We start from the raw sequence: 144,179 nt of genomic DNA, 5'->3' as shown, positions 1-144,179 counted from the left end.
TTTGTCTGACTTTATTGATATTCTAGTCTGACTTATTTTAAAAGAATAATTGTATCTTCTAGATAATAAATCTAAAAAATATAAATAAAGACTTTATCTTGATCTACACATTATCTACTTAAATTTTATATATTTATTTGAATTATTTACAGTAGTATCCTAGGAGATATTTCTATTACAATAAGAGACCAATTTTTGTCTTGTTTGCCAGACTATATTGATATTCTAGTCTGACTTATTTTGGAAGAACATTTGTATCTCCTAGAAAATGAATCCAAAAAATCTAAGTGAGGACTTTATCGTGATCTACACATTCTTTACTTAAATTTAGTATATTTATTTGATTTATTTGCAATAGTATCTTAGGAGATATGTATGTTGCAACATGAGACTAGTTTCTGTTATGTTTGTCAGACTGTATTGATGTTCTAGTCTAACCTATTTCAGAAGAACATTTATTTCTCCTAGAAAATAAATCTGAAAAATATAAATAAGAACTTTATCTTAATCTACACATTATGTACTTAATTTTTTGTATTTATTTGTAGTAGTATCCTAGGAGATATGTCTATTGCAACAGGAGACTAGTTTTTATCCTGTTTGCCAGACTGTATTGACGTTCTAGTCCAATCTTTTTCAGAATAATATTCTTATTTTCTAGAAAATAAATCCAAAAAATATAAATGACTTTATCTTGATCTACACATTATGTACTTAATTCTGGTGTATTTATTTGATTTATTTGAATCTATATCCTAGAAGATATCTCCATTGTAACAGGGGACTAGTTTTTGTCTTGTTGCAAGACTGTACAAATTTCTCTAACTCAACCAATTTTGAAGAAAGACTTGTATCTTCTAAATAATGAATCCAATAAATGAGAATAAGGATTCTATCATGATCTAGACATCCAAAAATTAAATTTTGTGTATATTTTTTATTTAATTGAATGTGTTTCATGGAAGATATATCTATCTTAACAACAATGAATATTTTATTCAGATGCAGAACGATTTTAACTTATGTTGAATTATAACTTTAGAAATAAGTCATATACATATATATATATATATACATAAACGTATATTGGAGAAATTTATTTATACGTGTGGTATTATCAAAATTAAGATTGTGTTCATATGTACATTCATTAGTGTATAAGAACATGTCATATCATGAATAAGATATCCATGATGTTAATCGTTTTACATATAAATTGAATATATGATTTGCATGACCATGTACAATGCACGGAACGCTTGTTGTTAAATACATTATTTTAATACTTGCACCGTTATGAATATTGCAGAGTCATGAATTATGTGAAAGGTCAAGACTAAGCTTGCGGTTCCGCATAACCCTTGTGGTGCCATATGAGTATTTATGAAATTAGTATATGATTTACATGTGAATGTTATGACCGTGTCCAATGTATGGATCATCTGATAGAAAATGCATATTCTTACAATTTTTTACACAATAATAGAAATTACATGATCACGATTTTGCAAAAATTTGAAACTGAGCTTGCGGTTTCATAGAACCCATGTAATGTCATATGAACATTTCTGAAATATTGTACTTGAGATAGGTCATGTGTTTACGTGATTAGTAGGGTACAATGCATACACCCTAATCAAGAAATAATATTTAAAATAGTTCAAGTACAAGTACTCGGCTCGAATTTGATCAATGATTTTGAGAATTGTTGTTGGTGCTTATTGGGCACTAGGTTGGTGATGTGCATACACTGTATCACCCTAAGGGTGGGTTTGGGATTTTAGAAATCCCTTGTGGTGTAATGTCTCGCACGAAGAAATAAACAAAATTTAATATATACATATATAACCTAATTGTGGTATTCTGGGTATACCAGAAATATGATATATGCTACCAGTTTTTCAGGGTTCTGGGTACATCTGAAAGCGGGTGTATGTTACCGAACCCATGTTCTACCTTGGAGAGGGTAGATTAGGGATGGCAGTGGGGCAGGGCAGGGCGGGGGACAAGGTCTCCACCCCCGCCCCGCCTCAAGATTTTATCCTCCACCACTGCCTCCATCCCCGACGGGGAATGGATTTTATCCTCCATTCCCGCCTTCATCCCCGTTTCATGTCCTCCATCCCCGGTTCAAACGCGGATGAGGCGGGGCAGGGCGGGGATATTGCGGTGAAAAGTGGTCGGGGCGGGGATGAGGCGGGGACGGGGCGGGGCGGGGAAAAGTGCACGTCCATCCCTGCCTCCACCCCCAGACGGGGATGGATTTTAACCTTCGTCCCTGCCTCCATCCCTGTTTCATACCCTTCATCCCCAGTCCAAACGGTGTGAGGCGGGGCGGGGTGTAAGACCCGTGAATTTCTGAGTGCTTTACTATTTGATTTGAGTTGGAAATATATTCTTGTGTGTACTTTTGAGGTGTAGCACGTGATTTGATGAGATTTGACTATGCTTTGTATTTCTGCCTTGTATGCGCGACCTGAAAATCGCATAAATACATTGTGTAAGTAAGAAGTGTCTAATTCTGGACGAATCAGCTTCTAAAAATTTAAGGGTTAATTTATAATATGTCTTTATAGTTTGTCCTTGAATTTGGGACTTATACGATGTAAAAACCTTGTCAGTGCATGCTAATTACGAGTTTTGGCCCAAGTTTGGACCCGAATCGTGATACGCTTAATTCTCGCAATCGGATGAGAATTTCCTTGAAAGGCTTCATGTATTTAGTGTTAATCAAGGTTTAGTAGAGCACTAAATGATTTATCGGAATTTATTTGATGTTTTAAGGCATTAAATAAGTATTGTTTTGGAACTTATAAATTGGCGATTTTGGATCTTGGATCCGGGTCACCTAGAGGACCCAAAACCTTTGGGCGCCCCTCTAGGGGGATGATTTTGTCTATGTTTGACCAACTGGTCAAGGATTGACCAACTGGGTGGTACTTTTGTAAAGAATTTCATGGATTTTGAAAGATAGGCCACGATTGACCCTTTTCTTCTTTTGAAACACATGATGAGCCTTGAAGCTCATCATGAAAAGCATTTTTTTCAATAAAGGGGACCATGGGGTTGGCGCCCCATGGCATTTTTGTAATTGTTTCAAAACAATTCAAATGCTAAAATCTGATTGGGTGAGCTTGGGTGACTCTTTTGTAAAACTTTCAAACATTAAAGGCATTATTAAATGGCGTTTTTGAAAGAAAAGTTGGAGATTTCAAAAGATGGACATGCATTGGGCGTAGATTCCTAGGGGTGGGGCGTGGAGCACTCCAGCATTCCATCTAGGCTGGATTAATCCCAGTCGTCCGTCCCTCCTAACCCTACCTACTTAACCCTTGAAGAGAGAGAAGAGAGCCCTCTCTTGGGCGATTTTTTTTCTTGGGGGAAGCCTCTCTCTCCTCCCTTGCTCTTCTCCCCATTTTTCTTCTTCTTCAACGTGTGTGTGAGTGTGAGTGTGGTGTAGTCCCAGCCATGAGCACCTCCTCCTTCATCTCCTTAGTTAATTCAAAGCCACGAAGGTGAGACCCTCCTGCACGAACCATGGTTTTTTTGGAATTTCGGATTTAGCTTCATTACATATACCAATTGTGGGTTGTGTTTTTGAACAAGATCTTAAATGTTCATGTACTTCCTCTTTCGTGAGCTGCCATGACATGCGTTTTAGTTCAGAAATTTCGAGTTGAGCATGCACTTACGAAGTTGTCTTTCCTTTGATAAGCAAGTGGCTGCAACAGTTGTGGGTTTTCTTATATTTCTTAAGTTTAGTCTTGAGTTACTGCACCATCTTCCTAAGCTACTAGTAGATAGGTTCTGATTTTATAATATGTATACTAACCTGTGTTGTGCATGTATTTTTTTTTGTTGCACAATGGCTGGAAGCCATATTGCGTGGTTTATGGTGGATGTGCAATCTCGTTATGTGGTTGTGTCGTGTTCGCTAAAGCTCTCTCTTCATTCAAGCACTTTTGTTTTGCTGGACGCTCCAGCAAGAGTAACCCAGGCTGACCACTGCTGGGTCAGCCAGTGTCGCCTCCTTCTCGTTTTCGTCCTACTTGAGCAAACCCCCTGCCAGCGCCCATTGCGGGTGGCTGGGGTTTTCGTTGGGGCCTGACATGGTCTGGACCAAACCGGTCCAGACCTGTCAAAGGCCATGGCCGGTTATAGCTGGTTGGGCACTTAGCCCTTTATCCTTTTCATTTCGCTTCAACCTTGGGCTGCAGCCTTGCAGCTGCAGCTGGGCGCAGGCGGCAGGCCTGCACCCCCACCCTTTTCGGTGCTGGTTGTAGCCAACTGGATCTGGACAAATCGGTCCAGATCATGCACAAGTAAGTGCGCCCTCTTCTTGGTCTGACCAATCGGTCCAGACCTGGTCCGATTTGAGTGCCAAACCCAATGTGGGTTCATGGGGTTCGGTCACCCCCTTTTAGACTTGTTAGAGGTCCCTAACCGAACCAACTTCGGTTAAGGGCTTTCCGCCCTTGTGCCCAGCAGGCTTTGGGCGCCGTTTGACAACATAGCTGCTGGCCTCCTTTTGGGTTCGCTGCACTGCACAATCGGATCCGCTATGTGTGCACATTGCCACTAGTCATTGAATGTTTTGTTGTATTTTGTCGGACCACGTCAGCCGCAACTGGACTTAGTTTCGCCTCACTTTACTGGTTTTAGCATGCATCCGGACTGCAGCCCAAAGGGGTTGTAAGCATTGTGTTGGGAGCGGGATCCAATATCCCAACGAGTGCACTAAGTGTTTTGACTTATGCGATGTGTGTGTGTGGACCGATGTAATGTATCATGATGATGCTACTTAGCATAGTTGGTACACACTTTAGTACATAGCTGACACGCGTAATGAATGCAATCGCTAACTCATGTTAGTGAATCTTGGATTTTGTCACCTGAGGAGCGTGGGCAAAATTGTGCTTGTTATGCCTTGGGGTGCACTATGGATATTGCAGTCGTGCGAGACTTATGCGATTTAGCCTATGGGTATTGCAGTTGTGCAAGACTTGCTCAACCTTGGAACTCCTTGGCGAGTTGTTAGCGAGATGAGTTCGCTTATGGTTGCAATGTGTGGGTAATGAACCTTGGCACTGCTTGTGAGTTAGGCCTTACATGGCAAATGCTTCTAACTGTCCCATCATAGCATACAATGTTGGAATTATCATAGGATAGTTCATTCGCTTATGACACGATGCACATATTTATTCATTTGTATTTTATGTTCTGTGATGCATACCTCACTATTCGATATGAGTTGTGACATGAATAGTCGTAGTTAGTCACTCATGCTTTGACTACTTACACTGATTTATGCTAGTTACAGATCTTCGTATTGTTACATTAGTACTTTATGTTCTGTGATGCATAACTTGTCATAAATGTTGGTCTATTGCTTAATTATGTTCCTTGATGCATGCCATGATATTCCTAGAAATTGTCGATATTACTCCATGTGTAGTTATCAATGTTCTATACTTGTCCATGCTGCAATTGCTCAAGTAATGTAAGATTAGCATGCTATGTGCGTTTTGTATAGCTTGCTTTCGAATTCCACACTTTGGTATTGTGGTTTGGTTTGTCTCACCAACTCGAAAGAGTACTGGCCCCGTTTTATAGGGATACAGGTTTACTTAGGCGTGCAATGGAGCTCGGTGTGCTGCAGCGGACCTTGAACCCACACTTCTGAACCTCACCTGTTGAATCCTGGCAGTTTTGGTTGTATAAGGGAATGATTTGTAAATTTGTGAAATGATTAATAAAAGATGTTTCATATACTGTTGTTTCACTCCCGTAGTGGCCGCACAGGGTTTTTCCGCTTGTTCTTTTCCCTTTTGGCTTCTTCCGCTTCTTTACGCATCTGATAAAAAAAAGTTTACTCAAAAATTTAAAAAGGGCGTTACAAGTCAGAAAATCTGGGGGCACTACACGGGGCCCTGCTTTCCCCCGGTCAACTGCCATCCCTAGGGTAGATGCTACAAGCTCCATGGGACAGTTATATTTTTATGAGAACATGGAGTCTCACCCAGTCCCCAGTCTTTGAAGTTAGGGGGATAGGACTATCAAGGCATCCTAGGTGGTAGATCCAAGTCTTCTGCATAAGTTTTTAGGGTGTATCTGTGAACACCCCAAATTTTTCAAAAATTTATAAAAATGACCTTTTTGCCCCTGACTCCATCTTTTGAGAAAACCAAAGCTAAAATTCAGTCATTCTTCAGATTTTTCTGGATTGAATTCCACATTGATATATTCAAATTCAATTTCAGAACCGAACCCGGTGTTAAAGGTTCAAATTTGAGCCTCGTTACTCAATTTACAAATCAAAATTATAAAACACCAAAAACATTATCTGAATAGCTCAAACAGCTCATTCGGCACCTATTCGGATCCACTATTTTATATTTTCTCGATTTGAGGTCCAAACCTCGAATATCACCTCAAATTCCAGGTCCAAATTCACTTTTTCAAGAATTTTTCAGAGAAATAGCTTTGAATTCTCAGAAAAACTCTCTTCTGTAAATATTTCACAAAAATACAAAAAATAGTTTTTAATCTTTGTTTTATCGTAAAACTTTAGGATTTTATTTTAAAAATACAAAAAAAATGGAAAAATAGCACAAAAACCAAAAAAATGAAAAAAAACTACGAGAAAACAAAATGGTTTTGAAGCTTTTTAAAGCTATTTTTGCTAAAAACCTCACTTGAAAAGCATTTTTACAAAAAAATTTCTTTTAGAGGATCCTCTTTTTGGAAATGTCACAAAAGAGCAACGTTTTCCTCCCGCGCATTTCCTTCTCCTCTCTTCATCGTTGATCTCAAAACAACCCATCTTCTTCACACCACCCATCTTCAACGAACGGGTTCCTGAAGCTTCTTCCCCTTCTTTAAAAGAGGCGTGAAGAAGAAGGGCTCGACATCCATGGTCAATATCATCCATCATCTTCAATCTCATTTCCCTAGTATTCCTCCTCATCGACGGAAGAAGTTCCATTCTGCAGAGGCTTTAAGCAATCCAAAGGAGCATACAGGATACCGGTGCTCCTTCCTTCCGAATTCCAGTGATCTGAAAAGCCTTGCAGCAGAGCTGAGCAAAATCAGATTCCCTCTTCTGATTGCCTAGAGGAGCCTGATCTACGATTCATCCCTCCTTCTTTCTTTCAAAACCCTTGCAAGCAAGGTAAGACCCCCTTTCATCTTCGAATTTGTTTGTTTTTTTTTTACGCTAGTTTAGAGTTTGATTTCTCCTGTTCTTATCTGTATACCTATAATTCTGCATCATCGGTTTCTAATGTTTATCTTCATTTCAAATTCATCATAGAATTTTGATTTTCATCTTCCCTTATGAACTGATGACCGACGATGCCTCACAATGGCATCGCCGATTCACTTAGGCTTCGAATTTTCATTTACTTCTAATCTTATTTTACCTTCCGTCTGTTCAGCTTTGATTTTCTCTATGATTTCCTTTTTTATTTCCCTCTATAATTTCTAATTCCCCTTCGATCTTTGTTTTAGGCCCCATTAAAAGCACCATGGATGATGTTGGTTGCCGGTAGCAACTCCAACACATCCCTGTGCTACAGCAGAGGAATTATATATTCCAACATTTTCTCCTCCTCTTTCATCCATTATTTTTTAGTCTGTGTATTTTCCTTTTTTTTTCTTCTCTTTTCTCTCTCTATTGAAGATTTGTTTGTGCTGCTTAGGTCCGTCATGCTTTTGTGAGTCATCATAGATCATTTATTTGTATTTTACATTTCATAAGTCTGCATTGCATTCGCTAAACCCACTGAAATCTAAAGACGTTGATTCGTACTGGGGTCATCACGTCAGATGAAGCCATTCAACTGTGGCTCATTTTGAAGCAGTGATGTTCAGTAGGGTGTCTTGCAGTAATTGTAGAACCTCATTATCCTTGTTAATGGAGTCCCTTAAGACACGTGATGATAAGGAATCGGTTGATATACTGGAGATATGAAACACTTTCAGCTTAAATATACTTTAAGCGTAATGCCCCTTTTCCTCCAGCTCCGTCAGCCATATCTGGGAGATGTTCCGGCTTACTCCCGCATCCTTCATCCTGTATTGTGTTTGTAGTAGCCGTGCTTCATGTGTGGGTATTTGTTGCTCCTCTTTGCCGTAAAAAAAAAACACAAAGATAGCTAAGGTCGATCTGGGATATGTCAAGCAGTGGAAATTTATTTGGTAATGTTAACACCCATCTGTATTATTGGTTTATTTAATACTCGGAAGCATGAGCTCAGACTATATCAATAGATGCAATTTTTTCTTTTGTTTTAGCAATTCCCTCTATTCATTTCCTTCATTTTGCATCACATCATTGTGTTTTTTTTTCACCGCATTTGCATAAACTGATTAGGATATATTTTGCTCAAGATCACTCTGTATCATTATCTGATCTACTTGTTGATGCTGGCTCACAATTCCATTTGTGGAATCACATACTCTCATTCCTATATCTTATTGCTCAGTATCTTTACTATCGTTTCATGTATCATATTGGTATTCTTGCTGCTTATAAATTGGTGTCTTAATATTTAGTACTTGGTTTGTTGCGTTTTTGCAATTTTTATCTCCATCGTTATTCCTTGATCTGTCCCCTCAGGTCAGTCATGGTCAGTAATGAATTTTTTTATGTATCAGTTGCCTTTAAGATATATTGATTTTCATCTGAAGGTCTGTTAAAGGTTGTGATTATTTGTAGATAATATATGCAACTTGTGTCATCAAAATCGATGCCAAGTTATCATGCAACAGGGCAGTTCCTAAACCTTCAAAATGCAAGAACCAGATTTCCTGTTAAATCTACTGTCTTTGCTGAATTAGAATCACAATTTGGTTTCAATCCACCACACTTTCAATAGCATTTGGCAAATTTAGTCATTCTTAAATTATTGCATATCATGGTCCAGTTTACATCGTCATTTCAACATACATATCCCTTTCCCCATGAATCCACATCACTATGGTACCTGCAGTATAGGCGTCACTCCTTTGCTGACCTATGGCATCACCCTACTACCCTCCATACTTCACCATTTGTTTGTGCATAACACTATATTCATATACTTATACTAAACATTACCACTATCATCTACTATACAAACCCCACTTCACTGTCAGTTCCCAACTGAAAGTGCACTAGAAACTAGGCAACGAGCACTAGAGGGGGGGTGAATAGTGCTTTTAAAAAATTGCATGCGGAATATTGAATGATTTTGCAAATCTCAAAGCAAACACACAAAGAACACAAGATTTTATCCTGGTTCGGTCTAACCCGACCTACATCCAGTCCCCAAGCAAAACCCGCTTGAGATTTTCACTATCAACCTTGTAAACTACAAGATCACACAGACCATAGCTGGTCCCACTTTCAGTAACAACCCTACTGAAAGCAAACAACTCCTTTACACCAAGGAGTCCTTCTTTTACAGAAATAAGTAACAACTTACAAAACAACCTATGAGCCTTCCTTTTGAATGCAAATGAGATGCAATTGGCTTTTGAGGTTGTTCAAATACTCTACTCACGAATTCACTATCTCTCAAAGTGATTTGAGTAAAAAACTGAAGTGAAAATATCACGTGAGTGAGAAAACAAATACTTGAATGAATAAGAGTGAAAAACAATAAGTAAATGATTCAAATCGATTGAATTCTTGTTGTTTTTTAGTGTACAATGCACTCATATTTATAGTTAAAGTTTTTCATACATTGAGGGTATGAAAGGGTATCAAAACTGTCCATTTCGAACGATCAAAACGTTTGAAAAATGAAAAGATATGCCTTTTTGAAGTTTCAGGAAAACGGTAAAATTAGTCGACTGAAACATCAGTTAGTCGACTAATAGTTAGTTATTAGTAGACTGACAGTTATCGTCGGTCGACTGATCTGTTAATCGAGCCGTTTGAAAATCTGAACTTTTGAAACTTAGTCGACTTGAGAAAAGTTAGTCGACTGATAATATCATCAGTAGACTGAAAAACCTTTTAGTCGACTGCTGCTAAAATCTTCTGAAAAACAAACATTCTGTTCGGTCGACTGATAAAAAGCATTAGTCGACTGCTGCTAATTTTCCAGAAAACAGACATTCTGTCCAGTCGACTGATAAAACCTTCGGTCGACTAATTTGACAAAAATGACTTTTTAGAAAATATGGCGCGAAAGGATTAGTCGACTGGTAAGTCTATTGGTCGACTAATAAACATGAAAATTTAAGAAAAGAGTTTTCTAAAAAGATTTTCATGAGGGTTCTTTTTAGAAAAGTTTTTCTAAAGACTTTTAAGGTGAAATGCAACCTAAATATGCACTCTAAGTAAGGCTCTTACAAGAATCTAAGACTTTTAATGAATTAAACATTTGCACACTAGTCTTCAAAGATTCTTCATCGAATTCTTATATTTCTTCATAGCCTTAGCTGAAATGCAGTTGATTCCACTTGCTCATCATCAAAACCTTGTACTTGAAGTATCATGTATGGCTTCATTATCGTAACACCAACTGCCTCCAAGTAGCATCTATGTTTTCCTGTATACAGCACCTTTGCTGTCCAGCCACATCCCTTGTAGCTGTTACCTACTGTTCTTAGGATAACATTTCATGCCATCATTGCTACAACAACTTCCACCTTCACATCCCAGCACCATCATCACTCACAGCACTTCGACACCTGCCTTCACTACATGTTCTGCCATACAGACTCCACTCTTTATACCACTGTTGTGCCACATAGCAGTAAAACCCCTGCACACCAGCACTTACACCTCCAGGTTTCCTGCAACAACAATCACTGTTGCACCCTTGTCTTCCCTTGCCGTCAACCTCTGTAACATAATCCTACACCTTAGTTGCCCCTGCTAGGTAGCAACCACCTGTAATATCCCACCGACTGTCTCTGCCCATCACAGACCATTTCTATGATCTTTACCATAGGTGACACCTGTAACTCCTACAACCGGTATACATACTTTCACTGCTGCAAATTTCTTTTTACAGCAACTCTCTGATCCCTTCATTTGCATAATAATCCCTTTATTAGCTTTATTCTCATTAAGTGCATGTCATATGTGATATATATGTATATATATAGGTATATATATATCTATATACCTATATGTATACATATGTATACATTCATATATATGTATATATATAGGCACACATATATATATATATGTATACATTCATATATATGTATATATATAGGCACACACACACACACACACACACATATATATATATATATATATATATATATATATATATATATATATATATATATATATATATATATATATATGTATATATATATAGGTATGTAAGTCATTCTCCATCCTTTTTCATCATGTATATCTTGACATGTGAGCATTTCACCATTGATCTCCATGTGATATGTGTGATTTCTTTCTATTATTCATCTTAATCAAGTGTTTTGCAGGGAATATGTGGATAAAATCATTGCTTTGAGTTGTAAATTTAATTTTGTATATTGTAATAAATTAGATCTTAATGAGAATTTATATTTCTTGCTTTAGATAGAATGTATGAGCATTGTAAATGTCATAAATGGCTCATTTTCATGCTTTTTGCCTTTATTTCTCAAATTCTCACAATGGTTAAACACGAATGGCACGTGCACCATTTCGTAAGAGGTAATTAATTCTAAGTTGATGATTTACATCAATGGTCATAGACAGGATGTAAACAAGACTTAGTATTTTTATCTTTTATAAAATAACACTGGATCCACACTGGATCCCTTTTCAAAAATCATCATATTTTTTTAAATATTTTCCTCTTTTATCAGAATTTAATTTAAAATTAATTCAATATATATACCAATGGCCATAGTCAGGGTATATTGAGAGTTAATTTCAGTTTAAATTCTATAAAAGCACCAAAAATATATTTTATTCTTCACTTGAATTTAAATGTCGTTATTATATAATATATTCAATGACCATAGTCAGAGATATATTATATCTGCAACCTCATTTTTAATTCATTTAAAGAATGGAAAAGCTTTTCAAAATCCATTTTCAGATCTTTTTCATTCATTATTTAGGATAGAGTGGCATCATATTTTCAAAAATTTCTTTTTCAAAATCCAAGTGATTGTAAATATCTCTTCTTCAATTTCTATTCCAAATTCCAATTCTATCTCAATTTCAAAGTCCAATTTGACTTTGGAATCTCAAAAAGAAAATCATCTTACATTCAAATTCAAAATTCAAATTCAATGCAATTCCATTTTTTAAAAGTTCAATTTAACTTTGAAACTTCTGAGTTATCTTCTTATTTCACATTCGAAATCAAGTTCATCTTCAAAAATCAAAATCAAAAGTTGAGATTGATTTTGAACCTCAAGACTTGACTCTTCTTAAAATTTTAAAATCAATCTGGGTTTTCAAAACCCAGATCCATCTTCAATAGTCCCATTTGGATTTTCGGAATCCAAATCCAAAGTCGGATCCTAATCCCAACTTGGATCCAGATTTCCAAGTGCAAATCTCCACTTGATGGATCTCAGATCTCAGATCCAAAACCCATCTTAGGATCCAGAATCCAATTTCACCTTGGATCTCAGACTTCAGATCCAAAATCCATTCTAGGATCCAGAATCCAATCTCATCTTGGATCTTAGATTTCAGATCCAAAATCCATTCTAGAATCCAGATCCAAATTCCACCTTGGATCTCAGATTTTAGATCCAAAACCCATCTTAGGATCCAGAATCCAACTTCACCTTAGATCTTAGACTTCAGATCCAAATTCCATCCCAGACTTCAGATCCAAATTCCATTTCAAATTTCAGATCTAATTCCATCTTGGATCTCAGACTTCAGATCCGAATTCCATCTTGGATTCCAAATCTTGGATCCAATTCCATTTAAAATTCAGAATTCAACTTTATCTTGGATCTCAGACTTCAGATCCAAATGCCATCTTGGATTCCAAATTTTGGATCCAATTCAGAATCCATTTCATCCCAGATTTCAAATCCAATTCCCATTTTTGGATTCTAAATCCAGAATTCAATTTTAAATCTCAACTCTATTTAGAATCCAGACTTTGAATTCAAATTCCATTTTGAATTCTCGATTTCAAATCAACTTCTATTCTCAATTCTGATTCTTAAATCCAATTCCATTTTCATCCCAGATTTCCAATCCAAATTCCCATTTTCAGATTCTAAATCCAGAATTCAATTTTGATCTCAATTTAAAAATCCAGACTTTGGATTCAAATTCCATCTTGAATTCTGACTTTCAAAATCAATCCTATTTATCAATTCTATTTAGATTTTCCACATTTTATTTTGATTTCAAACTTCAAAGTTAGAATTCAATTTCATTTCATCTCTATTCTGATTCAAAGTCCATTTATGACTTTAAAATTTCCTTTCTTCTCATTTTATCTCAACTTCAGAATCATTCCTTTCAAAGTCAAAGATTTATTCTCAAACTCTGATTATTCCAAAAACTTAGAACTTTAAATCTTAAGTTCTAAGTTAGAAACCCTTTCTTCACTCTATCATCAGATTCATCTAAGAAATACTTGGGAATTTTTCAAATCATTTTCAAAAAGAGCATACATCTTTGCATTGCACAAGCATGATTCTTTGTGCATTTAGACTTAGGATAAATTCTTAGATAATTTCTTAGTAAAGCAAAAAGGCATAAATTCGACCCTTGGTTCGATTACCCCTGGTAAAGGCATTAGGAACGGTCAAATCTCGTACCGACGAGCGAATCTCGTCTCCCAGTTTTCCCACAAATATTTCAAAACGGAGGTGAGTTATTTCAAATATCTTCAAAATTAAGGTCAAGTGAGACCCCGCAAAAGAGTTCCTCCTCTCTTCTTTTCTTTTCTTTTCTTTTCTTTTTCTCTTCTCTCTGCCTTTTATTTTCTCCCTTCAAAAAGGAGGAAATAGAGGTTAGAAAGGAAGAGAGAATATTACGAGAGGAAAAATTTTGCGATGATCACAGTATCCTACTTTTAGCTATTATTGGGGAGTACTCTCTAGGTTGTGAACTGTCCCCTTTAGGTATCCGTACGGTTGGTCACACGGGGTATAAAAAAAAGCATAACATACTCCTGTGTGGTCTCGGTTTGCTACGATATCGAATGCTTGTGCATACCCACAAGGTAATTAACAAGAAAATTATAGTCAGCTCACCTTTAGATGTCTTTAAATATATACACTGCTAGTTATTGTATTTGCTATAACATAGTTGAGGTTCATTTATGTGAAGCATCGTTCAGTAATATTTTTCTTATGTACTGCATCATGAACTGTTTGCATTGGATAACTACCATAGAACTCTTATGAAGTGTTATCATTTTATGTGATGCACTTATACTTATATAAATGTTATTATGCTTCTTACTCAAACTGATTATAGTATGAAGCTTCTACTTCTCTTGTTTTTCGTAGGAAGCAAATAAGGTACAAAGAACGTATTGTGGCGTCATGGTGGGCGGAGCCATGAGATTCATTATTTGTAATCTTGCATAACTTTGATAAACCTTTTGATATTTTATTAATGAGTTTGTATTAATTTTGGACATATCATTTATTGATAGTAATAAAATGTTACTCAAACATTCTTTGTTATACCCTGTAACTCACCCAACTATTTGACCAAATAAGTTAACCGGTATTTTGTTGTGATATATTTAAAAAAAAATTATACCAAAAATTTTGAATCAAATTTTTGGGGCATTACACTCACACTGCCAATATGGGGAAATCACCTGAGAACCCCATAGAGACCATGGAGCATATGGCACATATACTTGCACTAGACCCGACATTGTCTTTTTGCCAGTTAGAAAATTTGATATGCACAAAGGCAGGCAAGCCTATTGAGAGACAATGGTTAATAACCACACTCATTAGTATCCTTCGAGATAGGTTTAGCAATGCAAACTTTGGTCTTAGACAATCAACATGTCCTATATTGGTACCATATGTCTATGTATTGGGTGAGCAAAGTTTTTTTTGTATTTATAACGGTAACTAGTGTGAGCACATTTTATTAAGGTCAAATCGCTAGTACGTATTTCAATATGGTCCCAGATAGTATACTAGTAAATATAAATATATTGCACAAAAGTTGTGATTTTCCAAACAAGTTTTTTGTAAATCTTATTTTTGGGATATCTTTATAATTATTATATTTATTATATTTTATTTTTTGGTATCCCTAAGATCTCTACAACTTTTGGAGTCCTATTTGAATTAAAAAAATTACCTAATGAGGGATGACCTTGTCAATTAGAAAAGTATGGTTGGAGGTTAGCATCAACTGAGACTCATTTTCTTAATAGGAGACTAGAGTCCCCATATTTTATAAATAGAGGTCTCACCCTAGGAAGGAGCAATGGATAAATCTTTTTGGGGCGTCTTGTGCCATGTAGCCTAGAGGCAAGTCTAAGTCCACTTATTTGGTATGCTTTTAAACCTAGGGTGGACACAAAAGCTTGAGCTCTATTTTAATGTTGGTTCAAGTTAAAGTAAGTTGATCTAGCCTTGTGCCTTATTTTTTATTTCATTTTCAATCAACATGGGTTTGAGAGATTTGGCTTGTGAAAGGTATGCTTTTTATTTCTCTTTATTAATAGCATTATTAATTTATGTATATTATGTATTTGAATTTGTGTTTGGATCCTATACATATATTTGGGTTGGATTATAATCTGAAATCGGATAGCACTTGACATAGTCAACTTGCGAAAGTCATAACTTTGAAACCTTGTATCAGAATTCAGTGATTTTTTATTTGTTTTATTCAATTATATAAATTTTGTCTTTTTAATCCAAAAGTAAATTCCTACTATTTCATGTCCAAAATTGTATGTCAATCAAACATTTTATGTTTTGGCAAATTCAATTGCTTATTTGTTGCATATTTAAATAAGCTTAATCTTATTTTTTATCATAATTAAAATCATATTTATAATTATTGATTATAATTAAATATTTGTTTATAATTGAAAGTATCCATTATTTAAAATTTGATCAATCTAAATAAGCTTGGATATTTCATTTGATTATTTATGATCATAAATGTCAATTTAGGACATTGATTTGGTCATGAAGATTTTATTTGTATATTTAAATTGATATAACATATAGATCATATATAGAAGTGTATATCTTATCCAATTACTATGACTGTTTCAAATAAATAAAAATAAAAAGAGAAAAATGATTGTTGCTCATAAAATAAACTAATTATATACTTAATTGCAATCATATATGGATATGACATACTTGATTGATAATATTTCTTGTAGTATTTGGATTTTATAAAGTATAGGTTATTTTTAGATCCTATCCTATTATGTTTTCTAACATTGGTATCAGAGCTTGATTTGATAACCTATAAAGAGTTTAATGATATTTCATAGTGGTTAAAATTAGCTTGTCATTTATCGAGAAGCCAAGTTGTAAGATGTAATTTTTATTGTGGCTTAAGAAACCATGTAATGTAATGCATATTGGATGACATGATTGTCACAATCTTTTATCTTTGAAGGATAATAAAATTTTCTAGTTATTAAAATATAGCTTGGGTATTGAAACTTTATTATCATTGTAAAGAAAAAGTGAGTCATCCTAATGTTTAAAGTTTTTTTTCTCTAAACCTTCTTGCATCTGCGCTCTATAGCATATGATATGTTATTTGTCACTATAACATTTATTGGATTATAGATATGGAAGTAAGAAATATGCTATGAATTTGTGTTCTCCTATTTCCCTAGTACTATTGTGTGCATGTATCTAAGGTTTTTCCTTTCTTTCATAAGTTATTTGAACTATTTTAAAGTTATTAGAATTTGGTTGAACCTGTCCTAGTAGCGGTTTGACTACAGCAATGTGATTATTGGTATTTTCACTTTATCATTAGAATCAATGATAAATACCAGATTAAACTTGGTTATATACGGGTTGCATATGTATGTTTGTTTATTTTTCAAAATGTCTTAAATAAAAAAATATTTTATTCATATATATATTAAGTTCTATTAAGTGATTTATTTATTTTGGCATCCCATTGACTTGTAGAGCATTATGTGTATGTTATTTTAATCAATTTTGACAAATGATGCAATTATAAAAAAATATTACTGACTTCTACATCAATGATAATAATTAAGTAATAAATATATTTATTAGTATTATTGATTAAATTCATGGCATGTGTTCTTGCATATTATATGAATGGGTGATATAACATGATCAAGATTGTGATGCAAATTATTTTGATGTAAATTATTGTTGATGTAAATTATTTTGTGTTTATATCATGCACAAGTAAGATATTCTGAGATTACCAATTTAGTTGCAACTACAATTAGATTAGTACCAATGCAAAAATTATGTAAAGTAAATTGGATAATTATTCAAGTGAATTTTATATCCCTCAATTGTGCTTTATATGTTATGATTATCACAAAATGATACAGATCCTGATGCATTCCAAAATAAACTCCAAGAATCGAAACATAATGTGTTTGGACAAAAAACATAAGAGCCAAAAATGAAACATAAGAGATGTGCATGAATGAATAACTTCATTAATGAAAAACATTAAAAAATACAAAAGAAAAATACATTTGATCTTCACTACAATACACTCACACTCATAAGCCTAAACTACCCACCACTCTTTCACTTTACAAAGCACACACCCATTTCTATTTATAGGGAAGAAAGAGATGAAGAAATAGAGAAGAGAAGGAGTTCTTTGAAGCAATGAGAGGGACCTCCCAATAGCTAGAATTCACCATTAGGAGCAGGTCAAACTAATTTGACGTGGTCCCAATGGCTAGAATTATAGTTGTTGGCATCAAGTCAACTAGTTTGACTTGGTCCCCAAATATATTATAAAAATATATTTTTTCAAATTATAATAAATATATTTTATAATATAAATATATATATAATATGTATATAAAGATATATATATGTACATATATGTATATAGTATACTATATATATATATGTGTGTGTGTGTGTGTGTGTGTATAATTAAACAATATATATGTAGAATTATTAGAATATGAGAACTGAAAATATAAGAACTAATGTATGAACTGCTATTCTCATGGATATTTTGTTCTTTTCTCTTAAATCTAATTGTATGGGTGTGATGTACATGTTTGCTTTTATAAGAACATGTTCTCGGATCATCTGATTTTGATGCATAAATATGATTTTCTTAAGACTTTAAAATCAATATGTAAGACCCGCAATTTTTCAACAAAAATTATGAATAAATTCATGAGGTATTTTATGTAAAAATAGCATATGAACCTGAAATGTGAAATGAATAGATTTCAACGAACCAATTATACTTATGACATACGCATCCTCACAAATATATGCTCAAACAGTCAGGTAGCCATAACTTTCTCCCTGAGTAAAACTAGGAGATTTTAACAAGCCAACTCGCTTAGTTTTGTTGATACGAAGAAAATGGTGCTCATAGTTTTTCATAAAAAAACATCAGCAGAACCCCAAAAGTATGCAGGACTCACAAAAATATCAGGCGGGTCCTACAAAAATATCTCACAAAAAATATCATGTAGGTCCTACAAAAATATCTCAAGGAATTATTAGGTGAGCCCCATAGGGATATAGAAGTTATTTTATTACTTTATCACCAAGTTTAGGTCTTAGACCAAGTAAGAAGTTTGGATTGGATCCACACCACATGGATCCAAGATCCACTTGAAAAACTATAAATAGAGGTGACCTCCTCTCTTAAAAATTATCCTTTCCTCCTTCTCTTTCCTATTTCTCTCTTAGCTCTGCTCTTCTCTCTCCTCTCTCTTGGTTTTAGCCTAGACCAAGCCTACTTGCAGTGAGCTTAGACTTGCTTAGCCCAGGCTGAGCCCAATTGGTCAAGACTCACTTGATCTACCAAGTTAGCTTTTCTCTCTCCTCTTTTGTTTTGGTCTTAGCCTAGGTCAAACCCACTTGACCTAGACTTAGCCTAGTTGAGGTGGGCTTAGACCCACTTGACCTAGTTCAAACCCAGTTGGGACATGACCCCTTGGTCCTGATGGCTTGATGTCCTCTACCATTTCTTTGCCTAAGTCCAACACATCTGACCTAACCTAGCCTAGTTGAGGCAGGTTCGAATCCAATTGGACCTAAGCTAGGTTCAAACCGGTTGTTGATTTAGACTTCGTCATATCGTCGTTTCATCGAAAGCTGCAAGTGACACTCTTGGTTGTGACCATACCGAACGTAAAGGACATGTCAACCATAACCTAGGAGTACCTCAACCACATCGTTGGAGCATTGCCACATATCTTGGTAGGTTTTCTTACTAAACAGTGCCAAAGTTCTACTCTTCTTGATATATATGTATTTGCTTATGCTTTTGAGATTGGCGTTTTGTTTAACAGTGTCAAGGCTCTTGCTTTCTACAATATATATATATATATATATATATATATATATATATATATATATATATATATATATATATATATATATATATATATATATATATATATATTATGCTTTTGAGATTGTCGTCGCATTGAACGATACCAAAACTCTTGTTTCTATAATATATATGTATTTGCTTATACTTTTGATATTGTCATCACGTTGAACGATGTAAAAGCTTCTGCTATATATATATGTATTTGCTCATGCTTTTAAGATTATCGTCGCTTCGAACGATGCCAAGGCTCCTACTTTCTGTAAATATATATGTATTTGCTTTTTGCAAGTTATTTAGTTTGGTTTTCCTCACCGAATATTAAATATGCTTTTATTTATGGTGTCACACTATATCGCACAAGCTCCTACATATATTACATATAGTTGTGCATAAATGAGTGTTCAAATGAAGATCAACTCCTATCACCAAATGTGATTCCATATACCGCTCCTCGATCAAGATTTTGATTGATGAAAGAAACCCCTATTAAAAAGGCTTTGCTCTTGTGCAAAACCACTTTTTTGTAAAAACCTAAGTCACTTGCGAATGGTCTAGTTAAGGCCCAAAGGTTTCAATGAATCATGATAGATGCAAAATACACACAATTGTCCACATCTATCCCCGAGTTAAGCATAACATTTTCTCCGTCAAAGAGAGAAAGTGTTGCCAAATTTTTTAAAAAGATGCTCACCGAACTTAAAAGAACACAATGCTTTCTCCATCAAAGAGAGGAAGTACTACCAAATTTTTTGAAAGAAGCTCAACAAAGCTTAGAAATAGTATAACACGTACTCCATCACACAGAGGAGGTGCTGTCAAAATTCTAACAAGTACTTTCTATGAGTAGAAAGGGTCATCACGCTTTCTTCGTTAAGTAGAAGTACTGTCAAAATGTTTGGCAAAAGGCTTGCCTGAACTAGTTTCAATGACACTATAATGCTCATGTTGTTAGAACCCTGCTAGAATGGCTCATTCCACCTTTGCCTATAAGGGCACCCTACTCATAAGGGTTGGTGTGTCAGAGTAGTTGTTGTGCCTTGACTAGGCCAAGTGCTCGTTGCAGCTATATGTGTTGAGCAGTCGATCCGATGTGATTGTGGTATATGCATGCTCATGTGAAATACTGTTATGCAACTAGACTCATAAGGGTCGGAGTGTCGGAGTTCATTGTCCACCTAAAAGAGGTGAAGCGCTTGTAAAGGTCATAGATGCTGAGAGCAGAGTTATGAATGCATATGAATAAAACTTAATGATAGTCCCTTGACTACACGGTTGGACCAAACTTCGAAATACTGCATGGGGTTAGGGTACATATTTTTTTTAGTGCAGAAAACACAGGTTTGCTCAAGTAGAATTCGAATGTCCTATAAAGAATGGTTATGTCATCGAACCCCTTCAGGACTATTGCTCATTGTAGAAGACGGTGATGATACAACTTGTGATTGCCACATATTTATTATGACCAAACAGTTCAAAAAACCTCCCGTCACTCAAGATGTTTGGAGGTCAGGTTATCCTTAAGATCTAAGGATTGAATCCCACTACTGCAGTAGAGGATGTATCCAATACGGCATGGTGGGGTTATCCTGGTATGAGTTTTACCACCCCACCATGGATAAGGTCATCAGGCCTCTAGGTTATCTAAAATACATAGAATAATAAATCCTCAGAACATCACATTGATGTTGAAGTTCAAGTTTCTCCCATATACCAGAGGGTGAACGGTTAATATCGAAACAATGCATTAGTTCTATGTTCAGCGATGTATGAATATATAAATGAATGCAAATTATTCTGATAAGTCTTGCATACACTTGTGGAAGGTGTTGAGATCGGTATACTACTGGACCGATAGGGCAAAAACCTGTGTCGTATTCGCACGACTAAGCTAAGCTCGAGGAGCTCTCACTTGGATTCATGGGATACGAATATGCCAAGTCTTGGAGACTTGAGTTTGATGTTCTAAATGAGGCCCTGAAGAGGCTCACGTGATATATGTCAATTCTTGGAGACTTGAGCGTAATATTCTAATCATGGCTTTGAGAAGACATTCGCAATATATGCTAAGTCATGGAGACTTGATCGTCGTTGTTGTGAATTGTGTTCCTAAGTGGCTCTATGTATTTTATGACTTTATACTTGATTTAATTTGAATGCTATCTTACCAGACCAGCAATGGTTCTAACCCCATTGAATGGAGAATACAGGTACTAAACCTGCGATGCGATATAAGAAGCAAGGCAGTATCGAGTTTCAGGGTTTCTCCATATAGTGTTGCATAGCTTTCTTTATAGAAACCAGTTTCATAGAATACTGCTTTTCCGAGCAGTGATGTTTGTAATAAACAACTTGTTTTGATAAATTAAACACTTTGATGGTTAATGAGTACTTGGCCACACACCTGTGACTTGCCTAGTGTTTTCTAAAATAGATGACTCATTATTGTTCATTTTTTCTTCTAAAAACATTTTCTAGATTCTGCTGCAAATAAAAAAAAACAAAAAAATCCATGAATTTTCAACCAAGTAAATGCTTTGGAAACCCGGGGCATTACCCAATGATTTATATTCTGCATAAATATTCAAGCATTTAAAAAATATTTTTTTCATAAAAAATACACGATCCAATGGTTGATTCCGATCAAATTCACCATGCCAAGCACATCCACATGGTTGGATTTGCAAAAAAAAGTGTTGGAATGCCCATATTTTTAGTTCTCAAATTTCAGTTCTCATATATATATATATATATATATATATATATATATATATATATATATATATATATATATATATATATATATATATATACAAAAGGATACATTAATCTTAACACTCCCCCTTAAACTTACAGTGACTCACTGTAAGTTTGTAAATATAAACAAAGAACCCATTACATAAAAGATTTTCATTTGACTTCATCAAGTTCTTTCATTCGTTGCCTCCTTAAAGGGTGCTCTTGATCATATGCTCTTTAGGATATTCAATATTATGAATACTTGAGATCCTATAAATCAAGTTAACGAAACATTCCAACTATACATATACATATCATAATAGAATTTCAAAACTTAATTATATATTACAGATAGCGGATAGCCAAACACACCAAAAATACACTATATGTAAAATATTTAATAAAATAATTTAGTATTTTTTAAATTATTTAAGGTAAAAAATCATTAATTTTTCAAAACAAATAGTCATTAAGAGTTTCACTTCAATAGATAATTTTAAGAAATTATAGTTCTTAATTCATAAGAGAACATAATTACATATATAAAGAAAAAAAAAAGGTATGCATAAAATATCCCAAAGATAAGCTCATAAATCATTAGGTACTTTAAACATTCATGAAACATGCATTATTAAAAATCAACACACACACACACACACACACACACACATATATATATATCATGAAAAGCATATTTATGCATAAAAGGCATGAAATATGAATTTTTCAAACAACATCAATAACTTACAAAGGAATTTAACTCATAAAATCCCACAAAAGAGAGTAAATTTCTCATAGATAGATTTCCTTTTAAGAACGAAGTATTTTTACAGAACGAAAGATATAACAATTCAAATCATTCAATAAATATTAAGATAAGACAAATATGACAAACATGAATTAAGCAACTATTTCATTTTTAGAAGCAATTTTAACTGTAATACCCACAAATTTTTCTATAGTTATTAAACAAATGAATAATAAAAAAATAAAACATCCAGAATTTTGTCGATAAATAACCCTAGTTAAATTTCAAGAACAAAATTTTGTTAAGGACAGAAGGATGTATAACTCACAATTTTTTGATATTTTTATGAGGAATAAAGGTGAATTTAAGGCTAAAATATTATTTGAAATTAAGATGAGATTTAATTCAAGCTTTAATTGGATTTGGAATGAATCTCAGACTGGGAATTTATTTCAAATTGGGTTTTAATTTTTAATCAGATTTAATCTAGATTTAAGTTGAACTTAATTCAAATTTAATTTGAGTTTCAATATTAGTCAGGATTCGAATTGAGTGTGCATTTGAATTTGAAGTCTCATTGGATTTCGATTTTAATTTTTGGAGTTTTGTTGAATTTGGATTTCAAACTCATAAAACTAAATTCAAATTTATTAAAATTACATTACATATGTATCAAATCATCCTAAGTTCATCTAAAATCATATTCGACTTTATTTTGATAAAATTTATCAATTATTTTATTAAATTCTATCTTTTTATAAATTTCATTCTGAATACGAATTTTACTAAAATCAACTTGAATCAACTTAAATTTTTCATAAAATATTTCTTATCATTCATCTTAGGATAATTTGCATTTTTGCATTCTTGTAATACCCAAAAATTTTAACCTGGAATTTCAAGAATTTTTCTTCTTTAAAATAGCGAAAACAAATTTTTCTTTGGGTTAAACATTCTGGAAGGGTTACAATACGATCAATCATCATAATTGAATTAAAATATAAATAGCATTCACTATCTCCTTCTTTCTTCTTCATATTCTTCTTCTTTCTTGAGTTTTCCTCTTTCACATCATAAAGAGGACCATACCACATGTGGAGTGAGGTTGAGCATAGGGATGCAACCACCGTACGAAGGGAAGGAGATGAATCGAGTTGAGGAACGGTCTCTCGGTGATTGAATTTGGGATTTTTACAAAAGGTAGTGGGTTCTATTCTTTACCCATAGATCGAAACTCGTATGCACGAGTTTTTTTTTATTCTAAATAGATAAACCTTGCATCAAACCTCTCATATGTGGATTCGAGTTTCATATCTATCATATTTAGCATATAGACAATTTTCAAGATCGAAAACTGCCTCAAAACTCGATTTCCACTCGAATCAGTTTCCAAGATTAAAATTAAAATTTGGGTTGTATACACATTTGCATGTATATATATTGAATCTGATATGTATACACATATATACATGTGAAAAAGACTTTGGTCTAGAGTATTAGATAATGAAAAAAATAAATAATGATGTATGTCTATGCATTTTAGCCGAATACGAGCAAATCGAGCATAGCCGATTAGCCCGAATTTAATACACGAAGGATTTTTGAATAAGAACCCTTTATGGATCAGAAGAAGTGTTAAAGAAGTAGAGACTGATCAGATCCCACAGTGGGGGGAGGTTCAATCCCTAGAAGAAAACAAAAAGAATTTTGAGAATGCATTGGATTGTGAAAAACGTGTGTGTTAGCTTATTTAAAAAAAAATAGCTTTTGAGTTCAATAGGGGGATATGTAATTATTTTTCATAAAATAAATTAGTATTCTTGTGTTATTTCTCTCATTCACAGTATATGTTGTCAATAAAAGAAAATTAAAAATATAAAATATTTGTTGTGAAAAGAATAGATGCATGTAATTAAGAAAAATACTAAAAAACTTTTCTAAAGAAATAGTTTTCGAGAGAAAGGATCAATTTTCTAGTTTAATGGTTGTGAAAATGATATTTGTTTGCAAGAAAATATGTATTATTAGGATTTAAAATTTTTAGAATAAAGTATGGCATGTTGTTAGTGAAAAATAATGAGAATTTCAATTTGATTTGCCTTTTTTCTACTCAACCAAGTGCATATAACCAGTTATTAGGCATATTTTGCCTGACATTTGTCTAGTAAATCATTTGTATCTTCCCTGACTAGAAGAGTTTTTATGAATGGTTTACTGTAATGTTGCCAGAATATATGCACATAATCTATAAAATTTTGTGCATTGTTGCCGGAATGTACAAAGAACAGTGATAGTCAGAACAAAAAAGTATAGGCAAACACAAAGCTGATCGTATCTCACTCGTTCGGAGGAATTTTTATAAATGGCTTGTGGCATCAAAAAGCTAACAAAATTTCCTACAATAAAAATTGATCTTTGTCCGCATAATGTATACGGTTCTATGACAGTCATAATAGTAAGACATATTGAGGGTCTAACGGATCCCGAATCGGCTAAGGACCGAGTTAGTGATGTATGTGATATGTTGTCGATATTTGAATCTGATTTTATGTTGAAGCGAATGGTACTACACATGCAATTCCATACTAATTGTATGCAAGTATTGAGTGTCCACATAGGGGCACAATTTGAATATGGTGTTTGCAGTACTAAATGGCTTTCGTTGCAAATTGATATCGAAGTGAATAAAATGAGCATAAAATATGAATGTTTATGGATGTATCTACTTGTGTATGACTATTTCTTATTGATAAATGAATGATAAAGTCAAAAATATATAAATGTGCAATGATGCATGATTATTAATTTGCATTTAAAATATGTGCATCCATGATCCCAAAAGAGGCCTAAATTTTTAAGTTAGATTCAAAGTGAGTTGCATGGACTTAATGAATTAAAAGGGTTAACCATGTGATACTAAAATATTATGCTTACAAGGAGAGGGTAAGTGGTACGTCTGGCTTCATGCATAATATTTTTTAGCATGGAAGGTTGCTTCTCCTCGAGCACAAAGATAGGAGAAGCCTCCACATTAGACTGCAGGATAGATGGTAAGAAACTCATGAGTGAAAGCCTGATGTATCAGGATGACGATGTTGGGAGCGCTCTCTCAATACAGTTTTTCCTCACCCAAGATTGGTGAAAGGTGTCCGGTCAGGTCAAATTCATAATTGTATGAATACACTACCTGTGCCATGGCCTTGACCCAGGCGTCTACCTGTGTTTGTACCCACAGGGCTAAAAAGTGAGAACTTAAATTGATTATGTATTTAGTTAAACATGGCATGCATCATTTAAAAAGAAAATCTAATTAAAGATAATTAAATCACTCATGCATAAATGATCATCATTTTGTATTGGTAAGTACATGCATTCTTAACTGTTCATGCATATTTAAATGTCTATTGATATGTAATTGCTTATGATTAAAAAAATATGCAAATGTGTATGATTAGTAATCGTGCGAAGTATTGCAATGTATATATCCTTAAATTGATGGTTTATGTTTGCATGTGTAAGTGTAGGGATATCCTTTCGCATGCTTGTTTTAATCTACATTTACTAAATAGCACTTTCCTACCAGGCTTTCATGAGACTGGCCCATTTTATGGGTTTCAGGTGAAGTATGATATGCAACTATAAAGCGAATGCGAAATGCTTACGTGACGTCGAGAGCCAGTCTTTTTTTTTCTTGGGTATAGTTTTGGAAAAAATAAATTTGTTATTTTGGATTCAAAGGGCTCTAATATAAATTTTAAATTATTAAAATTGAATTAAATTTTACTAGTGAATGTTATTCACATTTTAATTCAGTTATAATGATTTATCGTATTGTAACCCGCCCATAATGTTTAACCCAAAAAAAAATTCTCTTGAAATTTTGGGTTAAAATTTTTGGGCGGTATAGCTTTGGTATCAGAGCGAGATGAAAATATTGGCTCATGACATATTTAGCAATCTGACATCACTTGGTGAGTAGGTTCTAATTGTTTATTTGATTTAACTATGGTGTTATTATTTGATAAAAAAACTTTATGCATATTTATGAGCTTTTATGTATGTCTATAAGCTTTCGATAATACATATATAAATTACGTATGTATGACTTAAATGATGTATATAGAAAATGTGTATGCTTGAGGTTTAGATATTTCATATCATGAAATATGCATGCTTTGAGGCTCAATTTATAAATGTGTTGAGTTAAAATGATATGAAATGTGATGTTATAAGTGGCTATGTTATTATGTTAATGTGTGTGATGATGTGCTTCTATGTGATATTGAAATGCCACATGAGTTGAGGTTATGAATGCATGCGATTAAAGTTTAAGCTCAATAAGCAGATGCAGAATGCTTACGCAGAGAGCCAATCTTTTTCTATTCCGGTGATAGTTTTGGGAAAAACAATTTTGTTATTTTGGATTGAAAGGACTCTGATATAAATTTTAAATTATTAAAACTGAATTAAATTTTATTAGTAAATGTTATTTATATTTTAATTCAGTTGTGATGAATGATCATATTATAACCCGCCCAGAATGTTAAACCCAAAGAAAAGTTTGTTTTCTCTATTTTTAAAAGAAAAAAAAAACTCTTAAAATTACAAGTTAAAATTTTGGGGTGTTATAAGCTGTAACACCACAAAATTTCTAACCCAAAATTTTAAGAGAATTTTTTTTTTCAACATAAAATAGCAAAAACAAACATTTCTTTGGGTTGAACATTCTAGGCGGGTTACAATACGATCAATCATCATAACTGAATTAAAATGTGAATAACATTCACTAATAAAATTTAGTTTAGTTTTAATAATTTAAAATTTATATCAGAGTCCTTTCAATCCAAAAGAACAAAATTATTTTATCCCAAACTATCCCTGTGAAAGGAAAAAATGGCTCTCGAAGCTACATAAGAATTCCGCATTCGCTCTGCAGTTGCATATCATAGTTCATATGAAACCCATAAAATGGGTCAAACTCGTGAAAGCCTTATAGGAAATGTTATTCAGTACACGTAAATTAAAACAAATAGGCAAGAGGATATTTATAAACTCAAACATGCAAACATCAATCATCAATTGAAGGATACATACATTTCAATGCTTCACATGATTATTAATCATACACACTTACAATTTCCTTTCAATCATAAGCAGTCGAATATACATGAACATTTAAATATGTATGAGCAGTTAAAAATACATGTACTTATCATTGTAGAACGGACAACCATTTATGCATGAGTGGCTTTATTATCTTTAATTAGATTTTCTTTTTTAAATTTGCATGCCATGACTAACTAAATATATAGTCAATTTAAGTTCTTACTACTTAACCCTATGGGTACGAACATAGGTCGACACCTGGATTAGGGTCATGGCGCAGGCAATGTATTAATACAATTGTGCCTTTGGCCTAGCTGAGCACCTTTCACTGGTCTCGGGTGAGGGGTGACTATATCAAGAGAGAGATGCCAACACCATCATCTTGATGCATCAGACTTTCACTCACGAGTTTCTTACCATCCACCTTGCAGTCTAATATGGAGGCTTCTCTCATCTTCATGACTAGGGAAGAGCAACCTTTCGTGCTCAAAAAAATAATATCTACGAAGTCAAATATACGACTTACTTTCTCCTTGTAAGCATCAGATTTTAGTGTTATGTGGTTAACCTTTTTAATTTATTAGGTCCATGCACTTCACACTGATCTACTTTAAAGATTCAGCCCCTTTCGGGCTCATGGATGTACATACTTCAAATACAAATTTAGCAATCATGTATTATTGCACATTTTTATATTTTTTACTTTAGCATTCAGTCATCAATAGGCAATTATCATAAACAAATAGATGCATCATACGCAATCACATTCCATGCATAATTTGTTCAATTTGATATCAATTGGCAATTAAAGCCCCTTTGTACAACAAGCACCTTGTTAAAACTGTGCCCCTATGTGGACACTCAATACTTTCATACAATCAGTATAGAATTACACATGCAGTATTATTCATTTCAGCATAAAATCAGATTTGAATACTGGTAGAGTATCACATACATTGTTATCCCGGTCATTAGCTGGTTCAGGATCCGTCGGACCCTAAAACTATCTTACTATTATGACTATCATAGAACCATGTACAATCTGCGACCATAGCTCAATTTCTGATAGATTGTAAGAAATTTTGTCAGCTTTTTGATGCCATAAACCATTTGTAAAAATTCCTCTGAACGAGGGAGATACAACCTGTTTAGTGTTCATTTCTACTTTTTTGTTCTGATTGGTATTGTTCTGTACACATTTTGGGAATAGAGCCCAAAATCTTACAGTTTATGTGAAATTTTATTGGCTTTCAAATGTATTAAACCGTTCATAAAGACTCCTCCAAACAAGGGAGATGCAAACAACTTACTAAATAAATGTCAGGCTAGATATACACAATAACGGGTATTATGTATTCAAGTGAGCAAAAATAGGCAAACCAAACTGGGTTTTTCCTTATTTTTTACTAGTAGCATGTCATACTTCATTTCAAAAAATTCAACTACTAACAATATAACTTATTCTTGCAAATAAATCATAATTTCACAGCCATTAAACCAGAAAACAAACTGTCATCTCAAAAACTATTTCCTCATAATTTTTTTTATATTTTCACAAAACACTTGTATTTATTTTGCACAATAAATATATTTTATATTTTCACTCTTCTTTTATTGATGACATATACCATGAATGAGATCAATCATGCAAGAACATTAGTTTATTTTACAAAAATAATAGCATATCCCCCTATTGAACTCGAAAACCAATTTTCTCTTCTTTTTTAAAGTAAGCCCACACACACGTTTTGCTCAATCCTATGCCCTTTTAAATTTCTTTTTCTCTAGGGACTGAACCGACCTCCATTGTGGGATCTGATCAGTCCCCACCTCTGTAACACCTATTTGAATCCATGAAGAGTTTTCATTCAAAAACTCTTCATGCATCGAATTCGGGCTAATCGGCTAAAATCCATAGACATGTATTATATATTTTTTTGTTGGCTAATACTCTATGCCAGAGTCTTTCTCACACATATTTGTGTGTATATATCATATTTGATATGTATACATGCATATGCGTATTTATCCAGAATTTATATTTTATTTTGTTAAAACTGATTTGATTAGGAATTATGTTTTTGAGGCAGTTTTGGTCCCAAAACCTGTCTCTATGCTAAATATGATGGATCCAACATTGAATCCTCATATAAAAGGTTTGATGCAGGGTTTGTCCATTTAGAATCGAAATAAACTTGTGCATACGAGTTTTGATTTACGGGTAAAGAATAGAAACCCCTACCTTTTGGCAAAAACAATTAATCTGCTTGACGAAAGACCAGTTTTTCTATCAATCCGCCTTCCCCCTTCGTATGGTAGCTGCAACCTTATGCTCAGCCTCAATCCATGTGTGGTATGGTCCTCCTTGTGATGTGAAAGTGCGGAACTCAAGAAAGAAGATGGAGAAAAAGAAGAAAAAAGAGAGAAAGAAGGAGAGAGAGAGAGAGAGAAAGAGAGAGAATTCCCCAAAAAGGAAAATAGGGGGAGTGAGTCCCTCTCCCTTATTTATACTCTTTTCCCCCTCTCTTACCTCCTCTAAGGTGTTGAGATTAAATCTCAGCCCTAGAAAAGCTTTTTATTTTTTTTATCTTTTTCATTTTTTTATTTCCTTAAGCATTTTTTTTGCATTATATATATATATATATATATTACTTATCTATTCTAGGTTTTAGGTATTCATATGATGTACATTAATATACATCATATGGTTTGAATACTAAGCAAGGGGGTCCACAAGGTTGAACGTCCCCCTCTTGTCTAGATACTTTCCAATTTCCAAAATAGCCAAGCTTGCTTGCTTGGCAAGCAATTGACTTGGTATTTTTTTCCCTTCTTCCCTTTCTTTCCATATTGCTTTTCTTTTTTTTTTCTTTTCTTGTCAGCCCATCCTAGAATCTTCTAGGATGGGATGCCCCCCCCCCCCCACACACACACACCCACACACACACACACACTCCCCACCCTTGGAAAGGTTTTCATCAGTTTGGAAACTTTTGACTTGTTTTATTTCTTTTTATTTTTTGGTAAGGTTTTAAAATCCCTTATTTTTAAAGTTTTTAAAAACTTCCAATTTAACTTGAGGTGCCACATAGGATAGGCTCCATAGAGGATGCCCCACCTTTGAACTGCCACTACATTATTTCATTTGGTTAAATTAAATTTAACATTTCATATTAATTAATTTACTAATTGACTTTATTTGATATTTTTTATTTCAAAATACCTAAAACAAAATTTCATTTTTTTGTAATTTGGATTTTAAACTCATAAAACTAAATTCAAATTTATTAAAATTACATTATATATATATATATATCAAATCATCCTAAGTTCGTTTGAAATCATATTTATCTTTATTTTGACAAAATTTATTAATTATTTTATTAAATTTCAACATTTTTATAAATTCAATTCTGAATGCAAATTTTACTAAAATCAACTTGAATCAACTTAAATTTTTTATAAAATATTTTTTATCGGCGTCTTAGGCTAATTTGCATTTTTGCACTTCTTTCTCATAAAATGCATCATTAATACTATTTTATTCATTAAAAATACTTTAAAGAATCACATATATTACATCCAAATTCAATTTCAATTTCAACAAAGATTGAAATTATTATATAATTGAAACTTGAATTGACATTCAATTAAATCTTAATTTAAGCTCGAATCAAACCCAAATCCAATTCTAATATTCAAGATATATTTATTAAAATCTGAATTCTAATCCAAATCTGATCTGAATTCAAATTCTCAAATCGAAATCCAAATTTGACTAAACTTTAGAAACTGAAATCAAAATTCAATGAGACTTCAAATTCAAATGCACACTCAATCCGAATCCTCACTAATATTGAAACTAAAATTAAATTTCAATTAATTTCAACTTAAATCTAAATTAAATTGAATTAAAAATTAAAACCCAATTCAAAATAAATTCTCAGCCAGAGATTCATTCCAAATCCAATTAAAGCTCAAATTAAATTTTATCATAAATTTAAATAATATTTTAACCTTAAATTAGCCTTTATTTCTCATAAAAATATCAAAAATTTATGGGTTTTACATCCTTCCCTCCTTAAAAAATTTTCATTCTTTAAAATTAACTAGGGTTATTTATCGACAAAATTTTGGATGTTTTGCTTTTTTATTATTCATTTGTTTAATAACTATAAAAAAGTTTAAGGGTATTACATCATTCCCCCCATAAAAGGAATTCTATGCTCAAAATTCAATATCAAATCATCAAACCTGATAAATTCAAAATATAAATCATCATACTCCTACTACGTAGTGTCTTATATTAAAGCTTCTATTATACATCCTTAATCTGGTATATCGAGATTTACTTTCAGTATTTTTCTTCAAAAATTCATCACATCTTAAAAAACAAGTTTCATTCAAGATCACATGGTCTTGGGAATGTATAACTTCATAGAGAGTATCCACCATAGTCAGAGTACCTAGTCTTGGATAATGCACTTCCTCATAGCGATGTATCGCCTCAACGGGTTTCTTGGTCTTGGATAATGCACCTCCTCACAGTGATTTATCGTCCTAGCTAGATCACTCGATCTTGGTTATGCACACCCTCATAGATATTTCCTTTGAAACATTTTTTTAATAGATCTGTTGTTATACATGCATCAATACAATTGACCACTCTCAGGGTCGATAGTCACCAACACAGGTACAAGCACATATACATTCAACATGCATCATATTGTAGGTTACAATCATATGGCAATTCACCATATAATTACATGTTAGCATATCAACAGGGTTTTGTGACCCAATAGCTCCATCATTGAGCTTAAACTTTTATCACATGCATTCATAACCTCAACTCATGTGGCATTTCAATATCACATAGAAGCATGTTATCACATGCATTGACATCATAACATAGCCACATGTAACATCACATTTCATATCATTTAAACTCAACATATTCATAAATTTAACCTCGAAGCATGTGTATTTGAGTCATTGAATCAATTATATCTCATAATTCAAAACATGTGTATTTTATAATATGAAACATTTAAACCTCAAACACACATATTTCCTACATACATCATTTAAGTCATACATATATAATTCATACATGTATTATCCAAAGGTTATAGATATACATATTTTTTTCTATCAAATAATAACACCATAGTTAAATCAAATAAACAATTAGAACCTACTCGTCGAGCGATGTCAGATTGCTGGATGTGTCATGAGCTAATATTTTCATCTCACTCTGATAACAAAGTTGTAATGCCCTAAATTAACCCCAAAATTTTAAGAGAATTTTCTCTTCAACATAAAACTGCTGAAACAAACTTTTCTTTAGCAACATTCTAGGCAGGTTACAATACGATTAATCATCATAATTGAATTAAAATGTGAATAACATTCACTAATAAAATTTAATTCAGTTTTAATAATTTAAAATTTATATCAGTCTTTTTAATCTAAAATAACAAATTTATTTTTCCCAAAACTATCCTCGAGAAAGGAAAATACTGTCTCTCGATGTCACATAAGCATTCCAAATCTGCTCCACAGTTGCATATCATACTTCATATAAAACCCATAAAATGGGTCAGACTCGTGAAAGCCTGATAGAAAATGTTATTCAGTACGTGTAAATTAAAACAAGTAAACAAGAGGATATTCATATACTCACACATGCAAACATCAATCATCAATTTAAGGATACATACATTTCAATACTTTACATGATTATTAATCATACACACTTGCAATTTTCTTTCAATCATAAACAGTCAAATATACATAAACATTTAAATATGCATGAGTAGTTAAAAATGCATGCACTTACTATTGTAGAATGGGTAGCCATTTATGCATGAGTGTCTTTATTATCTTTAATTAGATTTTTTTTTAAAATGATGCATGCCATGACTAACTAAATGCATAGTCAATTTAAGTTCTCACTTCTTAGCTCTGTAGGTAAAAATGCAGGCAGACACTTGGATCAAGGTCATGGCACAAGCAGTGTTTATATACAATTGTGTCTTTGGCCTAGCCGGACACCTTTCACCAATCTCGAGTGATAAACGGTTGTATCAAAAGAGTTCTCTCAATACCATCATCCTGATGCATAAGACTTTTACTCATGAGTTTCTTACCATCTACCCTACAGTCTAATATGGAGGCTTTCTCCATCTTTATGGCTAGGGATGAGCAACCTTCTGTGCTCAAAAAATAATATCTATGAAGTCAGACATACCGCTTACCCTCTCCTTATAAGCATCAGATTTTAGTGTTACGTGGTTAACATTTTTAATTCATTAAGTCCATGAATTTCACACTATGAATCTACTTTAAAGATTCGACTCCTTTCGGGCTCATGGATGCATATACTTCAAATGCAAATTTAGTAGTCATGTATCATTGCATATTTTTATATTTTTGACTTTAGCATTCATTTACCAATATTCAATGATCATAAACAAATAGATGCATCTATATGCAATCACATTTCTTGCATAATTCGATAGCAATTCGCATTCAAAGCCCTTTTGTACAACAAGCACCTTGTTCAAACTGTACCCCTATGTGGACACTCAAAACCTGCATACAATCAATATGAAATTACATATGCAGTATTATTCATTCGAGCATAAAATCATATCCAAATACCAACAAAGTATAGCATACATCGTTATCCTGGTCATTAGCCAAATTGGGATTCGTTGGACCCTCAAACCGCCTTACTATTTTGACTATCACAGAACTGAGGATAGAGCTCAATTTTTGACAAATTGTAAGAAATTTTGTCAACTTTCTAATGCCAAAAACCGTTCATAAAAATTCCTCCGAATGAGGGGGATACAACCAGTTTAGTGTTCGTATGTACTTTTTTGTTCTGATTATCACTGTTCTATGCAGAATTTGGGAACATAGCCCAAAATTTTGTAGTTTATGTAAAATTTTGTTGACTTTCCAAGGCAATAAACCGTTTGTAAAGACTCCTTTGGATAATTGAGATACTAATGATTTACCAAATAGATGTCAGGCCAGATATGCACAATAACGAGTATTATGCATTTGGGTGAGCATAAATAGGCAAACTGAATTGGGTTTTTCCTTATTTTTTACTAACAACATGTCATACTTCATTTTAAAAATTCAACTACTAACAATATAACTTATTCCTGCAAATAAACCATAAATTCACAACCATTAAACTGAAAAACGAACTGTCATCTCAAAAACCATTTCCTTAGATTTTTTTTTGGTATTTTCATAAAACACTTGCATTTATTTTGCACAACAAATATATTTTATATTTTCAATCTTCTTTTATTGACATCATATACCACAAATGAGAGCAATCACGCAAGAACATTAGTTTATTTTATAAAAATAATAGCATATCGCCCCATTGAACTCGAAAGCCAATTTTCTCTTTTTTATTTTTTTTAAAGTAAGCCCACACACACATTTTGCTCAATCCTATGCCCTTTTAAATTTCTTTTTCTCTAGGGACTGAACTGACCCCCCATTTTGGGATCTGATCAGTCCCCACCTCTTTAACACCTATTCGGATCCATAAAGGGTTTTCATTTGAAAACCCTTCTTGCATCAAATTCGGGCTAATCAGCTAGTTTGGTTTGCTTGTATTCGGCTAAAATGCATAGACATGTATTTTTTTCGTTGGCTAATACTCTAGGCCAACGTCTTTCTCATACGTATATGTGTGTATACATATCAGATTTGATATGTATACACACATATGTTTATTTAGCTTGAATTTATATGTAAGACCCAAATTTTTTCAACAAAAAATTTAAATAAATCTACGAGTTATTTTATATGAAAATGACATATTAACCCGAAATGCAAAATAAATAGATTTTAACGAACCAATTATGCTTATGACGTACGTATCCTTGCAAATATATGCTCAAATAGTTAGGGAGCCATAACTTCCTCTTTAAGTAAAATTAAGAGATTTGTACGAGCTAACTTTTTTAGTTTCATCGATACGAAGTGAATGGTGTACTCAATTTTTTTTTAGAAAAAAATCAATAAAACACCAAAAATTTGTGGGACCTACAAAAATTTTGGTGGGCCCCACATAAAACTAACTCAAAAAATATCTTGTAGGACCTACAAAATATTCTATAAAAAATTCAAGTAGGCCCCACACAAAAGGAACATCTTGACCTTATCTTTAAAGAGAGGCGCAAAAGGGTAAAAGGGGAAAGCCATATCCTTTTAAAGGATAAGGCTTATCCTTAAGAAGTCTAAGGAAGCTTTGCTTCTTTAGCCTATAAATAGAACCCCCCCCCCCCTTCTCTCTTTACTTGTTTCTCTCTCTAAAACCACTCCTACCTAGCCTAGCGCCCCTGAGCCCACTTGACCTGGTCCTGACCTAGCCTGAGCCTGTTTGACTTAGCTTGAGCCGAACTAGGTCTAGTCAAGCTTGATCAAGTCAACCTCTTTTGGACCTAGCCTAAGTCTGATCCATCTAACCTAGACCTAGCCTACTTAAGCTAAATCTGAACCCACCTGACCCAGTTGACTTGGACCGAACTTAGTTTTGTGCAAACCACTTGGTTTTAGCAGCTTGACCTGTTCTTATTTTTTCTCAACTAGGTTGAACACATCTGACCTAGTTTAGCCTCTTAAAAGAAGGTTCGAACCTAGTTTAGCCAAAACTAGGTTGGAAGCTGTCTGAAGCGCAACTAAGGCCATTTTCACTTGTTGGAGAGTAAGTTTGCACACCGATATTTCTCTATCAAGTTATTTCTAATTGTTGTGGTGTGATATAGATTATATACATTCATAAAAATAGTATCTGACCCTAGTCCTTGGTTTACACCCTCTAGGATACTTCAGTGTTCGTGTGTGTACTCTTACAACTATCGTTAGATATTTATGTTAAAGATACAGTATATTTATTCTTAAAGGTAGTATCTAGCCTTAGTCCTTGGTTTACGCCCTCTAAGATACTTTGATGTTCACGTGTGTTCTCTTACGACTATTGTTAGATAATTTTTGATAAAGGCTCCTACTTTCTGCAAATATATATGTATTTGCTTATACTTTTAAGATTGTCGTCGCATCGAAAGATGCCAAGGCTCCTACTTTTCGCATATTATATATATATGTATTTTCTTATGCTTTTAAGATTATTGTTGCGTCGAACGATGTCAAGGCTCTTACTTTCTGTATATTACATATATATGTAATTGCTTATGCCTTTAAGATTATCGTCGCATCGAACAATACCAAGGCTCCTGCTTTTCGCATATTACATATATATGTATTTGCTTATACTTTTAAGATTGTGATCGCGTCGAACGATGCCAAGACTCCTGCTTTCTGCAAGTTGTTTATGTATTTAAGATTGTCATTATGTCGAACGATGTCAAGGTTTTTGCTTTTTGTATATATATATATATATATATATATATATATATATATATATATATATATATATATATAGGCTTTCTGCAAGTTATTTAGTTCAGTTTTTTCCATCGAACATTAAATATGCTTTCATTTACGCTGCCGCACTATATCGCATAGGCTCCTACTTATATTACATATAGTTGTGCATAAATGAGCATTCAAATAGAGATCAACTCTTATCGCCAATGTGATTTTATATGTCTCTCCTCGATCAAGATTCTGATTGACGAAGCCTCTATTGGAAAGGCGTCGCCCTTGTGCAAAACTGTTTTTTCATAAAAACCTAAGTCACTTGCGTATGACGTAGCTAAGGCCTAAGGTTTTAATGAACCTTGATAGATGCAAAGTATGCACAATGGTACATATCTATTCTCGAGTTAATCATAGCATTTCCTCCATCGAAGAGAGGAAGTGATGCCAAAATTTTTGAAAAAATGGTCATCGAGCTTAAAAGAATGCATGCTTTCTTTGTCAAAGAGAGGAAGTGCTGAAAAAATTCTGAAAGAAGCTCAACCAGGCTTAGAAAGTGCATAGCACGTACTCCATCAAAGAGAGAAGGTGTTATCTAATTTTTGACAAATACTTTCTATGGGTAGAAAGAGTTGTCATGCTTTCTCAGTTAAGTAGAGAAAGTGCTGTCGAAATGTTTGGCAAAATACTTGCCTGAACTAGTTTGAATGGTACGATGATACCCTTGTTGTCGAACCCCTGCTGGAATGGCTCGTTCCACCTTCGCCTTTAAAAACACCAAACTCGTAAGGGCTAGTGCGTCAGAGTAGTTGCTGCACCTTGACTAGACCAAGTGCTCATTGCGGTTATATACGTTGAGCAGTCGATCCGTTGAGATCGTGACATATGTATGATTATGTGAAATAGCGTTAGTACAATTAGACTCGTAAGAGCCAGAGTGTCGGAGTTCATTGTCCACCCAAAAGAGGTGAAGTGTTTGTGATGGTCATAGATGTCGAGAGCAGAGTCAAGCATGCATATAAACAATTTCGGTTGCACAATCATCTCGAGTCTGATCACCCTGCATTGATCAAGTTTAGGACTTGTCGATTTGCTTAGTGCTTCATGATTGGTAATGCTTCTTGTAGATCAAGATGAAGATGTCCCCAATGAAAATATGGTTCTCTTTACATTTCACTGATTGAACCGCTCCTGGATTCTTTAGGTTGGCCGACATATGTTTTGGTCACCAAGCTAGTTTCTTTGACTTCCTTTTCATCTCATACGTCTTTTTCGATGTTCTCCTAGCCACCATTAGATTGGGGTTGTTTTTCTTCTGGCCAGATTTGCACCTATAACATTCTCTTCTGTAACCAAAATTATGTTGGCTACATCGCTAGCACCACCAATCCTCTGGGTAACCTGGAGAGCTGGTGGCCTTCTTGAGGATGGCTTTGAAGTGGATCCGATTGATAAAGACCAGATCCAAATTCTGAAGACTCGAATCTGTATCTAAATACCCAAGTGATAGAGCTGGTGTGGCCCACTCATGGGGACGCCCCCTCCTATTTTTTGGTGCTCAAAGCTTAGTGGGACCCACCCCTTGGGTTCCCCACCTATTAATGGAGTGCAAGAAATGTTATGCAAGGTGTTTAATGAACTTCCTAAAAATAGAAGAAGGTGGACCAAAAGCCAATCTCTTTATGGGATGCAAGACTCTATAAATAGGCTTGGTCCAAGTTGGGCTTAACTAGAAATAACCAGCCCTTTTGAAGTTTATTTAGTTTTAGGTTTGGTTTCAAATCTCATTTTATAACTTGTGATGGCTTTTCTAGCCCTCCTTGGCCTATACATAGGCTTTTGTTTTATCTTGTGAGGAATCATCAAAGGAAAACCATAATTAAACCTCTCTCTCTCTTCTCATGAGTCCCTACCCCGACTTGTTTCTCTCTCAAGAGCTAGTCCCTCTCTTATTGGTGTGTTGATCCCTAGTGGGTCCGTTCACTACAGTTGACCAAGGCTGCAACCAAGGCCCACCTCAATATGGCATGGTCAAATCCGTGTCACCAATGGTCTCAACCTTGCCCAAGGTAAGACATGAAGTCTTTGACCTTCTCCAGTTGAACCAACCTCTATAGCAGACCCTAATTAAGTCAGCCTAAACTCAGTAAGTCATTTTATCTCATTCTCTTAACCCAAACCTAGTTTAAAAGCCCTGAATTTTGGTGAACCCTAAAATTTGTCATACTTCAAAAAGTCATCCAGCCCAAACTGTAAGGTGTCTGAGTCTACAATTTAGACCTACTACACTTTAAGGTATCTAATGTCTACCCTTTAAGTTTCACGATTTATTAAGCTCTCTATAAAGAGAACTCGATTTTATAAGTTGGGTCATTTATCGCCAAAACCTAGTTTGTCCTTGTCTTGTCCTGTATAGTTCAACCACTTCTAAAAATTGTATATCCATGTTATGGTATCGCCTATCCATAAAATTTCAATTGTGCTTAGTCTAAGGTGTATAGAATCATACTCCCAAATTTAAGATTTTTTATGGTATCATTTTAGCATTTTGATTTTTCTACCAAACTTTGTCAAAAAACTGAACCTTGTCTACCCGATTTTGACTTTTAACCTAACCCTTGACCTAACTGAAGCATACCTAACCCAAAAATCTTAACCCTAGTCCTAACCATGCATCAGTGGTGTCAGGGCAATGTTCCTGCATAATTTGGGGATGAATCCAAAATTCATCAACAAAGTTGCAAAAAAAATGGATACCAAATGTGGTGGTGGTGTTGAAAACCACTTAGCCAACCTTCAATGAATGTTGAGCTTATTGTGACAACTCCAAGGGAGTGTCCAAGTCGTGCAGCAATAACTACAACTTGTTGCCCTTGGTAAAGATGTTCTTGAGAAGCATGTTGATTTTTGGACATGTGAATCAAGTTAGATGCCACAACAAGTTGACAAGACTGGTGAGAGAGCTCTTGTTGACATCACCAAAGTAAATGAGGCACAAGGATCTGTTCTTGGACCACAATTAAAATAGCATAAATAGGACCCAAAAAAATCTAATTCATGTCAATCCACTCCCGAGAATTTTAAAAACTCCTACTCTCACTCTCACTGAAAAATACCCACATGTTGGGGTATGTAAGGCCAAAAGGCAATGTGTAAACCAAATGAATCTCCGCAAAATTAGACTAGGGTACACCATGGAACACTTCAGTGGAGAGGATTTAAGGTGGAATTGGTGGCGTGAGCAACACCAAGGGACACCTAATTGTGTCAAGATCGAAAAAGAACCACTTATTGGACCCTTGATTTACAAAGACCCATATACCATATGTGAGGATTGGCCCAAACCCACCTCAATAAATGCATCTAAGAAAGAACCTAGGCAAGAAAGATGGGACTAGCTCATGGCTCGGGACCCCCAAACTCTAGAAGGATGTTTTGCCAAGGATGGGGTGAAAGATAAATGACTGAAAAAGTCATCTTTTGTAAAGAGGCCTAGTTGATCCCTCGATTGGCCATGTAATGCCCCAAAATTACATCAAAAAATTTTAAGATTTTTTTTTAACCAACGAAGGTACTATACAATCCATATGCAAACCCGAATAAACTTGGATGGGTTACAATCAGACTATAATACACATAATTAAAATAGAGATTTCAACAAAATAATTCATTTAAACGTAAAATATTCAATCATTGATCAAATCAAAGTTTTAACATATAATTAATCAAACTAGAGTTTTAACATATTATCAAAATGTCTCGAATGTCCAAAAGCCAAAAAACCAAGATCCAATATTAAAAAACAGAGCTATGATGTCTATTTTGGCACCACCCCAAGCATGCTGCATCACCAGCTTACTCATTGGGGGTCAAAACGTGTCTCACTAAGTAACACTCTATCACATAAACAAGGAAAGAAATTTCAAGAACACAAAGCATGCAATTGGTATATCAACAAACACATCATAGATCCAGATTACATTCAAACATAAATGAGCATACATGTAAATATACAAATATTAACTTACCCTTTAGCATTGTACCTGCATTCAAACTCGTCAGTAATCAAGATCATGCATCATTGCATACATTTATTTCATGCACTTCAATATGAAACATGTGAACCTCATATCTAATGCATTGTTTTTCTTTTCTCACCCTATAGGGGTACACTCTAAGAGAATTCAACTTTGATTCAACCAATCCAATAGAGTGTTCATTATATAGTATTTTATTATCCCCAAGGAGTTCGAAGAATCTGTAGACACACACTGGATCAGTCCACAATCGAGAGACACTCGAGTGATCCATAGAATTGATTCCTACTTTGTAGAGTTGTGAAGCTACCTACCTAGGCCTCATAAGGTAGTCCCAGTTTCCTATGCCCATAATGAAAAACCAAAGAGATGTCTCACTCTCTAAATTAACCATCTTTTTCCTTGGTCGTGTGTACCACTTACCCTCTCTAAGGTAGACAAATGGTTTGAGCAGGTTACTTAATGTTGATTAATTAGACTCAAAAGTCAACTCAAGTGCATCATCACCATGGAGTCTCCAGCCCGAGCTTCCCTCAGGATGCTCTTATAAACAATATAAGATAAATCTTAACTCGTTCAAAACCAAGCTCTCGATAACATATCCCCATTTTGAGATTCCCTTGAGCTAACTCGCGGTAACATACTCCCCTCGGGAGTACCATTGAGTCATACCCCCCTTGAGGTTAAAGTGTGTATGAGCATGTTTTACAATCATTCGTTATATGATACATATAAACACCACAGTGGTTTCACACAACCCAGGCTCACTACCAAGCCATGTGCATGTAGGGTCTCTAATAACCTACAACACATCCAACATGATATACATACACCACTTGACACAATGCATGACGTTGATGCCCATAGTATAAATCGTTAATGCATTATTCATGCAATTTGCCATCATATATTATTCATCTCATTATGATACATCACATCAAGTAAGCATGACATTCATCATAATCATCATGCTAACATACATTTATTGCATATAACTTTTGGGTTGTACACTAATTTAGACATTCATAACTTTCATTCAAGCATGACATGTATCACATTGCATATGTTCACAATCAATGCATAAACACAACATTTAATGGAAAACACATTTTTGTTTCAAACATTGTCATGATACACACAGAGCACCACAAGGCTGTCAAAAATTTTAAGTGACACCTACATGTGTCCCTTAACATCTCCAAGTGATAGATCTAGAAAATCTATCATATTTTTACTGCAATAATTCTCGAACCAAAATTGATTTTTCTATCAATATACACAGGTACAAAATTTTATTCCCAGAAGAAGCATTGATTTATCACCCTTCCAAAAGGCTTCTCAATTTATTAATTTTTTTTAAGATAGCCTTATTTGTTAGCTTTTAATAGAATTCACTCTTGTTGCAAAAACCCATGCCCATAATTTTAAATTTATTCTAAACTAGACCCTTATCAGGGAACTGCACATGTCCAGATTTTTTATAGTCAACAAAATTTCACCAACTTGGATGAACTTCTAAAAATCATGGGAAAGAGTTCTGATTTTTCAATTATTTATCCTGGATTCTATCAGATGTTTAACATAATATTTCAAAAATTCAATTGAAAAATCCATACCCTCAAATTACTGGATGTTTTATGGCATAGTCTATTGGATCCTTCTTTGCACACAAACAAGAATTTCTGATGCCTGTTGTAGTAGTCAAAAACCTTAGATCTGTGTCACCACTAAGTATGAAAGGAGAAGATAATGAAGAACCAGCTAATAAGTTCATCTATGCTCATCGAAGGAGACATTATAGATTCTTGCCTAAGGGACTAGGCAATTTTCAAGAAGGAGGGGATGATGCATATCCGATTTTTGAAGACGCAAATCCAAATTTTGAAGGCTCAAATTCAAATCTGAATACCCAAGTGATAGAGCTGGTGGGGCCCACTCATGGGATGCCCCTCTTATTTTTGGAGCTCAAAACTTAGTAGGACCTACCCCTTGGGTGCCCCACCTATTTCTAGAGTGCAAGGAAGGTTGTGGAAAGTGTTTAAAGATCCTCCTAAAAATGAAAGAATGTGGACCAAGACTCAATCTATTCATGGGATGCAAGACTCCAAAAATAGGCTTGGTTCAAGTAGGGCTTAACTAGAAATAGTCTATCCCTTTTGAGGTTTATCTAGTTTTAGGTTTGCTTTCAATTCTCATTTTGTAACTTGTGAAGGATTTATGAGCACCCTTGACCTATATATAGGCCTTTGTTTTAGCTTATGAGGAATAATCAACGAAGAATCAGAATAGAACTTATCTTTCATCTCTCTCTCTCTCTCTCTCTTCTCACGAGTCCTTGCCCTTGACACGTCTCTTTCTGAAGGTCTAGTCCCTCTCTCTTATTGGTGTTTTGATCCTTAGTGAGTATGCTCACTACAGTGGACCAAGGATGCAACCAAGGCCTACCTCAATTTGGCGTGGTCAAATCCAAGTCACCAATGGTCTCAAACTTGTCCAAGGTAAGACGTGAAGCCCATGATCTTCTCCAGCTGAACCAACCTCTGTAGTAGACCCTAACTAAGTTATCCTAATTTAGTAAGTCATCTTAGCCCACTCATTTGAGCTAAACCTAGTTTAGAAGCCCCTAAACCCACTTATGCCAAAACCAGAATTCTGGTGAACCCTTAAATTCATCAAATTTTAAAAAATCACTTAGCCCAAATTATAAGATGTCAGAGACTGCAAATTGGATCCAATATACTTTAGAGTGTCTAGTGTCTACCCTTCGAGTTTCATGATTTATTGAGTTCTCTGTAAAGATAACTCAATTTTACAAGTCAGCAGGTCTATCCCAAAAGCCAGTTTGTCTCTATCCTATCCTATCTAGTCTGACCACTTCTAAGAATCATATCTCCATGTTCTGGTGTTGCATGCCCAAAAATTTAACCATATCTAAGCCAAGATATTCATAATCATCCCTTCAAATTTGGGTTTTTTTTCTATGGTATCGTTTGAGCATTCTTATTTTTCTACTGAACCTTGTCAAAAAACCGAATCATGTATACCCAATTTTGACTTTTGACATAACTGAAGCCTACCTAGCCCAAAAATCCTAGCCCTAGTCCCAGCCATGCATTAGGTTTGAATCCTCCTCTCCTTCCTCGATACAACTTTCCTCCATTGTAGACCTTTCAGACGGATCCATGTAAGAAACATGGAAACTCGTTCAATTTTCTTAGTTTCAATTCATGTAGGACTATCGAGGGCACATTCCACATAAAGCTTTTGATGGTGCTATGTCCAATGTCCCTTTAGGACTATCTCATGAGACTCTCTTTCATGGAGCATGAAAGGTGTAATAGAGATTCATGGGTAATGGATTTTGGCTTCTCACACTATGGGGGGATACCCCAGTTCGAGAGGCATCCACTGATTCTCTATGATTTCATGTTCTCTTGTTTGTGGAGCTCCAATGGACTCTCATGGCTACCCCAATCTTTGAAGCGAGTCTGGTAGTATGTCAATTCTTGTCAACTTCATTTCTCCCCCACTCTGCGAGTAGTTGTTTGTCTACCACTTCCTCGTACCAGGTCACGACCACGCTCTTTCACACATCCATGCTCCCATGCACTCCTACACACTCTCTCTCATCCTCAAGAGGGTGTTGTGTGTTCTCCCCTGAAGATAAATTCACGTGTTCTAGTGTGTATGGAGGAATATCTTGGGACTCACAATAATTCATATGCCAATGTTACCCATGATGATTTTATAATAAAATAACATATAAAAAGGTAGATATGCGTTTGACGGAAATGTCTTCTCATAAAATAGATATCCGTTTGACAAAAATGTCCTTCCGTAAATAGCTTTGCATATTTTCGCAACTTCTTATCATTGCCTGAGTTGGAGCCCATCGACTCCTTCAAGGGGACAGTGCCTGAGCTAAAGTTTGTGAAGCATATTCTTAAGAGTGCATCATTGCTAGAGTCTCTAAGAATCAACCTCAGTCCGAGAAAAATGGTGCAGTGGGCTACCATTACTAATGAGCTTGTTTGCTTGGAGAGGATGTATCATCAACTGCACATAAAATCACTTTACAACAAGAAATGAACTCGACGATGAACATTTCGGATCACCCTTTGACAATGCACCATCTGCTGTAACAAAAGCTTTCTTTGATGACACACTCTTTGTCGTCGAAGTACCCTTTGTCGCCGAAGCACCCTTTGTCATCATCTGCTGCCGCCGAAGCACCCTTTGTCATCGTCTATTACTGTTAGAGCACCCTTTATCGTTGTCTGCTCATGAGCAATAGTTGAACTACCAGATGAATCAATATTTTGTCTATTGTTCATCATGATACCATGGTACAAGTGTCGAATTGAGTAGACAAAGAATAGTGATTTACAAAAGAGATAATGGTGGCAGTGTCAAACTAAGTAGACAAAAAGCGGCAATTTATAAAAGAGATCAGATTAGAGAGTAGAGATTTACAGTAGAAATTAGATCAGAGAGTAGCGATTTACAATAGAAATCATATTAGAGAGTAACAATTTACAGTAGAAATCAGATCAGATAGTAGCAATTTACAGTAGAAATCATATCAAAGAGTAGCAATTTATAATCGAATCAGATAAGAAAGTAGTGATTTACAGTAGAAATCAGATCAGAGAGTAGCAATTTCTACTATAAATCGCTACTTTCTGATCTGATTTCCACTGTAAATTGCTACTCTCTGATATGATTTTTACTTTAAATTGTTACTCTCTTATCCAATTTCTATTGTAAATCGCTACTCTCTTATCTGATTTTCACTGTAAATCACTACTCTCTAAACTGATTTCTACTATAAATCGCTAATCTTTGATCTAATTTCTAATGTAAATTGCTACTCTCTGATCTAATTTTTACTATAAATCGCTAGTCTCTTATCTGATTTCTACTATAAATCACTACTCTTTGATATGATTTTTACTATAAATCGCTACTCTTTAATCTGATTTTTACTGTAAATCGCTACTCTCTGATCTGATTTCTATTATAAATTGCTACTCTCTGATCTGATTTCTATTGTAAATCGCTACTCTCTGACCTGATTTTTATTGTAAATCGCTACTCTCTAATTTGATTTCTACTGTAAATCGCTACTCTCTAATTTGATCGCTTTTGTAAATCACTGCTCTCTATCTACTCAGTTCGATGTTGCCACCATTATCTCTTCTGTAAATCACTATTCTTTGTCTACTCAGTTCGATGCGTGCACCTTGGTATCATGATGAACAATAGACAAAATGTTGATTCCTCTGGTAGTTCAACTATTTCTCACGAGCAGATAACGACAAAGGGTGCTCCGACGATAATAAACGACGACAAAGGGTGCTCCAACGGCAACAGACGATGACAAAGGGTTGCTTCAGTGAGAGCTCCTGTTACAGCAGATGGTGCATTGTCAAAGGGTGATCTGAAACGTTTAGGGCAAAATATTGCGAGGATCTCCTATTACAGTAGAGGAGTTTACTGCTTAGGGTGAAAACAGGATGTTTGGACTTTAAAGAGTTAAGATCATCCTCCCTTTTCTGGATGGAGGATATTTTTGTTCTTTTCTAGAATCATCGTTTTATGGTGGGAATGATGAGAAAGGGTACTTAAGTCTTTACAATCGCAATCGCACCGAACTCTGATTCTAACTGATGTTGACACACACAGAGATATGAGCCCCACATGTTTACATACGTGGTGCTCATTCGAACCCCCAAAGACGCACCTGTGTGTTCGGGGGGGGGGGGGGGGGACATATAACCTGCTTCACTCATCCTTGATCCCATGAACTTTGACTCTCTCTCTCTCATCTCCGACATTGGTCTGTCCAGACAGGTGGTTGAGGGCTCTTCCAATGTCTCATTGTAGAAAACAATTTGACAATCACCTTGTTGCTTTGAAGACCAATACATTTTTAGTACTATAATAGTTTGTTGCTGCCTATGAGGTAGTAGTTTTCTTTTTCAAACTTTTGCCTTACCTAGTCAGATATATTTTATATGTGAAGGGGTCAGATTATTGCTTGGATTCAGATTCATATCTGAATGTAAGGCTGCATATCAAATTTCAAATCCCATTGTTAATAGTTTCTACCTGTTTACCAAATCAGACTAGTCACATTTGGTATACAATGAAAACCCGATCGATTGACATCCCTACACTTGACCAACATACCACTTGTTTTGCATCTATGTAACAAAGATGATATTTTAAAATTTTGAAAATATCATGATGTTTGTAAATATTGATCATATTATCTAAAAAATCTTACAACATTTTTGAAATATCACCTACTTTTGAAAATATCACAAAAAGTATAATACTCATTATTAGTATTTTAAATATTTTTTTATTTTCATGATTTTATATTTTATCTTTTAGATAGCAGGTATTTTCCTCAAGGTTTTCTGAGGTGTTTTTTCTTAACAAAATGGATTCAAACTCTCACTCTAACCCAAGGAAAAAGCCACTTTCACACAAAAGGAATGTCCAAGAAGGAAGGAAGGTGTGAATCCATTTTGTTAAGAAACATGCTTCTCTGCATTTACCATGTGGACTCCACCATATATTTTTCATGGAGATGTTTGTTTCACACTTATTGAAAAAGAGAACTTCCTTCATGTGAAAGAGGGTCTTTTCTCGTGGGGACAAAGACATTAAGTAATTTCAAAGTCTTTTCAATCAACCAACACTGCAAGAAAACACGTCATTACCCACCATGAAAATAGCGATAATAAATTATTGTCATCAATAATAAATTAATCTTGACGATAAACTATGTCGTAGTAAAGATAACTATAGTTGATGACATAATATCGCCGCTCCTATCCTGTCGATAATATGAATAGAAACAAAAAAAAGATGGTCGAAACTAGATATTGCCAACGATATTATTGTCGCCTTTTAAATATGATGATAATTAATTATCGTATATTATCTTTTATATTTTTCATAGTATAGATGACGATAATTATCATCGCATATATTCTTATTTTCGACAATAATTATTGTTGTTAATAGATTACAAATAATTAAGATATTGACGATGATAATTATCATCATCAATATGCTTATTATTTGTAATCACTTGACAATGATAATTATCGTCCGAAATATGCTGATTATTTGTAATCTATTGACTCAAATTTTTTCTTCTTATTTTTCTGCACATATTCATGCTTATCGGTTGCATCTCTGGCTATGAATATTCTGATATTCTGTTATTTAAAGATTAACATGCCTTGTTTTTGGAGTTTTTTTTTCCTTTTATATGTGAGAAATACAGATAAAATAAATGAGAGAAAATGTTGAACATGTAATGATACGTGTACACAGATGCATATTTTTTTACCCTTTATTAGTTGTAAGTGCTTCATGAAGGCTGATTATTTGTAATCTCTTGGTGATGATAATTATCGTCGGAAATATGCAGATTATTTATAATCTATTGACTCAAATTTTTTTTCCTTATTCTTTTTCTGCACAGATTCATGTTTATCAGTTGCATCGCTGGCTATGAATATATTGATATTCTGTTATTTGAAGATTAGCATGCCTTGTTCTTGGAGGTTTTTTTATTTATTTTATACGTGAGAAATACAGATAAAATAAATGAGAGAAAATGTTGAACATGTAATGATAAGGGTACACAAATGCATATTTTTTTTATCCTTTATTAGTTGTAAGTGCTTCGTGAAGGCTGCAGCGATTTGAGTATTAAACGTGCTTGTAAGAAGGAAGGGCAAACCAAAGAAGGAAATTTATGTTGGTCGGGTCAATGTTGTCCCCATTTAGATTCTAGTCATTGTCTGTGAGGTATTGTGCCTTCTTTTTTCAAGTTTCTGCAAGCCTATAAGCTTGTTGGTTCCCTCTATTTGACTTTTGCTTTTTGTGTTTGTCATGTTCTTGCTTGTGGAAATATCATATAAACAACACTACTATTATTGAACAAGCACTTACTTATATTAGCATGATAAATTTCTTATGTGTTTTTGGAATTACTCTTCTTTGTTTGTGTGCTGTCCATCAGCTTCCCCTTTCTGTGTTTTGTACCTTAGGTTGCTATTATGATATGGTTTGCAAATGAGACTATATAAAAAAAACCAGATGTTACTGGTGATTATTTTATGTGATTATTTCTCAACTCTTCTTGCTATTCCTATGTTGCGTGTACATTAAAAAAAAATGTAATCTCATATTCAGTACAAGGTTGTCTATAAATTATGAATTTTGGGTTGACATCCTATTAGTTGCTCTATCTAGATTATAGTGTTGAAAGAAATATTTCAAGTACAGTACATTTCTGTCTTGATACTTTGAGCCATATATAGAGGTTGTAACTGGTGTATCTTTTTGCGAATTTTTTTTTTGAACCTTCGTGATTGAACCTCTGTGTGCTGTATATCTAAATATTTTATGCACATTCTTATATAATTAACTTGGATCTTGAAGTTGATATATTAAGGTTTAGTTTTTCTATTTTCACAAATAGAGGACCTACAGGAAATTGGTTCTATTTTCACAAATATATATATATTTTTTAAATAATGTTTTTATTGGTTCAAAAACTGCACCAGTAAATATATATATATATTTAAAAAAGGAATTTTGCCGACGATATTTATCGTTAGCTATATCAAAGTCAATGGTGACAATATATATCATTGGTTTTCTTAATATAACCAACAATATTTATCGTCGGTTGGTTGAACATATATGATTTTTCGATATATATATATATATATATATATATATATATATATATATATATGATAATTATCATCGATTTTAATCTAGAACCAACGATATTTATCGTTAGCTCAAAATAATATAGGTGACAATATTTATTGTTGGTTTTAACAAAAATAGTTGATGATATTTATCATTGACTATTTGGACATATATGATTTGTTAATATAAATACAATGATAATTATCATCGCTTTTAAGAGAGAATCGATGATAAATATCATCGTTGATATTAAATATAGTCGACGACATTTATGGTCGAATTTAATTACTATAACTAACGATATTTATCATCGGCTATTTGAACATATGATTTTTCAATATCTCTATGACGATAATTATTGTCGACTTTTAATATATAACCGATGATATTTATTGTCAGTTTTAAATAATATAGGTGACGATATTTATCGTTGCTTTTAACTAGTACATCAGCTTTAAATAATATAGGTGACAATATTTATCATTAGTTTTAATTAGTATAGTTGACAATAATTATCGTCGCCTTTAATTACTATTACCAATGACGTTCTAGAGCCAACTGCTTTATACCGACTATATCATATCATTCAATTTACTTTTACAAAAACGATGATATATAAATATCGTTGAAAATTGTAATATAAACTACTGTAAAAAACCGATGCCTAGAGCGATGATAAATATCACTATTTATGCTATTAGCCATTATAAATCATATATTGTCGACGATAAATATCGCTTATAACATGTTTTCTTATAGTGCAAGATCTTTTAAGACACCCGTGCCATTAGTTGGCACCCTAGCTTTCATGTAGTTAATGAAAAGAGGGAGGACTATTTGCATTGTTAGGACTAGGGTTAAGATTTTTAGGTTAGGTAGGCTTGGGTTAGGTCAATGGTTAAGTTAAAAAGTCAAAATTGGTTAGTCAGGTTTTGCTTTTCAAATAAAGTTTGGTAGAAAATTCAAAACTCCTAATTGGTGTCACACAAAAATCTCAAATTTTGAGGGATAATCTAAACACCTAAGACTAGCTTATGTTAGATTTTCAGAGTCAAAGGGCTAATAACCAGTGATATATGACTTAGATAAGAAGTGAATTTTTAGGGTTTTTGCAAGATAGACCAAGTTTTGAATCTGGTAGACCCGAATTGAAAAATAGAGTTTTCTTTATAGATAGCTCTATAAATCATGAAATTCAAGAGACTAAAGCTAGATGTCCTAATGTATACTGGGTCCAAATTTGAGACTCAAACATCCTACAGATTGAGCTAGGTGATTTTTCAAAGTCTCACAAAAATATGAGCTCGTTAGAATGTTGGTTTGGTCATATTTGGGTTCAAAGGACTCTAAGCTAGGTTTGAGGGTTAAGGGAAGGGCAATATGACTTACTAAGACTTGGCTGAGCAGGCTGGGTCTGCTACAAAGGTTGGTCCAACTCAGAGAAGTCAGGACTTCACGATTTAGGCTTGAAAGGTTGAGACCGCTAGAGGGTTGACGTTGACCACACCAGTTCGAGATGGGCCTTGACTGCAACCTTGGTTCACTAGGAAGAACATATCCACTAGGGACCAACTCACCCAAAGAGGAAATGGGCTAGCTCATTTAAAGAAAAAGACAAGTGAGAGTGTTAGATACTCATTAAAAGAGAGAGAGAGAGAGAGTCGAGTCAAGAGAGACATACTCGAGCTAGAGAGAGTCATCCATAGAGAGGGGCGTGAACTAGAGAGAGAGTAAAAGAGACAATTTTGATAGGGCAAGGGTAGGCTCATAAAGATACACAAGTTACAATAAGAAGTTAATAAAGATACCCTAACTCTTGATAAATTCTTGAGAGTCTTGGTTATCTTTGGTTAAACCTACTTGGACTAACAAAAAATATGTTCTTTTACAAAAATAGGATTCTCTCTTAGACTTTCATTTTCTACTTTTAAAGAAACTTCAAGATCCCTTACACAGTTTTTTGTTGAAGGCCTAAAATAGGCTAGGGCACTAAGGAGGTAGGTCCCATTGAGCTCCATTGCCCTATTTTTGGAGGGAGCGTCCAATAAGTGGGCTCCACTTGATCTTCAATGTGACAAGGATGAAGTGGCGCCCCAAGAGTGGGTCTCACAAGCTTGAGCAGTTGAAGGATTGAATCTGGATCTGAGTCTTCAAGGATTGGGTTCTCATCAGACTAGGACATGAAACATTCAAAAATTCATAGAGCCCAAAATGCCAAGCTCGATCATGTCAACCCCCTTGTGTTAAAGGGGTGGCAAATTTGGTGTTGATCTGAATCCAAATCTGAATTTTAGGAATGTCTAAATCTAAATTCACACCCAAAAAGACTTGGTGAGGAAGAGCAGAATCCGGATACAAAGTTTAAATGGTTCTACTGGATTGGTAAGAAAATAGTTCCAGAGAAGCGTTTACGTGCAAAAAATAAAAAGCAATAATAATAACAATAAAAGGATTGGATTGAATCCAGATCTAAATACATAATCAACAAAAGCTGTTAATACTGATTCGGATCCAATTTTGAAATGATGATCATATAAGTCCAAATCTGTTCTGATTTCACATTCTGAACTAGAAGCGTAACTCGGTCAAAGCATACCTGACTGGAACCAATTCCCAAATTGACCCCGTGAGTTTGTGTCGGGTCTAAAATCTCGAGTCTGTTTTTGGGTAAGAAAAATATGGACCCGAATCTTTCATACCTGACTCATTTCTATGTTTGACCCATATAGTTTTATGCAATCTGTCCAAACTTAAACATGGTTTGTATTCAAATCCATTATATATATAACCAAAACCTAAGCCAACCCAAACCCAAACCCAAACCCAGTTTGTGCTGAAACCTGTTTCGAGTAATGTTCTTTTCGCCTCTAGAACACACTAGAATAATGATTTTTGTAAAGCTTTTCAACTTGCAAGTGTTTATATAAAATCCTATTAAAGAATAATGTCCAATATTCCAATCCGATTCTAAAACAAGTCTACTTAAACTTAACTCGTTTATACCAACCAGATATATACCCTAAAATATTAAACCATTTGACCTACATTTTCTGTACCCAGACCGATTTGAAACCAAAATAAAATTAGATCGATTTTGCATCTAATTTTCAGACCTAATTAAAAAATGAGTATTTATAACCCAACCCATTTATAGCTTACCCAATTTCTACCCAAACCCATTAATCTATAAGGATTTGCAATTTTAGTCATCACAGACCCGGACCAGAACCCTAATTAAATTGGGTTGGGTGAAGGTCCAATTTTCAGACCCATTTCATGTACATGTCAGAGAAAACCCGGACCCGAACATGTCCATTTGCGCCCCAGTAGAAACATGAAAGGGGCCAAGGGTAAAGAGGCTACAAAAAAAATCAATGAAACGTGGCAGCAAAACTTTTCTAGGGCTTGTTTTTAAAACTTATTAGATTGTCAAGATGCCTTTTACGTACATGGTGATTATGGTATATTTTGATAATTTATTATTTTCCGAAAAAAATTCCTCTCTCCAAGAACTGGTGCAGTGTGGAGGAGAAGGGAAGTTGGGTATCTTCCTTCGGATCAACGTCACCATCATTTTGAATTGATCCTGCTAGATGATCATGGCAGGTAGAACTCTTACCTTCTTCTTCTTATACCCTTTTGGATTTTAGATTGTTTTCTTGTTCAATCTTGTCTTTGATAGTGATTGAATGTGTTGGTTGCATCTCTGCTACAGTTTTTTCTTGACTGGTGTTTATAGATTTGTGTTAATTTATGGTGATTTTCTTCCATTTAGTATGAGAATCATCATAGCTCATCATTCTTTTCCATCTTTCATTCTTGGTGGGGTTTTATGGGTTTTGCGTTAATCTGTGGTATGGTTCCTCCATTTTATCCGGCTAATACGTGTTTTTATTTGTTGGGTTTTCGTTATTTCTCGTGTTTCTGTTAATTTGTGGAAGATTCTTCCTTTATTTTGAGGAACATGTGGTGCTTTCTAATGGGTTTTGTTAGGGTTTGTGCTGTTTTATGACGAGGTTCTTCCATTTTATTTTTCTAATGGTGGTTTTCACTGGTGGTCTTTCTTGATTTTCTGTTAGCATATTCAGTTCTATGCGAGAAATGTCGTAGCTTAATCCAAGTATGTCAATTTGATTTTTTTCATGGATTTCTGTGAGTTTCTGTTAGGATTCTTACTTTTGTATGTGCACGATCATGTCTAGTTACAGTTTCCAATTGATGATTTTCTCAGGTTTTTGTTAGTCTGATTAGATTTTTTTTGTCCTCTATGGGGAATGTGCCAGTTCACTTCAAGTATTTGGTGACGGGTTTTCATGGAGTTTCTGATAAAATTCTTCTATTTTTATCTGAGCATTTAATTCCATCTTTTTGCTTATGTATTTTCTTGCATTTCTATTAACATCTGATTAGGTGTTTCCATTCTGTACTTCCTGATATTTCTTCATGCTCTTATATTAATTCGAATGATGAATTTCATGGTATATCCAAGAAAACATGAACTGAGTAACTTTCTCAGGACAGCATCCTTGGGGTCTGCCTTGAGAGTCTTGGGTGTCATTGGTGGGATCAGTTCTGGATCAATGGTTTAATGTACTTGATGTGAAATATCATAAGGTGTTAGCTGCCTTTGCGTAGACAATGTGGTGCAGCGCTGTTAATTACAACACTATATTTATTGTTGGAGGGAATTGTGACAGGGCACTCTTTTCTTTGAATGCCCTGGATCATGGCTCCAATGATTGAATTTGAAATGGAACTCACACCAAATTCCCATTTTATGCTAACATAGAATTCGAGACCTGAGAATGGACTTAGATTCATAATCTCCAGGCCGAGGGGAAGGCCAGGCCAATAGGCTGGTAAACGGCTCAGTTCAGCTTGCATAGAACTCATTCAAACTCGTCAAACGAGCTTGGTGATCTAAGCTACAAGCAGCTCATGTAGTGTAAGCGAGATGAATATGAAAAATGGGTTTTCGGATCATCTAGGCTTGCTTATATGAGCTTATAGTATTTATGTATGATAATATACAAAACAATATGGTAGCTCAATTTGTTGGATGAGTCTACTTGTAAGCAAGAGGTTTAATATTGCATTTTCAGTATGGGCTCTTAAAATAAAAAGATTTCTTGTATCTAAACGAGCCAGCTTGTGTTTGGATTGTCTGGCTTGGCCTCATATGGCTTGAGCTTGGCTTAGCTTGCGTGATTCATACGAGCCAAGCCGAACAGTAATTGGTTGTACACAAGCTGAGGGCAAACAGATTGAGCTTGTCTTTTTTTTTTTTGGATAGGCAAGCTGGGGTTAGGCAGACCCCCACCAGTTATACAATCATACCATTGGAATTTGAACTTGCAATGTCCCAACACAAGGTGACATGTACTAACTGCTCCTACCAGAGCGGAGCCCGCGTTGGTGTTCATTTGGCTTGTTTATGAGCTCTACAGGCGAAAAATGTGTGTTAATGATCCTATCTTTCCTCTTGTTTCAACAAAGGATCTTTTTTCTTCTCTGAGGCCCTCAGATTTGAGATCCTAGGATCTGTGATCCCATGATCTCAGATCCATTTAAGAAGAAAATATGGGAATTTTGCTGACCCAATTATGTTGGAAATTCTTGTCTATTAAGAAAATATCAAAGTTGGAGATAACTGAATTTCTTGGAAGAAATCGCCAAAACTGTTTTTGGTGTTACTGCTATATTTTCTTTGGTTTGTTCTATTAATGATGCTATTTTGGGTTTTTTTGTCTTAAATTTTTTTTTGGAGCTTGATATATTCAAAATATCGTAATATGTGGCTATGCCACATGGATATGGATGTGACATGACACAAATACTCTTGGTGTGACAGGAACTTCTCAAAAATTAGTACACAAGGACATGGCTGTGCACATATATTAGTACACAGGAACATGGCTGTACACAGATGTATGTATATGTACATATGTATGTGTCCATAATTCTTAATCTGAAGCAATAAAACATGAATATCGTTTAAAGTACAAACTTTTGAACTCTAGGAAGTGGCTGAAGAACACAGTTCCAAGTCTATGTAACATGGGTGCCTCTGTACCCCTGAAGCACCCGCGTCAATGCTGCTGGGTGCGGGTGTGGCACCCAACACGGCTGGGTGCGGGTGGTGCACCCGACACGGCTGGGTGCAAGCCAAAAAGTGTTGGATGCAGTCAACCCCACACCTAACCATTTTTGTCCAATTTTTTACTTGGTCAACTTTGACCAAGTCCAAAATTGTCCAAATTTGTAAAACAAGCTTAAAAACCTACAAAAACTTTAGCTGTGTGTGTGTAGGGGTGGCAATCGGGTCGGTTTGGCGGGTCAGCATACCTCAACCCGAACCCGACCCGTTTATTAAACGGGTCGGCTGTGGCAAACACGAACCCGACCCGTTTAATAAACGGGTAACCCGACACGACCCGCCAACCCATTTAATAAATGGGTTGGGTCGGGTAAACGGGTTTTCAGGTTGGCGGGTTGACGGATCGGGTTGGCAGGTAGGCAGGTTGACGGGTCGGGTTGGCAGACGGGTTGGCGGGTCGGGTTGACCCACCCACCTAACCCGTTTATTAAACGGGTCAGCCGGGTTGGCGGGTTGGCATACCCCCAACCCGAACCCGACCTGTTTAATAAACGGGTTACGCGGGTCAACCCGTTTATTAAACGGGTTGGCTTAAGCCCAACCCGAACCCGCCTAAGAGGCGGGTTGGCGGGTCGTGTCAGAAATTGCCACCCCTATGTGTGTGTATACATATAGATTTGTTAGTCGTTTGTACATGCACTCTAATAGAAAACATTACTTTTTTCACAAATTTTCCATTTTTCTTGTACAAATGTGATCTATATAGTTTCTTTAGTAGAAAGCAAGTTTTAAATCACTTTTTTGCAAAACATGTTGGTTTTTCAAGGGCTTTAAAAATCAATGGCCCACAATGTACCAAAATTTCATGACTCATAAAATCATATTTTTACATCGAAAAAATGATCCATAGTGCGATTCCTAGCAAACGAACCATGCTAAACACATCTTTGAGGTCAGATTGAGTGGATATAACTTGCACCTATGATGTTCCAACTAGATTGTACACACAATAGTAGTAGCATATATATATATATATATATATATTATATCCGCGCTCTTGCCCCCAAGTTTTTTGAAGTTGCTGTGTCGCACCCACGCCTATATGACATAGTTCCAAGTTGATTAAAACCGTCTATTTCTTAATTTTGTAAAGTAAAAAATGTCTATTGGTGTATCTGTTTCTGTAACAGATTTGTCTGTTTAGTAAACTAGATGGCTGATTCTTGTAAAAAATGTATGTTTTTAATGTTTTCTGTAAAGTATGTGCTGTGCTTCACTTGCAGAACTTTTGTTTGAAGTTTGCACAGTGTAAACATGTCATACAGTTTAAGTGGTAACTTTTTATGTTATCCTCCTCAGACTATGAAGACGAGCAGGAAATGGAGATTGAAGCATTGCAAGCGATACTTATGGATGACATAGAAGGTACAGCTTTAATTTATTTATTCTTTCTAAATACATTTTCATTATTGTGTTTGTATTTTAGATAACCCTATTGTACATTGCTGATCTACTTCTGTAAGTTTCTTCTGGTATAATTCTTTGTTCTATGTCTTTTTCTTATATAAATTGCATGACAGAAATTGATTCTAGCGAGAGTGGACTTAGCACAAGTAACCGATGCTTCCAAATTACGCTGACTCCACATGTAAGCCTGACCTCTCTCTGTATGTGTGTGAGTGGGTCCCCAGTACGTTTTGGAACTTGACACCTTGATTAAGAAACTGTGACTCTACTGATCCAGCTATCATATTTGACTGCACTCACTTGATTTATCACTAAATGCTTATTTTGCTCTCCTACATGTCTGAGTCTATATCAACAATGTAGCATGTACTTGATTTCAACACAAATAACTAGTTCAGCTTCTATATTATACCGAACTGTGTTCTTATTGTACCTTTTTGAATTTTAGCTGTTGCACCATGATTCATGAGTAAGCAAAATCTTTGCTTATTTTGAGATTTGAAAAACTGGGTACACCAATTAATATGGTCAAGAACTTGTTTGTCCTCATTTTATGAAGATGCTATTTATATGTTATTCATTGACATTCTTGTGGGATGCTTTTTGTTCCACAGGACGATGATGTAGATGAAGCCACTTCTGTTCCAGGTTTGTAATTTAGATAAGTTTCCACATTCGATTTTCAGACCCATGAGTAAAAATGCTGATGCAGGACTGGGGGATTTCCTTTTAGCATATCCCTAAGGAGATTTTCTGCAACTTAATTCATCCACATCAAAGCTATTTCTTGATTACTTCAGTTCAGTTAATGAGAACTAAACCATCGAAAGACACACATATACCTCAAAGCTTTTGTGCATCATGTAAATACTTGTGATTCAATGGCTCAGCACATGTCTGTCTACCTTGTGTCTACAATATACTTTTGCATAAGTAATGAGCCAAGGTCACCTAATTTATTTTGTTTTCATAATCTGTTATGTATCTCTGTTATAGATTGGTTTTATGTACTGTTCAATGCGAATAGCCTTACCTGTCAGTAGATAATAGGGGTAGAATATAGATATGTTCTTCTATCCTTTATTTCTTGCATAATTTTTTGTTTTGAGTGTATCACATCCGCTACTTCTATTGCAGTTCGACTTGCTTTAATTTTTTCTCACAATGCCAAGTATCCAGATGAACCACCACTTTTGAAGGTCAAAAGGTTGGCAGCTTCATCTCATTTTATGCTTTCAATCTTGGAAATGGTATAATTCTCTTAATTTTCTTCTGAGGAGAAGTTTCAGTGATTTTCAGAATCCTGGATTATTGTGTTTTCTTGTTCTGACACCAAGGAAATGGTTCCAGGTCAGAATACAAGAACTAGTAATTTTTGTCTCTGTATGAGCATAAATTGAACTGTAATAATTGTTATTATGATATTCATGTAAAACAATGTATCACTATTTTCTAGCTATCAAGCTCTCAATGTTAATGCCTTTTTGAGTTACTTTATATGCTGATTTGCTAAGTTTTCAGTTTACAGGGCATAAAACCAAATGATCTAAAGATTTTACAGGAAAAACTTGAACAAGAGGTAAAATTTGGACATCTTCATAGTTTGATTTAATAATGATGTTACTTAACATGTACGAATTTTTCTTCAGGCTTTACATATATATTATAAAATTAAGACATGAATATTGTTGGTTGTTAAATTGTAATCTATTATCCTTGTAATGCCCATATATATTTTATATATATAAAGAAATATACATATATATTAAATATATATATATATATATATATATATATCAGCCATAGGGGTATTTTAGTCCTTTTCATTTTATTTTGCGCATATTCCCTTTGGAATGTGCATGTAATTTCTTTTTCTTTTTTTTTTTACTTTTCTTTTATTCTTTTTTGGATTGCCTTGGGAGGGACCCAATATGATCGTTGGGCTTGGAGGGGCTCCAACTATCACATTGGGGCCTCTCCAAGGCCCCACTTTTTGTGTTATATATAGGGGTCTTCTCCCCTTTGTAATCTCATTCTTAGGAGCTTATGCTCTCCAATTTCTTCAATACAATTTTTTTATATTTTTATGCCGGTGTACATTTGTGAGATTTAGTGAGTTGTGCTTTTGTGCATAAGTGTTCTAAAGAGTTCTTATTGTGCACGTGTTTATCATCAAGAATATTAAGGTCTTGATCATAGTATCTTGTTGTAGATACTTTTACATGGTATTAGAGCGAGGTTGGAGAAAAAAAGATTGTGTGGATTTTCACATTTTTTCGTGCCTCAAAAAACGTGCCTTCAAATATTTGGTGATTGGGGTGGATCCTTTCGTTTATCCAATACTTTAGAAGATTCTTCCACCAAGAAAGATCTAAAAATCTCTTGAGGTACGTATCTTTTTTTCTCATTTCTCCTCTCCAATGGGTGAAAAAGACTCCCATTTCTCTCTCGGTTTTAAACTTAATGGCCCCAACTATCACGTTTGGGCCGGAAATATGGAGGCACATATTAAAGGAAAAGGGCTTTGGGGCTATGTCCAAGGATCGATTCCCGAACTAGAGCCTAAAATCGCCTTAATGGAGAGAGGAGAAATAAAAATTCTTGAAGGTGAAAAAAGAGCCAAGGCTCTTGAAGATTATAAGAAAAAACATGATGAATGGGAGATGAGGAACTTCAAAATCCTCTCATGGATTTTCTCGTCTGTAGAGACAAGAATCAATGTCAACATTATAAAGTTCAAGAAAGCTTCTCAAGCGTGGCAATACCTTGAAAAAATGTACACTTCAAGGGATTTATCCCACAAATACTATCTTCAAAAAAGGGCCTTGACCCTTCAAAAAATGAAATGACTATTAAAAAGTATTTTGCGGAGTTGTCTTCTATTTGGGATGAGCTTGTCATGCGTGAACTCAAATGGAGCGGAGAGGCTATTGAGCTTAGGCACAAGCAATTAAAAGAAGATCGTTTCTTCATTTTTTTGAATGGGCTTAGGCTTGAATTTGAACAAATTCGATCGTCTCTTTTATCCGCCTTCACTTCCCCCTCTCTTGAAGATGCAATTACTAAACTAGGTGGGGGAAGAGACACGTATGAGTATAAGTAAGAATAACCCAAGTGTTCTAGCAACACCTTCCAATAATGAAGAAAATGAAGGTATTAATGTTGTTTCAAGACCGGAGAGCAATCTAAGGACCTACAAGCCTCCTCATTTCAAGAATCAAAACCAAGGTTCAAGTGGTTAAGGAGGAAAGATGGATTATAGCAAACTCGTGTGCCACTTTTGTAAGAAACCGGGGCACATCAAGCCAATATGTCCAAAATGGAAGAAGTTGCTTGCCATGACTACCACATCCCAACCTCAAAAGGAAGAGTGCTCATCATCTTCAAATGGAGCTCTCTCATTGCAACAAATTATGGATGCTCTTCAACCTCTTCTCAAAGGGGCTATTTTCGGAGCCGCCATGTCAACCTCTTCTCCTCCTGGTAAGACATCATGGCTTTTAGATCCGGGTGCTTCATTTCACATGACCCCAAGTATGAGTTTTTTTTCCGATAACTCAAATAATCGCTCCACATCCTTTGTTTCAACCACGGATGAAACATCTCTTGAAGTAAAAGGAATTGGAAATTTTGAAAAACAAGGTTTTTTTATTCCAAAAATTAGATTTATACCTAACAACAACAACAAACAACAACAACTATGCTTTCATCCCAAAACAATTGGCGTTGACGATATGAACCAAAAAAGAAAATCATTCTGTAATTAAACTTAAATTTACTTTCAGTTTCTAACTCTCGGACCATGGGTGTGATATAAAGTTTTCATCTAACAAATGTTGGATATAGGATTGCCGGTCTGGGAGATTGATTAGGGAAGGCTCTAGGAAGGGCGATCTTTACTACGTCGATTCTCTTCAAATTCCAAAAAATCCTTTTTGTAATGTTGTCCAACAAAAGGATATTAATGTGTGATACAAGAGACTTGGACATCCGAATATTGTAAAAATTTCTTATTGACCTTTTGTTAAAAGTCTATATAAAAGTGATTTTAATTGTAACGATTGTATACTTGGAAAAATGAAAAAATTACTTTTTTGTCAAAGATGTATGTTTACAACACGACCTTTTGAAACTGTCCATTCAGATGTATGAGAACCGACACTTGTCTTATCAAAAGAAGGTTTTGCATATTATGTCATTTTTGTTGACGACTACACGAGATATTGTTGGATTTATTTTCTTAAACACAAATATGAAGTTTTTTCGACTTTTAAAACCTATCATATGATGATTAAAAATCAATTCAATGGGGATCTAAAAATTTTTAGAATTGTCTCTGGTGGAGAATACCTTTCAAGTGAATTCAAAAGTTAGCTTGAGAGTCATGGTATTCTTCACCAAAGATCTTGTCCGAAAACCCCTCAACAAAATGGATTAGCCGAAAGAAAGCATAAACACATAATAGAGACCACTCAAATTCTACTTATTTCTCAAAACATTCCAAAAGGTTTTTGGGCTGAAGTTGCTTTAGCATCTGTCTATCTAATAAATCATTTGCCTTCGAAAAATTTGAACAATATCTCGCCTTTTGAAATGTTATATACCAAAGAACCCGACTATAGTCGATTGAGAATTTTGGGTTGCAAATGCTTTGTTCTTACTGACAAGAACAACAAGCTTTCACCGCCTGCTCCTTTCTTGGATATTCTGAAACCCAAAACGGGTTTCGTTATTATGATATAAAGAATGATAAATTATATGTTTCCAAAAATGTGAGTTTTCTGGAAAATGTTAATGGTTTTGAAAGAAGTGAACCTTTTAAAGAAAATATGGATTACTCCTTTTTATTTGAATTATTAGCTCATGTCACATGATGATGATAGTGATGATGAACTCACTCCTAATGAGACCAATGATAAAGAAATTTTTTCCTCCCTTCCTCCCATCACTTAACATAGTGACGAAGGAACATCGAGAGACCCTATAGCATATACCCATAAAGACAAACAATTTTAGGAGTGCCATTGAAAGATACAGTGAACCTAGTGGTTCCAATTCAACAAATGATGAAAATCTACGAAGAACTGAGAGAAATAGAAGGATGCCCTCTAAATTCATCTCATATGAATCCTTTAATCTTAAATATAGAGTCTGTCTTAGTGCCATTCATTCCTATGTAGAACCCAGGAACTTTGAAGAAACCAAAAAGAATGATGAGTGGCTGAGAGCAATGGAATGTGAGACTTCAGCTCTCAACAAGGCAAAAACTTGAGAATTTCAAGTTCTTCCTAAGGGTAAGAAAGCAATAGGGTGCAGATGAGTATTTAAGGTAAAAACTAAGAGCGATGGATCTCTTGAGAGATATAAAGCTCAGTTAGTTGCAAAGGGATATAGTCAAGAATACGAGATTGACTATGAAGAAACGTTTGCCCCTGTGGCCCGAATGGTCACTTTCTGATGCCTCATCATCGTTGCCTCAATTAACAAATGAAACATCTATCAAATGAATGTTAAAAATGCCTTCCTAAATGGCGATTTAAATGAAGAGGTATATATGGATGCTCCACCAGGAATGGAGACTTCCAAAGGAAAAATGCTTCGAGTTCGAAAAACACTTTATGGTTTAAAACAAGCCCCTAAGGCTTGGTATGATAAGTTTAACTCCGTAATGTTAGAAAATGAGTTTTCATCTTGTTTCGCTGACACTGTTGTGTTCGTTAGAAAAACCAATGCAGGGATTGTCATTATGCTTTTGTACGTAGATGAAATGCTAATAACTGGAGGTGATACTAAAGGGGTTAAAAGCATAAAATCAAATTTAAATGATAGATTTGAAATGTCCGATTTGAGATTTCTAACTTATTTTTTGGGTATTGAAGTGACATACTCTCATAGAGGGTATTTTTTGTCTCAAACTAAGCTTACATCTGAGGTTATTGACAGGTCATGAAACTCCTGCTATAGTAGGAGCTAAAATGAAAATTGATAATGGCATCCCTTTCTCCGATCTCACCCCCTACGGGCAACTTGTGGGATCATTGATGTATCTAAGTATTATTAGACCAAATATTTCTCATGCAATTCATACTCAAGTCAGTTCCAACATGCACCAACATCAGTCCACGTAAGTGCCATCTTGCGGCTTGTGAGATACATAAAAGGTACACTAAATAAGAGAGTATTCTTATCCTCCTCTTCTGAATTGAAATTAATTGTTTATACTGACTCTGATTGGGGAGGTGACCCAAATAACCGTCACTCCACCATTGGTTTTTGTGTGTTTTTAGGAGACTCGATCTCATGGAGGTGCAAGAAGCAACAAAAAGTGTCTTTATCCTCTACTGAAGTTGAATATTGAGCCATGACAACTACTACCATGAAAATTGTATGGATTCATCTGTTATTAGAAGATATATGGATCAATGTTGAAGGGACCACCAAGCTATGTTGTGATAACAAGAGTGCAATTTATATTGCCAAAAATCATACATTTCATGAGCAGACTAAACACATTGAGATGGTTTGTCACTATGTTCGAGAAGCGTATCTCAAAGGAGTCATAGATCTTCCGTATGTAACTTCAAAATATCAGTTGGCAGATTTCTTCACCAAAGCTCTGTGTTCTCTGTGATTCAACTTTCTTCTTGGCAAACTTTCGGTCATCATGCCCTAAGTTTGAGGGGGGGGGTGTTAAATTGCAATCTATTATCCTTGTAATGCCCATATATATTTTATATATATAAAGAAAGATACATATACATATATATTAAATATATATCAGTCATAGGGGTATTTTAGTCCTTTTCATTTTATTTTGCACATATTCCCTTTGGAATGTGCATGTAAATTTTTTTTTTTTTTATTTTTTACTTTTCTTTTATTCTTTTTTGGATTGCCTTGGGAGGGACCCAATATGATCGTTGGGCCCCTCCAACGGTCATATTTGTGACCGTTGGAAGGGCTCCAACGATCACATTGGGGCCTCTTTAAGGCCCCACTTTTTGTGTTATATATAGGGGTCTTCTCCCCTTTGTAATCTCGGAGCTTATGCTCTCCAATTTCTTCAATACAAATTTGTTATATTTTTATGCCAGTGTGCATTTGTGAGATTTAGTGAGTTGTGCTTTGTGCACAAGTGTTCTAAAGAGTTCTTATTGTGCATGTGTGCACGTGTTTATCATCAAGAATATTAAGGTCTTGATCATAGTATCTTGTTGTAGATACTTTTACAGGTTTTATCTATGGATGTCCCTTTGTTATACTTTGAGTCTATTGTCTTATGCAATGTTGTGAGGATCGGTTCAGGAGTTGAATGGTTTTCAAAGAGATTCAGAAAATCAGCCTGAATTGAATCAAATCAAAACTATTTGAATTGGACCATTTGAAAATTTGATTTTTATTCAAAAAATCACAAAAAAAAATATTTGAAAATTTATAAAAAAAAAGAATTACCAGAATGAGGAAAATGATGGGTTATAAACTTCATGTTGAGACTAAGAGGCTTTTAGTAAATAAGTTTTTGAGACTAAGGGGCTTTTAGTAAATAAGTTTTTCTAAACTAGAGGTTATTTAAATCTTAATATTTAATGAGGGACCTGGGTGTAATTTTGTTCCTTGGACTATCTCTATTTAATATAGAGATTAGCCCTAATCCATTTTAACGAGTTTTCTTTTCTCTAAGCAGCCGTCTCTCTCTCTCTCTCCCTCTCTCTACCCCGATTTCTGTGTTTATTTTCAGAACATCAACATGGTATCAGAGCAGTTGATCTTGGGAGCGTGATCAATCTTCTTCCAAGTTCTGGATGTCGTGATCTATATGGGAGCAACGGTCGTGATCTCTATGCATCTGTGTGCGCATGTTATCGTGGGTCGTGAATCTAGGTGCCGAGTTCTCCTTAAAAATCCATTTGGGTGTTTGATTTCAGATGTGATTCCCTGCTATATCGTGAAATAATTTTTTTTCGTAACATGTTGTCGTTGCTAGTGAATCTGAGTGCCGAGTTCCTCTCAGATCTTATTTGGTTGTTCATTTCTCAGAACATAAATATCAGCAGTCGTGATTCCTGCTGTGTCGTGGATTTTTTTTTGTTTTCTATTCGTGGAAACAACAGGCTGTGTTCGTGGAACCGAGTTTGATTTCAGACGTGATCATAACTGAATGTTAATATCAGTTCTCTATTCGTGGACTGTGTTATGGATAATTTTTTTTTCAGTCGTAGCATGAGTGTTGTGAAAACAGAATGTTAACAACAATTTCTGTTCGTGGAAGCAGCAGGCATGAGCAGCAGGTTGTGTTGTGAAATATTTCTTTTCAGTTGTAGCAGGAGTGCTGTGAAAAACAAATTGTTAACAATAGTTTTTTTTTATAAAAAAAAAAGCCGCAGACGTGATTCCTGTTGTGTGGAAACATATGTTGCTGTGTTGTGAAATTTCGTTGGTACTGCTGCTAGTTGTAGTATTGGCTTGTGGAAAGTTTTGTTCCAATTAGTACTGCTGTTGTGTGGAAACATTCATTTCAATTAGTACTGCTGTCAAGACTTCATTTCTGGTGTGACAGCGTGTGTAGTCGTGGACTTGCCTGATGTGGGGTTATAACACACGCTATATCGTGTTGGATGTGTGATCTTGATTTGTAACCTATAGCCATCCGTGGTTAAGGTGGAAGGTTTTGGTCAAGTTTCTTTAAAACTATTTTTGAAGTTTGGATCTGAATAGTCGAAGGTCGTGTTTCTCAAATTTCATTGGTGAAGTCAAAACTTGATATAGTCGGGTTCGTAGTTGATTGTGGGTGTGCGCATGTGGTTGCTCCTGCATTTTGTGAATCAAGCCAATTAGTTTATATTATGGCTCAAGTGGTTAAATCAGATGCAGATTCCTCAAATGATTATGTAACTCTTAGCAGGGCTGAATATGACGAGCTCCTTGCTTTACGATCATCCACTTCGAAGTCTTCTGTTGCGGAGGTTGTGTGCTCGACAAGTGATGGCCTATCTGGTCAAGGTGATAGGTGGATCATTGATTCTGGAGCCTCTGGTCACTTGTGCGGAAATTCGAGTAATTTTTTGAGTTTAAAACCTGTGACTGGTCAAAAAGGGGTACGTCTTGCTGATGGTAGCTCTTCCTCAATTGTAGGGCAGGGAAACATGTCTATTACCCCTACTTTTCAATTGTCGCATGTTCTTCATGCTCCTTCGTTTCCACATAATTTATTATCCGTCAGTCGAATGACAAAAGATATGAATTATAGAGTGATTTTTGATCCTATGGGGTGCACCTTTCAGGACTTGCTGACGGGGAGATGGATTGGTGGCGGCTATGAGGAAGGTGGTCTGTATTACCTACACCAACCAGAAGTTTCGGCCTATTCTGCTGTTACATCGTCCTCAAGTCCTCTATTGTGGCATCATCGTTTGGGTCACCTTCCAGTGACAACTTCGTCGTGTCATTCCTCATATACCTCCCTCAGTTTCTTTTCAGTGTGAAACATGTCAATTGGGAAAACATTGTCGAAGTTCTTTCCCCTCTAGTTAGAGTCCGTCAAGTCAAGGATTGTTTGATCTTCTTCATGTTGATGTGTGGGGTCCGAGTAGGATTCTGAATAGGTCTCAGTGTCGTTATTATCTAGTTATTGTTGATGACTTCTCAAGGTTATCGTGGGTGTTCCTGTTAAAAGATCGGTCTCAAGGTCCTATTATTCTTAAATCTTTAATTGCAGAGATAAAAACTCAATTTGATGTTTGTGTTAAAATTGTTCGCACTGATAATGCTCTTGAGTTCAAATCCAAAGACTTACTTCAATTCTATTCTGTTAATGGGATTCAACCTCAATTTACATGCCCCCATACCTCCCAGCAAAATGGGGTGGCTGAGAGGAAACATAGACAAATCCTTAATGTTGCTCGGTGCCTTATGATTCAATCCAATATGCCTGCTTCATACTGGGGCGATGCGATTTTGACAGTCGGTTTTCTTATAAATCGCATGCCGTCAAGCTCTGTAGAAGACCAGATCCCTATTCAAATTCTCCATCCAGAGGCTCCTCTCTTCTCTATCCCCCCTAAAGTTTTTGGATGTGTGTGTTTTGTGCATAAGCTGGGTCCGGATCGAGATAAACTTGCTGCGCAGTCTATTAAATGTGTTTTCCTTGGGTATCCTAATAACAAAAAATGATATCGTTGCTACGACCCTATATCTCATAAAGAGTATGTTAGTGCGGACGTTACCTTCTTTGAGTCTATTCCTTATTTTTCAAGTACTACTCCAAGACTACAGGAGAGCCTTGGTGATATCCTTCCTCTGCCGATTCCTCCCTTTCCGTTAGAGTCGCTTCCTCCTCAGTCCTTGGTTCCAACGTTGGGTGTGTCTCGCTTCCGAAACCCTCCCATAGTATACACGCACAGGGTGCCTCCTACCTCCATGCCGCCATCACCTCCTTCTCCTCAGGTAAGTATTTCTGAGCAAACTGTTGCCCCTACATCTAATGTTGATCTTCCCATTGCTCTGCGCAAGGGAAAGAGACAGTGCACTCTTTACCCCATCACGCAATTTGTATCAGAAGCTAATCTTGGGGCTTCTATGAAGAATTTTATTTCTGCTTTGTCTGCCTCTTCTGTTCCGCTTCATCACAATCAAGCTCTAGTCGACTCCAACTGGATGCAGGCTATGCGTGATGAGATGGATGCCCTATGGTCTCGAGGCACTTGGGACTTGGTTGATCCTCCCACAGATGCAGATATTGTAGGCTGCAAATGGGTATATAGCATTAAGTATAACTCGGATGGGTCGATTGAACGGTACAAAGCCCGGTTGGTTGCAAAAGGCTACACTCAGACTTATGGGGTTGACTTTTTTGAAACTTTCTCCCCAGTTGCTCGTCTTGGCACTATTTGTCTCGTTCTTTCTGTTGTTGTGCACCATGAATGGCCCTTGTTTCAGTTGGATATCAAGAATGCCTTCTTGTATGGGAATTTGCATGAAACTGTCTACATGCAACAACCCCCAGGCTTCGAGGTTCAGGGAGAGTGTCAGAAGGTATGCAAGTTGAAGAAGGTTATTTATGGCCTGAAGCAGAGTCCGCGGACATGGTTTCACAAATTATTTGAGGTAATGTCGAGCTTTGGATTTGTCAGGTTAGCTTCAGATCACTCATTGTTTATCAAGAAACCAGTGCTTGAATTGTTGTTATGGTGGTATATGTCAATGACATCATATTAACAGGGAGCAGTGCCCAAGATATTTCTGCAACAAAAGATCATCTTCAGAAGCACTTTGTTACTAAAGATCTTGGTCACCTTCGATATTTTTTGGGTATCAAGGTTGCAAGAAACAGAGAGGGCTTAGTGTTGTCTCAAAGAAAGTATGTGTTGGACTTATTAAAAGAGACTGGAATGCTAGGAGCTAAGCCAGCTAATATTTCAATGGATCCCAAAACTCACATGTTCGATGAGAAGTCTGACTATGTGGATAGTGCCAGCTTTAGATCCTTGGTGGGTAAGTTGCTATATGTGACTGTTACTAGACTTGACATTTCATTAGCTGTGAGTAAAATCAGTCAGTTCATGGACAAACCTACAAAAGTTCACTGGGATGCAACTATGATGGTTCTTCGGTACTTAAAGGCATCTCCTGGTAAAGGTTTGTTGTTTAAACGAAATCCATCTTTGGACGTTGTTGCTTACACTGACGCAGATTATGCAGGATCTGTTGAAGATAGGAAGTCAACATCTGGATTTTGTGTGTTTGTGGGAGGAAATCTTGTTACCTGGATGAGTAAGAAACAAACCATTATAGCCAGGTCGAGTGCTGAATCTGAATACCGAGCAATGGCCCAGACTGCAGCTGAGATTATGTGGGTAAAATCAGTCTTGACCGAGCTTCAGGAGAAAGTATCCCTACCTATGTTGATGATGTGTGACAATAGGGCTGCTACATATATTGCCAACAACCCAGTGTTTCATGAAAGGACTAAACATATTGAAGTTGACTGTCACTATGTTCGCGACTTGGTTCAGGCTGGGTATATCTGCACCGATCATGTATCTTCCGAAGATCAAGTAGCTGATGTTTTTACCAAAGCCCTGGCGAGACCAAATTTCTCAAAATGTTGTGACAAGCTGAGCATGATTGATATCTATGCTCCAGCTTGAGGGGTAGTGTTGAGACTAAGAGGCTTTTAGTAAATAAGTTTTTGAGACTAAGAGGCTTTTAGTGAATAAGTTTTTCTAAACTAGAGATTATTTGAATCTTAATATTTAATGAGGGACCTGGGTGTAATTTTGTTCCTTGGACTATCTCTATTTAATATAGAGATTAGCCCTAATCCATTTTAACGAGTTTTCTTTTCTCTAAGCAGCCGTCTCTCTCTCTCTTTCTCTCTCTCTCTCTCCCTCTCTCTACCCCGATTTCTGTGTTTATTTTCAGAACATCAACACTTCAAATTTTGAGATATAAGTTGCCTCCTTACCAAAAAAGCTAAGTGGGATTCACAAACTGCTTGTGCAATGCATTATTGTTAAAATCCATTCAAGAGGTGACGTGGCCGTGGATCCGGAGTGAAATCCAATTCAGGCGAGCTCCAAGAAGAAGAAGAAAAAAACAAGTGCTGATGGAGTTTGAATCCATAAGATTGGTTTCGATTTTTAGTTTGGTTTGGACTTTTGGATTTTTTTTGTGTTTGAATCTTACCCAAGATCCAAACATAGGATTGTAATGAAATACAAGGGTGCACAAATACAATTATGTGCACAATAATAACAAGCCTCTTATGGGCCAAAACAACACAAGAACACAAGCCTCTTATGGGCAAGAACACACACACATAAAATAAATAATATTATTGATAAAATGCTTAAGAAAACCATTGAGATAATACGAGAGAGCTCCCCATATTTATATAGAATAAATCCATAGTTGGCAAAATCGTGGGCTCGGATCGCCCGACCCTTGACTCGCGGGTCAGTGGGTCGACTCAGTAACACAGACAGATTAGGACAATTTTTTTGTGTTTTTTTAAAAATAATACTTTAAATATTGAATATAATACTATGTTTTCTACAATGTGAATGCAAATAATTAAACTCCAAGCAGCAAATTCACTAAATCAAAGCATCAAAGAACCAAAAAGTATAAAATATATACGAACAATAATGAAAATTGTGAAATGAATATTAATAATTAAGCTACGCAGGTAGAAATAAAACAAGTAAAAAATGAACCAATAATTACAAAGAAAAGAAAGGCAAAAAAACCCTAAATGTTAGGGTTATTACTTTATTTGTTGTCCACACTCCACGCAATCCCATATTGTGCATAGTGCACAATCCAACACTGCTAAAACCCCCTAAATGTGCATTGTGCATCACCTCTCAAAGGCTCGCCTGAGAGAAAGAGAAAGAGAAAGAGAAAGAGAAAGAGAAAGAGAAAGAGAAAGAGAAAGAGAAAGAGAGCATCAACTCATCTTTTAGAGGTTCACCACAGAGAGAGAGAGCACCTGGTTCTCAACGGTGTGGTGGACGGTGGTTGCCGGTAGTCATCGGTGGTCGTTGGTCGTCGTCCTAGGGTTGGAGTTGCAGAAGCGGCGAGAGAAAATGAGAAGAGGTGAGAGAGAACGAGAAGGGTTGACAGACCCTTCTCGAAAAAAAAGCCTACTTTTAAATTAGTGAACTGGTTCATATCGAAACAAACAAGTTTAAAATCCGCGACGACACTGTGAATTTGAATCGATTCATCGAGCTGTGTCTCAGTCCTGAATCGCCCGATTCAAGAGTCGAGCAATTCCTAGCCGATCCACGCCCGAACCTCGAACCTGGCTATAACAGGTTTGGGCTGGATTTGTGGTCTTGTTACTGGGCGATCCGATCCGACTCAGACGATTCTTGACTCAGATTGCTGAGTTTGCCAACTATGATACAAACAACAAAGAGGGCTAGCCAACTAGTTGTTGGGCTAGTCCCACTGGCCATAACAAGTAAATAAAATACAAAAATAAGGAAGATAAATACAAAAGTGCCCCTAATGGCACTACCTATTACACCAAAGGAAAATGACCAAAATGCCCCTAATGGGCATAACCTATTACACGTTCAAATAAAAAAAATAAAGAAATAAATATATATATACATATATGTATATATACATACACATGTATATAACTATGTATATACCAATACAATTTAATACTTCTCCTCAAACTTATAGTGATAACACCAAAAGCTTGTCAAGTAGAAAAATGGAATTGAGGAGATGGAAGCGCTTTGGTGAAAAAATTGGCGATACTACGTATGGCAGTGTGATAGTCTTTTTTAAATATTCTTCATGAACATAATGGCAATCCATCTAAATGTGTTTAGTTCTTTCATGAAACGTATGATTGCCGGCTATATAGATGATACTCTTGTTGTCACAACATAACTTTGAAGGTGATTGCAAATACACCCCTATGTCTTCAAGTAGTCTTCTCAACCACACGATTTCTGATGTCGTAGTAGGCATAATACATTACTCGGCTTTTGTTGATGATAGAGATACTTTATGTTGCTTTTTGCACTTCCAAGACACCAGTGAGTTACCTATAAAGACACAAAAACTAGTAGTTTAACGTCTATCATTGGGATCTCCTCCCCAGTTAGAATCAGAATATGTTATTAATTCAACTGGTGAGGAAGAAGATAATAAAAGACCCTTAGAAACAAAATTTTGTAGATATCTAGTAATTCTTATCACAACACTCATGTGCACAATAGTAGGAGAGTGCTAAAACTGGCTTGTGGTATGCACTGGATGAGATATGTTAGGTTAGATAATTGTCAAATAGGTGAGTGCTCCAATTATCTGATGGAATGGAGTGAGATCTTCTAAGGGTGATCCATCTTCTATCTTCAACTTGGCATTAATTACTTTAAGAGTATCCACCATCTTCTCATCAGTAACTCCAAACCTATTAATAATCTCAGTGAAAAACGTGGATTGAGTCATTAAATAACCATGAGGGGAATATGCTACCTCAATCCCCAAAAAGAATCTAAGAAACCCTAGATCAGTCATTTAAAAATTTTGTTTAAAAACATTTTTAATTTAACTAAGTCCTTGTTTGTGTCCTCTAGTAATGATCATGCCGTCGACATAGATTAGTAGAATAATGATACTTGAATCAAACTTCTTAACAAACATAGCAGTATTAGTGTAACAAGATTTGTAGCCAAGTTTAATCATAACAGAACTGAAATTATGATGCCAGGCTTTAAAAGCTTATTTCAAACCATACATGACTTTTCTTAGATGAATAACCTTTCTAAAGAAACCTCATATCCGGGTGGTGGGTCGGGTCCATATAGACATATTCCTTTAATTCACCATTTAAAAAGGCATCCTTGACATCCATTTGATAGATGAGCCAACCCTTAACAATAACTACGACTATGAGGGCCTTAACTGTGGTCACCCTAGCTATAGTGTCAAATATTTCATTGTAATCTATGCTATACTATTGGGAATAGCCCTTGACCACTAATCTAGCCTTGTATCTCTCTAAGGTACCATCACTTTTGGTTTTTACTTTGTAGACCCATAAACTGCTTATGGTCTTTTTTCCTTTAAGTAGGGCTTCTGTTTCCCAGGTTTCAGATTTGAAGGTCCCTAATTCATCATTCATGGCACCTATCCATTCAGAATATTTTTTGGCTTAGTTATATGGGGTAGGTTCAAAATTAGAGAATATCTTGGCTAAACATGCTCTATATTGGGGAGAGAATGATTCATGTTATATAAATCTATCAGGTGGTCTAGGGACTCTATCAAATCTTCTAGGAGTACTTGGCTCTTGAATTTCTAGATTAGAGTACCTATCTAGTGCACTAGGATGCCTATCATTTCCTCTCCTACTATGTCACATGGGTGCGGGTGCGGGGATTCGTCACTTCCAAAAAACCTGGGTGCGAGGGTGTGGCAGGGGCAAAAATGTAAAAAATATATATATATATATATCATGTATAGTCTATATGTATGAATCTATGGTAGCTGTTAAGGTCCATGACATTTATGCCCAACTTACTTTTTACCATTTTTTTTATCTTATATGGTTCTCCCTAAAGATGAAAGTGATGAGTTGTGGAGCCTGATTCATTGTTTTTGCCCTTGCACGAAGGGGGGTCCGGGGGGCTCCCCCCGGCGCGGGCCCCGCTGCGCGGTCAGCGGGCGGGGGGTTATAGGGGGGCAGCGCCCCCCCCCCCCCCCCCAAAGTTTTTTTTTTTTTTAAATTCCGCAGCCCATTTCATAGGCCAAAATATTTTTTTTTAAAAAAAATCCAAAAAAAAGGACAAAAATGACCCTGGGTGCTGTCAACGCACTCAGGGTCGGGTTGACCGCACCCACACCCGCGTCGAGTCGCGTCGACACGGGTGCGGCACCCTGCTAGCCGAATCCCTGTGACATAGCTCTCCTACTATATCCATAAGTTCACTTATGTATATATCATTATTTGTACCACCTTGGATATTGAGTTGAGGTTCTTCGTTAATAGTATCATTACTGAAAGATTCATGATTGCATTTAGAAAGCAATTCTAACAAAAAAGAGTAGTCATTATCTTTTTTAGGCACATTTTGATCAAAGAAACTATCTTTTTCTATAAATGATACATTCCTTGAAATATAAAGTTTAGCATTTTTGAAATCGTAGCATCTAAATCTTTTTTAGTTTTCACCATAACCAAGAAAAGTACAAGGTATAGCTTTAGGTGATAACTTATCATTTTTGTGTGTAGGAACAAATCATTTACATCAAAAAGCCCTTAATCTAAAATAATCAAGGGAAGTTTTGTAAAGTTTTCTAAAAGGAGAGATATTTTGAAGTTTAGTAGAAGGGACCCAGTTTATGAGATATACAACGGTAAGTGACGCCTTGACCCAAAATTCTTTTGGAACATGTTTTGAAATAAATAGAGTTGTAGTGATTTCTACTATATGTCTATTTTAATCCATTTTGTTGAGGTGTATTGGCACAAGATATTTGGTGTAATTATTTGTTTTAATCCAACGGTAAGATATTGGTCTCTAATTAATTTTTAAAATCATTTGACATAAATTCTTCCTCAGCTTCACCCCACGCCATTGGCTCAGAAGAAAATAAGGGCCCTGGTAAGCAATCGGGAAATTACCAATTTGTCTAAAAGAGCAAATTCATATACCTCAGCCCGCCGTCGACGAGGGGGCAGAACCACCTGCGCCGCAGCCCTCTCCCTCTCGTTGCCTTTCCCGACCCGCCGCCGCCGGCGAGCACAGCCACCGGCGAGCACAACCACCGGCGACAGCACCACCGCCCCCGACCAGCCCTTTTCCCCCCTGTTCCACCTCCTTTCTCCTCCCCTGCTCGCCTCTCTCCGGCTGCCCGCAGGCCGACGGCCTCCGTTTCTCGGCAACCCCGATTGCCGCTCGTACCATTGTGCATTTGCACGCTACGTGATTACCATAAACCTCTCATCCAATCATCGTAGTACTAACATGTTGTGCATGTCTGATAGTACCACTACGATGAGAGGGATATTGGTTTCTCAGCAAGAAACCTCAACATCATTTAGAAATTTTCAATTCCGTGCTTTAGGCCGAGAATATCCAAGTCATTTCGGATGCCAAAACAAAAGACCAAACGTACGTACCACTTAGGGCTGCATAGTCGAAGCCTTTTCGTTACGTAGGTTTGAGGGAAAGACTCGGTTGCAAATATACAAACACTAAATACTTGTTTTGCTTTTTAAGACAACGATTAATACGAACTTTGAAATCTCGCATGTGAAAACCCTTTTGAAATTAGAGACTTGGCGAGGATGCACAATTTTGCGTCTTTAAATGCAAACGTAATACAAGGTAGGCCGAAGTATGCAAAATTGTGTACTTTACACAGTTATATATATATATCAAAGCATAAGCCTCAGTACATTACAGTGCAGGCAAAATAAATGATATAAAACAAGACTCGATGTGTAAAACCACACATCAAGCTAAATAAACTACATAAGCGATGCACGATGTACGAAACCGTACAATGGCTAAATAAATTGCGTAAGCAATGCGCGATGCATAAAATCGTACATCGGCCAAATAAATTGCGTAAGCAGTGCATGATGTATGAAACCGTACGTCGGCCAAATAAATTGCGTAAGCAGTGCATGATGTACGAAACCATACATCGACCAAATAAATTGCATAAGCAGTAGCTTGTGTACATAACAGCGTTGTGCCAAAGTAAATAACATAATTTTAAATGGACAAGAATACGCAAAACTACATCCTTGAGTTAAAAGCATACATATATATATATGAATATATATATATATATATATATATATATATATATATATATATATATTAATACGTACTTAGTTAGAAGTATTTCATCATTTGCTCTCTTATGCATCTTTTCCCTACCTCAGAGATGGTCAGACTTGCTAACGATTCTGAGCATAGGTTTTTAAGGGTTCGTGTCTCGGTAAATGTGTCTCGTCTGTTGTGTCGATGTGGTGCGCTAAAAGGTATTTTATCATGCTGCGAAAAAGAACGATGTTATAAAACCATTTTTTGGCGAAAAGAGGCGATCATCGCGTCGTTAGGGTTGAATATGAACCTTGCTCGGGATGACTAAACCGAGTCGGGCTTAAAGCGGCTACCTCGTGTGACTCGACTAACAAAATAACTGAGTTGGCTCAGATTCGTTCGCAACTCGGTGCACAACTTGGCAAGGAGTTACCCAAGATGTATACATTTTGAAAAAAGAACCGAGCTCGATACAAATGAGCTGAGTCAAGCTTGATTTCAAGGAAACCGAGTTTTGACTCGGTTTACGTGGAACGAGATCCACGACCAAGCCGGCTCGGTCAAACAGAGTCGGTCTTGGAACAAAAAGGGGACAAGGGGGGGTCGACCCTTGGTCCACCCGGTGGCAGGAAGTCGAGAGGGGAGCAACAAGGGGGTTCTCCCTCCTCTCTCGTCTGGTAGGAAACAACGACGAGGAAGAGGAATGGAAGGGAGGTAGGGGTGATGCGAGTTAGCAGCTAGGCCACTGCCGGAGGCAGTGGCTGCCACCGCTAGCCAACGAGGAGAGGAGGTGGAAGAGAGCTATGCACTTTGCCTCTGCCTAAACAATACAAGAAGGAGAAGAGGGTGTTTGACACCCTCTCTGCCTTGATGAGGGCAGCGAAAGAGCAACAATCGTTCGGCTACTGCTGCTTTCGAAAAACAGAGGGAGAGGCAACACCAGCAAGGAGCAGAGATGAAGAAGAAGGCAAGGCGTAGGTGGGTGGCGCCCGGCCATAACCGAAGAGGAATAGACAGAGGATGGCCCTCTTCCTCTGTCTGGTAGAAAGAGAGAGAGAGACCTGACAAGGGTCCACCAGAGGTTGCCACCCAATGACGAATAGCCAAAGGCACTGAGGAGCTACCGTAGGCCAGAAGCTCATGGCATGCTACCTTGCTATGGAAGCTGTTGGACGCATGGTGCAGGCGGCAAACATGAGGGCCTAACCTGGCTTGAGCAGGGTTGAGAGAGAGAGAGAGACATTCGTACCTGAGGGGGGGGGGGGGGGGGGGGAGGTCGAGGAAAGAGAGGGAGACGGGAGGGTGGCTCAGGTGAGGGAAGAGAGGGAATCTGGTCGTAGTTCGACGTGAGGAAAAAGAAGACGAGAGGGGGGATTCCGACAAGGGATCGGGGTTGCGCTGGCGTGAGGAGGGGCTCCGGCGAAGGGGGGGAGAAGAAGGGTGTTCAAGGGTTGCGTTAAAAAGAACCCCCCTTGTGGAGTTTAAATAGAATATGGGGTGGGGGGCGATGTGGACCCAAATCCGGGTTGGATCCCGTCAGATCCAACCTGGATCAAAAACCAATTTTTTTTTTGTTAAAGCATGAGTCTTACAATCTACCCCTCTTAAAAGAATTTCGTCCTCGAAATTTTCTTCAAAGGTTATCTATAAAGATCGTAGTCTAAGTTAATGGGGGTTTAACGAGGATGCATAACGTGTGTGTGAACCTAAACATATAAGCTCTTAAAGTGATCAAGACAACTCGCAATGAGTTTCTGAGAAAAGTTTTTGGGCTAATTACTCGGTTGAACAAAATTTATACGTGATTTCATTGATGAACTTTTGCCTGGCAAAATTTGTACTGAATCACAAAAAGTCTTAACGTACGATTATTAGAGTTTCTATTCGCTATCCTCTACTTGTTCGGTCATGGTGGCATAAATGCGGCCAAACACTTCTCTTTGTGGTTGTTGAGGTTGTTGTTGCTGCTAACCTTTAACTGAGGTTCGTCTCTGCTAATCTGCCGCTTTCTTTCGACATTCTCGAACGTAGTGTCCCATCTTCTCGAAGTATAGACAACCTCCAGTGTCTCGAGAGCACAGTTGTCCAAGATGAACATAGTTGCACTTTGTGCATGATTGATTTGACTGTTGTTGTGGCTCGATTTTTCTATCTTGATTTTGCCTCTTGAATGGGGGTCCCTGCATTTTGCCATCAGCAAGTTGTCGCTTGTTGCCTCTACCATTCCCAAGAGACTTTTTGTCTTGTCCACCCTTAACTCGCTCTTAATATCATTTAAAAGGGTGATTGTCGCCACTGCTGTAGAGAAAGTTGAGGACATACTGGTCAGGACCCGATGACAGAGTCCTTTAGTTTTCGAATGAATTTTCTGGCCCGCTCGTGATCATCTTCGAACAGGCTCGGGTAGTATCGTTTCAAGTTTTGAAACCTTGTGGTACAATCCACCAGACTCGAGTTACCTTGGCATAACTAAAAAAATTTCTTTCTTTTTGTTCCGCGCATGTGGGGGAAAAGAGTTTGCTAGAAAGGCACTGCAGAAAGCTTCCAAAGTGATAACTGTCGCTCCTGGAAAATGGATAACCCGGGTCGCGTCCCACCATTTTCGGGCATTATCTTTAAGCCGATAAGTACCAAAAATTGTCTTCTTTTCTTCAGGTACCGACAGTACCTAAAAAGCTCGCTCGGTCTCCTTAACCTAGTTTTCGGCGAGCTCTGGATCGACCTTTCCAACGAAGGTCGTGGGATCTAGTTTCAAAAAATTTCGTAAGTAATTATGCCTTGGTGATGGTTCACCTCAGTAGTTGCAGCCTGATCCCTCTGAGAATGAACTTGACTTTGAATTGCGTTGGCTAGGGTGCTGAGGGAGTCCATGACGAATCCTCGTTGTTCAGACCATTCGTCAGACGATTCACCATTTGTACTTCATGTCATCCTTTATTCGCACCAAAGGATGTGTAAGTCGGAATTTTTAAAATAATCGTGGTAAACAAGTAAAGCAGTATTTATATATACTACGAAGCATTTTACAAAAACTCAGCATTGCTGGTTGATTTTACAAAAGGTTAAAACTCATCGGATAAGAGTTCGTCGACTCTTTAAAAAGCATCAAGATCCTAGCATTCTCTATTTGCCTAACCTTGCGTAGAGGAAGAGGGGATAAGGTCAAAGTGCCAGGTATATCATAAGAACCTCTTACGGAGGAAGTTTTGTCCTTCAGGCCTTGCGCGACCAGCTGTCTCTTGTCGTGACCTTTTTTAAGATGGCATTCTTTCACAGAATAGCCCACCCCATCACAAAAGATGCAATTTACATGATCCCGAGGGCCTATTTGACTCAGGTGAGCTTGATGGTTATCACATCGTTTTAGGTTGGTGCTTTCGCGAGTCAACATGTCCACACTATGATTCAGGTTCTGGACCATTGATTGGAGTTGTTCAACTGCTCTGGTCAAGCTCCGATCAAGGCATCTATCGCCTCGATCATCTCATGGTTGTGGTGAGTGTAAAAATAAATTCTCTTCGTAGGAAACATTCTTCCACCCCTCAGAGGAATGTTTCCAATCAAAAAGTGGACTTTTAAGAAAAACTCTCTTAGCGAAAAAGTCTCTCTCGTTTGGAAGGGTTGGAAAATCCGTACGGATTTTCCATTTGGCATCACTTTTCCTACATCTTTTTTGCTTCCAAGCGTGCCCTAAATGTTTACATTTGGTAATGACAACACTGAATTTTGTAGACAAATGGCTCAGGGAGGCCCCAAAAAGAAAACAGTAGCACTTACTTTTGATTTTGAGGTCAGAGAGAGAGAGAGAGAGAGAGAGAGAGAGAGAGAGAGAGAGAGAGAGAGAGAGGATCAGCATGGATGGGGCCAGAGTGAGTTTCGATGGGGTCATGGCAAGGCTCCAGTGGAGGTCAAAGCTGGTTTCTGGTGGGTCAGGTGTGCCCGGAAAGGCGGGCATTACATGCATTGAAAGATAAAAGAAAAAGGGCATCAATTCATGTCCTGAAACGGCCCTATTTAGGCCGATTCTGGTGATTTTGAGGAAAATCATTTGATTTTCCAGGATGCTCAATCTAGCACTGCATCAATGCATTTTGATGTCGATTCAATTCAAATCGATTTTAGCATCACTGGTTGTATAGTAGGTATATGTAATAAAACAGTTTGTGTGGATCAAATATCAGTAGCGAACCATCAGCAGTGGCGATATTATTAGCAACTTAGCACTGTAATACTTTTCTATATATTTTGCCAACAGGCATGGATGCCACTCATGAGTGGCAGCCTTGTATTGTTGTAAACAGTGCTTGTTATTATTATCTCTAATGAATAATTAAGGTTAAGTAAATAAATAAAGATACATATAGGCCATACCTCACAAGAGGCTATGTCACACAGATACTCCATTTTTACTCCCCCATATCCCTTTGTATACAAAGTCATATTGGAAACTCCATAAAGATAAATGTATCCATGTATCCTTAGCCGTATCCATGTGGCAAAGACAAAAGGTCATTAGGAGCCAATGACTCTCTTGGACATGGGTATTCAGCGCTTTCATCTTTTAATACCATAAAATATTGCAAAATGGTCCAGATACAAAAGTTGCATTAAAGAAATGATTCCAATTAAACTACTGAAATGTAGAAAATAGAAATGGACTAGCTTATCCAAGTCAAACTGACTGATGATTCTCAGATACAACTTGCCATATTGGCAAGCAGTGCACATTCTGCTGCATATTGAATCCTGTTGTCAACTATTAATTTTACAAGCTTCACTAGGAACAGGCCACAGTTATTTTGCTTAGTGACATTGGTGTTTCTTTGTCACTTGGGCTCTTCTAGAGAATGTATGGTGTTCTATGTTACTAATGTTGACAAATGTACTCTTGTTTGATGTACATGATAGTGCACTTATTTGATATAGAATGGTAGTCCTGCATTCCCATTTAAGGATCCAGCCTATGTTCAAGATTTGATTATATGCGGATAGTTATCATGTCCTACCCTGTGGTTTCCCGAGGTTTTGTTGTCTGGTTCATGGTAAGCCAATATTTTAAATCTGCATGCTGTTTCTATTTCTTGTAGATATTGTTTATTTGCATATCCAAAGTTTATTGCTAAATGTGTAGTACACGAATGATATGTGGGTCTTAATGAAGCTTACCAGACAAGTCATCATTTTCCTTGTTATGTATGTAGTGTTTTTCTTCCCCTCAATGAAGTTTGTGCAAATTCTTGGTTTTCTGTCTTATCTTCATTATGTTAGTGGTGTAGGCAAATAATTGCATATCCAATTCTTAACAATCCATATGGCAGGATTTCATAACAATCAATATCTTAGTGATTTCATAGGATTTCATATTGTAATAAGAAAAGCATCTAAGGTACAGATACATATTTGATTTGCTATATTTTCACATTGATGTTGAAGTTTTTCTGTGTTTTGTGCTATATATTATAGGCATCTGAGAATCTTGGTATGGCAATGGTATACACGCTCGTAACATCAGCTAAAGAATGGTTGAGTGGATTATACGGTAATAGTACTGAGGTTGAAGACACGGATGAAAATGACAAAGCTAAGGAAGACGTATGGCTGTTTGACTTGCCTCTGTTTTTCATTGCTATGTGGTGCCGTCTTTTCTAAGTTGAAGATGATGTCTGGTATCATTATTGAGGTTAATGTTTGCTATCCGCATTGGAAAGGAACCCCCTAGTAAAAAACTATAATATTTTTAATCTTTTGATGTTTTTTCCAATCTGGCCCTCCAGATGTGATCTACATGTTTGGGTTAGTAGAAATCAGTTCTTGGGTCATGTTATTCTAACATGTATGTAAGATTTTGCAGGGTTTGAAAAATGAACAGCCTACAATGTACCAAAATTTTAACCCTCATAAAATCCTATTTTTAGGTTGCAACAATATGATCCAAGAGTGGATTCCTACTATTTTGACCATGCTTAACACATCCATCTGGTAGATTTTGTCAAGACAACCTCCCACTATGAATTCCAGCTAGGTGGTTCCTTACCCACGAGGGTGCCAAATACTTTCCCCTCATTATTATGCTTCTTATAACTGCAGGCATCTGAAATATGTTGAGTTGCATAGATTATTACTGGAAAGGAACTCATTGTTTACCATGACCATCAAATGCTGTCAGTGTCTTCATCTGGTGATATTATTTGTAATTGTATCAAGATACTGTTGAACATATCATTTTAACTCATTGTACGACTTTGCTTAATTTTTACAACTAAATCACTGATATATTCAGATCAAATGTGACCTAGTCTTATGCATTTAGCCATATGATGTAGTGCTTGTTATTGCTTATAGATTGGGCTGGGCAAGAGATGTGCACTAGAAGTTCAGTAGTGTCTGCATTAAGATGAAATCATGATTTATATTCACTTTGCTGCCCTAGTATTTAAAATTTTTAGGTATTGGGTTATTTTATCTAACAGACAAATGTGAGAAAGCAGCTTTGCAATGTTGTAATTGCCAAATCCCACTATGAAACCTATCATGCTGATTGCTGAGTCAAAGTACTTCAGGGAGCACATTCTAGCAGCCCATACAAATCTTTGTAGCTATTTGCCTGCTTAAGTGCTGAACCTCAAATTTATCAGTGATCAATGTCATCATGTCAATTCTATTTTGTAAGTGGAAAATCAGCTAGCATGAAAAACCTTCAGGCTTGGATAGAGGGAATGGGAGGATAGTCAGATCACCAAGGTCATTCCCTTGGCTCTTGGATTAAACATTGGATATAAATGCTTGAACCGCTGGAGATGGTTCAAATTTATGTAGTTGTTCCTTTGATTAGATAGGAATGCTTGAACTTCCAAAAATAAGGCTGTCCATTTGCAACCCTAAATCAAGAGACAATATCTGAGTGGTATGTGTTAGTGTGTCTAACTTCTAGAAGTAGGTAACTACTTTTTTTGTTGATTCTCATGCATTTAATCCCCATCTTGTATTTTATATCTCATCATCATCATGATGCCTTATCCCAACTACATGGGGTCGGCTTTATGAGTCCTTTTTTCCATTCCTTCCTATCTAGAGCTATAACTTCAATCAACTTTACAATCCTTCACCCAGGTGAAAATAATTCTCAACTCTGTAGTTGCTTTTGATCTTGCAATAGCAAATGAGTACTTTCAAAAGAAAGATGAACATTAGTACCATATTTTGTCTATTCTTAATAAAAGTTTACTTTTGGCTGGCTTATAAAAAAATAAGTGGAAAATGAATTGCACTGATTCGAGAAAAAATTTAAAAAATAGGACACGAGGACGTGTGTGTGTGTGTGTGCGTGTACCAAAAATAATTGCAAACTATGCAAAAAGTTCTAAATTTCTAACTTATCATTCATTAAACATTAACAAGAAACAATTAATAAGAACATGATTCAAAGTTTAAAATAACTACTAAGCCATAACCATCATTCATCAATCATGTCATAAGTGCAGTCTCAAGAGTCATAGGATTGAGTGAATAACAAGAAAGTCTTTTTGAATATTTTCTAATCAAATAGACCATATTAGAGTTCAAAATGTTGCTTCTTCAAATTCTTCATTTCCACCATCAGCTTCTTGATGGCAGCCTATATCTAGAGATAATGGAAGAATCAACCCATCTGAATTCATGTTCAAGATAAGCAACTCATGCTGTCCGTCTAAATCAAAATCTTCTGCATTTACATCCCAAAATTTTGATGGTCCTTCTCTGCAACAAATGAACAATCAACAAAATATGAAAAATATATTAGGGATTTAGGGTAACCCATTTAGCTTATGCACTACACAACTAAAATCTCCATCAAAACCTAGGAATTAAGGTTCTTTTTCAATGATCCAACCCTCTTCCTCCCCCTTTTCAGTCCTCATAGACAGAGAGAGTCAAAGAGACTGAGAAAGAGGGAAAATGAGACTTGTCTGAAAGATTGGGAGCATTTAAGCCTTCCCAGGAGAGAGAGAGAGAGAGAGAGAGAGAGAGAGAGAGAGAGAGAGAGAGAGAGAGAGAGAGAGAGAGAGAGAGAGAGAGAGAGGTACTTATAGCAGTAGCACCGCCAGCCGCCCACCTTCCTGACTGGTATGCTATCTTTGGCTGGAGGGGCGGAGATTGCTGTTGCTGGTTCATTGCAATAGAGGAAAGGCCGAGAGAAGTAACTCGGGCGAGAGCCGAGAGGGCCTAAGAGAGAGGCACTCTGTAGGGTTTCGATCAAATGCCTCTCTTTTCCTTTTTTTTTAGCCTAAAAAAGGTTGAAATTGACCTTGAGAGCCCTGACACATGGTTGACCAAGTCAAACTTGGTCAACCACGTGTCATGGTCATAACTGCATCGCGTTTCACGTTTGCGTGTGTCATCCATGGCACAAGACCATTATGACGTGTCCTTGTGATAGGATTTAGGATGGCCTTGATAACCCAAGCTCCTCTTACCTTTTCTCTCCAGTGTACTGTTAGATTTAGGTTTTCTAAAGTTTCTGCAGAGAGAAAGAAGACGAGAAAAGTTTGGGCTGAACTCTCATGATTCCCAATATGGAAAAATCATGCCTCATTGTGACTATTTATATTCACTTTACACTAAAATACATCTTTACTAAAACACCCTTATTAACATAAAATACAATAATACTAATAAAGGGTATTTTAGGAATACAATATATAATAAAATACAATAGGGAACTAGGAGAAGTGAACAGTAACGTCATGAACAGTGATGCAAGTGATATGGATCTGAATCAAGATCCAGATCCGACTACCTCAAACCTCACACTCTAATAGCCTCCCTAACAACCATGGACAACTTGCTTCTTAAATACCAAAACCTGTTCTTTTAAGGCCTTTAGTGAACAAGTCAGCCACTTGGTCGTCAGTGCAGATATAGTTGGTCTCAATCTCCCGATCCTTCACTTTTTGACGAATAAAATGTTGATCAATGTTAATATATTTTGTCTTTCCATGTTGAATGGGATTTACTGAAATCTTGATAGCTCCTTGATTATCACACAACAAGAGTGACTTGTTGAGGACTTCTCCCAAATCATACTGATATTTAGCCTCTCTTCATGTGGTGCCCTATTTCTGTACTGCAAGCCATCTCCAGTAGTGTCCTTTAAATATCTTAAAATTCTTTTCACACCCTTCATATGTGATATTCTAGGTTGATGCATGAATTGTGACACCTGATTAACAGCAAAAACAATATTTGGACCAGTGAAAGTGAGATATTGCAGCATTCCAAATATGCTTCTGAACTATGTTGGGTCATGAAACAATTCTCCTTCATTTGTGCCCATTCTTTGATGAATGAGAATTGGAGTTGCAGCAGGTTTACAATCTTTCATACCCATTTTATTTAGGAGATTCAACGTGTATTTTTGCTGAGTTAAAATAAGAGAATCAATTTGCCGGTCTACCTCTATCCCAAGAAAATACCATAACAGACCAAGATCTTTCATCTTAATTTTTTTTTCAAGAACCTCTTCACTTCTTCAGTATGTTCACTACAAATGCTAGTAACAATTATATCATCAACATAAATTAGTAACACAATGATAAAATTACCTTTGTAAATGAAATATGAATGATCTAATGGAGACCAAGTAAAACCTTAGCCTTTGAATTGCAACCTAAAAACTCTCAAACCAAGACCTTGAAGCTTGCTTCAGACCATAAATAGCTTTTTTAACCTGCAAATATGAGTTTTTTTTATCATTTTCACTATACCCTAATGGTTGCTCCATATAAACTTCCTCCTCAAGATGCCCATGTAAAAACACATTCTTTAAATCCAACTAACTTAGTTGCCACCCATTGTCAACTCCTAGAGAAAGGATGCTCCATATAATATCTATTTTGACAACAAGACTGAAGGTCTCATCAGAATCATGCCCATACTGCCTGAGTGAATCCTTTTGCTATTAGGCGAGCTTTATATCTCTCGATAATTCCATCGAGTTTATATTTTATTTTATACACCCATTTCGAACCAACTATATTTTTATCAGGCGGTCTTTTCACTATCTCTCTTTTCACTATCTCTCATGTCTGACATTCATGCAAGGCTTGCATTTTTTCATTCATAGCTTCTATCCACCTATTTGATTGCACTATGCTGAAATGTTTTGGGTTCTTGCTATTGTTCGATTTGAGTAAGGAAGCACTGAAAATCTATCTTGAAATTTTCATAACTCACCCATCTTTCAATCGGATGTCTCACCCTGCTTGATCTTCTTATTGATTGAAATTGTCTCTCTTTATCTGACAATGGTTGTTCTTGCAGAACCGGTTGGCTTTGATTACGCCTTGTATAAATGCATCCCTCTTTGAATCTTCCTGATGTACTTTCTACATTGCCTGAATTGGTTTGTATGTCACAATCCAATTCATCTGGTAGATCTTCTAAGGCATCTTGGCTTTGATCAGGAAAAAGATTTGGCTGTTGCACCCTATCATTCATGGCTGAAAATAGGCTATTATCCAGCCAACGATGATATACTTCAATATTATTCTTGTCCTGCAAAACATAATAGTTGCACTAATCATTAGAAAAGTTGCACTTATCAAACACAACATTTCTAGATATTTTAATTCTGCTTGACTTAGAATCATAGCACATGTAACCTTTGTAATCATCATCATATCCAACAAAACGACAAACATGGGCTTTATCTTGAAACTTGTTTCTCAGTTGGCTGTCCACATGAACATGACACACACATCCAAATGCCTTTAACTCATAATAATTTTGGCGCTTCCCGTATAGCATAAAATAAGGAGAATTGTTCTGCAAAAGTTTTATAGGCAAGCTGTTTATGACATATACAACTGTATGAAATGCCTCAGTTCATAACTTTATGGGAACTTTACTCATGAATCATGAATATCACACTCTCTACAATATGACAATGCTTTCTTTCAATAATGCCATTTTGTTAAGGTGTTCACAGGTATGAAACTCTTCAACCAATTTCATTATTCTATAAAAATTCAACAAATTCCTTTGACGAATATTCACGACCACCATCACACTGAAGATTTAGAATATTTGATGAAAATTGAGTGCGAACATATGCCTAAAAGGTTTTAAACACACAAAAAACATTAGACTTATGCTTTAAGAAAAATATTCAAGAATAACGAGAATAGTCATCAATAAATGATACATAATATTTGCTACCAAAAGAGGAAGAAAATGGAGATGGTCCCCATACATCAAAATGAACAATATCAAAAGGTCTCAAAGCTCTTTTATTATATGAATTAATTGGCAAAACATAACTCTTACAAACTTGACAACTAGGACAGAGACTATCACAAGACTCTTCACCAAAGACAGATTTGGGTAACAATTTATTTGAAACTAGTCTTTCAAGAAAAACTCCACCACAATGACCTAACCTACTATGCTAAACATTTGAGTGACTGAACTTTGAAATACTGAAAATACACACAGAGGACTCAGGTTTCGAGTGACTATCCAATGTAGCTCAAGCAGTCAAGGGATCTTCTTTGAAGATGTACATGTTGCCACATCTTTCTTCTTCATCGAACGTCTTCCTCGTTTGAAGATCCTTGACATACACAAAAGATTGAGTAAATTTAACATACAAATTGGTATCATCAACAAGCTTAGAAACAGTGACTATATATATTTTTATATTAGGGGAACATAATACATCAAACAACATCAAACAACTGGACAAAATGTATTTTAGACAAAGGAAGGACAATATCTTCGGAGTGTGTAATGGGGTGACGTCTACCATCTCCAGTAACAATGTTATTTTTTCTAGAATAAGGTATCAGTTTGGAAGTTTGGAGAATTTACCTGCATCACCTGTGACATGATTGGCAGCTCCATAATCAACGTATCAAACACGTTGATTGTTTTGCTTGAAACTAAGCCCCGGAAAGGGCAGCCAATAAAAGCTCCTCGTCAGGGCCAGTTTGCCTCTTATTTTGCCCTTGATCCTTAGGTAAATATTTGCCTTTAGCTTCAGGATTATACCCCAGATCATCTTTGAACCAACACTTTGCTTTTATATGTTCTTTCTTCTTGCAAATGTACCACGTAGGAATGTTATTATTAAATGCACCTCTTCCTCCTAAAGGGATGTTGAGAGTAGGAAGAATTCCTCAGCCTCCTTGATTGTAACCTCTGCCACGTCCCAAGCCAACTAGAGCTTGCTGAATTTTGTTCTTCTCTGACACTTGACATCCAATTAACGCTAGTTGATCTCTTATGGACTTGATCTTGTTGAAATATTCCATAATAGAAATGGATGCCTCCTTCTTAACATCTGAAACTCTCTTTTCAAATAAATGATCTTGGCCTATAAAATTTGTGAGTAGGTCTGTTGTAATGTATTCCATAACGTCATCGCAATACAATCATTTGGAATTCCCACCAATACCTCCTGAGATAGGGTCAAAATGTTGTAGGCCACTAAGGCTTGGTCCTTCTTCATCCAGTTGACAAAATTTAGATTACTAACAGTCCTCGTTGCAGTTATAACCCCTTTATCATCTTTATCGTCTTGCATAAGAAACTTAGATGGAGCAGCAAATCCATCGAGGTGACCTGCGAGATCCTGACTCCTAATAAAAGAAATAATTTGTCTTTTTCAGGTAAGGTAATTAGAGTTGTTCAGAAATTAATTGGCCAATAAAGTTAACAGAGATGGATCCTGAACAGGAATTTGAATCCATGACAGGTGAATAAAGAATCAATGCAAAAGGAACAAAACAGGGCAGCAAATAATTAAAGAAGAAAATGAGATAATCAATAACCAAGATGCAGAAAATTAGCGACAGTAATTGGCAGCAATAACAATTACGTCCTTTTTTTTTTTTGCAGAAAGAAATGTGAACAGTAAATCAGATATGCCGTTGCAAATAGAATATCTTAATGAAATCATGTGTCAAGGTCAACTTGAAATCCTTTTTTTTTGTTGAACGACGCAAAACAGGAATCACTGCTCTTAGGTGAAGTCAATCTGTTTTTCAGATATGATAAATTTGGTTCAGCCATAAAGATACGACCCAAAACATAAACGAGCCGTAATTTATAAATGAGATTTCAAATCCAAGATCTTAGGGAGAAAAAAAGAGTAAAAAAAATATGCAGATTTGATTTGAAGAGAAAAAAATAACAAACGAAGATAAAGAGAGATTAGGAAATCAAGAAATACGCAGATATGATTTAAGAACCAAGAGAAGATACGCAAATTTAGGAGAAAAAGAGAGAGAGAGAGAGAGAAGAATAGAAGACTCAACTGTTACTTGGAGAAAAAAAGATCGAATCTTGAAGGTTACCAAGATTTGTTAGTTCCACCCCTGATCATGGCTCTGATACCATGTTAGTTTTAGGTTTTTTGAGGTTCCTATAGAGAGAAAGAAGACAAGAGAAAGGTTTAGGCTGAACTCTCATGGTTCCCAATATGGAAAAATCGTGCCTCATTGTGACTATTTATATTCACTTTACACTAAAATACATTTTTACTAAAACACCCTTATTAACACAAAATACAAGAAGACTAATAAAGGGTATTTTAGTAACACAATATATAATAAAATATAGTAGCAAACTAGGAGACATGAACAGTGATGTGAACAGTAACATCGTGAACAGTGACGCGAACAGTAACGTCATGAACAGTGACGTGAGTGATATGGATCTGGATTAAAATCCAAATCCGACCACCTCAAACCTCACGTTCTAATATGTACTACCTGATGATGTGGTATCACAGCGAAAAGTTTATTGAACTATGGGATGATGAAGCAGGAATTAATTGAGAAATTACAGTTATAGAAATATCATCCTTGAACACCTTACTAGGTAATAAGAGAAAGAAAAGAAGGATTGTAAGGATATTGAAGGGTGAATTTTGGTAAAAAAAAGGTCCGACTCTTGGAATAACTTGAGAAAATGCCACTTGGATAGAAGAGTAATTTTAGGAAACAAAGGTCTTGAAAACTTTTTTCTACATTTTTCTGCTTGTAATTCACTCCTCTCCCTCATAGGCAAGTAACTAGATCACCTGGGAAATGGAAATTATGAGATTAGAAAAACCCTGGCAAATGATAGCGATTTGATACTCTATTGACTTGAAGGAAACAATCATAGCTGGTTTTCCTGCTAGTGATTAGAGTAAGAAAATAAGCTTTGATTGAAGTGATATGCTGTTTGCTTTCAACTTCGGAATATGGTGTATTGGGAATATATAGAGGCCAAATATCCAAAAGAAGACATTGAAACTAAACAACCTTTTGACATGACTTACCATTATATTGATTATCAAGAATATCGTCTTATATCTTGGGAAATGTAGGGAGCCTGAAGAAGCAATGACCATGTGATGGTAAGCAGAGATCTGTTCAATCTACATTCTAATATGTTTCAAGGATGGCACTCACTGGAAAGGGCACTGATCTTCTGTAGCATAAGTATATCTAATGATTACGAAAAGTAAAATCTCTGTAGAAAGATGTCTTGCATTTGTGTTTTGCATAAGCAACCTTTGGCATCATTAGGATCATATGTTCTCTGATCAACCTGATATCCTCATGTGGAACCTAGGAGAAAGAAAAGGTTATGGAAAAACCACACGGAGTGTACAGAATTTCTCTAAGAGAGGATTGCCAGCATGTTTGTCTTTAAGTTTCTTAATGGGTTTGATTTGGTAAGACAAGAACTGGATATGCACTGACAGATACACAAGTGTGCATGTATTCACACTGGTATACATATGCTTGCTAGAGAAAAAACTGGATAGGAACTAAACACCTGAAGAATTTTGTTCTTTAGTAATATGAAAGATGCTTTGAGGCCCTCGACTAGTGAAAAACCATCTACCGCAAAAGATTTGAATTTCAACTTAGTTGGGTACTGTTCTAGTACCATGATAATTGAGGGAAACTAGCTGTTTTTAGGCTTCTTAATTGGATACTTTTCTAGTGCCCGTGATAATTTTGGAAAACTAATAGATTTTAATAAATCATATTTTCTTCTATAGTTTATGTTGCTTTTTCTGTTCTCTGAAAATTTATTCAACTGATGCATGATTGAGTTGTCATTTTTCTGTCCTACTAATTCATTTTGTCATCCTGTTTCAGATAATCGTACCACATGGGGAGCCAGTCACTGTTGAAACATTTCTTGCATGGAGAGAACGATTTGAAGCAGAATTAGCTCTTGAGCGAGCCAAGTGAGTTATAATTTGTTTGATCATTGATGAGGAAACAGTAGTCTTAATGTTATTTTTTCTCTTTTATGCTGCAGATTGAGCAGTATGAATAATTGGTTGTCACTAATTGCTCTAAAACCACCTTTATAAAGGAATTGTTTGTAAGTTTTGTTTCCAAGTCACAATAGTGGTATGATAGGTTTCGCAAATAAGTCTCCTAAGTGAGCCAAATAAACATGAAATTCTGAGGATTGCAGCATTGGAATGTCACAAGAGAAAAGTTATATTCTATTGTCTAGACAATAATCACCAGGTTCACTGGTCGGTATGCTGGGGTAGGGTTATTTCAGTTAAAAAAGATCCTGATATGCTCAGACCTGTCACATAGATGCAGGTGCGGATGCGGCGCTTTAAAAAATCTTGAGTGCATGAAGGGTATATATATATATAATATTTAACAGTTTTAAGTTAACACTAATAAAATAAAAACAATTATCATTTCATCAATTTATCTTGCATACATTCATGCAATAAATCAAATTAACAATCTACAGTTGTTATTCCTCGTCAATAAAATAACATCACAATTAAATCAACCTAAATATATTATGGCTATAGTAAGTGAATTAAGAAAACATGAAAAATCAAATAAGTCAAGCAGAAAAGAAGTAAATTATACTAATAAAAGAAGCAAACAATGCATAATTGTGTACCAAAAGTGTAACGCCCCAAAATCGTGGACTTGAAACCTTTTATGAAAAAGGTTGAAAGCTTTGAAATCCATCATTTATCAGAGTTTAAAACAAAAGTTCAACGGAAGATCAGGTTCAAAACAACAAGTCCCTAGACCTTGGGCACATTACAACCAAAAAGCAGTTTCCCCCTTACAAACCGATTTGCAGTTCAAAAAGATATTTTATTGAAATTAAAGAAGAACCACATTTTGGTAATACAGTTTTAGAAATGCAGAGTTATAATCAAAAGAGATACTTTCAAAGAAACCTTGTACCATCTTATCAAAAGAGTCCCCAGGGGCACAACGTCAGGAAAGGGCATTGCCTTGAGTGCATCGCGTCATCGTGCCATCGCAAGCTGTCTCAACCTGTTCACCACCTGCCCATGAAAATGGGTCAGTCTCACAACAGACTAGTAGGGGTGCAAAGGACAAGAAAGAACAGAAGCTGCAATAAGTAAGATAAACGCTAGCTCAAACAGGAACAAGCAAGACTAGCAGATCTAACCAAATGTGCTGTGGAGTAAGCAAAGCTCTAGTAAAGCAGACAGCTACGTAAAAAAAAGCATGAAGGATCAGAGTGCTGAACAGACAACTATAGCAATCTCACAAGTATAATAGGTGAAGAGTAACTAACTCTATCCACCAGCCAAGCAAAGCAATTTCATAAGACAGGTATTCATAACAACACTCGTAATACATCCAAGTACCATAGGATGGCTCAGTCCATCGACAAGTGATTACATTAATCGTGAGGCACAAGCTATTGCATCACAAGCAATTCATAAGCAATACAAGATAAGCAATCAACTAGTATAAGAAGCTAGTTATTACCAAGCAAAGAACTGCGTAAGCAGTTTAACCAACAAGGGTAACGCCTCGACGGGCGTACCTAGCTCAACGAATAGCATACCGAACTACCGAGCTAACAAGCAAGCAAGCAAAGCACGTCACAACATGCGTATCTCACGATCATGTGTATAAGTTATATCTTGTCTCATTACTGAGCAGGTCGTTGTGGGTACGCACAAGGCAAAACGTAGAAACAGCCGAGATCGATCCGGGGGTCCATTATGCTATGTATTTTATTATATCCCGAATGACTGACTGAGTCCGCTTCCTAAGGGGACAGTCTGTGACCGAGAGAGTAAATCCCCAAAGGCAAATAAAGGCCTAATGGATGTGCATCCGTACTTCTGCAGAAGTGGCCCAAAGGATTTCCCCTAACCTCCGATGACTGGGGATGGTCGGATCTTTGCCCGAGATTGCCATATATGACTGTCCATCGGAGTTTTGTACCATCCATCCTCTCTCTTGATGAACCGTCCCGAATGAGCACGACGGAGGGTTTCTTAACCGCCGTCCCATTCTCATGCTCTGGTCTTTCGACTCAATCGAGCATCTTGCCTGTGAAGGCGCATGATTATTATTTAGGTGAGTTATACGCGCCATTACGCGTCCGAGGCAAGCACACAATTCACAGCAGTACGCATTGTAACTATGCACATATACAATCACGATAAAAAGGGGGTCAATCCTCAGTGAGGGTAGAAACATCACTCTTGTGATCTCAAACACATGCCATTGCATGCTCGAGGCAGACATAGGCCTCTCATCCTACTCATCGTAGTACGCAACGTACCTGTTCAAAAGTACAACCACGATAAGAGGGGTATGGATCTCTCGCAGGAAATCCCAATGCTTCTACTTTATAGAAACCCGCAGTGAACTCATTCCAGTTCCAACTGATCGTGCTCGGGTCATTTAGACAATCGCGAGCAATCTGCCTATTAGGCGAAAGCAACATAACAGGATTAGCTCAATGTGTCAATACACGCTTAGAGGTTACTATAAACCTCTCGTCCTTCTCTTCGTAGTCCAAACATATCGTACGTAACTAAAGGTATAACTACAAGAGGAAGAACATGGATCTCTTATAAGAGATCCAGCAATACCTTCACGAAGGAAGGCGCTACAATCATGGTTGAACCAGAAAGCCTAAAACTAGGTCTCGCATCAGAGGTGAGGTAACGCCGGTCTAGTGATGACGCAAGTACCTTGCTAGGATCCCCACCCCTATTCGTGCACAGGATACTAAATAAGGTTATCTAAGTCGTATCGAATAGGCAAACTAAGGTTGTAACACATCTATCCCAAATACATCAATTTGGGAGGTCCGACCGCTACCTCTGTTTTACAAGCTATACATCTTGAAAATAGGTTTGCACCTAAGACGATGTCTTTTGAGAATTGAAGTGCATAAGTGTGTGTCGTGGCTTGTAAGCCAAGTGAGACGATATACACTACGCACTCGAAGTTGCACTCAGAGAGTGCAAGCTGACAAGAGGCAAACTCATGCACATACTAATACAAAGGTACGACGAGGGACAAGCCTCGGGGGCGAAGCCGCACCGCGATGGCAGAACGCTAAAGCTCCACACGAGGTATGAGATCATACCTTGATCATCGTAACGCACAAGCAGGCAACTACGCAAGCAACGCGTGAGGTAAGAGATCCTATACTGACTACGCAAGTGTAAAGGACGACTCACGAGGCATGGGATTACACCTCGATAGATCGCTAAGCGTAAACAAGTAAAGAAGCATACGACAACAATGGAATACATAATGAGCAAGGCATATGCACGAAGTGGCAACAGGGTAAAGACAAACGCATACAAAAGATAAGGGCAAGAGCAAGCACGACAGCACAGGAAGGTAAAGCGCGAGAAGTAAAGCAGAAGCAAGGCCATGGCGCATAAAGCGCGGGGCAACAAGTAAATGCAAGAAGTAAAGTGCAAGAACGTAAAGAAGGACCAGGCATCCTGGAGAACAAAGGCAACCACAAGCAAGTAAATGCCAAGGCGCAAAGCGCGGGGCAGCAGGAAAGTAAATAGGACAAGGATCGCGAAACCGCGTCCTTGAGTTAAAAAGACATGAAATGTAAAGACAGGAATGGAAAGCCTAGGCACATATAGTGCGGCGGCGACAGAAAGGAAAGTGCAGGAAAGTAAAGAGGACAAGGATCGCGAAACCGCGTCCTTGAAGGTAAAGACATACATATATATATTATACGTATACATATATCGTCCTCTTTTAGTTATCTTTCTTATTTTAGCATTTATCAGTTCATTGTTCTTTCACGCAAGAATCCCCTACCTTAAGGGGTTGCGAGTCCTCGTACGCATGCAGCGTAGGCAAGCAAGAGCTCGAGCCACAGAGGGCGAGCTAGATCCACCGTTCAACCTGGAGATCTTAGAACGTTAGCATAAGCCGTAAAATAAACGAGAGGCAACAAGCGCAACAAGGTTCCCTGCCTGCAGGAGGCAGATGCAGGAACTCTGCACCCTGCAGACAAGGGTGCCAGAAGCAGGGGCCTCAGCCCTGCTTGGCCACAACAGCAGAGGCAGGGAGCAGAAGCTCCCTGTCTGCCAGCATAAAGAAAGGCAGGGGAGGGAGCAGGAGCTCCCTGCCACACCTGCCACAACAAGGCAGGGGAGGAAACACCCCCTGTCAGAACATGAGACAGGGGCGCAGCCCCCTGCCGGCAGCAAGAACAAGGCAAGGGGACAGAGCCCCTTGCCAGCGAACAGCAAAGGCGCAGGGGACAAGCCCCTGCCCGAAAACAAGAAAGCAGGGGGGCTTCGCCCCCTGCTGGCACAACGCAAGAGGCAGGGGGCCTCGCCCCCTACCGGCACAATGCAAGAGGCAGGGGGGATAGAACCCCCTGCCGAGGAGCAACAGAAGAGCAGGGGGGGCTCTGCTCCCTGCCAGGAACAACAGAGGGCACAGGGGCCCAGTCGCTTGCCGAGCAAACAAAAGAAGGCAGGGGGGCGAAGCCCCCTGCCGAGAAGCAACAGGCAAACAGGGGGGCGAAGCCCCCTGCCGAAAAACAAAAGCAAAGATAGGGGGACAGAGCCCCCTGCCGAGAAAGCACAAGGACAGGGGGACAAAGCCCCTTGTCGACAAATCCTCAAAAAGGAAGGCAGGGGGCTCAGTCCCCCTACCGACCCACAGCAAAAAGGCAAGGGGGGGTAACCCCCTGCCAGCAAGAAGCGACAGGGGGCTCAACTCCCCTGTCGACCAACAACAAAGAGGCAAGGGGTAATCCCCCTGCCAAAACAAAAGGCGACAGGGGGCTCAGCCCCCCTGTCGACCCACAGCAAACAGGGAGAGTGACAGGGGGCTCAGCCCCCTGTCGACCTATCCTGCACAAAGGAGGAGAGGGGAGGGTTATACCTCCGGAAAAAACGCAGCAAACGGGGGAGTCTGCAGGCTGGAGGGCCGAGGGCTACCGGACGGAAGGTGGTGGCCGCCTGCGAAGACTCAGAGGGAGCAGCGCGGATGCTGTTGTCGATCGCCAGCAGCTAAAGATGTCAGGTGGCCAGAGGCGGAAAACCGCAGGTGTCGACCAGGGGAAACGAGGGGAGCCAGAGAACGGGTGGTCGCCGGAGCTGAGAGGTCGCCGGTGGCCGGCGCAGTCGACAGCAGAGAGGGGGAGACCTGGAGCGAAGCTCGGGGGCCACCGGGTCGCCGGAACTCAGAGCGGAGGCAAAGAAGTGGCCGCAGGGAGGATCGTCGGCGGCTGAGGACGCCGGTTGCGAGTCGCCGGCGACTGAAGGGGAGACAACACCTCCCGGCAGCAGCCGCAGGGAGAAACAGTAGGGAGGAGGAAGAGGTCGGCGGCGGGTCGCCGGTGCTCGGGGTCCCTGGCGCAACCGCTAGCCAAGCAGGGAGGTCGGCAGCGAGGATCGTCGGGGAGGCGGCCTGACGGGAACGCTCGCCGGCGTCTCCGATCGCTGGAGGCAGCGTGAGGGGGGAGATCGGAGCAGAGGAGAGAGAGAAGGGGCGAGGGTTTTGCCCCTCGCCCGAGACACCTGCGTCTTTTTAAAAGACGCAGGTTCTCGAGAGTTCGAGAACCCGGGTCCGGGTCCAGCTCGGATCCGGGCCCGACAAAGCGGCCCAGACCGCGACACGTGTCTGACATGTGCAAGGCACGTGTCTGACACGTGCAAGGCACGTGTCTGACACAAGTCAGACACTTTTTTTTTTCACGGTTGTTACAAAAAGTATATCATAAACAATGTATATGTCGATGAGGTAACAATCATGATAATTTTTTGTTTTATCAAGTTCATCATAAGAAGAAACAATAAGCTCAGTGAAGTCCATGTTTATAATGTTGAAATCATGCTCCCCCTCAAAGTCACACTGCTTTGGGTTTACGTACCAAAATTTGGATGATCTTTGTCTTCATTACAATTAAAATTTAAATTTTTTAAATACATGCATATTTAAATAAAGGAACTAAGAAATAGTCAAATGACTAAAAGAGCAATTAAAAAATAGTGTTTGTATTCCTGATTGGTTCACGAAAGTAATTGAAGATTGGAATGAACAAAGACTAAATCCTCTACACGATTTCTGGTGAGTTTGTTTCTCTTGATGTTGTGGATTTGGGCATATGTGCTCCAATTTTTTTTTACAACATGGTGATGTAGTAGGCTGGGATAGCATTCTTAATGCAAAACGCTGGTGAAGAGGTATTTTTGTTCTATATGTTGACCACCATGTGATAATATTTATATCATTCTCCTCTTGTTAGTAATGCATGTCCATATAACCTCTCAGAGAAATTTTTTCAAACTCGTGTGGCTTGCTTTATAATTTGTTTCTCGATAAAGTCTTGCCATCTGGGTCTAGATTTGGAGGGATATGACTAACACTTCTTTCCTGCCACTTATTTGCATAATATTTGAGATTGAGAGAATGTGTCATGTGATGCAAAGTAGTCTTGCTTTTATCTCATCTTTTCATTAAAATTGAATGGAGATAATTAAAAAAAATTGAATCATCATGAAGCATGGGCTCATCCTTGTCAAGTTCTTTCAGCATTTTTCAAATAGGTTACGTAAACTCAATGAAATACACTCTATCTCAAAACTCATAATTAATAATGCATTTCTTAATTTCTTGGGCCTTGGCAACATCATCAACACGATAGAATGTCTAATTATCATCAATCATCATTTTAATCAAAGCATTCTTGACTTAATTCTTTTCATCATCACAATGATGGATGCAAAACGTATTTCAGCAACCTTCAACAATTTTATATTAGAATGCCTATTTTGTATGCTATACAAATAGTTTAAAAAATATGAGGATACTCACTCTCCAAACTCAATGTCACACTTTTACAAACTGGAACATTGACTGTAATGATCTTCACTACTTTCTCATCACACACTTCTTTTATTACTTCTATAAACATTCCCTTCAAATACTAAACATTTTTATATTGCCCAGATACATCAACTATTTTCAAGAATACTTGGCCACTAAGTAAAAAAATAATAAAATTAATCAGTGAATGCCTTTGAATATCCATCCACCCATCAGAAACAATGAAAACTCTATTTTGTTCTCATAAAAATTTCTTAATCTCTAGCAACCTCATAATATTTGCCCTCTCTTCTGCAATAATTGTCGCTCATAGTTTTTCTGAGCTTGGAGATACATAGCAACTCAAGTTACAATTTGCCAATGAAGTATCAATAAGGATTTCTAGCTGCATTAAATGGATGTGAACTAGAATAAAAATATCTTCATACTTTTTTATTCATCTCCTTTCCATATGTATTGAATGATGCTTGTATCGTTCTTCTACCTTGTACATCTACTTTTCTTTTTTTTTATTATCTTTTTAGTGGCTTGAAAGGGTACATTAATTGCACAAGAATAAGTCACTCTTCCTCTTCTTATATTCATTTTGTATTTTTTTGTATTGTCTTCACGCGGCCTCATCAACTCTTTTACATCCTAAAATTCCATGTCTTGATATCTTCAACAAATGAGTCTAACTCTTGTATAAGACCCATCAAAAGCTCACTCACACAAAGCTTGTAGCGAAATCTCATATTTCACCACCTCCGGCTTTTCCTCTACACACGTAGCCGTAGTAACCCATCATCACATGATGCAGTTGAAGAACGACAAATAACACTACCACTACCAGCAACACTAACACTAGCGATAGAACTTTCATGTGGAGATGAAGATGCCGCAATTCATTTTCCTTTGTTCACGAGTCATTTCCTTTTATCAGCCATTTTCATCTTTAAAACCAAAAAAATAAATTTTTTATTGAAATAAAATTCATAAAAAAAAGTTGTCCGAACTCAGAACCCAACCCAAGGTTGGGTTGTGTTGGGTTCAGTTCTGGCGAACCCAAGCCTGAGTTCACCAGAGCCTCTTTTGGAGCAGGTCTGTGTTTGGCCCTTGTGCCAATGAGGGGAGGAGGAAGGAGGAGAAGGAAGAAGAAGAAAGAGAGGAGGAGGAGGAGGAGGAGGAGGAGGAGAAGGAAAAAGAAAAAGAGGAGGAGGAGAAGGAAGAAGAAGAAAAAGAGGAGGCGACAGAGAAGGAATAAGAAGAAAGAGAGGAGGAGGCGAAGAAGGAATAATAAAAAAAAGACAAGAGGAGAAAGAAGAAAAAAAGAGAGAGAGAGAGATGTACCTATTTCACCGTCGTCACCGAAGAAAGAGAAAAGGAGGTAGAGAAGGAAGAAGAAGAAAGACAAGAGGAGGAGAAAGAAGAAGAAGAAGAAAAGAGAGAGAGATGTACCTATTTCACCGTCGTCGCTGCCATCAGAAGAGGAGTGGAGTCGCGGTTGGGGGGGGGGGGTGATCGTTCCCTAAACCTCGCCTTCCCCCCCCCCCGTTTCATTTTTTTTTTTGACAATTGAATCAAAATAGACTTGGTCAAAGTTGACTGATTCCATTTTGTACCAATATAAACCTGGATGCAGGTTGACCACACCTGGTACGACAAATTTTGATATTTACCGCACCCACGTTGCATGTGATGGCCTAAATGACGAATCCATGTGACAAGCTCAGACGCTGAGTCATGGTCATGATCTCACTGCCCAAAGTAGAAAACCTGGTAACTATGCTTTAAACAATGTTTCACTACATGTGGATATTGACCGGCAAAAGTAAAATATGTTGGACCTTCAAATAAGCTTATGTAAAAGTGTTCCCACCTCGCGTGCGATGGCGTAAATAATGAGTCCATGTGACTTAGGCTCAGATGCCAAGTCATGGTCATGATCTCACTACCCAAAGTCGAGAACCTGGTAACTATGCTTTAAACAATGTTTTGACCATCAATAGCAACCAATACTACATGTGGATATTGACCAGCAAAAGTAAAATATGACTGGGGATAAGTGATGTTGTACCTTCAATTAAGCTTATGTAAAAGTGTTTTATAGAAAATCCATGTTCACTCCATTTCTTCAAATTTCTCAAGCTTTGTCCATGGCTAAGCTGTCTAAGAACCCATCGACCAAATATGCTTTGCTTTATGAAAGCTTAGTGCATGAAATTCCTTTATCCATTCTCTATATGTAAACACATAGTGAATCCGATTCTTCATGGAATGGTGAAGGGCCATAGAACAAAAAACACTCATATATATTTTTTAATAGATAGGAGGGACTCCTTTTGCAGAATGCAGATATAGGAAGTTTGTAAATGGCTATATCTACTTGGAGGGACCTCAAGAAATCGAGCCAGAGTATGCCTGTGATATATTTTCACTGGAAGAAGCGATATGAATGCTTCAAGGTGAGGCAAAAGAAGGCCTTGAGGATGTGAGATCTAATCATTGTTAATAAATATTGGAGATCGTTAGAAATTTTGGGCAAGCCACAAATCTCTGTTGATTATCTTGGGCTTATTACAGCATTTTCAATGCAAAAAATCCAGAAAATGTGCTTAAAAAATTGTTTTTGATGCACAAAATTTATTCCATTACCTAAGCCTCTTTGAGAGGTGAACCATTGGGTGTACGCCTCAAGGTTTCTTGTATCTTTAGGTGATTGATAGGTGCTTCTTTATTTGCCTTTGCGCTCCCACTGCCTTCAGAGAAACCTTTATAAACATATTTATGTTGCCACTCAAAGATTTCTGGTGATTGCAGACTGATACCGGATTCAGCACTTGCAGCTCCCAAGGAGAAGAAACTAACAGGCAGACAATGGTTTGAAAGTGGAAGACATGCTATGGTATCTAATTCCTGACTCATAAACACTATCCTCTCTTTTGAACTCCATGTTATTATATTTTATTTTACAGTTATTCTTCATGATATAATAGTGCATGTCATTCATGTATTGACCTACAATTATGCCTTCTTTTTGTTCTTGTTTTCTATCTATGCTCAATATTTGTAATTCAATGTAGAAAGGGGCAGCTGCAACCATGGAAGGCTCGGAAGAAGAAGAGGAAGACATCGAATTTGATGATGATTTTGAAGGTGATCTTTTGCAGCCTTTCCAAGTAGATTTTTTTTTTTGTTTGTAAACTGTGAATCCACCTTTCTAGATCAACTATATGCACATGGCATATTGCTTTCTAATAGTTTATTTCATTCATATGAGTGCAGACGATGAAGAAGACATGCTTGAGCATTATCTGTCTGAGAGGTCAGAGACTGTGCTACAGAGCTCTAGGGAATAAACCGGACCAGACCAGACAATGGATGTTGTGGAGAAAAAGCATACACAAACTGTGTACTCATGGTGTCACACTACAAAAGTTTTTGTCTACCTTATTTTAGGATTTTTGCAACATGACAAAACTATCCTCTAGGCAATCTGTTTAAGACAACTGAGAACTTCCGGAGCCTTTCCACTAATACTTCTGTTTCATGTATGTGAGAATTAAAATGTTGCATACATTTTTGCCTTTTTGAGGGTATTGATGGCTTGTCAATTGTTGGAGGGAAATATGAGAGATTGCACTTTGTATCAAGTTTTTCCCCCACTGGGAAGATGCAGTTTGTAGACACGCTAACCTGTTTCAGTTCAATTACCATGAAAGGGAGGAAGATTGAAGCAATTTCACCGTTGGACGGGCAGTCTAGGTTCAAATCCCATGGGCATCACCCCCCTCCGTAAGCTGAAGCTTGGCGACTCCCTGGGGTTATGGGGTAAGCCCTTGGAGTTTTAGGCTGAGCTAGCACGGCTAGGTCTTTGTGCCTGGAGCAGTTTGTCTGAGTAAAAATAAAAAAAAGGTGCAAACAGGCGTTTTTTTCAACTTGACTGCCAATAAACAAAAAAGGTAAAATTTTGTGAAGGCAACTATCACATAATCATGGGTGAACATTGATATCCAAGTATTGATTACAGTTAATACTTGAGCTTCCAAATTCATTAGTTTGTTTGTCAGTGGTTCTTGAATTGTTGGCTGTTGTGGAACATATGAAACTCAACCATCAAGGGTGCGCTTGGCACACCCCACCCCAAGGGAAGCCACTTTCCTTTGAAAGGGATGCCTAGGAGGAAAAGTGCTTTCCCATGGAAGGAGTGATCTCATTTTGACATGAAAGATATATTTTTTGCATTTATTACATGGGTTCCACCACATTTTCCATGGAGATGCTTGTTTCATTCTTGGGAAAGAGGGCCTCTTTCATAAGAAAGTGCATGAAACAAGCACCCCGTAAAAGTACGGGGTACCAACATTGTGATTGCTCATTTGTGTATTGTTCTTTCTTTATATAAGAAGCCTTCCTATTCAAGCAATTAAGGCGCTCTTCATACTACCCATCAAAACATGTTTATCAGTAAAGGTAAAAAAAATTAAGAGCAGTAATTTACCAGCATGAATTTTGCACGAGATTCAACACTTGTAGATTTTTGGGGTTTCTAATGGGATATGTTTAAAAAATGCAAAAGCTAGAACTGCTAAAAAAAGAGTTAAAAACAAAGGTAAAAGATCAGCTCAAGTTCTTTAAAAAAACTTTCCAAATACGTTGACAGGCAAGAGTCATAAACTACATATATGTTTACTTTTTGTCCCAAAAGAAACAGTTCTTATGTAAGACAAAACCTAACCAGTGATATAAATTTTTGTTGTTGTGATTAGTAAACCACTTGATTTCCACCCCGAGTAGAGAAGTATTAAAACTTAAGACACAAAGGTAATGTGGGAATTGACTTTCAATTTTAGTACCTCAAAAAAAAATCTAGTAAACAACAATGCCATCTTATTCAAACCGTGTTTCTTGATAAATAGTGAACAAGCATAACGATTTTACAACATATTTCTTTCTACAAATTGAAGGTGATCTTCCTAATCTTCCTACAAAGGATCACCTTCAATCCTTAATCAACATTCCTAAATGGGGAAAAATACATTTAGACTAAACATGCATCTAATTTACAACAACTGAATCTTCTTCGTTAAACAGCTAGCAGAGGATGCAGGCAGACTTCACAAGCAAACTGTGTTGCAGGGTGCTGGGATGAGTGTGCATATGCGGGGCAGGATGCCATCTGGAAATATTACATGCCCAGTTTCTTTAGATACTATATCAAAGAACATCTCCATCTGTAGAGCAACTGCAGAGGCTTTAAACTCAAACACATCCTTGTTCAATCATGGCCTGAGCAAGATTTAAGAAAGCAGATATGTTTCCTCCATGAACCAAAGCCCTGGAACATGAGAGCAAAGCAAGGAAAAACACAAAATTTCAATTACAATTTTTGGTGTTAAAATCGTCAAGGACATTAAATATGCTTTCATCACATTAGCATTAGAGTTGTGACAGGAAAGTATGCATTGTTTTTGGCAAGCACGCCACTCAACATTGAAACATAAGCGACGAGGGGCCATTAATTGCATATACTTAAAAATAAGTGCAAGCTGTCAGTTGGAATACACACATGCACATGCGCTTACACAAGCCCCTTTTGTCATGGTTTCAATACAAAATGATTGCACTAACAGTAGGCAACGATGGAAATATATAGAGGATCCGGTTGTCGGGTTCTTATTGATAACTAAAAGCTTTCCAAATTGGCAAATCAGAATAGACTATGTTATGCACCAAGTTCTAATATCTATATTAAACTGTCCACTAGACGATACACATGCCAAAGAACATGTAACCACAAAGCAGAAATACATCCAAGGTAAAACAGATATATTGTTCAGGATTCATACTAGGGATTCTCTTTCATGAATTAGTCATTGGCTGCTTTTATTGATTTCTGATGGATCTGCTTCATGGATTCCTGAAGATAACGAAGAAATAGTGTCAATAATCAAGTGTGGCAAAAAATGTTTGCATATTCTTATTCACATGCAGCTAATGTTCATAAAATAAACTTTGTCTAGTAGTAAAAGTGGAATTTCGATTTCCAGCAACAGGGAAAAAATGGTTGTGCTCAAAAGGCAAAACTATGTTGTAGGATAAGCAGAAAGAATGGCAAGAGACAACTATTGCTAAACTAGTTATTACATGATGCTCATGTATCTTAGGCAAGATCAGCTGAACTTCCAAATTTGATGATAATTGAATCAGATCTATGTTGCATCCTCATTTCTACAGAATGTTATAAGTTTGTAAATTTTGATGCTCCTAATCAAATAATCTGAATTTTAGATTTGTTCAACATGGTTTTCTTGCTATGTAACACGGACTCTTCTAACAGGGTACCACACCCGCGTTGCACCCACACCCATGCAGGTGCGACACTTGGACACGGCTTCCTTTGTGTCAGGTGAAATCAACCACACTGAGGTCCATTTTTGTCCAAAAGTAGACTCGGTTAACCCTAACTAAGTCCAGTTATATCTATATTATGTATATAAATACATAAATGCACACACATACACATAGGGTTAACTTAAAACTGTTAAAAATTATATATATACCCTCCCCACACCCAAGTTTTTTTAAAGTGCCGAATCGCCGCATCCGCACCCTCACCTATGTGACATAGTTTTCTTGTTATAGTACCTTATACTGCCGATACTTAAAAAAAGGAAAGGAGTTACATCTGAGTAAATGCTGAATAAACAAAATGAGATCCATATACGGCACTTATGCTATATCAGGTTAGCAGTACATTCACACCAAGTTTTATCAGAACCATGATCAGACATCCGTTTTCATTAACCCATAATCATTTTTGAGATTAAAAGAAAAACCTAGTTAATTGAAAGCAAATATAATCCTGCTCATCCAGCTAAGAATATCAGAAGGTTCACTACATCAGAAGCTCTTTAACCCCCAAAACGGTTGGCTCCGAGATGTTGCTTATGGAAAGACCGGTGCTCTTTTTAAAATTTGAGATCATTGAAGGGGAACTGGTGCAAAAGATAGACAACCTGTAATTTACTTTCAAACTCCTCTGGGGACCAATGTATTGAATTGCAGTATTGACTTGATTCAAGTTCTCCAACACCAACCTGCAAGCAGATATTCAATTGGAGCATCACATGATGTCACAAAGTACTGCGGAAGACTACAAAATGCACATACTTAAAATAAAGCTTTTTTGCTATGAAACAGAATGTTTTTAAGTTATCCAAATTAGAAGTGATTCAACTGATTCTGAAGTCAAACCAGAGTTCAGCTCCTTTAAAATTATAAAAAGTCAAAGCCATACACAAGCCGCTCTTGAACAAGTTATAATAAAACGAGAATCGTGAAATCTGAGCAGAACAATAATTGTACTACATAAACACAAATTTTAGATAATAGGCAGAAAATTTGTTAACAAGGCAGGACTCACAATCAGTTTCAATTTGGAGAAATGAAGAACATGGTGCTATTTAGGCAGAGATGGAATGGGCCTCAATAAATATCAAAACTTAGAAAAAGCAGAGAAATACACGAAAAAAAATACAAATTAGTTTCTGCAAGGTTTGCAACTCTGCTGTTGTTAGCACTGTCTAATTATGTTCAATGAGAAAACACCAATGTTAGACTAGAAAACAAAATCAAATAAAAACACAAAGATACTAGAGCCTAAACTAAGGAATATACAGAGGAAATGTATAGAAGCTAACAGGGAAAAAGAACAAAAGATCATTATGATAATCATCAAAAATGCAAAGTGATGCATTTTGTGAAGATGCTAGTAATGCATTGCCATACTCGGCTATGTCAAGGTTGTATGGCTTTGAACACTTCAAAATTTTTAATTGTTAAATTGTTTCGACTTCATTAGCTTTTAATCTGTCAGTAGAAGAGAAAAAAAGTAGAAACACAACCATCAAATGATTAAAATTGTAAAACATTTAAGGATGACCACCTCGGAGGTTACCCATGTGGTCAGCGGGGTCCTGTCTCAAACTGAAGGCCCAGAATCGAATCCCGCTGGCGATGGGGGATGCATTGCTTTATCATGGTTTGGGCACGCAAGGTTGGGTGGTCCTGTCCTCAACCCAGAGTTTTACCTCGCAGGGAGGCGGGCCCATTAAGTGACCCGGTTCTCGGTGAGGGTTTTCCTTCATCATAAAAAAAAAAGGTTTAAGGATGATCTGACATAGGGGTCAAATATGATGGCTGGATTGGTGGAGGTGCACTATCTTCATGGAGTCTCAAAATTGAATGATTTTAGACGTGATCATCCATCTTGCATTATAAAAAAGGGGAAAAAAAGAAAGAAAATCAGAAAAGGAGATTAGTTATTCATATGGCCATACCCCTCCAGCACTAGCAGCCATTGCTGGAGCAACTAGAACTTTAGCCTTACTGAGCACATCAATAGCTTGGGGAGTACATGGCATATTTGAACCTAATGATAAATGAAATACATGTTTATTAATGAAACTCTATGTCACAGGGATTCGGCTAGCAGGGTGCCGCACCCGCGTCGACGCGACTCGACGCGGATGCGGGTGCGGCACCGGGTGCGGTCAACCCAATCCTGGGTGCGTTGACCGCACCCAGGATCATTTCGGTCCATTTTTGTTTGGATTTTTTTTTTAAAAAAAAAAATTTGCCCTACGAAATGGGCTGCGAAATTTTTTAAAAAAAAAAAAATCTGCTGACAGCTGCTGACAGCAGTTGCCTTTTCAATTTCGTAAAAGATTTTCTCTCTCCACAATAAATGACAGCAGCTGCTGCTCCTGCCTTTTCAATTTCGTAAAGGATTTTCTCTCTCCACAATAAATGACAGCTGCTGACAACAGCTGACAGCAGCTGACTTTTCAATTTCGTAAAAGATTTTCTCTCTCCACAATAAATGACAACAGCTGCTGCTCCTGCCTTTTCAATTTCGTAAAGGATTTTCTCTCTCCACAATAAATGACAGCTGCTGCCTTTTCAATCCTTTTTTGTAAAGGATTTTCTCTCTCCATAATAAATGATAATGATGATTCTTTTTAGTAAAGGATTTCCACTGTTCTCCTGTTCTCCTGACGAAATGGGTGCGTGCAGCTGTATATAAAATGAAATTTGAAAAAACCAGCGTCGTGTGTATATATATATATATATATATATATATATATATATATTATATTTTTGCCCCTGCCGCACCCCCGCACCCGGGTTTTTTGGAAGTGCCGAATCCCCGCACCCGCACCCGCGCCTGCACCCATGTGACATAGATGAAACTCTATTAGTAAAAATCAAGTAACAACAGGTTCGCATCATGTAATAATAAAAACCTTCTATCAAAATTCGGCAGCCAGAATTAACCAAAGATAATGCATCTGCTTGGTCCATTTCATTTTGTGATGCACATGGGAAGGCAAGATCACAGTGCTCACTCCAAGGTTTTGCATCATCAAAATACTTTGCTTGGGGGTAAGACTTTAAATAATCTCTGTCAATTGCATCAATAAGGAGATAAATAACAAGAGATTCCAAGGCTGCAGGACATGAATAAAAATCAAATATTAGACAACACAGCTTGTGCAGGAGCATCACACCTCAAGCTTATTTGTTGAAGTTTTATATCTCTCAACAGTGGAGATTTAACATAGTTAAAACCTTCTTGATCCAGTAAATAGCCTCTTGAATCTGATCAAGTACAAAAGGATAGCAGACAATTAAAATCTGTAGGGAAAGAATAGCCCAAAGAGCAAATAAATGAGTTCCTCAGAACTGCATATCAGTGCATACTCTCTCATGTATACATTTGTAGTATCATGCTGGATGCTGATTTGATGTTAATCTGTAGCTACTCGTTGAAAGACATACATTTAAACTAACGGAAACTCTCCAGTTTGGAACTTTAGTCCCAGATGGAACTATTGAAAGTCTGCAGCCAGGTAGACACCAATCTTTGAATGATTACATCCACCCTCAGTGTAATGGGAAGCATGGTTCATCCAAAATTTTACCAGTTGAGGGGATGGGAGAGCTGCAATGGCGGAAAGTCAACCAATTCCAAACTGAAGCAGGCCAAAATACCATGAACAGGATTGCAACAGTGGATGCAGTCGTGGTGGACAAAACACTTCTTTGATTGCATGATGCATGAACAGAGAAGAAAAGGATGTGGCTTAGACAACATTGAAAATCTCAATTAAGCTATTCATGAGCTGCATCCAGGCTAGATCCAACTGGGCCCAGTGGCATCAACCATGCAGGTGGGATCCTTTGTGGCTGAAACTGATTCAACCTTGGAAGATTTAGGTCCAGGCAAAAGGTTTAAACTCTCGCTGTAAATAAATATTCACATGTGAGAAAGTTTTGGAGCAGACCTTATCTAAAACTGATTGAATCAGACTAAAAAGGTCGGAAAATCATGAAAAGGTGAAGCTCTCTCTCTCTCTCTCTCTTAATGATTGACTTGTACGCAAGTCATGATAAAATGATGAAGATCATGCTTTTGTACCTTCTAAAGAAACAAATATGAAAATAATATTAATGACCCTAAGAATTAAAGAACAAAGGACACAAAAAACACCAGATAGAAGTCAATCATACAAAAGGATAAAGTCAAGAAAATAGAAGTCCTATGTAGAAAGATAAAGTTAAGAAGCAATAGTGTTTCAAGAGTTGCGGGAATGCCTGTCATCTTCCATCTTCCTAGAGAGGTGGTTGCATGGAAGCTGGAAAATGATAGAAAAAATAAATATCTTAAGATCATAGAATATGAGCCATCAATTAGTAGCAAAAGTATAGCAGCTGGAGGCTGGCAGCAAGCAGCTTTCATAAAGGAAAAATCCAAGAAAATTTTCCATCCAGCCTTAACAAAATCAATTTGAGACGTATCAAGGTGACAATTGGATCCATATTTGTTAATGCAAATTCTGTTGCCAAATCAATGTTGTAAATATTGTACTGTATCGTACAATACGTATCATTACTATAAGAAATAACGATACGATAAGCCCTGTATCGTACCGTAATGTACAATATAGAGTGTATCGTATGATACACCTTCGACGCACTTTAAAAAGGGCTGAATCATAATTTTCTTTTTTGGGGTTTTAAAGACTTCTTGAGTGCCAACTCCCTCGTTTGTGTAGAGGTCATTAGAGGGGTATCCACGCACCCTAGGAATTGTGAGAGCAGTTTGGGGGGCCGATACGTATGCAAGGGAGAGGGCTTTTGCAGTTTTCTCTAGTAAAAGTGCATTTTTACCAGCTTTTCACTCAAAGAAATGGGTTAAGGTAAAAGATCCTTATTGTTTGCTTTTTATTGAGTTTTTATTGGGAAAGATGACATCAAATGATCCGGCATGGCAATGAGGGCATTCAAGTAATAAGTGAAAACCGATTGAAAATCGAGTGCAACGATTGCTATACTATTTTTTCTGGTGGTATTTCTCTATTGAAACATCATTTAGCTGGGACATCTCAATGTTACAACCCGTCAAAAAATTTGTCGAATGTCGTGAAATGGCAATGCCAGCAATTACTCACTGGTCTGAGAGAAAAAAAAACAAGAAAAAAAGATGAATGAGGTAGAAATGAGGTATGCGCAGCCCTGGAAAGACGAAGATGAGCTCCCTACTTCTAATTCTGCAACCCCAAGCATAGCATCAAAAGTAGAAAGTTTTGCAACGAAGGAAAAATGTATGGCTGGTGCTAGTAGTAGCGGTGTCATAGGCACAAAAAGAAGACAAAGAAGAGGTGGGAGTTCTTCGAGAGTAGTTAGAGCTAGAAGTCCTATTAGGAGCTTTTTCCCTCCTATGATTTTCTCTAGGGCGTAACCCGACATTCATACTGCTATGACTCCTCAACATTTAGTCGAGCAGGCGAATGTTGCGGTTGAGAGATAATTCTATGATGCATGCATTCTTTTAAATGAGGCAAATTCTTTTCATTTTCATGACATAGCAAATGCCATAACCAGTATTGGGCTTGAATATAAAATGCCTTGAGATCATGTTTTGAGAGGAAAAAAAATAGATACTAATGTAAATAAAAGTGAAGGAATTTTGTGATGGGATGAAACAGTCATGAAGAGAAACTGGATGTAGCATCATGGCAGATGGGTAGACATAAAAAAAGTCAAGGACCTTGATAAATTTTCTTGTTTATTGTCCCAAAGGAATTATATTTTTTAAGTCAATTGATCTGTCTGATACGCCCAAGAGAACAAATGTATTGCTCAGGGTATTTGATCTTGTTGTAGAAGAGGTTCAACCTCAAAATATTGTTTAATTCATTACTGATAGTGCAACAAATTATATGGCAGCAGGTAACAAATTGTCGAAAAATTATGGGTCATTCTTTTGGACCCCACGTGCTGCCTATTGCATAGACCTCATACTTGAAAACATCGGCAACATGGATGCGATAAAACACATAGTTGAATGTTGACAAGAAGTTACTAAATTTATTTAAAATCATGCATGGATTTTGAGCCTAATGAGAAAGTACGCTAGTAGTGTTGAGTTGATTCATAGTGTAATTACTAGATTTGCTGTGAATTTTTTGACAGTGCAAAGTCAAGTAAAAACTAGAACTATACAAAAAAAATATTTTCATCAGATGAGTAGAATGCGTATCCTCACACACAAAAAAGAAAGCCAAGAAGTGAATTCTGAGATTTATGCATGAAGTTGTTGAGAATAACTATACCCTTGGTGAAGGTGCTTTGATTGGTTGATAGTGAAGACACACCAGCTATGGGTTATCTCTATGAGACCATGGATATGACAAAAGAAGTCATTAAAGATAATTTGAATGGAAAGAAAAAATTGTACGCGCCTATATGGAACATCATTGATCATAGGTGGACTGGGCAACTTTATTAACCTTTTCATGCTGCAATATATTATTTAAATAATGTATTTATATACTCTCATACGTTTATGGACAAAAAAGTCAACAAGAGACTTTTGGATTGCATCGAAAGGTTGAACCCTGATTATGACATTCAAGATCAAATTCATAATAAAATAAAAATTTATCATAATGCATTGTATGATATGAGGAGACCTGCAACAGTACAAAACCATGTCATGATGTATCCAGGTAATTTATTTTATTTATCTCAATTTTAATTTCATATTGTTATTTAGTTATAATGTTTTGTAAGATTGTATTTGTTATTGTCTTATTGATTTCTCATTTTCTTGTTTTTTTTTTTCAGACATGTTGTGGACCAGGTTTGAAAGTGATGTTCCAAATTTGAGAGCTTTTGTCATTCGCATTCTTAACCAAACATATAGTGCAAGTGGATGCGAGAGAAATTGGGGTGTTTTTTTGCAAATACATACAAAACAAATAAATATATCAGAGCACAAAAGGCTCAATGACCATGTCTACGTTCGCTACAACTTACGACTGAGGCAAATGTATATAAATTTCTAAAGTTTATTTGTCATTTTTATGTGTTTATTTGAAGTTTTTTTATATCATATAAAACTTAACTAATTTTAATTTTTTCATATCATCTTTTTACTTTTTAGGCAACTAGAAAAGTTATCATAAAGGAGGCACAAAGAGCAATTTGATCTCATTAGTTTGAAATTTTTTGATGTATTAGATGCATGAGTTCAAGAAACAAACATTTTGAATGAAGAGGATATTCAGTTGATCAATATAGAAGGAGCACAAGATGTAGATTATATAGACCCCACATATTTTGGAGACGATATTAATGTCGAAGGAGGAGAAGAAGAAGAATATAATGATGCTGATGATGATGATTGAGAGTATATTTTTGAAAACTTTATTATTTAACTGTTAAGTATTCATAAACTTGGTTATTTTGTTTTTATTTATGTAATATGAAAGTATAAGTCTCGCGACATGTTCTTAATTGCAAGATATTTAATATTTTGCATTGTTCTTGTGAGATAGTTGGTATTTGATGATGTCTTATGCAGCTCATAGAGACATAAATGCTTCATATGTGATTTTATGGTTGTATTTTATGCAATTCATCATTGTTTCATATGTTATGATTTTTTTACTGATTTTTCATGAATTTTTTTGAATTTTTGATTTTTTTTTAATTACGATACATATCTTATTTTGGGCCCGACCCATACGGGTAACAATAAGATACTTACAACCTTGTGCCAAATTCAGGGTCAACAAACATTTTCCTAAATGGATGTGCATATACTGCTAGTAGATTCATGCAAGCAATTTCATATATTTATTATTTAGAGGCAATGATTGTGACAGGTGGAAATAGAAGTGCTATATCATGTTTATCTATTTACAGTATAAGATATAAGTCCTGAAAGAAAAATTTTCTACCTGATATTGTAATTGGAACGGCACCAAATGCAATCAGTTTCTCCAAAACATTCATTGCAATCTTCCCAGAACCACTTACAACCTATGTCACATGGGTGCGGGTGCGGGGGTGCGGCAGGGGCAAAAATGTAAAAAAAAAAAATATATATATATATATATATATATATATATATATATATATATATATATATATATATATATATATATAAAGGGGGTCAGCTGCTGCAGCTGACAGCAGCTGTCAGCAGCTGACTGCTGTCAGCATTACTTTTTTTAAAAAAAAATTCGCAGCCCATTTGGGCAATTTTTTTTTTTTAAAAAAAAATCCAAAACAAGAATGGACCTAAATGATCCTGGGTGCGGTCAACGCACCCAGGATAGGGTTGACCGCACCCGGTGCCGCACCCGCGTCGACGCGGGTGCGGCACCCTGCTAGCCGAATCCCTGTGACATAGCTTACAACACATCTGGAAATGGAATAAGAAATTGGAGAAAAAGAAAAATTAGAATGGGCTTATGGAATTACCCTTCTATGTATCTCACTTAAAAGGGTAAGAACTTCAGGCATCAAAACCAAAGCTATGATGTATGGACTAATACACTTCTGAAAATACATTCAAAGCATTCACAACAGTCTATTATGTTTATGTGTGACATGAAAGGAGGAAAAATGAAGAAACAATCTATGGGTTATAGGTAAATCTCTCAAACAAAATCAGATTGTGCTGCTGAAGGATGGTTTAGGCACCCTTTTGATACTTTGGGTTCTGAGAAGATATTGGCTCTTAGAAATTAGAATCACAGGATCCAGAATAAATTTTGGAAGCAGCACCTTAACAACTACATTATTTCTGAAGCAATGGCATGATGTGCTGACACGGAAAACATGGTTTTTAGTCCTGAAAGCAGCCATTTGCACACAAAAAAATGCAGAAGATTAGGGCTGATCTCAGTATGCCCCTTTCTAGTGCTCCGAAATATAGGACTGCACTCTGTGAAGCCTTTAAGGATAGGGACGCAAGATATAGTGAAAAACAACACATTGACCATTAGTCTTTCTCCAGAACAATTGTTCGAGATAACTTAGGAACCTTAATCCTTTGAGATCTTTATTCATCTCTGCAAGTATAAGCTGCGCACAGTACACCTGCATAGATAATATAAATTGATGAAACATCAGAAAAATCAAGAAGTTCTCTATGTTGTGCTTGAAAGAATGAAAAGATAAAGTGTTACAAGAATATTAGATAGTTATCCCAAAAAAGTGAATAACATATTCAATAAAAATATAAGCATGATACCAGTCCATAACCTGTAGCTTCTGTCCAAAGACTTGAACCTGACCAGAAGTTTCTTGGCCCTGTAAAACTTCCCTGCACAAAAAAGACACAGTGAACTACAGTACCTGCATGAAAGTTGCGACAGGAGGGGAAAAAAATCTGAGTGCTGGCCAAGATGAATAAATGGAAAATATTAGTGTATAAACTCATGCAACTAAAAATATATATAAGCAACCAAAAGTGATTTGTGTACACTTTTTAACTGTAGTTACAGAGTACAACAAATCTGATTTGTAGCAATAAACAAAATCCCTGCATAGTCAGACCACAGAGTTATCTATACAATAGTTTTATATCAATAATACCTGGAAATGACCAACCAAGCGTCTATATTGCCCAAAAAGATGGCCCATTTCTCGTGGACCAACACCCATGTCTTCTGAAGGAAGATCCTGTACAACAGCATGTAAAATGCATAAGTACACACTACATAAATCTTTGCAGCATGCATATTAGAAAAATCATGTTATCCTCACATAATCACAGAAACTGTCAGTTATTATTACTCTCTTTAACTGCACATTACCTGATTGGGGCCTAGATAATGATATAACTCATCCATGAAACTTTGACAAAAGCGCATGATCTGCAACAGCAGATTGTATTTCATATATAAATGTTAACCACTCATGCTCTCTAGAGGAGAAACGGACCACTAAAAATTATTTAAATCTGAGAGAGAAATGAAAATTCTAGCAAAAAATTAAATATAATGAACAGTACCTCGTTTTCACTTTTCCCCTTTGGATCAAAATCACTTCCGCCACCAGCACCTCCAAGCTTATATGGTGATAAAGCATTTTTCATTGTCTAAAAGGAAAGAAAAATTTAAATCTTTAACCACATTATTCAACTCTTGGTCCTCCATACAATACATGGACAGAAAGAAATTGCTGAGGTATCACAAAATTACACCCAAAGGTGCCAGCGCTGAATCAACAGGATGCAAAATCTTGTATTGCATTATGACCTCATAAAATTCAATCACAATCAAAAGAAGCATAGAAGAGAAAAGGCAGTGATCAGAACTTCTCATCAATCCATTGTTCCCTCTTTGGTAACCCTAGCCGGTCGGCCCCTGCTTGACAATAAATGAATGTGAGCTATAACTCTGTTCCTCAACCTCCCAACCAGTAGAGATCATTCCAGGCATGCCTCTCACACTAGTGTCAGTTTGTTTCACTCACAGGCTCCAACTAAGTCAAGTGTTTGATAAAAAGGTACCTTTGCTCTACTAAGATTTTATATATATATATATATATATATATATATATATATATATATATATATATATAAACAAAGTCACAAAGTGACTGACTACAAAGAAGGCACAATCACACAAACAAGATACCACTAACGGGCAAAATACAATAATAAGCCACATAGGGCAAATCACCAAACAATCACAATATGAGAAGAGAGAAAACTAAAATATAAAGAATAATATATTGAAATGCTTAAGAAAGCATTAGGAAATGGGGGGTGGGCAAAGAACTCTATTTATACCAGAGTTACTGGAAGCTTCTTAGGTAGGTGGGAAGATCGCTTCCCGGAAACTCACTTCGGAAGTGCGATACTCCTCGGCGTCCTCGCTTCCGAAACTTCATGGGAATCTCGATTCCCCCACGCTTCTTCTATGCTTCCTATATTCTTTTCTCACATTTCTTTTCATGTTTTTCATGTATTTTCTCTCACGTTTTCACTCACTTTCTATGTACTTTCTTTAAATTAGTAACCATCACTGTTAGATTTTAACAAAAATTTAACTCTTTTAGTGAAAAATCATGAAATATAAGAATGATCAATTTTATTTTAGTTTTTATTTGTTTTTTGTTTGATTCCTATTCAATTACCATATTGCTTCATTTTTTTTAATATTTTGCTTTTAAATTGATACTTCGCTTCCCGCTTCCTATAAATTTTAAAATGCTTCGCTTCTCGCTTCCACTTCCCGTATCGTTTTCTGCTTCCGCTTCCTAGTTTGGCAACCTTGATTTATACAACTATGGGGACCAAGGGGAGCTCCCCAATGGTCATATTTATGACCATTGAGGAGGGTCCCAATGACTCTAAAGGGTGGACTCTTTTGCCCTTGGTCAAAATGAAAAAGAAAAGAAAGATAAAAAATAAAGAAAAATCCAAAAATGTCCCTAGTGGACATGACTATTTACATGAGTACAAAAAGACTAAGTTGCCCCTAGTGGGCATTACAAAAGACAAAAATTAAAATATATATAAATATACATATATATGTGAAATATATATATATATATATATATATATATATATATATTTCTTTGAATAAAAAAAATGTGTTTGGTATTATTGCTTCCTATTCTATTTCTTTCTGATTGAATATGATTCTTTTGCATCACACTATATTTGATATATGACTATAGTGTGATTACAACCCAACATCGATATCAATATGTTGGTTTGTTGAAAAGTATTCTTGGTGATTACTGGTAATCGTTGAGTTCTGGTTTAATCTGGTCTTGAAAAAAAAATGTGGCTTATCGTGTGATATTTTTGCTTATTATCGTTTCTTGCACATGATTTGTCATGTGATATCGTCTTTTTCATCATCATTTGTACCTGTGGTTTTATCGTTTGTGCTTGTGGTTTTAACGTTTCATACCTGTGGTTTATCATTGGGCATTGTTTCTTTTCATTTATCTCTCATGGATCCAAATTCTTCTCAAGGGTCTATCTCTGTCAATTTTCTTAGTCAATTGATCTTTGAAAAACTTGATAATTCTAACTTACCTGAAAAAGGCAAATCATTCATTTTATTAGGAGTCAGGATTTTACTGGTCACCTAGATGGATCAGTAGTTGCTCCACCTGAGTTTCTTTTGCAAGAAGTTAAAGATGACAAAAGGGTTGTTACTGTAAACATAACAATTCACAATCCGGATTACACCATCTAAACGAAGAAGGATCAGGCTTTAGTTGCATACATTACTTTCACTCTATCCCAGGAGGTATTAGTGAAAATAGCAGATAAGTGCATCGCCATGGTGTTATGGAATACATTGGTGCAGACTTGCTCTCAGATTTTAGAAGCCAAGGTTATTTACCTGAAAAGAGAATTCTAGATGTTGAAAAAGGAAGCATCCATGTCTCTACAAAGTTTCTGAGAAAGACAAAATTCAGCAAGCCTTGGTTGGTTTGGGACCCGAATTTCATGTGTTGTCCACTACCCTTCAGTACATTGAGACTGTTTGTAGCTTTGATGATCTAAAGGTGAAACTTCTTAGCTATGAGACATCATTAAAGGGAATGTCAGACATAGAAAGAGCTGAAACAGATTCACATGAAGTGTTGGTTACGGAAACATTTCGTAATCGTGGATGTGGCGGAGGACGTGGTAGAGGCAGAGGTTTTTATCAGGGAAAACGTGGAATACTTCCTACTCCTTGTGGAGAAACCCAATACTGCACAGGAACCGTGTGAGAGAGAGAGAGAGAGCAGCTTAGAGGGAAAAGTCGTAATACACATTAGGGCTAAAACCTCTTGTTTAAATAGAGGTTTAGCCTAATAAACAAATTACAAGAAGGTCCCTCATGATTTATAAATTTCTAAAGAACCATCTTTTAAGAATAAATAAATAACTTTAAGGATAAAACCAGTGTTATTAAAAACGCGCCTCAAGGTGCAAAAAGCGCGCCTCGCCTCAAGGCGAGGGCCTTTGTGCCTTGAGGCGCAGCATAAAAGCGTAAATACCCTAAGGCGTACGCCTCATACGCTTTGAGGCGTACGCCTCATACGCTTTGAGGCGTACGCCTCATACGCTTTGAGGCGTACGCCTCAAAGTGAGGCGTACACGCCTCAATTTTTTGGTCAAATGGGGGTCAAAGCCCCCATTTGACTGAAAATTAGGGTTAATATTGAGGGCCCTCATTCTCTGCTCGTCTCTCTGCGAGGCAAACAGTCCGCGTAAGCAGTAACAGGGTAGCTGCAATTGTCGTCAGCGGCAAAAAAAAAGAAAAGTAGAAGAAGCAATAGGGTAGCTGCAGCAACAATCCCTTCCACCTGGCTTGTGGCAGCAGCAACAGGGTAGCTGCAGTTGTCGCCAGCGGCAAAAAAAAGAAAAGTAGAAGAAGCAACAGGGTAGCTGCAACAACAATCCCTTCCGCCTGGCTTGTGGCAGCAACAACAGGGTAGCTGCAGTTGTCGCCAGCGGCAAAAAAAAGAAAAGTAGAAGAAGCAACAGGGTAGCTGCAGCAGCAATCCCTTCCGCCTGGCTTGTGGCAGCAGCAACAGGGTAGCTGCAGTTGTCACCAGCGGCAAAAAAAAGAAAAGTAGAAGAAGAAGAAGAAGAAGAAGGGGAGGAGGGGACTCACCTGCGCAGTGGGCGGTGGCGACGACGCTCTTGGTGGTGGTAGTGGAGTCGGCAGAGCAGAGAGAGGGAGAGAGAGGGGGATCTGAGAGGGAGTGTGGGGGGTAAACATAGAGGAGTGAACGAGAGAGAGACCCTCATGAAGAGGAAGAGTCGGGAGTGGAGATCGGCTAGTTTGCGGTCCACAGGAAAGGGGGGCACTGAACATGAGCGTTTTTGCTTATGCGGACTGTCTGTTTGCATTTTGGATGAATGCCACGTGGTTTTGTTGACTTTTGAGCTTTTTAAAATGCAAATCGAATGGCCACGATGTCGGCATGACCTGATCTGCTTCCCAAATTGAGTGTGTATGTACAGTTTGGCGAGTACTAATATATTCACCCAGACCTGTCTTTGATTGCGGATGGAAAGTGAGAAAGGCAATCCCATCCATCCACCGTCCTTTGGTATTAATGCATATCGTACCCATTTCTGCTCGTAAGTATAAAATGAGTGGCTCTCCATTCACTACCACTGCGAGCTTAGGGGCAGACACACATTGCTTAGGGGTTGTCCATTCAGCATGACCCGATCTGCTCCCCTTATTAGACTATCCAGTTAAGCGGGTCTGGTTTATAATGGATCCAAGGTCCAACCAGATATAAGTTAATCGAGTCCATGTTTGCTATCCTTTGTTGGTTCCAAACCCCTTAGTTGAAGCTCATACGGCGAAGGTCCTGTTGGCCAATATGATTCCATGGATGTGTTCAACATAGTCAAAATAATAAGAATAAACTCTTATATATTATATTTTAATGTAAAACTTATGATTTTTTTTTAAATTGAGGCTTACGCCTTACGCCTTGAGGCTTACGCCTCGCCTCAAAGTTTGGTGGAGCGCCTCGCTACGCCTCAACGCTTTTCACAACACTGGATAAAACACTTGAAAATAACTAATAGTCGACTAGTCTTAACACTCCCCCTCAAGCTGGAGCATAGATATCGATCATACTTAGCATGCTGCAATATTTTGAGAAACTGGGCCTAGCAAGAGGCTTTGTAAACATATCTGCAACTTGATCCTCCGAGTTCAGATACTTGGTAGAGATATGTCCAGCTTGAACCATATCTCTTACATAGTGACAGTCAACTTCAATATGTTTTGTCCTCTCATGAAACACATGATTATTTGCTATATACGTAACTGCCTTGTTATCACACATCATCACCATAGGAGATGAGACCTTCACTTGAAGATCATTTAATACATTTCGAACCCATATCAATTCAGTTGTTGTTTGGGTCATAGCTCTATATTCTGATTCGGCACTCGACCTAGCAACCACAGTTTGTTTCTTACTTCTCCATGAAATTAAATTACCTCCCATAAACACACAGAATCCAGTCATAGATTTTCTATCCATAACAGATCCAGCATAATCAGCATCAGAGTAGGCAACTATCTCCAGGGTTCCCCCTTTCTTGAATAATAACCCTTTTCCAGGAAAAGATTTTAAGTACCTGAAAATCATCATTGCAGCATTCTAGTGTACTTCATTCGGATTTTCCATAAATTGGCTAATCTTGCTTACTGCTAAAGCAATATCTGGTCTAGTCACATTCACATATAGTAGCTTCCCTACTAATGAGCGATAACTTTTGCTATCCACAGGTTTTGACCCTTCTTCCAACAACTGAACTTTGTGATCCATGAGAATATTTGTTGGTTTGGCTCCCAACATTTCTGTCTCTTTTAATAAATCAAGAACATACTTATGTTGAGACAGAACCAAGCCTTCACTGCTTCTGGCAACTTTTATACCTAGAAAATATCTAAGAAGACCAAGATCTTTTGTAACAAAATGCTTTTGAAGATGAGCCTTTGTAGCTACAATATCGTTCATATCATCTCCTATAAGGATGATATCATCCACATATACTACCATAACAACTAGACCTGAGTTAGTTTTCTTGATAAATAATGTGTGATATGACGCTGACCGCTTAAAGCCAAACTTTGACATCACGTCAAACAACTTTTGAAACCATGCACGAGGACTTTGTTTCAGACCATATATCGCCTTCTTTAACCTGCACACCTTCTGACACTCCCCCTCAACCTCGAACCCAGGAGGTTGCTGCATGTATACTATTTCTGACAGATCCCCATATAGAAATGCATTTTTCACATCTAGTTGACACAGACACCATCCATGGTGAACAGCTACAGAGAGAACTAGACGGATGGTACTCATTCGTGCGACAAGAGAGAAAGTTTCGAAGAAATCAACACCATATGTCTGAGTATAACCTTTTGCTACTAATCTGGCCTTTTATCTTTCAATAGAACCCTCTGAGTGATACTTAATGGTATATACCCATTTACATCCAACAATGTCTGCATCCACTGGGGATTAACCAGGTCCCACGTCTGTTGAGACAATAAGGCATCCATTTCCTCTTGCATTGCCTGCTTCCATCTACTATCAAGCTCTGCCTGTTGATAGTTCAAATGAATAGTTTCAACAGATAAGGCAGAAGTAAAAGCTTTCATCTGACTTTAAATTCTGGCATTGGACACAAAATGAGATATAGGATATAAGGTACATTGTCGCGTCACCTTACGTAGAGCTATTGGCCTGTTATCATCAACATGAGGATCACTGTTATCAAGAACACTTACCTCAGGAGAAGAAGAAGGAGAGGGCTCAGGAGGAGGTGGAGCTCTACGCACATATACCAATGGGGGATTGCGATCTCCCTGCTGCAAATTATATATTTCTTGCTCCACTTGCAGAATACGGCTCACATTTGTTTCCTGAGAGTAAGTATCTCGAAGATTATCCCACATATGTTTAGCTGTATTATAATAGATTAGACCGTCTGCAATATGAGGTTCAACACTGTTCATGATCCATGACATAACAATGTCATTATCTTCATCCCAAGTAACATATTTTCCCACTTTATCACTCGATTCAATTTTCAGCAAAATATGCTTTCTACGATGTCCAGATACCGACATCATAAAGGTTCTAGACCACCTGGCATAGTAAGTTTCATTTAATTTTATCAAAGACCCATACGAAAAAGGATTCACAAAAGCCTTATATTCCTCAATAGATTCAGTCTTAGAATCAACCTTCGGAGCTTCAGCCATAATGAAGAAAGCTTATGCAGGAAATGATAACACTGCTGCAATGTACGACCAAAAAAAATTTAAAAAAACTTATCAGATTGAATCTGAATATGTTATGAACCCACAGTAAGTTTGACACACTGCATAAGCTACGACACCCCACGATATTTAGAAGAAACACTACATCAGATCTGAACCATTCCAACCACCTCTATAGGAGCAACCAACAGAAAATCTCCACGTCATCTCTGACCATGACCAAAAAATTCTATGTATTTAATCACAACTCTGTTAGAAGCACAATTCCGATGAAGATTGCTCACGGTACAGAATTCACGACAGATAAAGCATTGAAACATGCGATACTCCATTTACGACAACACAGTTCCGATGAAGACTGCTCACGGTACAGGATTCACGAAAAAAAAATGAAACATGCGATACTCCATTCACGGCAACCCCAGATCGATCGAAAGGTTCCAACAGAATAACAAAAATTTCTTTTCTCATCCAGATCCAGGATTAACAGTATAGGATTTTCTTCAGATTCACGACTGAATCCAGGTTCAGTTGATAAAATCACAGCTTTTGCGCATCACAGTTGACGATATACAATCCAAATGACAGCGATATTGCTGAGCTCTATGGATTTGATTACAGATCTATGTCTTGACCAGAGTTACCAGTCAAGGAAGCGGAAGCGGGAAGCGATACGGGAAGCGGGAAGCGAGGCACTTTCAAAAATTTAGGAAGCGGGGAAGGGTGGGACCACTTAGAAGAAATTACGAACCGTCTCGGAAGCGACCTAGGAAGCGAACCGGAAGCGAGGGGGAAGCGACAAAAATAAAAAAATGGGGAAGCGTGGGGGAAGCGCGCTTCCCATAAAAGGGAAACGCGCTTCCCATAAAAGGGGGACGCTTCCCCACGCGTTTCGAAAGCGCGACGTTTCGCGCTTCCAAAGCGCGCTTCCCCTTTTGCTTAGGCGCTTCCAGTAACTCTGGTCTTGACTCTTGTCAGACAATAGATCTGTTATCAGATCTATGCCAACCAAAATACAGAAGGTAGAGCACACACCTTTTTCTTTTCTTTTTTTGGCGCAGGTCGAACTCGGGTTCACCCTCCGACGACCTTCTGCTTTGATACCATGTGGAGAAACCCAATACTGCACAGGAACCGTGAGAGAGAGAGAGAGAGCAGCTAAGAGGGAAAAGTCGTAATACACATTAGGGCTAAAACCTCTTATTTAAATAGAGGTTTAGCCTAATAAACAAATTACAAGAAGGTCCCTCATTATTTGTAAATTTTTAAAGAACCATCTTCTAAGAATAAATAAATAACTTTAAGGATAAAACACTTGAAAATAACTAATAGTCGACTAGTCATAACACTCCCGATAGACCCCCTTTTGCAGGAAAAGGTATTTCCAACATCAATATCCCTACGTGCTATATCTACAAAAAGAAAGGTCATGTAAAAGCAAAATGTTGGTGTAAGGATGATCCGAGATATAATCCTGAAGCGTGGGGTAAACCTCTGTCTAGTGATCAAGGGCAGAACAAAGGACAGAATGGTCCTGACAAAGAACGTTGGTTGTGTATGTTAAGGGTCTTCAAACGAGGAAGACGTTCGTTGAAGGAGAAAGATGCGGCAACATGTACGTCTTCAAAAAAGATTCCTTGAATGTCCGAGCTAAATTGGATAGTCGTTCGAAGCCTGAGTCCTTTGCATGTGTCTTCAGTATTTCAGAGTCTGGTCCAAGGTTGTTAAATGTGATGAGGCGAAGCGAGACGTTGAGCCTGCGCTTCGCCTCTGAGGCGTACGCCTCAGGTAATGAGGCGTACGCCTCTCACAACTGGTATGGAAGTGAAGCGGTGGGAGGGGAGGCAGTAAGAGAAGGACCACGCGCCTCAGCTGGTACAGAAGCGAGGGATATGCCGGTCGTCCGGTGGTCGGAGAAGACTGAGCAGCAGCTGCAGCACAGCAACTACGGTGGTCGGTGGTCACAACTAGTCGGAGGTTGATGAGGGGCGCATCACAGCAACGCCTCAGTACCTTGAGGGTGCGCCTCGCCTCTGAGGCGTACGCTTCAGGTACCGAGGCGTACGCCTCTCACAACACTGGTCTGGTCAGTCAAGTGTTTGGCATAGTAAGTTAGGTCATTGTGGTAGAGTTTTCATTGAGAGATTGGTTTCAAATAAAATGTTACCTAAATCTGTCTTGGATCAAGAATCTAGTGATAGTCTATGTCCTAGTTGTCAAGTTTGCAAAAGTCATGTACTTTCATTCAATTCATATAATAAAAGGGCTTTGAGACCATTTGAAATTATTCACTCTGATGCATGGGGACCATCTCCACTTGTTTCATTTTCTAGTAGTAAATATTATGTTTCATTCATTGATAATTATTCTCGTTACTCTTGAATATTCTTCTTGAAACATAAATTTGTAGTTTTTTGTGCATTTAAACAATTTTGGGACTATGTTCATACTCAATTCTCCTCGAACATTCTAAATTTTTAGTGTGATGGTGGTGGTGAATACTCATCAAATGAATTTATTAAATTTTTACAAAATAATGGGATTAATCGAAGAGTTTCACGCCCGCAGACACCTCAGCAAAATGGCATTGCTGAAAAGAAGCACCACCATATTGTGGAGTGTGATGTCCATGGTACATGCAAGTAAGATTCCAATAAAACTATGGACCGAGGCGTTTCATACAAGTGTCCACACCATAAATCGATTGTCCATGAAACTTCTATAGAATAACTCTTCTTATTTTATGTTATTCGAGAAGCATCCAAAATTCCAAATTATAATGAGTTAAGAGTGTTTGGTTGTGTATGTTATATTCATGTTAACAGTCAAATGAGAAACAAATTTCTGGATAAGGCTTATATCTGCTATTTTGTTGGATATATTGATGACTACAAAAGTTATCGATGCTACAACCCTAAGACAAGAAAGATCAAAATCTCCCGAAATGTTATATTTGACGAGTGCAATTTTTCTAATGATAAGTGCAACAATCATGTTTTGCAGGACAAGAATAATATTTAAGTATATCAGCCTTGGTTGAATGATGGCTTATTTTCAGCTATGGATAACGAACTACAGCAGCCAAATTCCAACTCTGATAAAGTCCATGACAGTGAATTAGATAACGTGTCACCTAAGTTTAACATAGAATCTGATTCTGACAATGTACCAATCACTTCAGGCGAATTTAAAGAAGGGTGTGTCTACACAAGACGCAATCAGAGTCAACAATAGCAAATTTCAAGTGACCAACAGCCACGGTCAGATCAAGGGAGTCAACTCGAGCCATTGAGAAGGTCAAACAGGGTGAGACATCCGATTGAAAGATGGGTAAATTATGAAAATTTCAGCATGGATTTTCAATATTTGCTCCCTCAGATTGAGGCAGCAGGAACCCAAAACATTTCAACATGCAGTGCAGTCAAATAGGTGGATAGGAACCATGAATAAAGAGATGGAGGCTTTACATGAGTGTCAAACTTGTGAGATAGTGAAAAGACCGCCTGATAAAAATGTAGTTGGCTCGAAATTGGTGTATAAAATAAAATGCAGACCTGATGGTACCATTGAGAGATACAAAGCCAGGTTGGTAGCAAAAGGGTTCACACAGGAGTATGGACATGATTATGAAGAAACTTTTAGTCATGTTGTTAAAATAGATACCATTCTCATTTTATCCGTAAAGGACGATCACTGATGAAAATTAAGTCAATTGGATGTGAAGAATGCATTTTTGCATGGGAATCTTAAGGAAGAAGTTTATATGGAGCAACCACTAGGGTATAGTGAGGATGACCCAAAGGCTTATATTTGTAAATTAAAGAGAGTCATTTATGGGTTAAAGCAACCTTCAAGATCTTGGTTTGAAAGTTTTTCTATTGCAATTCAAGGATATGGTTTTATTTGTTCCCCTCTATGTGAGAAATCAGATGTGGGAGTCACCTTACTATCGTAGCAAGAGATAGAGAGAGAGGTAAGAGGGAAGAGAGAAAAAAAAATGTTGGGCGGCAATAGGATCTTCTCCCCTTTCCATTGATATTTATATGTTGTACAAGTGGTACAATACAGTACAGTGGTACAATACAGTACAACATGCTGTACAAGTGGTACAATACAGTACAGTGGTACAATACAGTACATGAAATATATCTATTTACATATACATATTTAACAGCCTCCCTCAAGTTGAGGATGATCTTCAATCATGCTCAACTTGCCCTTAAGTAACCAAAATTGATGACTAACCAATCCTTTGGTGAAGATGTCTGCCACTTGGTCTTCTGATCTGACATACGAAGCCTCAATTTCTTCTGTTTCAATCTTTTGTCTAACAAAATGCTGATCAATCTCAATGTGCTTCGTGCGACAATGATGAATAAGGTTAAAAGAAATATTAATGGCACTTTGATTATCACATAAAAGCAGAGAGGAAGAGATGGGTTCATTCAACTCTTGAAGAAGATGCCGTACCCAAGTGACATCAGCTGTCCCTGCTGCCATTGCCCTGTACTCTGCCTCAGTGCTGGATTTAGCAATGGCCTTTTGTTTCTTACTACTCCAAGTGACAATATTTGGGCCAATGAAAACACAATATCCTGAAACCGACCTACGCTCATCAGGGTCCCCACCCCAATCTGCATCACAATATGTAAGTAAACGGTGTCCTGTAATGAAGCTTTCATCTTTGTGATAGAGCAATCCATCTCCAATAGTCCCTTTCAGATATCTGAGAATACGCTTAATACATTCCATATGACAATCAGTGGGAGCATGCATAAACTGAGATGCTTGATTTACAGCATAAGCAATGTCAGGTCTTGTAAATGTAAGATATTGCAACATACCAACAATGCGGCGATATAAAGTGGAATTATGATATAATTGGCCTTCTTTTGCACTAAACTTATGATTTAAGACAGATGGGGTGCTGAGAGGTTTACAATTAATCATACCAGTGGTGTGAAGAATGTCAAGAGTATACTTGTGTTGACTTAGAGTGAGTCGATCATCTTGCCTATCGACTTCAACTCCCAAGAAGTATCGCAATGGGCCTAAGTCCTTCATCTTAAATTTGGCCATGAGTAAAGACTTGACCAAGGCAATATGTGCATCATCACTCCCAGTGATAATGATGTCATCAACATATATAAGAACCCAAGTAGTAACATGATCATTCTTATACATAAATAAAGAATGATCAAGTATACTCTTAGAAAAGCCATGCTGCTGAATTTCCATGGAGAAACTCTCAAACCAAGACCGAGATGTCTGTTTTAAACCATAAAGAGACCTTCTCAATTTACAAACCCATGTAGCCGCATCATGTTCACTATATCCAGGAGGTTGCTCCATATACACCTCTTCCTTCAAGTCCCCATGTAGGAACGCATTCTTGACATCCAACTGGCTAAGAGACCAACCATGCTGAAGTGCCAAAGTGAGGATCACACGAATGGTGTCAATTTTGACAACAGGGCTAAAAGTTTCCTCATAATCTTGCCCATATTGTTGTGTGAATCCGCGTGCAACAAGGAGAGCTTTATATCTTTCAATGCTACCATCTGGTTTACGCTTGATCTTGTAAACCCATTTGGAACCAACAACATTTCTATCAACAGGTCGAGGAACAATATCCCATGTATGACATTCATGAAGTGCTGTCATTTCTTCGTTCATAGCTTCAACCCAAGCTCGAGAATGGGCTGCGTGATGGAAAGTAAACGGCTCTTTCTCTTTGGCCACATTGGATAGAAACAACTGAAAGTCAAGAGAAAAATTGTTGTAACTAACCCAACGATGGATAGGATGCCTTTCACGTGTGGATCGTCGAAGAGGGGGAGCCTCGTGAGATGGAGTTGGAGGGGCTCCTCGACGGGCATAAACCAAACCTGAAAACCGTGAAGGTGCATCCTGGATGATGGAGTTGTCTGCTTCAAACTGAATTGGTTCATCAACAACAGGATCTCTGATAGAGTCATATAGCAAAGTATCACAAAGCCATGGATCATAAGTAGTTTGCTCATATACCTGAGAAGTATCACAAGTACTGAAATGGTCATCATCAAAAACAACATTTCTAGACACCTTAATCTTACCCAAAATAGGATCATAACATCTATATCCTTTATACCCATCGGCATATCCCAGAAATCTGCACTGAACTGCTCTGTCCTGAAACTTGTTACGTAAAGAATGATCCACATGGGCATAACAAATGCATCCGAAAGCATGCAAATCATCATAAGAAGGGTGAGAACCGTGAAGCAAATAATAAGGAGACTGATCTCCTAATAATTCCATAGGCAACCTGTTAATGATATGCACTGCAGTGTGAAAGGCCTCAGTCCAAAGAGAGAAAGAAATATCAATATTGTGCATCATACTTAACGCGGTTTCAACAATATGTCGATGCTTACGTTCTGCTACTTCATTCTGTTGTGGAGTGTAAGGACAAGAGGAGTTACGTGTGATGCCATGGTCCTTTAAATATTCACTAAAATCATGAGATATGTATTCTCCACCACCATCACACTGGAAATAAGTGATATTTGAATTGAAAAGGTTCTGAACAAGAGCATGGAATTGTTTGAAAAGTTTGAACACTTCAGATTTAGATTTCATAAAGTAAATCCAAGTGTAACGAGTGAAAGAGTCAAGAAATAACACATAATAACGAGAGCCAGATAGAGATGAAACAGGAGCTGGGCCCCAAACATCAGAGTGAATAATTTCAAATGGCTTGGAAGCTCTTTTATTGATACTTTGAAAGGGAAGTACATGACTCTTGCAGACATTACAACTAGGACACTTATGATCTAATTTGACTTTGGGAATAAAACCCTGAGAAGACAATTTGTCAAGGAACCCTTGACTACAATGACCTAACCGACGATGCCAAGAAACTGGCTTATTACATTGCATAACAGAAGAAGACTGACTCAAATAAGCAGGAAAAGATGGAGTCACGGTAGATGACGTCTTCAAAGTCCCGGGGGCTGCTTCGAAGACGTACATGTTTCCGCGTCGTTCACCCTTAGCGAGCATCTTCTTGGTTCGAAGGTCCTTAAGACAAACAGAAGACGGAGTAAATTCCATGGATGAATTTGTTTCATCAACCAATTTAGAAACAGATAAAATGTTTTTCTCAATGGCAGGAGTGAGTAAGACATTTTTCAATGGTAGTGTAGATTGTGACAAAGAGAGAGATGCATTTCCAGTATGAGAAATAGGGTGGTGGGAACCATCTCCCGTGACAATAGTGCCAGTGCCAATATAAGGAACCATGTTGGAAAGTTTACCTGCATCAGAAGTAACATGTGCGGCTGCTCCAGAATCAATATACCAAACTCCATCATCATTCTGACGCAAATTCATGTTGTTAAATGCAGTCATCAGAATTTGTTGCACATCATGTGGCAACCCTGCACTCTGTCCCTGATCAGTACCCTGATGTGCTCGAAAATTTCCCTGCGGCTGCCCCTGAAACTGTCTAACATTCATCTGTCCAGCTCTTGGTCCTGGCCTCCCTGCCTTGTTGCGATTCTGTGAGTTGTGCCAACAATCTGCTTTCACATGGCCACGCTTGTTGCAATGGAAGCAAGTAGGGACACGGGTACCTCTAGTGGCAGGTGGAGCAGTAGGAGTAGGAAGGAGTCCTCCACGGCCCATATGAGCAGCAGGTGGACGAAATGAGGTAGACCCAGATGTAAACATGACAGGATGAGGATCATCAATAAGATGATCTTGAGTCAAACTAACTTCATACTGTAGGAGTTTGGCCTGTAAATCCTCAAAGCATGGAAGTGTAGAGGCAACCTGTAATGCAGTGCAAAACATACGATATTGGGGCCCAAGGCTTCCCAATACCTGCTGAACAACATCTCTGTCAGAAACAGGATATCCAATAGCGGCCAACTGATCAATGATAATTTTGATATCCCCTAGAAATTCAGTAATGGTCTTAGTTCCCTTTCGCATAGATTGAAACTGCCATTTCAGTTGAAGTGCACGTGATTCAGAAACCTGTGAATAAGAGTGAGCAAGATGTCTCCATAGTTCTGCAGTAGTAAAATGGTCAGAGATAGTTTGTAATATACGATCAGATAACGTGGCAGTCAAATAGGCAACCACAGATTGGTCCTTCTGAAACCAAACATCATACGCAGGATTTGGAATAGCAATGCAACTCACCTTCCCATCATTACCAGTTACCTCTTGCGTAATAGTCATAGGTGGGGCGGGTGATCCCCCATCCAGATGCCCGGAAAGACCATGACTTCGGATAAACGACAAAATTTGGCATTTCCAAAGTAAGTAGTTATCATGAGTTAATTTGTGAGAAACAAGTTGAGAAAGAAATCTGGGGCTGATTTTAGAATCCATAAGGAAGAAGATCAAGGATGAATCAAACAGCACGACAGAAATTCGTAGGTTGTACGGACAGAACCGTACGAACAGAAATTTTTGAGTTTTGGAAATCACGATTTTTCAGTTAATCGTGCAGAATGTACGATTTATCAACTATATTGCAAGAAATAGATAAGAAATCACAAGAAGTTTGAGAAAAGAGGCACTTTTGAGAAATGAGGGTTCCCAAATTTGGGGAAAACAGAAATTAAGGTTGATAAAATTGGAGATAACAGAATATGTAAGAAGGAAAAGATGCACGATATGAGGAAATGAAGAAACGACGTCGAAATATAGTGATTCAACGGAGAAACAACAGAGAAAAGATGGAAAAAACACTTTCCTTGAGAACGCCCAAAAACGCACGTCAAGGTCCTTAGGGGCCTTCCAGATGATCGTGATTACCACGCCCTTGGCTCTGATACCATGTGAGAAATCAGATGTGGGAGTCACCTTACTATCGTAGCAAGAGATAGAGAGAGAGGTCAGAGGGAAGAGAGAAAAAAAAATGTTGGGCGGCAATAGGATCTTCTCCCCTTTCCATTGATATTTATATGTTGTACAAGTGGTACAATACAGTACAGTGGTACAATACAGTACAGCATGTTGTACAAGTGGTACAATACAGTACAGTGGTACAATACAGTACAGTGGTACAATACAGTACATGAAATATATCTATTTACATATACATATTTAACACTCTAGACCATTCACTCTTCATTTATAAAGATGACAATTTCATTACTTTACTTCTCATCTATGTTGATATAATTGTTACTGGCAACCATGATGAACACATTGAAAAGGTGAAAGTTTTCCTAAATAAATAGTTTAAGATAAAGGATCTTGCGCTGTTGAGATCTTTTCTTGGTATAGATGTAGATCGAAAGGATGATTCACTCATCCTTACCCAGCATAAATGCATGATGGATCTCCTTAATAAAACATGGATGAAGGAATGCAAACCGGTAGCAACACTTATTCCTATCCATCAAAGATTGGGTGCTAGTGAAGGGGAACTATATCATGACTCCACAGAGTTCAGAAGTGTGGCTGGAATGTTACAAAATCTTTCATTCACTCGTTAAGACATTGTGTTTGTTGTCAATCAGGTGTCGCAATTTATACATCAACATAGGTTGTCACACATGGAGGCTGTGAAGAGAATCCTGATATATTTAAAGGGGACTGCAGGAGATGGTTTGTTTTACAAAAAAAGAATGAGATATGAAGATATGATGATGGTCATGGCATATTCAGATGTTGATTGGGCTGATGATCTTGATGAAATAAGATTTGTTTCTGAATATTGTGTTTTTGTTTGAAGGAATCTTGTCTCATAGACTAGTAGAAAGCAGAAGGTTGTAGCAAGGTCAAGTACGAAAGCAGAATATCATTTCATAGCCGTTGTTACTGCAGAAGTAACTTGGATCAGACACATGTATGATTAGAGAGAAGTTGTTCCCAAATCACTATTGTTATGTGACAATCAAGGAGCTATCAATATTTCGGTAAATCCTATCCAGCATGAAAAGACAAAACATATTGAAATTGATCAACACTTCAAAGTGGAGGATCAAGAAATAGAGACAATATACGTACAGACTGAAGAGCAAGTAGTTGATTTATTTACCAAAGGGCTCAAGACGAAGAAATTTTGGTACTTAAGAAGCAAGTTGTCCATGGTTGATAATCATGCTCAACTTGAGGGAGGCTACTGGCATGAGGCCGGATCTGGATCTACGTGTTAGACACCATGCTGGGATGTATTGTTTATTATTATTTTTCTTCTTGATCTAAATGCCCCTCCTTAGTATTCTTTGTATCATATGTAAATGGGGGTATTTCCGGTATGTAACTTATCACAGGTTAATATAAAAGAAAAGCAAGAGGCACGATTTCCCATATTGGGAATCGTGTATTTTCAGCCCCATACGCTGTTGTTTTCTTTTATCTCTGCAGGGAACTCAGAAAACCTAATTCTAACATATTCTTGTACTTAGCCTTTAGGTGAGGGAGGTTGACTCCCATATAGTGTTGTAACTATTTATTTTGCTAGCTAATGAAATCTTCTTCACTTATTTGGAGACTCCACTCTTTGTGCATCCTTCTCAATTGCTTTAATAGTTTGTAGCTGAAAGGATCTTCAAGAAAAGCCATATCAGAAATGGAACTACTGTAACACTCTCATGAATCAAGTCGTCTTAATTATTAGTGTCAAATTGTACATGATCTACATTTGCATTAAAAATGTAATTGGGAGCATGATGCGATCAAAACTTTTGTTAACACACCTTAGCCACATTCAAGATCCCCTCAGCAGGTCAAAAAAGTAAAACAAATTAGACTTTAGAGTCTATTTATGGCAGGAACTAGTGCTAATGTGTTAAAAAATGGAAATTCTTTTAAAACAGAACTGATCATGCAAATGTGAAAAGATAAATGGAGATGCAGAACTAAAAGGAAAAGGGGGAAAGAGGTCTTGCAACAACACATAAGGAACTTGACAAGCCACAATGCAAAAATTAAGGTCATACAAGAAGCAACCATTAAGAACTACCTGCTCAAATGCAAGAAACTTCGCAATACTTAAGTTCATAGTTGGATGGTATCTGAGGCCACCCCTACATGGACCCAATACTTGGATGAATTGCACACGAAACCCTCGGTTTACATGTGTCTCTCCCTTGTCATCAACCCATGGGACTCGAAATACAATAGCTTGCTCTGGTTCCAGAACATGGACAAACCTGGAAGAACAGTGCAATTTATGAGATTAAAGATCACATTTCCACAAGTCATCAAATATATCAATTATCTTCCAAGTAGACAACTTGCAGGGCAATTGCCAGAAACCAAAACACATGCAATTGGCTTATGCAGATAACTCACTGAGAACTCTTGTCCAGGACTGGTTCTAAAGAATGAACCACTTCTTGCACTGATTGTATAAACTCAACTTCATAAGGATCCCTTCTTAGAACAGCTTCAACAATTGACCCAGCAGTTTTAGACATGATAGCTGTATGATTCCACTCAAATGTCAATTAAATACATTGGAACATAAAGAAACATCAGAATGAGAGAAAGTCACGTTAAAACAAAGTTCAAAATAAAGTAGCTGTTACAGATCAAACTAATAAGAAAATATAGTCTCTAAATTCCCAATATAGCCTAACCTGTGTAACTCGAATCAACCAAAGATATTTGACTTTCTAAGGCAAACCATGCCACCATACAGAAAAATATACTTTCTATAGATAGCATAATTGTTTTGATGCCATCAAGTATTTGTACTAAACAGGTGCAACTTCTCATGTCCCAAGCTGTTGTACGGATACAAATATGGACACAGTTACAATATTGGCACGAGACTTGAATGCATAATTGACACAAGGAACACAATTTTTAGAATATTTAATTTACAAAATGTAGCATTTAATAGTTTTAAGAAAAATGTATTTTTCTTAAATAATATTTATTTTTTCAAGTGTATATACAATAAAATTATTAAGAAAATACTAAGTATCATACAATAATAAAATATCAAAATATTAAAATATTAAAAGAAATGAACACACAATGTCCAACACGTGTCATGGTGTATCATTGTGTCGTGTTATGTCGTGCCCCCTAGACACGCTACCTTATTTAACATGTCCACATGGCGCAGGACCCAATGGCCACAAAGAAGGCTTCATATTTCATAAGCTGGCACAAATAGCAATTGTGAGAATTGTATGAGATACGTAATTCCCATCAATGCAACAAAGCCTTTACTATTTTTTCATCGAAAACTCCACAGCAACTAAGGGTGTGTATGAATGTCACAAATCTCACTCAGAGATCCATGAACATGCAGACCAAGGATAGATCTAGTGTGGGTGTTAGATTTTCAGATCTCCAATATTTTATCTGTAGAAGAGGGAAGAGTGAAAGTGAGGATAAGAGGCTACACGAAATAGAGAGGGAACCCTTCACGTTGGGCATCCATTCTCATTGAATATAAATAGAGCTTACAAGACTTATTAGGGTACAAAGTTACCCTTGAACAATAATAAAAATAACAACATGTCCACCTTATAGGTGATGTATGGAAAATAGACATACAAGTGATTGGATCCGGATCTTAAGGATCCAGTCCAGATTCAAGACACTAAGACAGAACTGATGTTATCTTTTCAGTGGGGCCCATGCCAAATCCAATCTTCCAACAAACGGAAAATCTCAAATCCGCATCGTGTGCGTGGGTTTGGTTGTGGTGGGTGAAGGTTCAGACCAAAGATCATTAGGGTGAGATCCATGAATCTAAAATTCGAGGCTCTCAAATCTGTAACATGGGCACTTCTAGAAGAGCATTGTACCCCTATCAACACTGGTACTAGTACTTCATGGTTACAGGTCAGGCCAGTTTTAGGTTTAACATGATTTAAACCATATCCATTACCCATTACATCGATCATTTCATCTATTCATCACGGTTATTTTCATTCATTCACATAACGTTTTTCATACATATATATATATATATATATATATATATATATATATATATATATATATATATGTATCATAGTCATATGTATCATTAAAGGTAATTTCTCAGCGAGGGTATTTCTCGGAGAGATTTTCAAAAGTTGATAATTCTCGGGAATATCTCAGAAATCTATAAAAAATAAATAAAAAATCTAAAAAATAAGTACAATTACAAAAAATAGAAAAATGAAAGAAAACTAAGATAAAGACCTTAAAATAGGCAATATAAATTGATAAATGAGCAACTAAGTTAGCAGCTAACAATTAACAAACAATAAATTAGTAACTACATAACACAACATAACAAGTAACAACTAAATACATAGCTAACAAGTAACAAAAATATCATGAAATGTGCAAAATTCATCGATTTGATTTGGTTTTTTAACCAAATCAAACCAAATTTTGAGGCCAAGGTCATTTTTTTAATTATAATGATTTTTCCAAATTTTTATCTTTAATAAATTTGGGGTTTTTTAAAAAGCAAAATCTGAAAACAGACGCAGTTTTTTGTAGCGATATTTATCACGATACTATTGTGAGATATATCATTTTGCGATATATTAAAAATATCGTGATATATTCCCGATATTATCGGCTACCTTGAAATAGCCGATAATATTGTGAATTTTTCAATGTGTGTGGTGCGTGTGCATGCGCGCGTGGGGGTGCGGGGGAGGGGGGGGTGCGCCCGCACGTACAACTAATTCTTAAAAAAATAATACATACATATATATATGACAGCCACACACCCACCCCCTCCCACTTTTTAGAAATTTATATGTTGTACCCCACATAACCCCTTGTAACTACGTGACATAGTCTCAAACACACCCAAAAGATTCCACATAATAGGAACCGATATCAAGAAAATTATAATTTCCAAATGAATAGTGTGTGTGTGTATGTGCGCGTGCGCATGTTTATGGGTTTTAAAATGGTCATAATTTGCAAGCCAACATTTTCATCTTTGTGGAAGTTAACATTTATCATAAGAACATTGAAATTGAAATGACTAAAATTAAGATGCATTAGAACATAATTATTGATGTTAATATGTTAGCTATGTTCCAAAGTTGGAAAAGAGTTTGTCTTTTTTAGATATTTTAGACTCAAACAATTGTAAATTCATGGCTGAGTAGGGAGAGTTATAAAAGCCTCGGAGTACATTAGTTATGATGAAAGGAAACAAAATAGGAAATCTTCGTCAGCCGTAAAGAAAAACCAGTTATAAGTGGAGTAGGCATATCCTCAACTAGTGGATCTGATTCTAAGTCAACATGACTGTGGTAATGGAATGGGTTAGTACTACCATCATGTCAGATGCCATGGTATTGTAAGTAGAGATGCTAATCTCCAAGCATATCTTTTTTCAACAAAAGGTTGCATATTGCATTTACCATGAAACAATGGAATTCCAGTTATATCAAGAAATTTAGACACAGTTCCTCACCTATGTCACACGGACTCGGCTCCAAGGTCGCCGCACCCGCGTTGACACGCACCGACACGGGTGCGGACACGGGTGCGGCTCGGACTCGGTCAACCCGACCCTGGGTGTGGTCAACGCACCCAGGGTCATTTTAGTCCATTTTTTGGAATTTTTTTTTTTTGAATTTTTTTTTTTTGAATTTTTTTTTTTAAATTTTCTGGGCTACAGCTGTAAGGAAAAAAAACCATCACAACTAAAAAACCTGTACACTTTCAAGTTTTAAGTACAGAATGGGCACAACTCAAGTTTTTGTGGTTTTTTCCTGTATGAAGAAAGTGAATTATTACAGTGTATGAAGAAAGTGCCCAAAAGTGAATTATTCTTGTATGAAGAAAGTGTACAGAATGCCTTCACAACTCATCACCTGTCCCCTAATGGGCACAACTTTGACCGAGTCTTATATATATATATATATATATATATATATATATATATATTTAATATATATAGCCGAGTCCCCGTGTCCAAAATTTTTGAAATTGCGCCGCACCCGTGTCGCACCCGCACCCGCACCCATGTGACATAGTTCCTCACAAATAACCTTATATTGAAAGTTAGAAGCCCAAAAGGAAAATGGAAATGCATAAGCTGTCAAAATGCTCAGTTTTCATCGCAAGGAACAAAAAGCAGAAAATATTTCTTGTGAACAATAACTAAGCTAGTTAAATAATTTCAGTGGCAGAGTTGACATCTGAAACACCCAAAAACATCCATATTACTAAGAAATCAAGGCATAAAAACCAGTTTCATTTTGACAGGAAAGCCACATTCTAGCTAGCAATACAGATCAGATACAAAATTATTAAAAAAAAAACTGCTGACACCCACTAATATTATCCAAATAACTTAACCAACTGATTTCAGAGTTCAAAAAGAATTAGACAGGCACCTTTTACATAAAGTGGTCTCTCTACAGCCGGAAGATTCTTATCCTTAGAGGCAAGTTGGAGGCGAAGCGCCTCCTTGTGAAGTAAACTGTTGTTGTGCTCTTCGAGAGCGCTGATCTGCATATTCCTACTGGCCTCATTTCCATAAGGGTTCCTCCTGTGCTTCCGCCCATACTCCCTACACAGAGCAGAATATCCGTGTTGTTCCCTTATAGACATCCACATAAGCCCATTTATATGTATCAGCCCATTCCTCCCTCCATTTCTTCACCACCTTCTTCTTCCTCTTGGTCTGCTGCAGCTTCGCCAAATCCTGGTCTTCACTTGGTGCTGAAGTCATTAGCAAATGCTTATGATCATCCTGCTCATCACCAGTAGGCTCTTGAGGGATGCCCACAATTGGGGTCTGCGCAAATGAAGGATCATCGTCCCCAGGACCTATCTCCAAATCGATTTCTTCCCCGATTTCCCGAACAACCAAGGGATGTCTCTGCGCTTGCCGCAGAAGATTGATCTCGTCTATCGCAGAATTCATGCCCATTGCCCTCCCTGATATCAACATTCAGTCTATCAAACTACTCTCAGAAACTCACTTCGTATGCTTGATCCTGTCACTACCACTCATTCAAAAACTCAAACCCTCCACCCCCACCATAAAACCAGAAATTCATAGCATATGACAACAAAGCAATTCAAACCTTCCCCAACAACTTCCAAAATATCAACTTCACAGCATCCCCCACAAAACCCAATTCCAAATAGTTAAAACCCACATACCCTAGTTAAGAAATTGAACAAAAAAAAACACCCCAAGTTTGTTTCTAGTCGTCAGAGGCTTCTTCCACCATTAAATCTTCTCATTTATTTCATCATTTAGCTCCTCCACACTCTTGATAAAATAATTGAAACAAACAAATTATTATAATTCTTGAAACCAAATGGTGAACATTGAATAAAACTTGCAACCAATGAAACCCAACAAACTATCGGACGAAAAATCCAACACCCAACTTCAAAAGGGAGGGTTATGGGGACTAGGAATCATGGGAATCGTCAGAAACCATGATGAACATCATCAGCGTACCTTGAATATTAGCGTTGAAAGGAGACCACGTTCTACTTCTAACTTCTGAGCGTAATTGGTTTTGCTTCTAACCCCAAATATGACAAAAGTTGATATAATTGAGTATCCTACTAATTGAATGTCGTCCCTTCTCTCTTTTGATTTACCCTAGAGAAACTCACGTGAGCGTTCCTTCTGTCTCTCACTCTCTCTCCAACGATTTGTTTCTCTCTCTAAAATTCTAAATCACAGTTTTTCTTTTCTTTTTTTGTTCGAAAAACGAGTATCTAATCTGATTTATAAGTAAACCATTTTGTGTGTGAATATATACACATGGGGTCAATATTTGATTATGGCACCATTATATGAAAATCTTAGGTGCAAGTTTTTTTTATTCAATTAAACCTCATGTGTTCAGCGTAGTCCAAATACTAAGGATCGGTTTTTAGAATTATATTTTTTTATAGAAACCACAATTTTACTAGTTATAAGAACATGGGCAATTGATTTTTTAATGCATGTCATAATCGGACAACCCAAGAGAGTCCCTACTACACAAAATATGTAGATCACAGCTACGAAGATAGATTCATGAAAAAAAAAGCTGATGTTTGTACCTCATGGCAACATGACCAAATATAAACTTATTTTTTAGAAGATGAAAGCTGGGGTTAGGCAGACCCCTACCTGTTTATTAATCAATAAAAAGCAACATAATTACAAAGAAGGGAGGGCTCCAACCAGGAGCCATATCCAACCATTGTTTTCCTGAGATAGAGGACTCTAACATCCCAAAAGATCCAGCTATCTTGTTATCAACCTTCGATACATACTGAATTCTGATTCTCATGAATGAAAATAATAAATCGACCATACTATTTAACCTATCTATTACGAAGGCTCTCCCTTCTAGCCCAGGGGCGTAGCTAGGATTCATGTGAGGGGGGGGGGGGTCAAACAGGGGTGATAGTCGGGGTTTTGGGGGCAGCGCCCCCGAAAATTTTTTTTGAGATAAAATAAAAAATGGCTATAATTATTAATAAAAATCTATTTCATATGGACAAATCAAACTATCTGTTGAGTCTTTTTCAATCTCAACATAAAGTTCTTAAACAGGTGCGATAATTTGAAGTTCATAACAATGCATAAATTTTATTTATGACAAAAATAAATCAAAATAAGAAAGTACCAACTAAAATGGGCCCCGACGGTTACTCGCAGCATAAAATTCATCTATAAGAGAATCTATAACTAAAGTCATAGTATATTCTCGTTCGATGTACAATGTCATACAGTCAGCAAGAAAATCGTCGTCCATTTTGTTACGAATTTCCGTCTTCACACGCTTCATCACTGAAAATGCTCGTTCTGTAGTGGTCGTAGAAACTGGTAATGTCAATACAAGACAAAATAATCTATTTAGCATGACATAACTTTTTGACCTTCCACTTGGAACCAACTTTTGATACAAATCAGGTAGAGTAGGTACTTGAAATCGAGGATAAGAAGCCACATCAATCTGATAATGTTGTAACTCTGCTTTCAAGTAAAATATATCTTGTGGTGTAAAATCTTGAGGATAGAACTTCTCTGCAAGCTTGCAAATATCAGTTATATTAAAGGATTCAAATGAGTTTCTAGGATCCAATGTCGCACTGAGAGAAAGAAGTTCGACTGATGTGTCATTAAATCTAGTATTTAACTCTACCAACAAGAAATCTATAGCTTTATTGAAAACATCAAAATGATAGTGATGCTCAACTGAGGGATACTCACGACCACGGGATCGACCAACCATACATGAACTACTGAAGTCAAGTAGGCAAATATCATTTGTTGAACAAAATGATGTTACCTCTTGAAGAAATTTTTCCCAACCATCTTCTCTCAAAGCTTGAAGCACGGTCTTTGTAGTGTAGACAAATCTCATAGCAGTCAAGATATCTTGATTTTTCTTTTGAAGGGTCTGACATAGAATATCAGTAACTGCAAATATTTGATTCATCAAATGCAAGACAAATACAAATTCAAAACTTGTAATGCAAGTGTATGCACCATCAACTTCAGCCTGAGATCTAGCACTTGGAGAATTTTCAATTAGGCACTCAAATACTTTACATGTTGCAACGTACATATCCATCAAGCTCTTTACAGATTCATAATGAGAACTCCAACGAGTAGCTCCAGCTCTATGCAAGTTCCCAATCTAATTAGCCCCACTTCCTGTCGACCGTTCTCCAGTTTCTAACAAATGCCCAATTTATTTTCTATGTGCAGCTTTCAACTCACCAACACGCTTAAGCGAAGAAGTAATAATGTTAACAACATTATCCAAATGAGAAAAGAATTGCCAAATGTCACAAACATCCTTAGCTGCAGAAATCAATGTTAATTGCAAACGATGCGCAAAACAATGAACATAATATGCATAAGGACAATCCTTCAGAAATAATGCTTGGAGCCCATTCCAAGCACCCCGCATATTACTAGCACCATCATACCCTTGTCCTCGCATATTCTGAATTTGAAGGTTGTGACTACTAAGAATATCAGAAATTTGATTTTTCAGATTCAATGAGGTAGTATCACTAACACTTTTAATTGCAAAAAAACGTTCTCTTAAAATTCCCTCTTCATTGACAAACCTCAATACAATGCACATTTGTTCTCGTTTAGATGCATCTCGTGCTTCATCAACAAGGATACAATACGGTGCATCTCCAACTTCATTACGAATCATACCTTGTACTCGGTTTGCCATAATGTGCAAAATCTCCCTCTGGATATCTGGAAAAGTGTACGTGGCATTTCTTGGAGCATTAGCCAAAACAACTTTACCAACATCTGCATTCATTTTTCTAGAATAATCAACCAATTCAATAAAATTTCCACGATTCAATGAAGATAAAGATTCATCATGGCCCCTAAATGTGCAACCTTGGAGCGCTAACCACTGAAGAGCTAACATTGAGGTTCTTACTCTCAAACGAGTTTTCTGACATTCCTCTTGGGATACAACATTCATCACTTTGTCAATGTGATAACCCGGTCTCATCAAAATCTCTGCATTTCTTACACATACATTATGATATGAAGACGGTGAAGAATCGACATGGGTAAGAAAAGCACATTTTTCTCCTTGACTAACCATCTTCCAATTATTAAACCCAACAGTTGTCAATGCTGAGAGATTCGAAGAAGGGCTATTATTAAGAAAAAAAAGCAATAAAAATAATATGCTTTATCTTATGTCGGAGAATACTCTAGCCAACGAAACTTATCATACCAATGTCCTTGACATCGACGCACTTGTTTACCACATTGTCTACTTGGGTATTGTGCAAGTTTTGGTTGAAAAGGTCCTGCACTAAGATACGCTCGTCTAATTCGATCTCTTTCATTAACAGGGTGATCACACATACGCTTTCTCTTACCCGGATCTCTTTCAATATAAAAATCAAATTCGAAAGTTGGATTCGAAGATGGAATATGCTCACGTGATGAAGGAATGGTTAGAGTAGGACTTGGAGTTTCCTCAACTTGTCCATCTAAAGAGTTGTCTAACTTTGAAAAAAATGATAACAAGTTTTTTCTTTTTTTAGTGCTCAAAGATTGTCCTCTTTCCATTTTAAATTCTATAAATAAATAAGATACTACATGAGCAATGAGTAAGTGTATGACATTTTATGACATTTAAGGAATGAATATCATTTCACACAAGATGAAAAGACAAAGCATGACCATGGAGAAACAATGCTTCATTCTATACATGCAAAGTAGCTTGGCCTTTCCCTTGCAAGTAAACAACAGGAAAAATAACTCCTAAAAAGCCTTTCTTATTTATTCAGACAAATCCTTGTGAAGGAAGCAAAAAAAAAGTGTCAACAACGATCATTGAGGCATTCAAATTGTACAAAAGGATAAAAGAAAAGTTGATACAGACAAAGAATGACTCATGGTTACTATATATTCATTAATACAAAATGAACTAAGCATAATTCTGTTCTCTAAAAAGGCAATGCATTCAAATCATTGCTATGTATTCAGCCCAAGTACCAAAAGACATTGATTATACAACTTGTGTGCAGTAGTAGTAGTAGTAGTAGCATCAATAATTTTTCTTAACAAAATGAGTGGGGATTAGTAATCTTTTAGGGCATGTTTATCTTGATCACGGGTTGCATTTTTGCATGTTTGCAATGCTCCTATGAAAGTTCTAAAATGTGATTAAGAACCACAAGAAACCTGTGAAAGTTACAAAAGCACAGGTGTTGCAAACATGCCCTTAATCAACGTTTGGTAAAGCCTACAAGACAAAGATCTATGTTGGCTATCATATTCATATGCTTGTGGCCATTGCAAAAGAGCTAAAGTGCTTGTCTGAGCATACGTGCTTGCCAAATAATTGTGAATTAATTTAGAAGCACAATTATCTAATATCGAGAAAACTCACCACTTTAGGGCATGTTGGCTTTGTCCACAGGTGGGATGAACAATCATAGCTGAGAATCCAAAAGCTGTGATTGTTGGTCACAAGTTCAGACTTCTGACCAACTTTGATAGGATTCAAGGGAGAAGCAGTGTCATGAATCATAATCATAATGTGCACTTTCTCATGTTTCCCTAAATGTAACAATGAGCTATGACTGATTTGGAATCACAAGAAGCTGAGAAAATCTAAAAAACAGAGTGTTGCAGCCATTTTTACTTGTGATTGCCATCATCAAAACTCTTGACCCCTAATATTCATCCGTCTAAGTAGTTTTCGGTTCGCCATGTTTCTTTTACGAATTAAGCTATATGAGGACACGTTCAAATTGGCAAAAAAGAGAAGGGCAGAGAATGAAAAGTAAACAGGCAGTAAGATAGTTGAATCAGCTAGAACCCTTGGGTTAGACTACGTACCATCATGGACATTGGAATAACAGAGGACCACAAAGTAAAACAAATGGATGCTTACCAAATCTACACTGAGCTGATTATGGATGAAATTTTCAAACAAAAAGAAAAAGAGCAGTGATTATGAAGTTGAAGGCTAGATAGAATCATCACAAACTTCTAAAGAGAAATTTGCATGATTATGAATGGGATTTAACAAGAGATGAACCCACATGTAAAGAAGTCAACGACTAGCACAATCCAAAGATCAAAAAAATCAAACACATAATTTGGTTAGGCCAACAAACAAGATATCCAATAAAATTTACATGTTTTCTTCTTAGTTGGCCAGAAAAAGAATAAGTAGTAAAAATAACAGACATTTTACACAACTGATTACATGAATGCATCAGTCACTTACAAGCTTCTATAGAGTAAAATTGGACAAACAATTTTTTGCTAAACGTAATCTCCTAGGTTACCGACGATCGTATTGAGTAAAACTAAATAAATAAATGTCTTACTAAAAGCAGTCTTTTTGTTTATCAAAGATCATACCGAGTATCACAAATTCAACCAAGAAAACACAAAAAAATTGTTCATAAAAATTCCCAGTAAAAACTTCAAATAATTGCTCTTTGAACATTTTCAACACAAAAAAAATGAAAATTAAACAATTTTCAGTAAACATAATTTCCTCGGCTAACGATAATCATACTGAGTAAAACTAAATAAATAATGTATTGCTAAAAGCAGACTCTTTGTTTAGCAAAGATCTTACCGAGTATCATAAATTCGACCAAAAAAAACACAGAAAAATTATTCACAACAAAACAGCTCCCAGCAAAAACTTCAAATAATTGCTCTTTGGACATTTTCCACACAGAAAAATGAAAATTTAGAAAAAAAGAAAAGAAAAAAGGCAAACAAAAATAGAAAATCACAACATAGAACAAGATCTACAAGCTAAAGGCCGCAAAAAAACAAAACAGTGAAAGGAAAAACGTGCAGAGACCAGAATCGTCGAAATGACCCTGACCGCTCGAATGTGTGCTTCTGGAACCCTCCAGAACCTCCTCTTTCCCTCGTTTGCTCATCCTCTTCTTCTGATAAATCTCCGTCATTATCAAGCCTGAAAGATAAAGCAAATAAATGAAGAAAGACGATGAGAATCAACCTAGAGAGAGAGAGAGAGAGTTTGATTCGAAGATCACTGACCAAGGCTTGCTGAGGAACTCTACAACTCACCGGAAGCCGACACTGAAGCCAACACCGAAAGGGAACAAAAGAAGCACTAGCGGCGGCGACCATATCTGGATTCTGCCGGCGTCGTCGGTTGTTGCAAGCAGGGAGAGAGAGATGGGGGAGAAAGGGAATACAATACGTAACCACGAGTACACGCCATGTGTATGATGGGGAAGTAATAAAACCTAAAAATAGACAGACTTTGAAAAAACTAATATTTTTTTTTCAAAAATAAATGACTAACATATATATACACACGCTTTGATACCAAA

The 144,179-nt window shown here is 36.9% G+C and overlaps 1 protein-coding gene, 1 long non-coding RNA gene and 1 pseudogene across 3 annotated transcripts; 1 reads left to right on the top strand and 2 right to left on the bottom strand.

The window, feature by feature from the left end:
* Positions 1-53,773: 53,773 nt before the first annotated feature.
* LOC149830050 (Ubiquitin-conjugating enzyme family protein) lies at positions 53,774-101,846 on the top strand. Its single transcript, XM_090015692.1, has 11 exons — positions 53,774-53,878; positions 57,729-57,794; positions 57,950-58,017; positions 58,451-58,484; positions 58,974-59,043; positions 59,358-59,415; positions 81,605-81,733; positions 91,279-91,370; positions 101,068-101,152; positions 101,331-101,403; positions 101,533-101,846. Exons 1-11 carry the CDS (start codon positions 53,866-53,868, stop codon positions 101,604-101,606), a joined length of 762 nt encoding a protein of 253 aa, XP_089871818.1. The 5' UTR covers positions 53,774-53,865; the 3' UTR covers positions 101,607-101,846.
* A 1,271-nt stretch (positions 101,847-103,117) lies between these two features.
* LOC149830049 (uncharacterized) lies at positions 103,118-105,347 on the bottom strand. The gene is made up of 3 exons (XR_016433620.1): positions 105,267-105,347; positions 104,097-104,167; positions 103,118-103,585 (listed from the first exon to the last, which is right to left on the bottom strand). It is a non-coding gene; the product is annotated as an uncharacterized LOC149830049 (long non-coding RNA).
* An 8,176-nt stretch (positions 105,348-113,523) lies between these two features.
* On the bottom strand, positions 113,524-137,979 carry LOC149830048 (uncharacterized; annotated as a pseudogene). The gene is made up of 10 exons (XR_016433541.1): positions 137,806-137,979; positions 136,724-137,610; positions 132,699-132,828; positions 132,367-132,556; positions 114,623-114,709; positions 114,426-114,485; positions 114,205-114,291; positions 113,861-113,932; positions 113,651-113,706; positions 113,524-113,560 (listed from the first exon to the last, which is right to left on the bottom strand). The product of XR_016433541.1 is annotated as an uncharacterized LOC149830048 (transcript).
* Positions 137,980-144,179: the final 6,200 nt, after the last annotated feature.

The sequence above is a fragment of the Nuphar pumila genome, chromosome 8 (assembly GCF_984573655.1).
Source record: "Nuphar pumila chromosome 8, dmNupPumi1.hap1.1, whole genome shotgun sequence".
NCBI lineage: Eukaryota > Viridiplantae > Streptophyta > Magnoliopsida > Nymphaeales > Nymphaeaceae > Nuphar > Nuphar pumila.
This window is presented reverse-complemented; position numbering and strand designations above follow the sequence as displayed.

Excerpts from the sequence above, each read along its gene's own strand:
- LOC149830050 (XM_090015692.1), top strand. Across the intron at positions 58,018-58,450 it reads AAATTACGCTGACTCCACAT|GACGATGATGTAGATGAAGC; the intron begins GTAAGCCTGACC and ends TTTGTTCCACAG. Across the intron at positions 101,404-101,532 it reads ATTTGATGATGATTTTGAAG|ACGATGAAGAAGACATGCTT; the intron begins GTGATCTTTTGC and ends ATATGAGTGCAG.